Source organism: Hypomesus nipponensis, chromosome 14, assembly GCF_054491055.1.
Source record: "Hypomesus nipponensis isolate SF chromosome 14, ASM5449105v1, whole genome shotgun sequence".
NCBI classification, from domain to species: Eukaryota; Metazoa; Chordata; class Actinopteri; order Osmeriformes; family Osmeridae; genus Hypomesus; species Hypomesus nipponensis.
In genome coordinates, this window is record NC_140374.1 from 18,107,316 (window position 1) to 18,250,864 (window position 143,549).

General features: G+C 46.4%; 5 protein-coding genes across 7 annotated transcripts in view; 4 read left to right on the forward strand and 1 right to left on the reverse strand.

Annotated features, from left to right (window-relative positions):
* The first annotated feature begins 10,382 nt into the window (after positions 1-10,382).
* On the forward strand, positions 10,383-81,389 carry tmtc2b (transmembrane O-mannosyltransferase targeting cadherins 2b). Its single transcript, XM_084673033.1, has 12 exons — positions 10,383-10,742; positions 41,801-42,410; positions 57,800-58,637; positions 59,526-59,640; positions 60,080-60,165; positions 61,460-61,644; positions 61,775-61,853; positions 64,650-64,771; positions 69,010-69,091; positions 70,218-70,332; positions 74,118-74,181; positions 78,538-81,389. Exons 1-12 carry the CDS (start codon positions 10,660-10,662, stop codon positions 78,715-78,717), a joined length of 2,559 nt encoding a protein of 852 aa, XP_084529159.1. The 5' UTR covers positions 10,383-10,659; the 3' UTR covers positions 78,718-81,389.
* Positions 81,390-112,122: 30,733 nt separating this feature from the next.
* Positions 112,123-115,800, forward strand: LOC146258939 (protein tyrosine phosphatase domain-containing protein 1). The gene is made up of 12 exons (XM_084672875.1): positions 112,123-112,301; positions 112,511-112,591; positions 112,676-112,794; positions 113,006-113,143; positions 113,274-113,545; positions 113,664-113,972; positions 114,116-114,376; positions 114,491-114,607; positions 114,733-114,834; positions 114,996-115,073; positions 115,210-115,320; positions 115,486-115,800. Exons 1-12 carry the CDS (start codon positions 112,123-112,125, stop codon positions 115,609-115,611), a joined length of 1,893 nt encoding a protein of 630 aa, XP_084529001.1. The 3' UTR covers positions 115,612-115,800.
* Positions 115,801-116,315: 515 nt separating this feature from the next.
* Positions 116,316-118,954, forward strand: cimap1b (ciliary microtubule associated protein 1B). 3 transcript variants are annotated; one of them, XM_084672373.1, is made up of 7 exons: positions 116,316-116,464; positions 117,189-117,307; positions 117,415-117,618; positions 117,715-117,816; positions 117,941-118,062; positions 118,160-118,300; positions 118,380-118,952. In XM_084672373.1, the coding sequence occupies exons 2-7, from the start codon at positions 117,196-117,198 to the stop codon at positions 118,470-118,472; spliced, it is 774 nt and encodes a 257-aa protein (XP_084528499.1). In that variant the 5' UTR covers positions 116,316-116,464; positions 117,189-117,195; the 3' UTR covers positions 118,473-118,952. The 3 variants fall into 3 exon arrangements, with proteins under 3 accessions (XP_084528499.1, XP_084528498.1, XP_084528500.1); XM_084672372.1 differs by having other exon boundaries at positions 116,339-116,491; positions 118,380-118,954; XM_084672374.1 differs by lacking the exon at positions 116,316-116,464 and adding an exon at positions 117,034-117,054 and having other exon boundaries at positions 118,380-118,954.
* Positions 118,955-119,081: 127 nt separating this feature from the next.
* rabl2 (RAB, member of RAS oncogene family-like 2) lies at positions 119,082-122,641 on the forward strand. The gene is made up of 9 exons (XM_084672307.1): positions 119,082-119,288; positions 119,403-119,552; positions 119,767-119,796; positions 120,065-120,144; positions 120,364-120,443; positions 120,532-120,643; positions 120,798-120,895; positions 120,993-121,076; positions 121,420-122,641. Exons 2-9 carry the CDS (start codon positions 119,446-119,448, stop codon positions 121,501-121,503), a joined length of 675 nt encoding a protein of 224 aa, XP_084528433.1. The 5' UTR covers positions 119,082-119,288; positions 119,403-119,445; the 3' UTR covers positions 121,504-122,641.
* Positions 122,642-123,382: 741 nt separating this feature from the next.
* The window catches only part of shank3a (SH3 and multiple ankyrin repeat domains 3a), a 130,914-nt gene continuing 110,747 nt past the window's right edge, over positions 123,383-143,549 (reverse strand). Inside the window, exons 17-26 of the mRNA XM_084671743.1 lie at positions 143,447-143,529; positions 141,726-141,850; positions 141,453-141,588; positions 138,501-138,581; positions 138,234-138,257; positions 137,479-137,606; positions 136,984-137,089; positions 136,163-136,701; positions 133,768-135,935; positions 123,383-128,171 (exon numbers count right to left, since the gene is read on the reverse strand). Coding sequence (XP_084527869.1) covers positions 127,607-128,171; positions 133,768-135,935; positions 136,163-136,701; positions 136,984-137,089; positions 137,479-137,606; positions 138,234-138,257; positions 138,501-138,581; positions 141,453-141,588; positions 141,726-141,850; positions 143,447-143,529 — 3,955 coding nt within the window. The 3' untranslated portion in view covers positions 123,383-127,606. The remainder of the gene's footprint in view (positions 128,172-133,767; positions 135,936-136,162; positions 136,702-136,983; positions 137,090-137,478; positions 137,607-138,233; positions 138,258-138,500; positions 138,582-141,452; positions 141,589-141,725; positions 141,851-143,446; positions 143,530-143,549) is intronic.

Below are 143,549 nucleotides of genomic sequence, written 5' to 3' on the forward strand. Positions count from 1 at the left end.
GATCCCCCCTCACCGAGACAGACATGCTCTTTCGTCTGTATTATAATTAGATATCATTAAAGATCCCATTGTAATTGCTTAATTACACACCGTTCCTCCATCCGAGAGACAGGGGAGACATTTGCTGCCTTTAGTTAAAATGTCATCAGGATGTAGTATCTGTGAGACCAGGGCTTTTACCTTGGTTGATGTTAATGGAAAATCACCAGGACTCCAGGTCGGCTCTCATGTGCAAAATGAATTCTAATGTCCATATAATTAGACACAAGATGGATGACCTGGAGACAAGACAATAACCATGAGAGCTCATCATCATCATGTCCTATTTATCTCTAATGAGCCTTACTTGATGTGCTGAACCAGTACTATCTGTAATACTGGCACACACATATCATTGAAACAGGATTTTGGTGCAGGCTAGCTATCTGTTAAATAATTAAATCAATGCATTTTACTCATAAGAAACTTGCATTTGAAAAGGCAAGGTAAAAGAAAGACAAGTGAACTAATGAAAACAAATACAGATTGAAGATTGTGTATGTGACACATAAATGGGCTAATTAGTTCAGAGAGTACGGCAGCCAACACACATCAGGGTTTCCTCTGGTGGTACCTGTTACACCGTGCACCCTGTCTCAGGGTAGAAGACCCAACACCAAACCATTGAGACTCTTTGGTGGAAATCGGAATGTTCTCAATGCTTCTATGACATTTGGACCAGCACCCCGATCAAAACATTCCAACAAGCTACGGACGTCATCAAAGCCATTTGTCATCGGAGAAGCCTTCATTATGTCTGTTGGCACACACACACACACACACACACACAAGGACAGGTGTGAGGTGAAGAAGCCTACTGTAGATCTCACCGGCCGTAACCTGAAAAACCCCAACATGTGGTTTATCCTGGTCAGGGGCCAGAATCTGCACCTGTTTGCCTCATTGAAGCAATGAGGAACTATGTTGTAGTCTTTCAAAATGGAACGTATCTGGAGCTTTAGAAAACCAAAATAAGCACAGTCTGGCCTGGAAACAGACATATATATGAGGTTCTACTTCTTCTGCCAAATGTGAATAAAGTTTACAGTGCATTACCTCCCACATGTGGTTTAAAATAAGTTCTGGGTGGAGATCATTACAATTCTTTTACCTCGTCAAATAGTTATATGTACATTTTTGAAAGAAAACTACAAAAACATTAGTTTGGGAATTTAAGGAACTTGGTGGACACAAACTTGGTGGGTTTGAATTTGACATAAGTGGGGAGAGGACTGGTTAAGATGACAGCAACCATGCAGCTACGTCATCGCAGAAGTAGAGAGATGGAAACAGGGAAAAGAGAAGTCTAGGTGTCAGACAGCGAAGATTTGCTCCAGATGATGTTAGTGGGGATAGTGCAGATATATGGCTGAACAGGGGTTTTGTAATGGTAGTGTGAGGGATGAGAGAACTGGGACCTGAGAGCTTCCACCTAGCCAGACCTCTGGTCTGATCCACTGACTGGACCCAGGTTCATTACCTGTTCCACACAGACAAAGAGAGAGCAGAAGGGACAGAGAGAAACTGCTGGCAACGATTGGAACCTAATAAAAAAGTGTGGTTCCTCTTTTCACGAGCACACGCTGGCTGTAATGTGCAGAGCATCTCCTGCCTGGTCTCTGGATGCTCGTGGCCCAGAGTGTTTATGCGTCAGTGTGGAAAACAGCTCCTTCCTGACACCCACCAACACACATGTTCACACTCAGGACATGCCCGGCTTACATGATCATTCCGGTTAATGACAGTGAGTCAATATGTCCCGTGGGAGGTGTACTTTCACCAGGCAGGAGACCTCAGCACTGGGCAGCCCTGACCGCAGGGTAGTCCACAGGCAGGGTGGGGAGAGTGGGGGCACAGGACTGACTCTCACAGCCCGAGACAGGTAAGGAAGTCGAGGGTACGGTAGGAAGGCACACATGCAAGTAGGGAAATCGGGGTTCAGGCAGGCAGAAAGGCAGCCAGATGGAAAAAAACGTGTCAGCCAGGGAAGATAAGAGGCAAATGGACTGGACTGGTAGGATTCAGGCTGAACTTTGTGTGTGTGGGTAGGGTGGTTGGACTAAGGATCAGTCAGATTTCCACTTCTGAGAAGCTTGCCACATAAATAAAACAGCCTTGATTAGATGAAACGCTTCAAGATGTCCACATGTTGAGGTACAGGCACAGAAGGGCCACTTGGGGCATTTTGTCTTCACATCCTGTAGTTTTGTCCCGGTGTTGGTGTGCTTGCTGCGTGTTTGTGTCCGCAGTGTGTGCAAATGTACATTCTCTGTACATCTCCTCTACACCTACGTACCTGTAGCCTAGAGAACTGTAGCATACCCTTATACTGCCACAGGAATAGAGTGCCACTACACAGAAAACCAACACTGCCACATCCTTATCCTACAGTCAACAGGAAGACCACAGGATGTTGTGAAAGATACCTCAGGAAGTTTGCAAGCCCTCAAACACAGACGTAATGGGAAACAATGCTTTCCCTGACTCCAGCTGCATCTCCTGGCATTGAGCAGCTACTGGAAACCTCACCTTGAACATGCAGGAAGAACATGTCTCTGTTGGCTGCCAGAGTTGTTGAAGGTCTCAGACATGTCTTACCCTCTAAAGTTTTTTTTCCCTCTAAACATTTCTTAACTTCTAAAGTTTCCATGATGGAAGCCAAATTGTCACAGGGATCTGGACTCCATTCTGGTTGCAAAATGTTGAGTTATAGACCAAAACAAATTTGGTTTAAAGAGTTGATTCTATAGTGCACACTCAGCCTGTAGGAAGGCCCTTGAGGCTGGTCCATCTATGCTTCAGTACCACAACTTTCTCATCTGGTCTCTGCTTCCCTCCAAGTATAAATATTGTACGTTCATGTCCATGTATTCCACGAAAAATAGGAAAATGGTATATGTAAAAGAAACTTCTCCAGAATAATTTATTTACTGATACAGGTCATTGCTCCAGATGGGGCTGTTGCACACACACACACACTCACCACAACACACGCACACAGTTGCAAAAACACACCCACATACAAGCATGCACGATTGTCTTGGGAAACAATGTATTCCAGTACATTCCTGGGTATTTGTCAGTGTTTCTCTCAAGGAGATGCTACTGTATGTAACTGTTGGTCATCGCTCTTAGTGGTTACCGTGGTTTATGCACATGTCGGTATGAGTCTCATAGGGAAATAAGCTGTCTGCTCAATAATGATACTTCATAATGATACTTAACTGATGACCTATTGATGAATGTAACTGGGCCCTGGGGTATGTCTCGCCAGTACCTTGTAATTACTCTGTCATGTCTGTCCTACCCTCTGTTAAAGTGCACCTCTCAGGAGAACCGTATATATCAGCGACAGAGAATGGAATCAATTGGCTGCTTGCAGTAGGTGTGCTTGAAGTAAGTGTGTCTAAGAATAACACATTCACACAACATTTTTACCTGAACGAACAGACTGTCTCAGATGAGGTCTATTAGGTTGTGTATTGTCAGTGTTTTGTTTTTGTATTTGTTAAACTTCCTTTGTGTGCTTGTAAATGGCACTAGCTGTTGGTTAACGCTTTTTCGTTTCTTGTGGCTCAATTTTTCCTATATAAATATGTTCTGTGCAAATGTTTGATGTTTATCCTGTTTTGCTGCTGTCTTTGACATGAAATCCCCCAAGGAACAGTACCATAGATCTTATCAAAGGTTCATAACAGTGTAGGGTTTTGGGAGGTCTCAACAATAATCCATCAGTACCTGTCAAGTTAAATCAGCCCTGTCGGATTGGTAAGGCTCTTGTGGTGTACTTGAAACATTAAATTCAGTGTCATAATACGTTATGGAAAGTATTATATGCAGCTTGGTTGTGGTATTGTGGTCTTGTTCGACTCGGGCTTTGTTTAATTCCATTCCTTGTGGCTGGTGAGCTCAACAACACCATTCTCCAGTGGGAGAGATTCTGTCAGCTTGTTCCTGATGCTCTAAATTTACACTTGTCAGAGAAGGTTTGGAATTTGGAACTCTCAAAGGCCAAACAATACTTAACAGTCAAATGTCATGAAATAAGCTGCTATATAAGCCATATAAACTCAAGTAAATGCCATATAAGTTCTGTATATGTCACTACAGAGAAACATTCTCACGACAACTAAATAACAATGACTTTTGAAAGCCTTTGAAAACCCTTCTATGGAGAACGTTTCAATGGTAGCAAAACATGTTACAGACGTGTCCCAGTGTCTTGACATGGGTTGTTTTTGGTCATAGAAACCTTACTAACCAATAAGCCATCATCTAAGGGTTACGGCCAGAAACTGATCTGAGGTTTCACCTCATCCATCACTCCTAGTAAGTCAGACTAATAAACACAGGGGTCACCTTAGGCCCTTTCCAGACCATCAATCCTGACAGTAACTAGACCCCCCTTATACTCCCCACCAAACGTGTCACTTCCTCGACAGACTCTCTCCCGTGCACCAAGCCTTGTTCACAGCACTCTGCGGCAGATTACAGTGCATGTGCTGCTGCCACAGGAGATCCAGGGTGGAGTAAAACGCTGGGAGGTATTACGGGCTCATGAGGCTTATGTCCATGTCAATCCTGTCTTGGATTCATAGCAGCACGGGATGCAGTGCCTCCATCCCTCTCCTTTCCCTACAGCCGGGCAGAGACTGCTGCAGTGAAAGGAGAGGAGAGGAGAGAGAGGAGAGCAGAGAGAGAGGAGAGCAGAGAGAGGAGAGCAGAGAGAGAGGAGAGCAGAGAGAAGAGACCAGAGAGAGAGGAGAGCAGAGAGAGGAGAGGAGAGGAGAGGAGAGGAGAGGAGAGGAGAGGAGAGAGGAGAGCAGAGAGAGAGGAGAGCAGAGAGAGGAGAGCAGAGAGAGGAGAGCAGAGAGAGAGGAGAGCAGAGAGAGGAGAGGAGAGGAGAGGAGAGGAGAGGAGAGGAGAGGAGAGGAGAGGAGAGGAGAGGAGAGGAGAGGAGAGGAGAGGAGAGGAGAGGAGAGGAGAGGAGAGGAGAGGAGAGGAGAGGAGAGCAGAGAGAGGAGAGGAGAGAGAGGAGAGCAGAGAGAGGAGAGGAGAGAGAGAGGAGAGCAGAGAGAGAGGAGAGCAGAGAGAGGAGAGGAGAGAGCAGAGAGAGAGGAGAGCAGAGAGAGAGGAGAGCAGAGAGAGGAGAGCAGAGAGAGGAGAGCAGAGAGAGGAGAGCAGAGAGAGGAGAGCAGAGAGAGGAGAGCAGAGAGAGGAGAGGAGAGAGAGGAGAGCAGAGAGAGGAGAGGAGAGGAGAGGAGAGGAGAGGAGAGGAGAGGAGAGGAGAGGAGAGGAGAGGAGAGGAGAGGAGAGGAGAGGAGAGGAGAGGAGAGGAGAGAGAGGAGAGGAGAGAGGAGAGCAGAGAGAGGAGAGAGCAGAGAGAGGAGAGGAAAGGAAAGGAGAGGAGAGGAGAGGAGAGGAGAGGAGAGGAGAGGAGAGGAGAGGAGAGGAGAGGAGAGGAGAGAGAGGAGAGGAGAGAGGAGAGCAGAGAGAGGAGAGCAGAGAGAGGAGAGGAGAGGAGAGGAGAGGAGAGGAGAGGAGAGGAGAGGAGAGGAGAGGAGAGGAGAGGAGAGGAGAGGAGAGGAGAGGAGAGGAGAGGAGAGGAGAGAGAGGAGAGGAGAGAGAGGAGAGGAGAGGAGAGGAGAGGAGAGGAGAGGAGAGGAGAGGAGAGGAGAGGAGAGGAGAGAGAGGAGAGCGGAGAGAGGAGAGCAGAGAGAGGAGAGCGGAGAGAGGAGAGCAGAGAGAGGAGAGCGGAGAGAGGGGGCAGAAAGGAAGGGAACGGGAGCCTGCAGGAGTTTAGATATTTATTTATGTTTTATCTTGACTGCACCTTGACTACCACCCCTACTACCATTCCATCCCACAGTCCCACCCCCCACCCAATACAGGATTAAAATGATCGAGAGCTTGGGTACAGTCGTGCAATTTTCCTTGCTCACTGCATGTGTGTGTGTGTGTTTGTTAACCTATGCAACAGTGTGTGTCTTTGTCATTCGTGCAAGAGAAAAAAGAAGCCAACTTGGGAATCATTTGTATGCAAGGGCTCGCTCCAGTGTATTAACATTCAGTAGCTACAGTGCCTCTCCACTGTTCCCATTCCGCGATAAATCTATTAGCATGTTTTCAGCAGCGGGTCAATCCCTCTGGGGAGTCATCAATGCTTCACACAACGGCAAAAACCTGCAAAACCACGTGTGCCATCAATTTGAACATCCGTCGGACATTCAAAGTGACCTGTTTTAAAGAGAGCAGTGCTTCATACGTGATGATGGCAGACTCGAAGGATTTTACATTTCAACTGTAACAGTCACCCAAAAATATTTCCCTGTCCCATGATTTCATCCGATATCAGGAAGAGTGAGAGGAGATGAGGATGCACGGTTAGAGGCAGGGGGAGATGTGAGAGAAGTTTAAAGCATGACTCTCCTTTGAAATCCTTGAAGTCACATCAGCCAGAATCCTCATCAACTATGTTCAGCCTTATTACCCATCCCTAGCCCACATCATTCCCCAGACTGGCACACAGCTTGCTTTAATCACTGGGGTGGAGCTGAGAAGTTGGCATCTGCGACATTATGTGTGGGAACAAACGTACTTTGATTTAAGTTTTACTGTTATTTCATCCGCTTCATTTGTGCTATTTCTTTCAAATGATTTGTATTTACAATCTATCACTGTCTCTCATAACCAATTCCTCTCAAATATTCATAATTCTCTTCTGTTCTACTGTAAGAGATATAAGCCATCACGTCAAGCCTGTCCGGCAGCCTGCTTTAAAACGAACCACAACACTCTCGGCCAATCACAGGAGCTCATTGACCAAAGTAAACAAAGTGGAGAGAGGCTGAGATAGTGACCTAAGATGAACCAACACATCTTTTCCTCTTACATGACTCTGGTGACGCAAACAACCCTATTATCTTCACAGAAAACAACGTGGGATAACTGACAAGATATTTAACCTTAAGGGTAAAACTAGAAACATCTTCTCACAACACCTGAGAAGAGCCAAGTTGTGTGAAATGGTGTGATGCCCTCAGATAAAGTTTTAAATGATTACAGCAGAAGCTTTCCAGAGATTGTGTTTATTGTGGGATTGGACGTCGGCCTCCAGTGTGGGATGTGGAGACAGACGTTAGCAATGACAAAGGTTGACCCTGATTGTCTTGAACAGGGAGGTTGATTCAACCATGGAGAAACTCTACAGTGGTGTAATTTGATGACGTACACCAGTAAGAGCTGAGCTCTCCTAGTTGTGAAAATGTTTGTGGAGGAATAGACTGTTGGAGACGAACAGGCCATTGTGACTGTACGGGGGGCGGGGCTGTGTGATTATTGCTGGGGAAACAGGGACTGTGTGACTGTGTGGTTGTGCTGGAGGTAGACAGGGCTGTTTGGAGCGACAGGGTGGTGTGGTTGTGTGGGGGGTGAGGGCGGGGCGACATAGTGATGTGGCTGGCCTATAGGAGCACAAGGAGCAAGGCCAGGTTATCCAGACATTTGCGGAAAGTGTGCCTCCACTCTAACCCCCAGACAACTTGTTGTTATCCCCTTTCCTCGGCCTGGTTGAGAGGGAAAATTGCATTTTGAGCAAGCCACAGCATTCCTCTGGGCATGCCTATGTCTACATAGCATAAACAGATGGGAGGTCTTGGCTGGGCTGGAGAAGAGACTAATGCTACCCTTGGTTCAGTAGCTCTAAACTGCTGTTGAGTTATGTGAACTGTGAGAGATTGTACATTTCCTCACCAATTCAAAGTGATACTTTGCAGACTCATTCATTTCAAGGCATCCTGCATGTTAGTGGCAAACCTGGGGAAGAGGGTCCCTTATCCTCTGAATCAGACCCGTTTTGTTGATGTCTGTACAGTGCGACGTGGAAAACGATCTCCTGTTTATCAGGTGTATGTGTGCATGGCTCAGCTCTCCTTGTGCTTCACCTCGTCCCTGTCTCCTCTCTCCACCTCCTCTCTGTCCCCCGCGTCTCTCGGTGCTGTGGATAATCGGGGTGCTTCATCTTGTCTGCCTGCAACCTTGACCTTTCCCGACGTGTTGCAAATGTGTGCAGGTGCAGGTTTACTGAAGCAAAAAAGATTCTCCGAGCTGTGTGAACCTGAAAACCAGTGGCCCAGCCTGCAGGATGGAGGCTGACTGCAGTGGATATGGACCAAACAGACCCCCCCTCCCACACACACACACACACACTGTACACTATAAGTGCACATACTTTAATGGTCAGGAGGCTGTCAGTTCTGTGAAGATATGACAGTCAGTGCTGCATGCGTGGGTCCGGGAGAGGAAATATTAAAGTTATTTAACCGTGACTCATACAATCCAGCTTCCTCTGATTCTACCCAGGGAATAAAAGCAGAATTCATCCCAGAACTGCTCATAAAACAGAAGCCACCGCTCGCCCAGTCAGAGATCAAGACAGACCTATTCCCTGCAGAGCTGTGAAAAAACAACAGTGTACCTAGACCCCTGGAGGCCTTCACAGTTCACAAGCCCACTGCAAACGTAAGAAACAGAGATGTCTATCTCCATTGGACTGATACAACCATCTTGGAATGACTCGCGGTCATCGGAAGAGTATGAAGTTAATTAATTTCCCTTATCAACCCTGACGAGAGAGCTGCCATCTGAAGACAGGGATGTCTATTAGAAGCCCTTATCAGGACTGATGCTCGTTCAACTGAGGACAACTGACAGTTCAGTCATTAAGCTTTTGAAATGGGATTGTCTTTCTCTATGCATCGTCACACACTGGTGTGAGAGAGATGGGGTGTGTGTGCTTCTACTGTACGTGTGCACAGTCAATTTAGTATTAACCAATGAAGACGTATCTAAAACCAACTGCTGTTAATGGCAGCATTCCTGCTTGCAGCTTCAAATTAGAGCACATCATTGTGCTCTCAATCTATTGGTCCATCTATCCATCACCTGCTCGACCCCCCGCGTCACACCAGCAGCCTTGATTCAGAGCCTTGTATAGTCAGAGCCTGATTCACTGCCACCTACTCACTGCTGAGCCAGCCACTATGTCTGAGGGGAAAGCTGTGAGCAGTGGCTATAGCTAATGATCTGATGTTGTGCCTTATGGCTGCCCAATATGGGGCTCGGAATCTGGAGCAGGCGTGTTTGGAGCACAGCTTGCTGAGCATCCGGGGACGTCTGATAGACACTGGGGAAGAAGAACACGATGCATACAACCCGGGCCGTAATCATAATATATATTGGGGGGGACACATCCCCCACCAATATTCAAATCTGGTCAAAATGTTCCCCCTAATATATTGATATAAAAACATAAATATAAATGTGATACGCTACGACAGGCAACCACGCACGCTGAAACTCCAAACTCCGTGGTTACGGCCTTGCATACAACATTGAATGAAAAGCCTAATCATATCAACAAGAAGCAACACTTTTTGGGGCCCAGGAGTTTTTTTCCGGAATTTGACCCCCTGTAAAATCTCTCTTCTCACATAAAGGTTAAGGATAGACAACATGTGGTGAAAAAGGTCTATCGAGATCAAACCTTGACAACCTAAATATAGTGTTTGCTGAGGGAAATTGATTTTCCTTCTAAGCCCCATTCAATGGTGTTTCAATACTTTTAAGCCTGAGATTGGAATATAGAGATATGGAGTAAGAGAGAGAGAAATAGCGAGAGAGAGAGAGAGAGAGACAGAGAGAGAGAGAGAGAGAGAGAGAGAGAGAGAGAGAGAGAGAGAGAGAGAGAGAGAGAGAGAGAGAGAAAGAAAGGAATGAGTGGGAGTTGTACAAAAAATGTTCCATATGATACTCAAATTCTGTTCAACTATGATTTACTGACATTCCAATTTGTTTGATGCCTCCAACGCAAGGAAGAGCCCTCTACTGGACACATCAACGATCCACTTCAACGGTCTTGTGATAGTTGGTCACACTTCAAACCACCCTCCCCCCAAAAAAATAACTATTTACATTTCTGTGTTAAACCTACACTTCATAGCCTGTATAGCCTAAATCTGAATACTCTGCAAGTGTCAAACTTAGGACAATGTATACAAGGCAAAGTATACAAATGTCTCAGTATCTCAGTTCAGTCAGGAGCATTTAAATGGCTTTGACAGAACTGCTCATTTTTATACGCTCTGATAGACTCGTGTCCGTGTAGCTTAGCCAGCCCCCCATCTCTTGAACGAAAGGTGTGCATTGAGCGCGCTGAGTTTAGCATCCTTCATTGTGCGGTTCACAAGGAGGAGGGGCACTGCGCCTGCGCATAGGGTCCCTTACCACACGCGGCTCAATCTCTACGTTTATCCAGCGACCGCTGCTATGCATCAGACGAACAGTTCCGCTAGAAAGGCGTGCGAATGCAGTCATAGATGGTGGCGTTTTTGCTACTATTCATGTTGCATCAAAACGGTCTCCCTCTAGCTCAAAATGGGTTAGGAGGACGGTGTCTGGACTAGGCAATACACTTTCAACACTTCGAGGATGGGGAACTGGAATTTCTGTTTTCGCAAAAAACGTACCGACAAAGACGGAGATAGAGAATAGAGATCGAGTTTGATTTTCTCTACTGTCCTTTCTTAGAGTTTTTATTTCCTTGCTTTCTGTTTTTGAGAAATGATTGCAGAATTGGTTTGCAGCGCCGTGGCTTTGGTCCTCTACATCAACACCTTGGGTGCCGATTTCTGCTACGATGACAGGTAGGCTAGATCTAATGAATGAAACACGCACTCCGACATCACAGACACCGCGTCAGCCATGTCTGACCTGGTCACACTGTCAATACAGTCATATGGAATCCTCGTCGTCATGTCTGGTCTGATCCAGAGAGTATTTCTATAATCATGTCCGGTGTGGAACGGCGTGCTCACAAATCTGTTGGCAACGAGAATGTGATGCTACGGCTCTCGTGCTTAGAGATCGCAATGCCGAGGCACAGTCCGTAAACAACATCATGCATGAAGTTTAAATCCTGAGTGCGGTGCAACAGTCCCGCACTGTTGATTAGGCTTCAAAGGAACGAGGTCTGCTCACTACAGCTAACTAATAACAGAATGAAACAGCAGTCTTGTTTATAAATTAATTTACTGTGTCCACAACGCCAACACATTGTGTTGTGTAAACACTGAATACATAGTGCCCACCTTAAAAATGTAAGTTCAAAGTTGTTTCAAGTAAGTTTATTTGGCTTCTCCAAATTTATTTTAACCTTGCTTTGAAACACAAAATATAACCTTTGTTTTTTTCTTCACTTCTAATAACTGTACAACTATGTCACCCCAGAATAATAGACAAAAAATGTAGCAGAAGCCTACGGGTCTACATTTGTTGTATGCCTATCAGCAATCAATACGGGAAACTATTAAGCTGCAAAGACCAATGCTCTTGTGTCCTATACTCTAAAGAAGTAGCCTAGACTGAGTAGTGTATATATCAATCTACATTAGTTGTCTTATCTAAGGTGGGCTGTGGATAAATAATTAAATCTGAGAATTATTAACATAACTTTCAATGTTTTGTAATCATGTCTATTGTCTAATATCACCTTAGAATTTTAATATATTGGTGATTGGTATTTTGGTAGGTCAATGGTATAGCACTATAGTTTACTTTCTACTACAGTACTGTATTACTTGCTGTTAACCTTCAGATTTAGGACGGTTAAGTGGCTGTTGTATCCAAATGCATCCTGGTTCCAGCTCACTCATATCAAGTTATTTAAAGAGAACCAACATGACTTCTGTCAAATATTTAAAGAGAAATACATTTCCTCCCCAGACACAAATGAAGTCACGCTGTTCTTAGTTCTGTCGCGACCATAAAAGCCTTGCCTAGGGGATGTTGTTTAGCCTGTGTATGTTAAACAACATCAGCAAAAGGGTTGTGGAATCCTACTTTTCACTCAGTCGACCATACGTATGTCACCATACGTTAACAGAGAACATTGTCCTGTCTCGTTGCTCTACTTCCCTGTGGCAGGGTGGATGCCTCGGACTGTGCTCAGGTCTGATCATCCCTCATGTTTACGGAGGTGTTGAGACTCCATAAAGCTGTCAGGGAGTGGCCGCAGTGTGAAGAGGATAGAGAGAAGTGCTGACTGGTTGGATGGGTGGTTGGATGGCTGACAGGCTGGATGGCTGACAGGCTGGCTGACTTAGCCAGGGGTTATGCTGCAGACTGGGTGGCTGCTGCTGACTGTGATGTGGCAGGGGACAGACGAGCCTCAAAGCCTTCCGTCCTCTCTCGTGTTCTCTCTGTCTAGATTTTACATGCCTTTATTTTTGTCTTTATTTCTGTCTCTCTCGCCTTCTTTGTCTCGCTGTTTTCTCACTCTCTCAACACAGCCATTTTATTTAACTAGAGAATATTCCAACTAAGCGAAAAAAAGATCTTACCAGGCAACTTGTGTAGTGGCTGACTTTGACATTAGCGTGATAAAAACATCTTCATCTTACGCTATCGTACAGTTTTATCCGTTTTAGTATTGTTTATTTTAGACCTGCAGTTAGCAGACGTCAGCACTTTCCCTTTGGATTTTCCACTATTCAGCGTGTGTGTGTATGTATGTTTGTGTATGTCTGGCATGAGAATAGTCTTGGTTAGATGCATCGTTCAGCTCGTACAGTTGTCAGCCCTCTGGAGGGTCCAGGTCAGTAGTCACTGTTTGGCTTTTCAGTTAGACCCTATAGTTTAAACGTAGTGGAATAAACATTGATGACATAATTTCAGATTTGTAGCTTGTGGTGTTTATACTTGAAATGCTTTCTAAAATACACGATTAAGAACATATTTTATTTTTTCCATTACAATACCTCCCCCCCCCCCCAAAAAAAAAAAAAAAAAAACAGGCTGTTCCCAAAATAGTTTTTCAGTTGTGGGGTCCCTGTCAGAGGAGATGTGCCCCTGGCTGGAGTGGAGTCCATCTGGGACTGCTCCTCATGATCAGACACAGCTTGACACCCACACGGCAGAATGACTGTAGTACGTCACAAAGGTCATTTGTGTCTGGTTAACAACCTTCGGAACTGCGGAGGCGTAGGAGAGAGAGCTGGATCTGGGAGGAGGGAGAACAGATAAATGTCAAAGCAGAATTATCACCCAATCTTTGGGACTCTATAAACATGCCCAGACTCTAATTTAGAGTCTGCTGTGATGACCTGGCTAATTCTTTGGTTGTATGGTGACTTTGGTCAGGTTAGAGCCACCTGTATTGTATAGTCAGCATAGTTGGTTTTGTAAGGATGTTTGTTGCCTAAAGTTATAACAAACCTGTTAAAATGATCACTTATATTAGGCAGACAAGGAGGGACATTCTATGGATGATTAACTTGTGAGGATACTTGTAGGGTATTAATCTGTCATCACATTGTTTTGCTCATTATTCTTTGTAGAGTTGATGGTCTGGAAGGATTGGGAAAAAATTTAGAGTAAAAGGTTGATATTTTCTTGTGGAAGTTCTGACGATTGGTCAAAATGGATTATTTGTCCTCAGGAGTGACCAGACGTATCAAACTATAATTAATCTCAATGTTTGATGACACAATTTTCTAAGTAGCTTTAACTAGCGTTAACACCCTTAGCCTCTTAACATGTCTGTGTGTGCGCGTCTGCGAATTCGCCTGCAGCGAATGCATGTAATGGCAATCAATGTAATTATAGTGTCCAGATTTGTAGAATTTGTAATGGTTCTGGTCAGACAGACCATCAAAATAACTTAAGCTGGCTGGACCTTCTGTTCAGTGGCGATTCCTCTCCTGTTGTGCTCTAAGCTAGGCTAGCGTTGTGGTGATGTCAAGAGTCTAGAGCCCTAGGGCGTCACCCCAGTAGTCTGAGCATCTCCCCCATCTCTCCCTGTAATTACCACCCTTCAGTTGGACTCACTGCGTGGCTGAGCCCCCCCACTCTCTCTCTCGCTCTCTCGCTATTTGGTCTCACTCTCTGTGTCCCTCTGTCTCCGTCTTTTTCCAGATGCTATTTGTGGGGCTCCTAGGGTTTTCTGGCCTGAGTAGTGTTAGGTTTTGAGGTGGGCTCTCGTGGGGAGTGTTGTGTTATGTTGAGTGGAGCCAGGACATAGATGGAGACGTCAGGGTTCCAGATGACATGACACTGAAGTTAGGAAGCGATCTCAGAGAGAGATGAGAGAGAGAGAGATGGAAGACTGTATCCATATATTGCACTGTATGATAGAAAACAATATATATATATATATATATATATATATATATATATATATATATATATATATATATATATATATATATACACACAATTTTTAAAACCTTTTATAACTTCATGATTCCCAACACAGTCATCTCAGAATGCCATTGAATATATTTATCAATGCTGTCTGATGATGATATCCTATATTATTTCCTGTTCATATACAAGGATACCGTTTGACAAGGGAACTGGTCTTATATTGTATCTAGATCCAGGCCAGATCTATCTATAGTTTAGAGAGTTCAGATCCAAGATCCAGCCGCAGATACTTGCCTTTACTTCTCTACATAATTCTCTTTCCCAGAAGATATGGAAGTAGTTTAAATTGTATGTTATTTTCACCCTCACCACAAAGGCAAGATAACGGAGGTTCTCTGAGGCTTATTTGTTTCTAAAAATACTATTAATGAGAGGTTGCGCAATGCTTTCCCTCCCTGAAAACCCTCCCAAATTACTCAAAGCATTTTAGGGGAGAATCAGTTCAGATTTAGGGCATGAGAAATGCTTGACGAGATGTGAATATCCTTTTTCTCACTGTCAACAACCCCTAAAATTGAATTCAAGTAGAATTTTCTCTCCCTTTGGTGATTGATTTTAGGTATGAAGAAACAATTGATTTCTTCCATATCTTTATTTCCTCTGCTTAGGGAAGGAAGATGACCTCAGATAAGTGCACACTTAAAATTAAGTGTATCAATTTGGAACATGAGGCTGTGTTGTGTTGGTGCTCTGTTACAACACAGTATAGTCACTCTGGCTTGTGAGTGATGGTCCAGGGAGAGGGTTCACAATGTCTAGCACCTAGCTGTCTAACCAGCCTCTGGAGAGAGCTCTTCTCCTGCCCTTCTGCTCTGGGTCACTGGGTTTCACTTTGACTTTCAACACTTTAGAATTAGCTCCCCAGGGAGTGAGAGTGTGTGTGTGTGTGTGTGTGAACAGTGAGCTACTGTACAACTGTTTGTTCTGCGTGACAGGCAGCTGTGACCCTGTTGAGGTGAGCCTCTACCTTCTTCCTCCCTCTCTACCTGCCCTCCCTCCCTCCCTCCCTCCCTCCCTCCCTCCCTCCCTCCCTCCCTCCCTCCCTCCCTCCCTCCCTCCCTCCCTCCCTCCCTCCCTCCCTCCCTCCCTCCCTCCCTCCCTCCCTCCCTCCCTCCCTCCCTCCCTCCCTCCCTCCCTCCCTCCCTCCCTCCCTCCCTCCCTCCCTCCCTCCCTCCCTCCCTCCCTCCCTCCCTCCCTCCCTCCCTCCCTCCCTCCCTCCCTCCCTCCCTCCCTGCCCTCCCTCCCTGCCCTCCCTCCCTCCCTCCCTCCCTCCCTGCCCTCCCTCCCTCCCTCCCTCCCTCCCTCCCTCCCTCCCTCCCTCCCTCCCTCCCTCCCTCCCTCCCTCCCTCCCTCCCTCCCTCCCTCCCTCCCTCCCTCCCTCCCTCCCTCCCTCCCTCCCTCCCATCCAGCCATCTGAGATGGCCTTGTCCCTATCACTCAGGGGCTGTGCAGAAGCTAAAGGTAAATCTCCTACAGACTCTGATTGCTGAAGCTGACTAAAATGAGCCATTAAAGAAATTGGATAGTGCAGACAGGTTGATGACCTGCTGTATGTGACTGGATGATTGCCATGTGAGTTTGTGGGGTTGTGTGGGACAGACAGAGACAGACAGACAGGCAGGCAGGCAGTCAGGCATACAGATGCAGGCCGGCAGGGAGGCCAATCACCAGCCTTCTTTGCAACGAGAGGAGTGTGTGGTCATATGTAGTTGGAGGGTTTACTGCTCTGGGCCTGTGGCGGGCAGCTCGCGGTACAGATTAACTCAAGCACGCAGCTCCACAGTTTAATCTGCACCCAGTTTGCCATTTTACAATCTCCTTGCTGCCTATGTAATTAAAGTCTAACAGATTATCTCACAGAATGTATCATGTGCTCTGACACACACACACACACACACACACACACACCCACACACACACCCACACACACAGTTAATCACCTTAGACACTAATAATTGAAGATTGAATCATCAGGCCCTTGGAAATCCTGCGCATGGCCAGTATTGCGTGGCAAAACCCCTCAACACCACAACACAGTAATGTGGCATAAGCAGTTAAGCTGACTTGAAGACTAGAGAGGCTGGTCTGGGTTTTAAACAAAAGATGATAGGTAATTAAGCTACTTGTATAGGAACGCAAGGGTCCTTTTGGCACAATTAATGCCAATGTCTGTGATAATGCATCGCTCCCTGTGGGCTCTGTCTTCACACAGCATGTGGGGTGTCTTCCCATGGCCAGGCGGAGAGTGGAGCGTCCCGCCCGTCATCCACACAGCGCTCGGATGATGTGATTTCATCGGGGCCACTCTGATGGGTCTCCCCGCTCCCTTCATATGAATGGTATTAACAGGACTATGGATGAGACGGGGGCGAGCGCAAGCACAGAAACCAATCCGTTAGAAACAAAAACCCGCTTGTTGCCAATTTCGAACAAGGATGCTTTAGTTTGCCGCTCTTGCCCCCCCCCCCCCCCCCCTACCATTAGTCCTTTCCATCTCGGTGGCCTTGTTCATCCACACACAGCACTGGCACTGTGACACGGGCCTGACACATCCAGGCCTGGCCACGTCCTTTGTCCATTGTGGAGGGCTGGAGGGCTCAGAGGTCTTGTATTCATCCCGAGCTAATGAAGGGCCTTATTGCCCGGGGGTAGGGCAGGGGCAGTAAGGTGCTCTGAATGTGTTGCTCTGTTGTTTTGGGCCAACAAAGAAATCAAACCTCAGAGTGGTATGTGAGTAAGGATGCGGCCCTTTCGTCGACCAGCTTGTTCAAACCAATTGGGTCAGGGTATTGTTGGCTTCCGCGGGCTGCTCGGCTAATGGGCAGGACTGGATCTAGAGCGGCACGGCCCACAGAAGCTTCTCCATCATGCCAGTTCATCAGCGGGTGGCATGGGTGAAGGGTTGGAGGAACAGAGGGGTGCAGAAAGAGTTTGGAAACACAAACTTGGAAAAAAAAAAAGCTTAGCTTGAAATACAAGATGTTTATCCAAAGCCCTATACCGTGCTCATGAGTTCTTGTTTGCAGAAGACTTAAAACGTCTTTTCCCAAGCCAGTGAAAATCACGGTTGGGACCAGCAAGAACAATGCCAGTTTGTTTGCTTTCGCTGTTTCTGTTTTTATTGTGGTGGAGGTGATTGACCGTAATGTCTCCAGTATTTAGTTTCTCCTGACTGTGGTAAGCCACATGTAGCACGTGGGCCCTTTCTCCTGTCCTACCTCTTTTCCTACATCGTGTCCTACATGGCACTCTTCACTAGGCCTCCATTCTGTCCTACTTCTTTACTTGACTTCCTGTCCAACTGCACTCTCTATTTGCTCCTTTGTCCTTGCTGTAGTCTATATTTATATGCCATGTTTGGTCAGAAGAGAAAGCAGGAAACGCATCACCTCGACTGAATAGAGACTTCCTGATCCCAGAACGGGCTGACTGGCATTTTGTCCTTCAAAGACCCCAGGAACCCCACTTTGTGACAAGCTGTCTCTGATTGCAACTGTTACATTTAGTAAATTCCCCCCGAGGCAAGTAGGGTGAAGTGCCTTGCCCAAGGACTCAACATCATTTTGCACGGCGGGGAATCGTTCCGGCAACCTTCTGATTACTAGCCCGACTCCCTCGCCGCTCAGCCATCTGACACCCCTGATCAACTGTTGACTTGAGTCCATTGGTCCCTGCTCTGTGATTTACCTGCAGTCAGTGCTTGATTCCCCTTTTGGGAGACCAGGGCTTGTTTACACCCACTCAGACAGTACTGTCATGGGGCTGAGAATAGAGAGACCCCTCTGACTGAAAGTGTGATTGCCGTCTATCATCACATGGAGGGCAAGAGTTGACTCCTCCGCAGTAAGCCCAGTCCTCTGGGGCCTTTCATCAAGCGCTTGTGTGTGTTCTGAGAGGATGAAACCTGAGATGGTTGGACATTGAGTCATTTCTAAAGCCAGCATCGTCTCAGAGTCCCCTGACCCACTAGCAGCTGGTGGTTCCTTGAATGTTTTCTGGACCTTTTTGAGCTTTTTTGTGTACTTCACTGTACAACAATGTGAATCTAATTTGGTGTAAATTGAATTGTTTCTCATCCAGTTTTTCCTGCCTTTGAGCTACAGACGAGTCTGACATTTCTCCAGATGGAGAATGGCTTATGTTGTAGAATATTACATTTCATCCCCTGCTCTCTCTTTCTATTCTTCCCGTTTTGCTTGCTCTCTCCAACAACTAAATTCACTTCTTCTTTCCTTTCTTTCTCTCTTTCTCTGTCACTCTCTTATCTTCTCTCATACCATGAATGAAGACTGATAAGCGTTAGTCCTGGTTAGTGTTTTTGAATGTGAACACAAGTTAATTTTAACTTTGCACTGATCCGTGAGATCTGGAACCATGCTTTTTTGGTTCACCTTTGACCTTTGCCCGGGACTTCCCCCTCCACGGTCCATCTAGACCCGTGAGGTCTTTCTCCCAGGCATGGGGAGGACACCGGGCCGCGTTTATTTTTGGAGTGTGACTGTGTGAGGAGTAGTGTGTATGAGAGAGTACGTGCCGTTTTTTTTCTTTTCTTCCCTCTCAGCCCCCGAGATTGAGAGGGTGAAGTGGAGGGCTGTCAGCTAGTCTGACACACTAATGAGACTTCCTAAATATGCTCTCAAGTAAAATAAATAGGCATCCGATCTGGTGAGAGCGTCCGAGATAGAGAGGGGAGTACGGCGAGAGAGAGAGAGGGAGAAGGAGAGAGGGAGATGGCTTACTGAGTTGGTCGTTGCTGTGCTGTGCACAGGCCCTGTTCTGATGCCTTTAGTTGTGGATTTTACTGATCTGTCTGCATAGGGTGGGCATGCTCACGTCGCACCACATACCTATTGGCTACTGTTCATGAGTTTTGGAAGAACATCTGCGCTCTGATTGGTGTTTTATGCGTCTGTATGCGCTCAAATGTTTGGACTTTTGTCTTTTGAGTCCCCCAGTAAGGACAGAAATAGTAGTTAACATCCTGGGCCATTTAAGCACACCTGTACACAGGAATTGCATTGAAAGTCAGTAAAATATACAATATTTAGCTTGATGTGGTCACCACCTAATGATCTAACTGCCCCTCACATGACCTGAAATTTCCTTGGCCTCTAGGCTTTAGACTACCTCCATTCCCCATACATCTACCACCTTCACCATGCCATGGTTGTGGGCCCACCTCATGACCACATGGTAGAACCATTAGCCAGTGTGATTGACTGGTTTAAGAAGAGAGGCCAGAGTCCACCTAAATCAGCAGAGGACGCTTCAGTCTAAGCACTGTGTTTCTCTTTCTCTCTCCCTACCTCACCATGGTGTCACTCCCAAATACATCCCCGGTGCTCTAATGTGGAGTACCTGTCACTCTGCTTGACTGCTGGGTCGGCAGCTGGACCGAGCTGTCGTAAACATCGGTGTGTATGGCGGCCTCGGTGTGTATGGCGGCCTCGGTGTGTATGGCGGCCTCGGTGTGTATGGCGGCCTCGGTGTGGTTGTCCAGCTCCAGCTCGGAGGCCTGTACGGCGGCGTCTCTCGCACCCTTGTTATGTTTGTTGAGACTCAGGTGGCTGAGCGGTTAGGGAGTCGGGCTAGTAATCTGAAGGTTGCCAGTTCGATTCCCGGCCGTGTCAAAATGACGATGTGTCCTTGGGCAAGGCACTTCACCCTACTTGCCTCGGGGGGAATGTCCCTGTACTTACTGTGAGTTACTCTGGATAAGAGCGTCTGCTAAATGGCTAAATGTAATGTAAAAGTAAATGTTTGGACGGACCAGATCGACAGCTATGACGCCAGGCTCCTGGGAACGCCGGCATCTCCTCTCACGTTTCATGACTGCAGTCTTTGATTACCGCTGATTCTGTGTGTTTCCCAGTGAAGCCTAGATGGCTTGGCCTCACAGAGATAAAGTACTGCATCTCAGTTTAACCCTGGCCCATTGCTGTCACGAAGCCCAGTCTGCTAGTAAGCCAATCCATAATGGAATATAGAGGGTTGTCCCTCGACTACAATGCCTCTATAATGCATTATAAAGGCTCTCCAGGGCTGGAGAAGGTCCCTAAAAGATGTGTGCTCTCATTTATTGATGGTTTGAGCACAGGTAGGCTAAATATTTGACTAGCATGAAGCAGTGAAAGTGCACTACCGTAACCCCTCAACTCCAGCCCCCTCCCCACCATATCACGTGTGACCCAAAGCATGTGTTCTCAGACATGCAAAGACCAGAGAGGTGTGTGTGTGTGTGTGTGTGTGGGGGGGTTGTGGCTTGTCTTCCCCTCCACAGGCCCAATGGGGAGAGACGGGGAAGGGGAGTGATTAATACGCTGTGTCGCGAGGAGCAGATGAGTTGGCTGGGGCCTACACTGTTTGTCCGCACAATGGGATTTTAAGTGTTTCTAATTTTCTTAACATTGATGGTGGAGTGGGAGAGGGGGCTGGTGATTAGAGGAAAACATGCTACCAGATTCAGCTCCACGTTCTGCCAGGTTCTGTTGCTGTTCTCCTGGGGTTCTGTTCTGATACGGGGGCTGCTGGGCCAGACATATATGAGGGGTTATGGTGTTGAAAGGACTTGAGGAGGGACTTTTGAGGAGGGTTTTTATGACGGACGGCTTTAAAAAGACATCTGCCGTGAGCCCACTCAGAGCCCTTGTGTTGAAATGTGTTTGTTTAGGTCTCAGCAGTGTGCTTCTATTTTCCCGCCTTCCCAAGTTCAACATAACTGTGCTGTCCAATTGACTGAATCTTGTCTCAAAAGTGCCACATTGCACAAGCAACACGCAACACAATATGCCAGAAACCTCGATTTTGGTGCAAACATTTGCAGTGTGTTGAAATCCTTCATTCTCTATCCAGACTCCTGTGGTCAACCAGGAAGTGTCCCTAGAGGAACAATAGGACTGGATGAGGAATGACCTTAGTTAGTAGCCAACAGCTGTTTGATTAAACATCTTGGAAATATCTGTTTGACATTCAAGCATTAGTCATTGAAATAACCCCCTTCTTTCTTCTTGGCTTGTTATCAATGTTGCAGGGAATTCTTGAGCAGTTGGCAGTTGCTTTCATGAAATGTTTATGTAGTACAGTTTTTGGTCTTGGCTATCAACCACCCAGAACCATGACAACCTCTGAGTTACTTCAGTATTTAGCTAGTCACAGTCTCTATGAGACTGGTTAGCTCCAGTTCTTCTAGAATGCTAGCTGCTGTAGTTTATATGATCTAGTGGTTGCAGTGTGGACAATCTTACAAACATGGAGGGGGTGGTTTCACTGTTGTTTGTGTGACAGATTCTCCTCAGCTCTGCCAAGATCAAGATACAGGATGTCACGTCAGTGGATAGGGCTTCTGTCTCTCCTCAGAACACAAACTATAAACTACCGTTACTCCCTCTCGCCCCTTCATCTGAGCCTGATTTATAAGCAGAGGCCTGTCAGAAGGAACGTGTCCTCCCGGAACATAGGTCTTCAGAAGTCATCTGAGATCAAAGGTTTTCACAGTATTACATTTCTTCTCTTGTGGGATGCTTGCCATTGTTTAGTGGTTCCGCCCCATTAAAGTCCCTTTAATCATCGCCTAGGGCCAGATGATCCAGGGAGGGGGCTAGCAGGGGTGGACTGGGCTACGCCATGCAGTCGCTAACCTGATCAGGTTTGGAGAGGAGAATGAGGTCTGCTCGATGCACCCACCCTAGTTAGGTGCTGGTGTCCTCTGCTTGGGACAGAGAATAGAGAACTGGAATCTTAGTGAAGCTTTAATTCTGGGCAGACTCCTCTGCCTTTGGAGAGATGGTGGGTGACAGCTGCTGCAGAAGGACCAGGGCCCAGCTAAACCCGATTAGAGGTTTAAACCCCCCAAGAGACCCAGGTCTTGATCCCGGTTTTAACCCTCTCTTGTGGTAAAAACTATATTACTCTAAGACCCAAAGGGCTTGAAGGAGGCAGAATTCTCGTGTTTTTGTTTGGGGGGGGGGGGGGGGGGGTTTAGGATCCGAGTCTCTGGAGAAACGTGTCCTCATGGCCCGCGCTGTAGTATAATCTCACATTGTGACTTTAGTGCTTTAAAGCAGGAATGGATACGGATCTTAATGATCATACTCTACTGGATTTATGGCTTGTATTCTACACGTCTGCAGAAACATGCCCAGATATGACAGAAGCCATATTTGTTTTTGTTGGGGCTTCCAGACCAAAGACTCAATCTCGGGGGGTTGGGGGGGTGGGGGGAATCTTTAACGATGACAAGATGTTAAAACTGTGTAACCAGGGATACGTCGTGGCCTACCTCGGGGTACAGGTCTTTCCTCCTTTCAAATGCTGGATATCTGGGAAACTGCATGCAACTGTGTTGTTGGAAAACAAATAAGATAATGTCTCTATTTGATCAGAGATAGCGTCACTTGCCAAGTCAAACTGTTTTACCAACATGTTAGTGAGTTTGACAGTCTGGGCTTGCTTTGCATTAGACTGACCACCTGCTCCAGCAGCCACCGTCATATAAAGGGAGTACTCCTGGCTGTGAAGAAATGACGTTGTGTCCTTGGGCAAGGCACTTCACCCTACTTGCCTCGGGGGGGAATGTCCCTGTACTTAATGTAAGTCGCTCTGGATAAGAGCGTCTGCTAAATGAGTAAAACGTCGAATGTAATAAAGACCCGTGCTGGATGAGTGCTAGATCAGTCCTGCCGTTGCTGTGGCAGCTTGTCAGATCCGGGCCCCGAGCGCCAGTCAGTGGTGCTGCTGCAGTAGCGGCTCCAGGCTGATAGCGGCATGGATCAGATGGGAGGCAGGCCAACTCTGGGGCTCGCTGTCAGAACCCAGGCCTCAGCTCTGCTGTTTGCACATATTTACATGTGCCATGTCTGGAAACAGCTCGCCCCCCAGGCTTGCCCTGGCCTCAGGACTCACTCTAGGAGTCTGTACCACACACTGCAGCGCAAGGGCCAGCAGGTAAAGTGGGAATCCGTAGCATTCAGACGCAGTGTTCATAGTCTGCATGACCGGCCTGTGCTGTGCTTGAGTCTGTCAGCAGGAAAGAGACGCTGGGAAGACCTTAGCACCAAATATTGGGACTAAAGCCCGAGTCATGCACGGGGAGACTTGGCCACAGGCCACTATCCCACAGTCTGGAAGATGTTTAAAACCAATGGCCCAGAACGCCACAGAACAAGCATGACAACGCAACACAGTTACATCAGTGGAACAGCGCAGCATCCTCAGAGATCCTGATTATTCATTTAACATTTACATTTAGTCATTTTAGCAGACGCTCTTATCCAGAGCGACGTACAGTAAGTACAGGGACATTCCCCCCCGAAGCAAGTAGGGTGAAGTGCCTTGCCCAAGGACACAACGTCATTGGCATGGCCAGTAATCGAACCGGCAACCTTCTGATTAATAGCCCGATTCCCTAACCACTCAGCCATGACCGCTCAGCCTACATCATGCTGTAACACTACCCTCGAGCGGAGAGGGCTTGCTTAATGATGTGTGCACTCCTGCTGAAACACAACCGTATGGTTTGGGTGTCGTGACTGATCGCAAACTCATCAAATAAATGAATTTAGTCCCTTCTCTTTTTTTTGTCTTTCCTCTCGTCCATGGTCTCCCTCTTCTCCCTGCTTGGCTGCCCATCAAAGGTCAGTGATGTTGATATTGACATGTTGATGTATGCGTTGCATGCTGGATGTTGGGCTCTGGAGTCAACAAAAGCACGGCTATCTTTCGAGTGTAAACTCCTCTGTTCCACCAGAGCTCTCCCTCCAGTGTACTCCAAACAAAGCATTCAGCTATTTTATTTTGAAACAGAACAGGCATGCCTCTGTCGCTGAGTGATTGTGTGTGTGTGTGTGTGTGCGTGTGTGTAAGCTGTGGATTCAGCTCCATCAAGGTCCTTTTTTTCAAGCAGAAAATGATCTTACCTTCCCACATGAAAGCAGGGCAGAGCAGGTCAGGGAAGCTTCACAGCACAGGGCTGGTAATTGAGTTGAGCTCAAGTGCAGACTAAGGGGGTGGCCTGGGACTGCAGATCAATTAAGTGGATGTACTGTGGAACAAACCATTTTGTATTTGTCTCTCAAATTGCTTTGGCGTTGTAACATGCAGGCTTTCGCTCCCGTTGTGATATTATAACAGACAGACCATATTCTTGCACAGCCCATTGACTTTTACAGACATGACCATGTGGTTTTCTGTACCACAGGCCAGAAATAATTGTTTTTACCTCCCGTCATTTTAAGAGATATCAAGTTAATAAAACACAATACGAATCTTGAACAGAATGGCATGAGTTCAGCACGGAGGAATGACCTGTTAGTAACTTCTCATGTTAGCAGTCTTTGGAAGATTCCCTCCCTCCTTCCACCACAAATCCTGGAGTCTGGTCTGAGCCTGGACGAGCTCAGAGCTCAGGAGAATGTCTAACTGTTTGGTGTGTTAACCTAGTTTGGGTGACTTGAATTTTTAATATCTGCTAAGCTCCAGGAATGCTCTCAGTAGCAGTGAAATGGCTGAATGGGGAACTCTCTTTCCCCAAGCGACTCAATTATTCTGCAACAGTTCATCCTCATCACCCTCCAGTGGTGAGCAAAGCTGACAAATCAGTGAGACAGGACCATCCAGACAGTGTTGAGTGCCTCAAATTCATGAGCTAACCCCCCCCCCCCTCTTCCCCTGTGTCCGATGTCACAGCAGCATTACTCTGACCCCACCCCTGTCTGGAGGAGGCAGTGTTGGAGTGACTGTAAAGTCCAGATCATGACGGAATGTGTTTGTCCTGCCCTTTATGTGATTCATCTGTAGTATGTATCATTGCTTTCAGGCGGATCCGTTTCTTCCAGAGAGCTCATCCTTGGCAGTTTCGGTTCTGACTAAGTTCAAATGGACTGGGATATCTGCATCAGTACGGAAGCCCTGCAAAGGTTTATGTGTGGGATGACCGCACTCTGTGATTTAGGTTTAGGAAGGTGTCATTAAGGAATCTGAATCAGGGAATAAAGACCCAGATAAAGAGCTGTGTAGTTTGCGAGCGATGACCTCGGCTGAACTTTGCCATCAGAGATCCTAGTGGTTGCCTGGGTTGAATTGTTAATCATATGGTACGTTTTTTCCCTCTTTGTACACAAATACCTACTTTACTTGTTCTAATTTGGGAATCTCTCTCTACTGTCATTTTTGACTCTCCTTTCTTTTCGGTTAAAGAGTTTGTACTCTGTAATAGGTGTTGCTCATTCCCAAATGAGATCAAGACTACAGGGTATAAACAGCTTGGGCCTTGTGCCCGCTCAATCTGGCCAAAACAGAGCTCAACCCATGTTCTATCCCGGCTAAATTACAGGAATCGTGGGTCATTAAGGGAAACGGGGGGATTGGATCAGTGAGGCGCTCTAAGGACTCCTCGCGATCAACAATGGCCCCAGTAATCAGACGCTGTTGGGGATGGGTGATGCGGAGAGTCTAGTCTGGTGGAGATCCTCTCTGTTTCTGGATCGGCATATTCTTACACGAGAAGGGCTTCTCGACTGCACAGCTGGATGACTCTCTCTGCTGAGGATTGGCTCAGGGATAGTTGACCAGACTGGTTCTGCGGTGTGATGGGGCCAGTAATCCTTTCACCCAGTATGAGCCAGTCATTCCCAACACTTAAACCCAATTGGCCCAGTGGACTAGTGCTGGAGATGGTGTGTTCTCGAGAAGGTCGTTTATGCTCAGCTTAACCACGCAGCCTGTGGTTTATGAGCTCGTATCTGTGAGATCCCAGAGAGAGAGTTTTATTGCAGGATTCCTCAGGGATGAGTGAGGCTGTTTCATATGCCTGCTCTAAGACACACAGACCTCCCAGTCACCAGTAATGAGGGCTATGAACAGGTGGTCCCTGTGGTGTGGAACGGCAAGTATGGGATGTTAGCATTAGCATTGTTTATTAGCTTGTTAGCTTCTTGTCAAACAAAAGCCTCACTGTCTGTCTCTTAACTCTGTCAGATGTGGATAGGACCATTTTAATCGTTTGTATCCTACTGTTATATCCCACCCCGTCCAAATTCTCTTTTGAGGAACCTCAAGATAAAAGAGAGTGATATGTAACCATAAGACAGGAATCTGTGTGTGTGTGTGTGTGTGTGTCTATCCGTGGCTCTATTTCCTCGAGAAGCGGGCACTGCATGAAGGTAATCCAGCAGACTTGCTCAGGACCCAAGCATGTGCAGTATCGAGTGTGAACTTCCTTGGATGAGCTGTTCGCAAGAAATAAACCTGTTTGCCAGCATGTTGAGTTGCCCTAGGCGATGAAGCCATGGATCAGTCCAATGTGGTATCCTTCCCCACAGCAGGATAACCTCCCCCTTTCCCAGATCATAAAAATATTGCATTCAAACGGTCACCGCACTAGTTGTCATAACTGACATAACTAATATGAGATATTTGGCATTTTCTTCTCATCTAGCATTCCAGTGAGCTGTTTGCAATTCTCCAACAAAAGAGGATCCAAGTTACAACACAGCTGGAAGGAACACATAAAAGAGCTATTAATTGTTTCCAGTAGTTGCATATCCAATTCTCAGGCTAGTACACATCGTGTATTCATTAGATCCTTTCTCAAAACATATCTGTAGTATACTGTCAAGACCCTGAGCCAGACACTCTTGCGTTGCCAATGTTGCTAGAAGTTTGCTTCTGTACCGTTTCATTTTTGTAAACCCAACATAAATATAGCGCGTATTACAGACCATTTTCACTGTCCATTATTGGCTGGTTGGGTGTGCCACCATCCAATAAATTGTTACCTTAAGTTGCACATTTTGCACGTTATTTTAGAAATGTTTTACGTTTCGATGTAATCATGTGTGGAGCTCAGTTAACACAGTCTTTGTTTTGATGAAAAACCAAGTGAAATGGGGCATGGAATGTAAAAACATTCTAGTTGGGTCCGGTGTCTGATGTACCTCGGACTTGGCATTTTCTGTTGCTCGTCAGATGAGGAGGAGACTGTTACCATGGCGATGCCAGTTGATGTGAAATATAAGCCTTCTCTCTGCTCTCACCGCTTGCAGTCCTGCGCGACTTGTCACTGACTTAGACTGTGTCACGCCCAGCCACACCAAAAGAAGGCCCTGATGTTTTTCTCACTCCCCGCCTTGGACGATGCAGGAACGAGTTCTACCGAAAACACCTTTGAGTCGACGCCCCCTCAAGCCCCATCATCTCCGGGTTACTTTGAAGAGATTCAGTCCTCACATGAAATCAAAACAAACTCATCCCATTGCACCATTATATGCGGGTGTGTGATTTCAGTACAACTAACATGAAATGGCATTACTTTGTGAGTTTTGGATCCGATGGAATGGATGGTACTGTACTGTGAAGGTCTTTCCTTAGCTGAAAAGCACCGTGGTTTTCTAGGCCCGGAGTGTCCTTGGGTGGACCGTCTAGCAGCTGGCTTTATACACTCACACCAAGTGATTCCACGAGTAAAAGTACTTCTTCCTGACAGGATACTAAAGGAACAGTGGAAATGGAGCTGTCGTGGACACACTTCACACAAGAAACTCATGATGAATTACATCAGGCTGTGTTTCTTTGTCTTTTCTCCTGGCGGGCTCCATACTGTTCCAGTTTTCCATGCCTGCTCTCACAGCCCTGGCCAGCCCTGGCCGGCTGTGTGTTGGGACCAGGCATGCATGTCTATCAGCCCTGGCACTATGGCACTGAGGGAACTCATTAAACGATGATGGGCATGGGGAGACACTCTGCACGACTCTACCTTTCCAGACACGGACCCATCCCTGCTGCTGACTTTATTAGAAACCCACTGTGTGTGTGTGTGTGTGTGTGTGTGTGTGTGTGTATTGGCGGGTGTTTCCCAGGGGGGTGTGGTTAGTAGGTCACTGTGCCAGGGTCGGCTCCTGGTGTGTCTGAGGGGCGGGGTGGGGGAGGGGCCGGCAGGGGGAAGACCACATGGATGTCTTGTTTGCTTGTCTGCCTGGAGTGCTGCAGCCCTGCTCGCACAACACTCTAGGTGGAGGAAAACCCCACCCCCCACCCCAGTTTGACCTAGAATGTAACAAAGGGATTAAAACCCACATCTAATCTACATCCATGCATGGAGTTGTCAAGACCATTTTGACATAAACGCTGACTTATTCCTAATGTACCAGTGCAGCGTTTTTCACTATGAATGGCAGCCTTCAGTAGAAAAAATTAAAAACTCTATTGTTTAGATAAATAAAAAAATCTTTGTTTTAGGAGATAATTGAATGAACGAGGGGGTTGAATTGGGCCACCTGCGATAACAAATGACTCTGTAAGAAGAGGATTCCAGCAGGAATGCCGTCTGCGTTTCCTCAAGCACGGTTATTATTATTATTGTATGTAGGTTGCACATGATATATTACTGTAGGTGCTGTGTGCTGAAAGTGCACCGTGTGTTTACGAGTTGGTCTCGCTGCCAGTTTACTCAGATATGTCACTTCATTACTCAGACCAGCGCCTGGAGAAAGTAGGAGTTCACCTCCCTGCGGTATCTGAATCCCAACGCTTTATATGTGCTGTGCTTACATTCGCGTGTCATTTCCTTATCTGTGAACAGAGGTGGTTCAGGGACATACGAGCTTGAGGATGTGGGGAGAGGTTTATACGTCTGGCCCATCCAGAGAAACTCTGGTTCTGGTTCTCCTGTGTGGATGAGTAGTGTGAGAAGGAAGTTCTTCAGGAACAAGCAAGGAGGGGTATTAAACACAGGAAACCAGAACACAGACTGATAACTTCTCCACAGTGATCTCTACTCCTCTCGACGTGTTACATAACGTAAGGCAGGATTGCCACCCACTAAACAGAAACATGGCTGAACAATGCAGTCATAGGCGAATGTAGCATTGCTTGTGTTTGATGGTTCACCGTGATGGAGTAGGCGTCGGCGAGTCCCAATTCCATGTGCACCTGGGTGGCCAGCCATCTTCCTGCTCTCTCTGTCGTTAACTTTCTTTGCCATTTTCCTCTTTACGGGCGAGTACACAGTAAAACTGTTTAGCTACAAGCTTTTTACGACCATATACAGATAGCATACACACATGTACGCACACAGACGAGCTGAAAGCATAGTTTATAGTCATAACTAGGGTGAAATAGGCTGTGTGTGAGGCAGATATTTCCAGATGTTGCAGTGTTCAGAATCACCACCTCTATTTTTAGACTTGTTGATTTGACTTCTTTTCAAAGCCGCAGGGAGACATCAGTGAGTCACATCATGCAACCTTATTGGCAGCACTGAGATGACTTGAGGGAGATGTCCGGCTTTTCTGCCAGAGGGTTGGCGCTTACCCTATATGAGGTGCTTATTTGCCTTCACCCGACCCCGTACTCTAAGGTCTGCATCCTGTAGGCGAATTTCCCATTCTCCTTCTAAACGAGCGCCTCACCGAAACGGCATTAGTGGCTGTAACAGTATGGTGTGACTGTGTGTGTACGTGCATGCTGGCGAGAGCGTGCATGCTTAGCTCGCAGGGTGCCGGCCTCGGTGGACGAGAGAGCAGAGCGAGCCTGGCCCAGATCCGGACTGAGCTCCTCCCCTGACCCCCATCATCCTCTCTAAGCAGCTCCTAACACCACAGGAAGCCTGTTGTGTAAGCGGCGGCCTACAAGGCCAGCCAGGGGAGGGTGACGGGAGTGACGTCGGCTGTCCTTCTGCTCTTCCAGTCTCCCCCCTTCAGGCTGGGGTAAGCAGGGCCGCTGACCTTAATTCTTTAAGGGAAGGTTTCCTGAGCGAGGCAGCGTTCCCTGTCTCGGCGACTGACCTGGAAACGGTGAGGAGCGGGATGACGCAGATAGGGGCCGGGGCGCGCGTGTGTGTGTGGGATCTGATGAAGGACAGTGCTCCCCCATCTGTTTCCTTGTGCGTCTGTGTGAAAGCGTCGGCTGTCTCATGAGGAAGGGGCGCTGCATGGATTCTTACAGGAGTGGAAACGTAGGCGTCTTTCTGGCATACAGTATATGGTTTGACTATATGCTTATGTGAAGCACTGCAGCTCATTGAAGGTTGACATTTAAAATGTTCTGGCATATATACACTCATTTCATTTATATTTCATAATGAATAACCATTGTGTGCGTTCATGAGCTTGTGATGACTCGTATGGGATCACGGTGTGCGTTTAACAGAGCCAACGGGTTCACTTTGAAACGAAAGACGCCATTCCTGCGGTGCACTCGTCGGAAAGACGCTCGCTCCGTAGGAGGACCTCTGTGTCCTCAGCACACCAGCCACCTCCACCCTCCGACCCTTTCCCCTGTCCTCTCGCCTCCATCTGACCCCTTTGTCTCCCCGCCACCTCTCTACCTCCTACTCCCTTTCTCTGTTGTACCCCTGTCCTCCCTCTGTCCTCTTCTGTCACCTGTCACCATCATTGTTGCTCCCTGAAGAAGCGGAAGTCCACAAGGTCGCCCCCCCCTAAGATCTCTCTCCTACACGGTGGCTCTCCTTCCCTCGCTCCTCTTCAATGGTCCTCTCTCTTTCTCTGAGGGTCTTTGTCTTTTTCCCCTTTTCTTACCGGCCAGGAAGGGCAGCAAGGGGGCATCAGTCTCTCCATGGAGAGGGGGGGCGGGGATGGCGTGCCTGCGGGGTGTGATAATGGACCACACATGGTCCCGCCTCGGTGGTTCTGTAAGGGCGAGCTTGCCTGCGTGGGCGCGGGACCAGCCCTATCCCTGCCCCTCCCTCCCTCCCCAGGCCTGGCCCTCCCTCCCTCCCTCCCTCCCTCCCTCCCTCCCTCCCTCCCTCCCTCCCTCCCTCCCTCCCTCCCTCCCTCCCTCCCTCCCTCCCTCCCTCCCTCCCTCCCTCCCTCCCTCCCTCCCTCCCTCCCTCCCTCCCCAGGCCTGGCCCTCCCTCCCCCTGTCTCCCACCTCCCTCCCTCCCCAGTCCAAGCCCCGTGTGTCCCTCCTCATCTTAGGCCCAGACACAGCGCTCTCTCCCTCCCGTCTCTCGGGCCTTTGTCCGGGCCATTCACACAGCCAGCCTACGAACACAGCAGCTCTGCTTGTTCTTTTGTCCACTTGGCTGAGAGGCTGGTTCCTCGGCATCCCCCTCCCTCCCCCTCTGTTCACTCCACCTACTATATGCCCTCGCATAAACACACAACTATTTCAGAAATGCCATGAATGCCGTTCTTTCTACTTTTGTGAATGTGCTTGAATAGAGCAATGGAAAAGGAGGTATTTCATTTTCTTGTAGCTTATGGTCTTTTAGTTATGTGCTGACGATTAAGGCTGTGTATTGAATTGGGTTGACCATGTTGATAAATTACTTGAGATTTTAAAGATTTTTGTCATTCTTTGTACAGGTAACAGTGGTGGAATACTAATGACTTTGAGCGTGAAGGCTTCATGTTTTTAGGGGCTTGAATTGAATGCGTCTTAAGGTGTACTGTACCTTTACCACTGACTGCGGAAAGAAACACCATACCGCTGTAGTGTAGGTAATGACAGGCTCCTCCATAACACCCCAGCATGAACCTGGCTGGATCCCCACATCCCCGACCACAAGCAGCCAAGCACATGGACCCAAACTGGGAATTAAGGTTTTTGTGATCTGGAGACTCATGTCCCTGTTCTCTGTTGAACAAAAGAGCCAAAAATGTCCTCAGAAGTCTGGAAATCATAATAAACACGTCTGCAACATAATATATGCCCCTCCACTGTCTCTCTCTTCTAACATGGCCGACATAGCTCCCATAAATCCCTATACATGTGAAGGGCTTATTATGGGCTTGGCTGTATGGAGGAAGCTGTTTGATGTGTCACCCACATGTTGGGAGACTCCCCCCCCCCCCCCCCTCTTCTTTCATGATGCCGGGGGCCACGCTAATTTCTAAAACTTCTGTTGAGCCCTTGAGGCCTCCAAGGGTGGCCGCCTGCTCTGTTGAAGTCACTCGAGACATGTGCTGTGGACACATGAAGCAGCCTTAATGACATGCCCACGCTTGATATACTACATATCAAAGTAAACACACGGTAAGAGATTGCAAAGAAGGGCCTTTCAAATCCGTCGTCAAAGTTGTAATTCAATAACTTGGGTGCCGACATAGATATTTATCCACCAGTGCCAACGGACTGACAGGAAAGTGTCGGTCTTACTAAAAGGAGGTGGAGGATTGAACTACAATTACCATGATGCACCACAAGTGCCATGGCAGCAGAAGAGGGATGAGCAGAATCAAGTGTTTCCAATTTGGTTGAGGCTTGTTTATGCTAACAGTGTTAGACTGTAAATCACCAGCAATTTAGTCTTAATAATAGCTAGGCCTGTTCATGCTACTGTCTGTAATGTTGAAAGTCTTAGCCTAGGCAGTAGTTTAGCACTGTACATGCCAGCATTATGCCTCAGCCTAACCATATGGGCTCCTGCAGTGCTGGTGCTAATTAGGAAATCGACTTTGTCAAGCACGCTGCTTTGATGTTTACACAATGTGTAAGCGCTACATCCTGAGGCCGCTTAGGCATAGCTCCTTGATAAGAAAATATGTTTGTATTTTACAAGTAGTTCAGGGTGTACTTGCTATGGCAAATATTTTATAACAATCCACCAGACTTCCTGAGAAATCAGTGGGAAGAAAACCTTCTTTGAGTGATAGTCTTTGATGGTTTACCTGACCTGTGTGAAATTGTCAAGTCCAACTTGATTCAGACTCTTAATTTGTATTTTTTGTCATGCAGAATCCAATTTTTCTCATGCTGTAGAACCTTGTAGCATCCTTGATCAAAGGAATACAAATAGGGAACAAGGAAATCAATCCGGCCACTCATATGTATTCATGTGCCTCTGTCATCTCCAACTTCATTGGCTCAGCAGTCCAAGTATAAAAAATCTGGATTCCTCTTAAAACTTAAGTACAAAAATATGATCCTTTGATTCCTGAACTCCGGGACTATCCTGTGCAGTTAACAAATCCCCTAGCAAATCCACAACTGATTGTAGGTAGTCGAGCCAATGAAAGCCGTGAATCTGAATTTGCTGATTCTCAGCTGTGGGAATCCTCTCCATGGTGAGGCCTATCCCTCAGATAAAACACATCGATCTCAGGCTATTGATTTGAGCATAGTATTTTCCAGGCTAGCTCAATGCTAATGATGTCACCCAAACAGTATTTAAGCTTAAGCTCTCTCTGTTCACATTCCATCTAGTCTCTCTGAAACGTAATCTATATTAACATCCTTGCAGAATTTGATCTTTTATGGCCCAACAACCATAAAGAGGCTATTGCACATAATCATTTCCTATAAGGCAGAAACGGCTTATTTAACAGGATTATGCTTGCTGTTGCAGTACATCATGGCTTGTGAATCGATTGAGCCAAGAAAAATGAACTGGGTAGAATTGCCCAAAATTGACTATTGACATAAAATGGTTTACAAAGTGAAAATCCAACCCTACAGTATCCTTGTAAGGTCATTTAGGCACAGGGAAGAGAGCAAGTTTGAGTCAATATATGTCCTTTGAATGGGCCCTCAAGCTGCTCTGCAGCCATAACCTTTTCTGTTTGTTTGATTGATAAACATGTTTTAATCTGTCTGGTTGAGGGTCAACTTGCCACGTGTGAGGGATGTTGTTGCTTCAGAAGTTCCACATTCATTTCTTTTAGACTAGAGTTTTGCTGCTCATACTAAAATACGTTCTTAGGTTATGTACTTTAACATAGCCTGTCACTCCATTCATTGTCTGACCCCAGTGTTGTTTATTTGTTGTAATTTCTAGATGGAAGGATTCACTGCTTATAAATGGAAAAGTAAATAGTGAAATCAAACAACAGTTAAACAGGGGAGTGAATGAGGAAGGCCATGCGGTCCGTGTGATTTGGTGGCTATAAAGTCTGAAATGCGTAAATGAGCTCCTTCACAAAAATGCAAATTGACACCATGTGGAAGACAAAGCATTAAAAACACTTAAGTGGCTATTTGGGTTCCTCTTAGACATGTTTATAGGATTACCAAGCTCTGCAGTCTCACGCAACAGCAGCAGCAGCAGCTAAGGCTGGATGGGGTCCTAGGTACATGCTGGAGTAACTGGGGCAACACGGGAGGGATACAGCACTGGAGAGATCCGCCCGCCTGCAACCCAGGCGAGGCGAGGCTAGGCTGACCCAGGCCCTCCTCTGTAGTACGGAGAGCCTTGCCATCCCTCTCATGGCTGTCTGTGGGGGAGATCTCCTTGCACATGTGCCTTCAATTAAGGCCTGCAGCACTAATGGTAGAGGAGCAGAGAGCATGGATGGGTGGGAGGCCTATGAACACAGGCCTGCTGTGATAGAATCTAATGAGATCACAAAGAGTACTTTGGAAATCCCCCTCCCCCCTCCCCCCTCCCACCTTTTCATTTACATAATGAAAGTGTCCACATGCGGGTGCATCCTCCCATATGCCACCACTCAACTCTGTGGTCTCCTTGGGTTACGGGGGAACAAAACATGGCACCGGGACACAGTGCTGTGTTTACGAAAAGGATTCCATGAAAGAAGGCGAATGTTTATCGTGAATAATTACATGCAATGGCGAGAGTGGGTTTTTCTGTAATGGGTTTCAAGATGGTTGAATTTTAAATCCGTTGCGTTCCCCGACAACCGTAACCGAATCATGTTGTGGGTTGCTGGACCCGTTGAGTAATAGGACAGGCCTGTAGGAGAAGGCACTGATTCATGTGTGAGGCGGTTCCTGAGGAGGTCAGAGTGCTAAACCTGTCTTCTCCTCTCTGCTCGGCTGGCGTTCTGTCTCTCTCTCCCTCTATCTCCCTGCACTCACACTCCGGTCATAAAACATCAGTGGGTAGGAGGGTCGCTCGTGGCGTGCCACGGCTGAGCCCAGCCTGGGTATTTGCTGTGGCCCATGAAGCCTCCCTGAGGTCGGGTGGGGCAGGCAGAGGCCAGGCCCCAGCCTGGGCCTGGTAACGTGTGCGCCCGCCTGGTGACACAGGCTGCTGGGGCTGGCCCAGCGTGGCTCTGACCAGGGGTCTAGCCTGTCCAGCTCTCTCCCCGTCTGGTGAAAGAGTGGCCCATCTATCCATCCCGGAGTCATCCTCTGGGTCATCAACCCCTCAGCCCAAGTGATGAAACAGACCTGCGTAAGGGACAGGATGGTGCTTGCACGCAACCAGTGGACACACGGAGAGGAAGAGAGAGGAAGAGAGAGGGAGGGAGAGAGAGGGAGAGAGAGGGAGAGAAAGGGAGAGAGAGGGAGAGAGAGGGAGAGAGAGGGAGAGAGAGGGAGAGAGAGGGAGAGAGAGAGAGGAAGAGAGGGAGAGAGAGAGAGGAAGAGAGAGAGAGCTCATATTAATATTCCTGTCCATGGGAGAGGGAGAGAGAGGAACTTCCTAAACACAAGGGGAACAAAAGTCAAGACAAATTTATTACAGCGCGTCCAGAAAGGTCTCAGCGTGACAAAGCCCCCCCCGTGGAGAGGAGCGCCGCTGCTGGGAGGCCCCCCAGTGAGACCTCTGCTTGTCTGCTGCAGCATTAGGCATGGGTCAACCTGGGGGAGGGAGGGGGGAGAAAGACCTTGAAACACTTGCCAGAGTAAGCCAACATAGTTTAACTGATAAGTAAAGGATAAGAGTTATCTGATAAAGCGTATTTGTCTGAATCTCCCAGTATTAAGAGTCTTAAGTGCTCTGCAGTCGGTAAATTCTGTCACTAAACAGATTGAGTTGAACAATTGGCCTCTTTGTTAAACTAGGTTAAATCGTTTTGTGTATTGGAGTGTTCTTGATCACAATCTAAAAAGCCGGGCCAATGTATCGCCACCAACCTGACCTGGGGGGTATTCCAGAAAGCAGGTTATGTGACATACCCAGGTAAGTTAACTCCCCAGCTGACACCCAGCGTTGTAGCAACATTGCCAGTAGGGTGCTGCAACATTGTGAATAAGCTGGTGGGTTAACTTACCCGGTTATGTTGCATAACCTGCTTTCTGGAATACCCCCATGGTCTCCAGCGTGTGTGTGTGTGTGTGTGTGTGTAGGTGTGTGTAGGTGTGTGTGAGCGCATGTCTATAATATGTGTGCTAATGAGAATACCAGGCAAAGGGCATCCATCTTATATACCCTCAGGGAACGACCTTCCCTCCTGTTCTCCACCTGCCCACAACACTGGTCAGGTCAAGAACTGCTCCGAGAGGGACGATATGGAGCAAGTGATTGAAATGGAAAGGGGGTTCATGGTACCATGTTGTCCCAGTCCAGAGGCAGCAGCCTGGTGCATGCTGACAGATTGACGAGATGTAATAATCAGGCTGTTTATCACCCAGGCTGCTGTACGTCCCTCACTCTGCTCCTGTAAGAGGCCCTCACACCTGGTAAGGGCCTCTGACCTCCACGCAACTTCACATGTTAGCCCTGGAAACTGGCACTGCTGAGAAATGATTGTAGTATAGCTGGACTTGGGACGCAGGAAAGAGGTCCCTCTCTTAAAAGTTAGACCCTTGTTCATTCCAACCGTCATGATGACATCAAATCCCTGTCAATACAAAACAATACTAATTCTCTGGGCATTAAATGTTGGTTGAAAAACTGGTTTGAGAGCTGTTTACCTGATTATGGTTTCTTGGGAGTCCTGAGTCTATGAATTGGACATTAGAATGTGATTTATTCTTTGTTCCTTTGTACCTATTTCTTCTACCACTTTTTGTATTAGAAAATGTTCTCTGTGATTTGTCGCTGGGTGACTGACTGACTGACTGACTGACCATTTAATTCATTGAATTGACTAGAAATCTACTCTCTCCTTCACACAACTTAAATCAAACATCGATGTAAGTTATAGAACAAGTAGAAAAGCTTGTTGATGAACGTGTCGAGTACCTCTGGGGAATAGATTTAGTTAAATGTTGGCCTGACTTGCTCATAAGAACACAATTAGTTTGTTTTGGAAAGGAAGGTTGTGTTCTTTCCTGATTTTGTTGGAATGAGATATAATTCTGTTATTTCATGATTTGGCCGATTCACCCACAACCCATTTATATTGGATCTCTAATGGAATAATTAAACACTGTCTCTAGGATGACATTTCCCCTTCTCAAGGCATACTATGCAGGCCAGTTTGAGTAACTTCTAAATATTCTCCTGGTATTTAAAATTGGCTAAACGGGCAAAAAATAATAATTCATTTCATTTTTTCATTGTGTCTTAATGATGTGGGCGAGCCATTTCCTATTGGCACATTGATGTCCACCATAGAGATACGCAAAGGAATTCAAAACGAGGGAAGGTCCAGTAAATTTCCATTGTATCTCTGCCATGAAAGTTCTCAGGATTTTTCCCCAATTACAAAAGTACATCATGTATTTTTCCCCCAAAAGCCCTCCTCCCCGCATTTGCAACCCTGGGCATGGGGTTATTGATCTGCTAGAATGCCCATGGGAAGAAACCCCAGACAATGGAGCTAGTGGTACTGCTGGGTGCAAGGCCCAGAGGACTCTGTGGGCATTCTGGGAATATGGCTGCTCTTTCAGATACTGAAACAGCGTGATGACACATACTTGGCACTGTCCAGATTACTCTTCTCTTATGCCAACGTTGTTCCTTTTCCCTCTGTTCACATGCTGGAATAAATAGGCAACTATTGTAGATTGTTTTGTGGAAGACCACATTGCCTGTATAGTCTTTCTTTCTGTGCAAAAGGCTTTTTTATGCTTGTGAAATACATTTTTGAATTAAAATTAAATATAATGTTCTGGATGATATGAAGGCAATACATACGCTTTTTCCCTCTTTCTCCCTTTTTCACTTACAAGAGGGATTCTTTCAAAATGTCTTTCAGATCCATCCCCTCATTTTAAATGCATAGCTGCATGAATCCAGCTCTTTCCAATCTGATATCTCCACTGCTGTCCGTGGCCTCTGACTGTCTGCTGACCTCTCCCATTTTCACAGACGCGATGGAAAAGCCAATCAATCTTCCATCTGAGATGATCTTTTAACGTGGCATCCCACAGTCAGAGGGATTATGTTCTTCACCAAACCCTGCTCATGTATTCATCACACCAGCTCCCCCGGGAGCAGTGGTAGCACACCGCTACCGCTAGCAAGATCAGAACTGTTTACAAGAAAACCTTTCTACATCAATCCCATTTCTATTAGGACAACACTAGACAATATTATAAAAAATACTAGACAATATTAGAAAAAATTACCTTTCCTCTTGAAACAATGCAAAAACACAGATTTGTACTGTCAAAGTGGATGACTTTGTTATAGCTCCTTATTGTTAAGATAGTGAGAGTTTGGTTTGATATATCTCCAATAGCTACAGGCTGTACAGTATATTGCAGTCCCTTGGTTGACTAGTTGTATGGAAACTGAACCTCTTTGAAAAGACGTGGAATCGGTGAGTATGGTTAGTCATGCTATGATATGAACACCAGACACACATTACAAGGTTTGTTTTTCTGGATGGTGGGGTCACACATCTTTGTTTGGATGAAGTCATGCAGCACTTGTCTAAAAACATTGAGGTTTACAGACTGCTTTTAACTCCATAGTGATCTAGTTTCTGCATCTCCCACAGCAATGTGTAGGTTTATCTATTGTAAGCACTGAATTACACACCGCTTTGTCAGCTGTCTGGCATCTGTAAGATCTACAGTTTCTTTCCAAATTCTTCACTAATCTTTTACATTAGCCTAACAACCCACATTTTAGTTTTGATACAATATAATCCAGGCATTAGAACAACAAGAGACACATTTGCAAATAACCTTCCAAGGTAAGAGAAGGCTAGTGACTTGAAGAATGAAAACCTTTCCAGGGCTTGGCTGGGTGAAGGGAAGGAGGTTGGCTGGAGAAGAGGATACTGATTGCCATTTTGTGGAGGGTCAAAGGACAGTTTGGGGGGGGGGGGATACAATGACAAGTGGGGGGGTTTGAGATTAGGGGGGAGGGGCATGGGAAAGGAGGTTGGGTTGGATATGATCTGGTGGAGGATGGTGGTAGAGAATTGATTGTACGAGGGAATAGGGATTCTGGGAGTGATCACATGACCCAGGCGATCCTCTGGGACTCGACAGGCAGGCGTGCGGTTGGAGCAGGAATGTGCTCCCGGCTGGAAAAGGTTTGCAGTGCGCTGAGAGGTCCTGCCTGTCTTGGCTGCCGCCTGCTTCCTAGCCACAGGGAGAAACCCAATCTTCCTGTTCACTCCAGCAGGCTTCTCAGCACGGCTGAACCTGCCTGGAATGATGTCCATCCTCCATCATAAGACTTAAGAAGGACCATCCCGCATGAATGACCATACCCTGGAATGAATGACCATGCCCTGGGATGAATGACCATCCACTGGAAGCCTAACTGTCAGGAAAAAGACACGCTATGCTATAATCAATGTGTTAGCTTGACTTCAAAATTCCAGTTCATGGACTCAGTTGCAGCTGTGGCAATGTGGGTTTAGGATTTCTTCCTCCATCCCTGCTCTCTACATCCCTCCCTCTTCTCTCCAGTGACTGACTGGTAACCACCGATCTCGGAGTGTTGCCTTCCTGTCGTGAGATGACTATCTGAGAGGTGAGCCTTCTGCTGCGAGACTCGGGAAGCCGCGGTGCTTGTAGTGGTTTGACGGGCTGGCTTGGGTCTCCACCTCTGTCTCTGCTCCAGAGTCGCCGTGGTTGAGATGCAATACACACTGTATCTGTCCTCTTTGGCCCCACCGCAATGGGACACGAAAAAAAAAAAAAAACACACACTTGTCTCCAAAATGGTTCAAAGATGTAATTGAACCCTAATGCTTCTTATGTGAGCGTCTTGCGGTAGAGAGAAGATTTTACTTGACAAATGGGCCAGAGAAAATAAACTGGCATATCTGAGTCACCCAACCCAGCAGTAGGCCTGCAGCCCTGGGCCCTAAAGACCGCTGGCATACTGCAGCCCAGCACCGCCCTGCTGGCTGAGAACTCAGAGAAACCAGAGCTGCTTCTCCATGACATCTAGCCACGTCCAACAGGACTGCATGCCCTTCGCAAATCTATCTCTGCCTTCCCATATGCTACATGTACCAAGGACAAAGTTGCATTTATTCGTGCCTCTCAGACAGAGAATAAGCCAGCCCATAATTGTTCTTCAACGAGACCAATAGGCTTGCTGCTAGTGGCCCAGGATCAGATGTTTGTGATGCATTGGTGACTGTAGTGTATGTAGAAACATATTCGATGAAATTGCCTAAAATAGAATATTATAGATTGCTCCTTTACACTTTTCTCTCTATTTCTCTCTCTTTCTATTGCTCTCTATTTCTCTCTCTTTATTTATCTTCCCATCGAGAGCTTTCTTTGTCTGCCTTTTGTTATTGTGTTTGTACGGTTGTCTGTTTGCTTCTCCCCTCCCCCCTCTCCTCCCTCTCTGTGTCTAATTGCGTGTGCTAATGTGGCCACCATGGGGGCTGATTACATCCCGGTGTGTTATCACACGTGTCCTGTGTCCCATCCATCAGCCATGGTTAATTACACGCCCGTACTCGAGCTCACACGTTGCTCTCCAAGGAGACGCGTCACCTCCATGGCTGTCTCCTCCATGGCTGTCTCCTCCATGGCTGTCTCCTCCATGGCTGTCTCCTCCATGGCTGTCTCCTCCATGGCTGTCTCCTCCATGGCTGTCATCTCCGCTCTCCAGACAAATGGAGTCGAGGTCTGTTTTTGTACCGGGCCAGACGAGCACTGAGGAACTCCTGGACGACCTGCCCCTGTTGGGACGAATAGGAGCAGGTCTTTCCCCAGACGCTGGTCCCTGTTCCGGTGGTCCTCCTCTCCCCGCTGAAGGCTGGCGTAGAGCTCCGGGGACGGGGCAAGGGGGCCCCCTCGGATCCTCAGCCTGGTCCTTAGAGAGGTCCCCGTCACATCTGATCAACACTGCCTATTCTGTGTGTGGACCCTGCTGCTCTTAAATCCCCCAAATGCAAACATGTTAATCACCCTCCATCCTCCTCTTGCTTCCCCCATACCTCGCGCTGCTTCTTTCTCAACCCATTGTGGTGTGTCTGCTTTCGAGATAACCCGCTCCCAGCTACAGACAAACGCGTGATTGACAGGTCTGGTCCCTCAGTCCCCATGCAGCTTATATGGCAACCCCCTCCCTCTCTCTCTCTCTGTGTGACTATTTGTGTTGGGGCAAGGGTGTGGCGTGTCCACAGCCGTCAGTGTGAAATAACCATGGCTGTGTTCATTTCCCCCGGCTCTGAGTCTCAGGCTTCACTGCCGTCAGTGTTTATGCCCACTCTCTCGGGATGGGACGGAGGTCCCTATTAAAGCTGCATCATACTTCATATAAAAAATAAACAAAAAAAACTCCATTACGCTCCAACGGTGCGTAATGTATGCTCTTGAACATCTCGTTCATCGCCTCAAAATTTCGTGTCCCTCCCCTCTAATAAGGAGAACCAGGAGTTTTGTTAGAGACATGACAGAATGAAAAAAAGGTTGGATAAACAAATGACAGATCCCCCTAACCTCCCCCCCTCCCCCTCTCCCTCCTGTTCTCTCCGTCTCCCCGCAGCCGCGCAATCAAAACCAACCAGGACCTTCTCCCAGACACCCCGTGGATCAACATATTCTACGACGACTTCTGGGGCACCCTGCTCACCCACAGCGGCAGCCACAAGTCCTACCGCCCGCTCTGCACCCTCTCCTTCCGCCTCAACCATGCCCTCGGGGGGCTGGAGCCCTGGGGATACCACCTGGTCAACGTGGGTCTGCACGGGGCCGTGACGGCGCTCTTCACCCGGCTGGCCTGCCTGCTCCTGGGGGAGGGTCCGTGGAGCTTGCTGGCCGGCCTCCTGTTCGCCTCCCACCCCATCCACACAGAGGCCGTGGCCGGGGTCGTGGGCCGGGCAGACATTGGAGCCGCCCTCTTCTTCCTGCTGTCCCTGCTGTGCTACGTGCGTCACTGCCGCTGGCGCAGCGGGAGCCCCGTTGGGAGTAGCGCGGAGGGGCTGTCCTCGGGCAGACCGGGGGGGGTCTGGCTCCTGGGCTGCCTGGGCTGCGCTGCCTGCAGCATGCTGTGGAAGGAGCAGGGGGTGACGGTGCTGGCGGTGGCCGCCCTCTACGACGTCTGCGTTTTCCACAGGCTCAAGCTGCGCCAGGTCGTCGCGCTCCTCCACTACAAGGTAAACAGTTGGTTCAGGCCGCGGTCGAAATGCATGGATCCCATTTCCTGTTTCCCCCTACCCCGGCTGCCCTCAGTGGTAGGGCCCAAACATAAAGGGGATATTCACATTGTGTGTTTGCCTTTCGTTAGGATGTGATTCGGAAAACATTTTTCCAATGTATGTACAGCTGTGTGATTCGGATTGAGCCGTTGTTTTCCCCCCGCTATGCTGGTTAAATATACAAGCTGGGAAAAGAAAGAGAACGCACGTCTCCTGTTTGTTTATTTGAGTCAACAGGCCCTTGCTCTTGTCTACACAACGCACACACTTAGCCATAGGCAGTGTGAAGCTATGGTCCTCTTCTGCTCCTGGTTTGGCTGTGCATTTAACATGAGTGGAGGGTGACAAGGAGCCATGTTAGTGGAGTGAGACTTCCGGTGGTCCTATCTGACTGTCATCTTGAATGTGTGAGTGTTTCATCTTGCGTTCACAGTGTCTTTAAGCCCAATTAAGAAACACTTAACTAATAAGCCAGTAATTACATCCAGGCTAGTCTGATAATGATTCGCTAATGACATGTCTTTCCACAATGGTAAAGTGAATGTTATCGAGACGAATGATGCTACGATGAAAGCAAACGTTCAAGGAGTTTTGTGTTTACATGCAAAACATTAGCCTTGGAATTTATCAGCATCTTAAGTGTGTGCGCTTGTGTGTTAAATGAAACTGAAAAGCAAGATCTCTCACAAAGGGTCCCCTGGTTCTGGTTTTCTGTTGAAGCACACCAGCCATCAAGAATTTGATTTTTTCTCAACTGCGCCCTGTCAGAAGTGCTTAGCGTCTGTTCTCTGGTCATGTGACCGCCCCTGCTCTGTGCCCGTCAGGCCAGATCGAAGCAGACATGTGCACAAATGTAGCGGGAGGGAGTCCAGAGGGGCCGATGGCACTGGAACAGCCTGACATACACAGGCTGAGGACACAACGTGTCTTCTAGAAAGACCGGGGTGTGGAGGAGTGCTGCGGAGACAGAGAGAGAGACAGAGAGACAGAGAGAGAGACAGAGAGACAGAGAGAGAGACAGAGAGACAGAGAGAGAGACAGAGAGAGAGACAGAGAGAGAGACAGAGAGAGAGACAGAGAGAGAGACAGAGAGAGACTGAGAGAGACAGTGAGAGACAGTGAGAGACAGAGAGAGACAGAGAGAGACAGAGAGAGACAGAGAGAGACAGTGAGAGACAGTGAGAGACAGTGAGAGACAGTGAGAGACAGTGAGAGACAGTGAGAGACAGAGAGAGACAGTGAGAGACAGAGAGAGAGGGGGAGGGGGGCATGTGGAGAGAGGGTGATGAGGGGAGATGGGTAAGATTACTCAAGGAGAGGATAGCCTATAGCTGACTGACTGTGTGTTTGCTAGTAATGGGCCACAGTAATAGGTCCACTCTGCCAGCAGAGGCCCTCCCTGGGGATGGAGAGAGGCAGCTTGCACAAGGCTGGCATGGACATGGACCTGGGCCGGGGCTCATCTCATGCCCTGGCACATTATGTGTGCACCAGATTCACGACACGTCACCAGTTTCCATTTAGATGTGATAGATTTGGAGTCCAGCTGAGGCATGATTTGTCAGTGGCATGCTTTAGGAGCTGGCTGCACCACCCGAGTTAGCATTAGTCTGGTATGCGTAAACCACTCGTCACGACCGATAACGATCAATAGGAGGTTTTCCTCAGGGCGAAATGGGGAGTGAGGCTGGGTAAGCGCAAGCCTGTACACTAGAGAATGGATTTTAGGTCAGCGTTTAGTATATTTTAGAATGTCAGTTTGGTATATATCGACACAGCAGAAAACAACTGTGTTTTCTCCAGGCCAGGGGTGATGAACTGAGGCCTTCAGAACCAGTGATGCCACTCATCCTTTTTGGTGTAGTGATGGACTTTTTCTGCCTGCTGTCTCTGATGAGTGAGCACTCTCGCATTTCACAGCACACTGTCATTTCACACGCTCACTAGGATGGATTTCGGTTTAGGTATGCTAAGCGAGTGGTGCATATTAGAAACGTCATTCATTCTAATCGAAGACACACCAAGAAAGCATTTTAAATCTGCTGAAGTATCAGTTTGGGTCGAGAGCAGGTGACAAATGCACATGCTCACCACTATAACATTGTGGAGTGTTGTTAAAATGACGCCTCTGTTTCTTTGCCGTGGAATCCGCCGACGTTGAGCATTCGGCGTTTTGTTTTAGTTGGGCAGAAAACGAAGAGAAGAGAGACACACAAGCGCTGTGGGGAGAGAGAAAGATGGAGTGAGAGAGAGATAACCGTGGAGGGGAAGAGGGAAGGGAGACGGACGGAGTGTTCTGTACAGTAAGCGAAGGAGCACATGTAGGTTTGCAGCTCCTGGCAGCCTCAGGTCCCAGAGCTCAGGGGAAGTTTTATTGAGAGACCTGAGAGAACTCTTGGAGGGCTTCCTCCTGCCGCTCACCGCCCCTCTGGAAGGAAAAAAAAAACCCACCCTGCGTCTCCTACAGCCAATGAAAGTCAGCCATCTCGCCGTCACGGAAACCTTTAAGAGCTGCCTTTGGTTGACGTTCTGCAACCATGCATGGTTTCTGTCTGTCTAATCAGCTGATTGGGGGGGGGGTGGGGTGGGTTGATGGCTAACAACCTGATATCCTGCCACAAACATTTGCACAGGCTTATTTTTTCATTTCACACTCCATTGAGGTGTCTGTATGGATGGGAACGTGTCCATAGTTTACACAGGGGGAATCCAACAGCTTTATGGAGTTATGTAGCTACTCTGAAGGTACGAAGCTACAAGACTAGCTACAATGAGGACTCCTGTGAAATGATGCAGCTAAGACTTGTACTGTAGGCTACTAAAAACTCTGTCCGCTGTCAGATTTGTTTGTTCAAGCTCCTCTTTTACAACAGTGTATGGCCTTTGAATATAATTGTTGTGTTTTATAAAAGCATGCTAGCTCCTACCAAATACTTTACTAGTATCCCAGTATAAGACATGTTGGCAGCAGCTAAATGTGTCGTGTAACTGAGCTATCTTTATGTGGAAAAAAATGCTCTTTATGAGCTAATTTTCTGTGTGGAACTGGTTAACAGGCTCATTTTCAATAACAGATACTGAAGCTAGATACGATTAGTACACCTAGTTTGGCATTTGAGTTGTGCTATTCAATATGATCTCACAATGTTGATTCATTAATGTGGTGCAGTAAAACTTCTCCTCAGGACTTGGCATCTGGGCTGTTTTTCCACAACACATTTCTTTGTTGGTTAGCTATTAAAGTAAATGTTTCGACAACTGTGTGACATAGTTCTGTAATTCGAATGAGTTGGTAAGACAAAAAAAAAACAGACAAAATATTGTTTACCCCATGATTTTTGTGTAAACATACTTTGGGTAAACATTTTATGTGACACTGAAATTGGAATTGTTTCCTTTTGATGAATGGTCCTGATTTAGTTTAAAAGGTTTTTTTTCTTTCTGTACTTTCAACTTCCGAAAATTGCTACCACATAATGTAACTTTCCCAGTTGAACCATCTAAAACGGACAAATCGAGCAGTTTCTTTGTAATAGCCTGAATAAGGGACGTCAGTCATGTTCTTCACAGCCTTGTGTGATCTACTGCTCCTGGGTGAGCCGTGTCTTGAAGAGAAAGACTCAAGACAAGACAATACCCACTCAGAAACATGGTGCTCTCCATTTTTGGCTGTGCAAGAAAGGGCTTAGTCTGTGGTGATGGTATTCCCCCTCCCCTGTCACAGGAAACAGAAATGTCCTGTTATGCCACAAGGACACACGGCCTCCTGCCTGAGAGATGGCTGGCTAGATCGTCACTGTGTGGCACCAAGATCTGTCACAGTAACATCATCTTCATTCCTCACACAGCGCTCTCCATTAAAGGTCAGGAGCAGTCTGGGAGCTGTCTGTTAGAGCTCATTCATCCACGTTGAACTTTCCCAACCCCGACCAACACCACTCCCGAGTATGACACCAGAATATCTGTCGTGTTTTTTTTTTTTTTTTTGGGTGTTGTCATAAACACATCATTTCACACCCGTCACATGTGGTGTTCCGCCTCTGCTGTTACCCTGCAAGGACGCGCTGTCTGTGCTCCTCGTGGGGGGGGAGGGGGGGAGGGGGTGGAGCGTGACCAGCCCAGCCAGGCGCTCAGGTGTGCCTGGGGCTGGGAAGGCCACGGGGATCCATCAGACAAGGAGGCAGAGCACAGGTGGGAGCGTGTCGTACGCCCAGGGATGGAGGCCTAACACATGCCGTGTGTGTGTGTGTGTGTGTGTGTGTGTGTGTGTGCACTGCAAAAGATGCATGCCCTTGCAGTGTGATATGTCGTAGTGGAACAGAGCCTTCCCCAGTTTAGCCGGAGCCTCACAGATGGCTCCTCCATGCTCGAATGGCCGTTGTCACTGTCAGCATGTGATGGAGTGGGCCTGGTGGACGCAGCCCGTCTTCCTCCACCCACACTATCCTCCCACCTGACCCCCCCGTCCCCCTCCCCAGCCTACCCCCACTCACCTACCCTGAGACACCTGCCGGTCGCCCTCGCATCACCCGTTTGGATGTGGAGGAGTGCCATCGAGCGCCGTGCCAAACAATGTTGAGGTCAGTGCGAGTTCCCAGGATGCCTCGTGTTCTGCCCTGCCCTGCCTGGCTACAGGATGCGTGGCGAGGCTCGGAGACCCCCCTGAGCATGATGGGAAGCGACTGCGCTTTGGCAGCTCTTGGCCAGCTTACACTCATCAGAGATAAGACGACCTGACACACATGGTGTCCGTGACAACCAAACACTCCTGACCCCGACCCTCCCTGTGGCGGAGGGAGAGACACAGAGAGGGAGAGAGAGAGAGACACAGACACACAGACAGACAGACAGACAGACAGACAGACAGACAGACAGACAGACAGACAGACAGACAGACAGACAGACAGACAGACAGAGAGAGAGAGAGAGAGAGAGAGAGAGAGAGAGAGAGAGAGAGAGAGAGAGAGAGAGAGAGAGAGAGAGAGAGAGAGAGAGAGAGAGAGAGAGAGAGAGAGAGAGAGAGAGAGAGAGAGAGAGAGAGAGAGAGAGAGAGCGAGAGCGAGAGCGAGAGCGAGAGCGAGAGCGAGAGCGAGAGCGAGAGCGAGAGCGAGAGCGAGAGCGAGAGCGAGAGCGAGAGCGAGAGCGGGGACATAAAGGGACACATCTGTCTAAACTGAATACAGACCTGCTGTTTCCCAATGACTGGGATCTTAGCAGACTGTGTGCGTATTCAGGCTGTGTGAAGGCCAGTTCCTTGTGTATTTTGATGGTTACAAAATAACATGTCAATATGTCGTCTTTCAAAGGATAGAAAATGCCCTTAGGTTAATGGTTTTTTTGGCGGAACGGCTTGTGTTATAGAAAATCACTGTTTGGAACTGAAAGCAATTAATCTTTCTATTCATTATGAAATGCGAATTCCGTCTTGATTCAATTACTTCATCACAATCTCCGTTGTTTAGGGTTCCCTTTGTCCTTTTTCACATCTGAGTGTAAAATGAACCAGCCAAGACGAGCTCCTTTGTGAGCTACTAGGATGGATGCACTTAATGTGAGGTCTCTCTCTCTGTCTCTCTGTATCAGTTTGTGTGTGTGTGTGTATTTGTGAGTGAGAGAGAGGGAAAGAGAGAGAGGGAAAGAGAGAGAGGGAGAGAGGGAGGGAGAGAGAAGCCAGAAGGAGAGCAAGATATTTAACTTGACATCCCAGGGTCAGAAGCAGTGTTTTTTTATCAGTGAACCATAAAGCAGTTGGTCTATTTTAGGATACTGCATGTCCACACAGTACAGCACCTCTCTCTCTCTCTCTCTCTGTCTCTGTCTCTGTCTCTGTCTCTGTCTCTGTCTCTGTCTCTGTCTCTGTCTCTCTCTCTCTCTCTCTCTCTCTCTCTCTCTCTCTCTATCAATTATGTACAGTACATCGTTATTTACAGCTGAACTTCCATTGGCATCTAAAATACTTCTCGGAATTACTTATCCTATGGAGTGGGTGACACTTCAATCAGATGTGAAGGCATGACGTAAAAAAATCAATACTCTGTGATTCCTGTGAGGATTTCCGACGTCTATGGGGGCCCATGCCATGTAAGGCCTTGTGGGTTTCCAGTCTGTGATCCCAGCCTTTACTCACCAAACCCAGCCTCCGTCCCACTCCATAGCCCTTCACCAGCCCCAGCTTCAACCTCATCATATCTATCAGTGTCACAGTGCTCATGCTTAGTGTCCCTCCCAGACGACATGCCACGTCATAGCAGGCTGACTGGCCTATAAGCACAAGAATGAATAACTGGGATCTTGGTCTGGTTGACAGCTATGGAATACTCAAACTCTGTCATTAGGCGTGTAGAGTTGAGCTCCATACAGACGTGAAAGATGGAGTGATCTTCCACATCTGTGCTCCATCTGTCTGTCTCCCTCTCTCTACCTCTCCTTCTGTTTCTCTCTCTCTCTCTCCCCCTTTCTCACTCTCACTCCTTCTCTCTCTCTCCCCTTCTCACTCACTCTCACTCGCTCACTCTCTTTCTCTCTCTCTCTGTCCTTTTCTCTCACTCTGTTCTTTTCACACAGACGCTCATTTTGTTTGTTGCTGAGTTGCAGTTCTTGTCCCCAAACATTCAGCTGGCAATTTGGGATAAATCGTCTTTGGCCCAGACTCATTTATCATATTCTCCATAGTGACACACTGGAATGATTATCACAGCGGTGTAGCCAAGCCACAGTGGACAGTCTGCTTGTAAACACTAATACAAATTGTGGAAAATCTTCCCCCAGTAACAAAGACAGCATCCCACCTCTTCAGCAGAATTAGGAACATCTTTGATTCAAATGCTTCTCTCTCAGGCTGATCAAAGGTTTGCTTTATAAGCAACACAATGTTTACCGCTCACACAATTACCCTTCATGACACAGGGCGGGTATGATCTCTTATCATTGATACAGTAAACACAGGACCTTGCCCAGCTTATTTCTTTGGATTGAAGAGTGGGCTCTCAATATTATTCTTCGTCGGTTAATCTACCGTATTAAGCAGCCCTTTACTCTTCACTCTTTTCCCTCATCTTTTCTCTCCCTCAATTTGTACATTTAGTCATGAAGCACATGCTCTTATCCAGAGCGACTTACAGTAAGTACAGTAGGGACATTCCCCCCCAAGGCAAGTAGGGTGAATTGCCTTGCCCAAGGACACAACGTCAACGTTGGCACGGCCGAGAATCAAACTGGCAACCTTCAGATTGCCAACCCAATTCCCTAACCACTCAGCCATCTGACTCCCTATTGTTTATCCCTTTGCCATCGTGGAAGCTCTAACCATATTTGTCCTTCTGCATGGTGCTTCAGTCTGTCTTCAAGACCACAATTCTAGTCTGCCACGGAAAGCCTTCATCTATTCCGGATGCCTGACCTCCCGTTGTACTGAGGGAGTCTCCATGCAGAGGTTTGACTCTGCTCAAGACCATGCAGGTCTTTGTCATTTCATATTCCTTACTCCGAATCTGGTTGAGTTATCATCAGACACCGAGCCATTCTCTGTCTCCACATCCCCTGTGACCCCAGCCTTCTGGAATACTGCAGGGCTGCCCAGAGTACATAAACACAGGGAAGGAAAGACTAAGATTCGGGGGCTGTCAGTTTATATTCAGGATCCCTTATTGTGGTTTCACTCAATAAATGTTTCTGGTGACTTGTTTGAAGGCTGGTTTTCTCTATCCTCTCACTGTTCTCATTAGTTTGAAGGCTGGTTTTCTCTATCCTCTCACTGTTCTCATTAGTTTGAAGGCTGGTTTTCTCTATCCTCTCACTGTTCTCATGTGTTTGAAGGCTGGTTTTCTCTATCCTCTCACTGTTCTCATTAGTTTGAAGGCTGGTTTTCTCTATCCTCTCACTGTTCTCATTTGTTTGAAGGCTGGTTTTCTCTATCATCTCACTGTTCTCATTTGTTTGAAGGTTGGTTTTCTCTATCCTCTCACTGTTCTCATTTGTTTTCTCGGACCCTTTCCCCTCTTCTCTAAAGGGCCGTGGCAAATATCTGCTACTGATAAAGATATGCAAAGCTGTCTCAGTTGACCTTGTTTTAAGGGACTTTGATGAATTGCGATTGACGTGATCTTGAATTTGCTGCTGATAGATTCTGACCATGCAGTTTGAACATTAGTCAGCGATTCTTCAAGCCAAAATAATGTCAGTACTTGACCTCCTAGATTGTTCCAGTCAATTGTTGTATTAACGTATCATTTATATCCAGCAATATTGATGTTATTACCTTGGAATAAAGTGCTTTATAGCTCTTATAATCTCAAGTTACAGTCTCCCTCAAACTAACCAATGGAATATATTTTCATTGATTGGCTGTTCATATTCCCAAGACCTGTGCTGGATGTCATTTTCTCCCTCCCTTAACTTCCCTCCCTCAATCCCTCCTTCTTTACTGGCCTTTAACACAGCTCCAACACAGACCAAGACTTTCCAGAGCCAATCCCAGAGCTAGTCCTGTTCCCTGAGGGGGCTTATAGTGTCCCACTTGCCCTAACTCTAACCCAGAGAGGGTCTTCAGATTGCTGCGGCTGATTGCGGCTGATTGCTGAGGTCTCTAATGTGCTCTGATTACAGGAGGTCAAAAGGGAGAGAGAACCCACTGACCGTCCAACCTGGCTCATCTGTCTTTGGCAAGAAAATGATCAATTTCCACAAATTGTGTGTGTGTGTGTGTGTTGCGTGTGCATGTGTGAAATATGTGAACTGGATGATTAGAGGGAACATCGAATGGGACCGTGTGAAATCGGCTCTGTCTGTGCGTGTGACAAGGGGAGTATGTAGTTGGGGCTAGGAAGAGACAGAGAAAGTTAGAGGTTAGTGCTGGAATCCTATTGGTCCATGTACAAGGTTTGCTAAGGTGATAGCCTAATGAAGGGAGACTGGCGTTTTGTGGAATGGAAGGGAGAAAACAGGACAGAGTAACACGGATATCGCTCTAATTTTAAGGAGGCAGGCGTGTGTTGCTTGGGCGGCCGCCTTAACTGTAAAGCACTGCGGGAAACTTTGACCTGAACATCTGAACATCTGCTGGGGTCCATTCAGGGTATCCAATATGGAATCTCCTCCAGGATTGGTTCTCTGCCGACCTGAGGTTCGACCTGCTTGCAGACTATCACACAGAGCCTAATCACAGCCAGAAGCAAACTTCAAAATTCAGCTTTGCTGTTGAACTTGTCGTGGCTTATCATCTAGATACCATTCATTTTGTCAGGTGGATGCCGAGTTGCTTGAAGACCTGCCTTCTTTTTCCTAGTCCCTCCATCAAAGCTCTTCTCTTCTCCTGGAAATCTGTGTTTTTATCCCTCTCATCTTTAATGTTTCACAGTCAATAAATGTCAGGTTTTATCTGTAGCAGATTCCTGCTCCCAGACTCTATCTGGTTCCATAACTGACTCCTCCCCCTCCCAGGTGATTGGCGGATTATGGGTTCCAGAGTCAGCTGACTGTGTTCGCTGTGAGATGAGGTCATTCAGGTTAAACGCTTTGAACAAGAGCACTGCTGAGCAGGGTCCTGCTGAGGAGGTTGACGGTTTAAACCCTGAGAACATGTGGTCCTTGACCCCGACAAACATGGTCCACGTGAGGTCAGGTCACGCTTGGCCACGTGTAGAGGGTGATCACTTTCAAGGTTCTGACATCATCCATGTGTCAATTTTACAACTCAGTGTGAAAACCAATCGTCAGTTTTTAAATCCTCACAACCTACTTTGATTTCCACCTAATTCCTGGAACAGACACTTGTGTGTCTGTTATTCTGCAAAGTAACATGCCCTGTCTTTCTCTCTAATCATGGGAACACGATCATTAAATGCAGAACAATCCTCAAGCTCTGCTCCAATTTCCATAACAAGCCATAAAAGTTGGTGACTTAATTGGAGCATTTCAAGTCTCTTCATTATGTAGTTATATAGTTCCAAGTAGTCAAAGTGGAACAATTGGAGTTATCTTGGATGCTCTGTGCGAAAGCTGTTCCTAATTCTCAACACATTAAGGAAGCAATATAGCCACAGTTCTTATCATGTTCTGTCATGTGTTTTACACTATGAGTTGCTGTCCTTGCTGACAGAACCCTTTCAACATGGCTGATAAGGGTTGGGGTTAGTGAGGGAGTGAGGGGGTGAGGGGGGGGGGTGCACTGGTTGTGGTTGACCTTCATGCCATGCAGACATCCACATCGTTATCATGTAACCCGTTGCAGCTGTGAACGTGTCATTTTTTATCGAGTGTGGGGGCAGTGTCACTTCCTTCAAACCCTCTGCTGTTGACGCTGTGATCTTTGGGCGAGGATCTTGCCGATTGTGTTAAGACGCAGCCTGGGAGAGTTCTCCTTCAGATGCCGCGTGTGTCGACACGAAGAGGGGTTAGATGGCTGCCTCTGCTTTCCATGATGTGTGATGATGGACATGAGCTCCTTGTCAGTCCTGGAGTACTTGGATCTGCATTTCTATTTGAACGTATTCTTTTATTCACAGAACACCTTGTACATGTCTAGTAGGTTTGTTTTATCCAATCAAACCAAGGCTACATCCTTCCTAGTCCTTCTGAGAGGGATTATCTCTGTTGATACTGGGTTTGGGTGAGGGATGGAACGGTCAGTCCAGGGTACAGTATCTAATCTGATTCACCCCTGCTTCCTATCCCAGTATCTGCTTGGTAGGTGGGCAATCCAAGGTGACACAAAGGACCTTTGCCTCAACTAGTCCGGATTGGTGCTGGGCAAATTAGCATGGGGCCATGCGTCAGTGAGTGAGGGAGATGTGTGTGCATGTGTAAGAAAAAAAAAACTTGAATTGCCACAAATGATTTATTTTTCTTTGAGAGCCCATTCCAGACCCAGGGTCTAATCAATGGCACAGCACGTCTCCCTCACCACTCACCAGTCGCTCTTGAAAACCTTTCTGATTGAAATTTCTTCCCGCTCGTTTCCACCCCAAGTGTTTGGAAGAAAAGCATGCAAAGAGAATAAACGGAGTTTCTGTAATTAGTCTATTTTGCACTTCATCTCCAAGGATATTTTCTTCACATGCCTGCCTCATAAAAGAGTCAATTGTTTCAGTTCCGAACTGATTGAGCCTGAAATAAAAGAGGAAAATAAAAGAGTGACACAAAGGCTTCCTGCCTCCTACCAGGCTGGGCTAAACCACTTATTTCAAGCTAAACTGGATTATGGACAAAGGGGACAAAGCTGGAATTTCTGGGCCCTCAGCAGAATGGGGCCAGGGCCCTGAGACCTCATGCTGGCCTCCGTAATTGAACTTATGCTTTTGAAAGGCAGACATTTTTTAATGGGAGGCATATTAGGGAGATGATTGTGTTTGTTTGCTTAAAGAGATCATGGTGACAGCTCACAGGTCTGCAACATGCTGACGGTACCCCAGCCCACCAGTCTGAATCTACCCTTCACTGTCAGTCTGACTGCTCAGCCTGAAACGGCTCCGGTTTGTTGAGAAGATAATGGCAAGGGCCAAGGGCCACACATGTTTTCCATGGAAATGTTAATAAAGGTCTGTTCCATGTTGTTGAAACTGCCTCAAGGCTTAGCCTGCATTTAGCAGAGACTGTCTGCCAAACATACTGTATGCAAATACGAAGCAAGCAGTGTGGTTGTGGTTCGCAGGCATGGTGATGTGTGTCTAGTGTACCACAGCAGGGCCAGAGAGGAGTCTGGATGACATCGTCATTTGTCACAGGGCCAGGTAGCGTATAAGGCTCGTTCAGAGCCATCAATTGCTCACAGCCAGCTGAGCCTCACCACTGTGCACCCCGCCAGAACAGACCCGCTCCCTGGCTCTCCAGGTGGGCGAGGTTTGGTTCATCCGTGCAGCTTAGGGTGGGTTGGAGTCAGCTCAATGGGACTCGACCCTAGTACCATGTCCCATCTCACGGAGACCCTCTCTATCCCCTCCAACTGCACCTCCACACTGGGGCTGGAGGACAGGGCGTCTTAAGCCCCTAGTTAGGGAGAGCCCTGTTGTGGAGCCCCTGGTATGCCAGTCTGGATCTCCAGTGGTGGTGATGGTATTAACACCATGATTCTGACCTTGCTGCTTGACAGCCTTTTTCTCAAGTAGGTCCCCCTGAGGTCTTTCTATTACGAGGCCACAAAGCGACATTCCGCTAGTAATTGTTCGGAGAGATGAATGTGTGCGAGTTTGAGAGAGGATGTCCAACAGGTTCATGGGAAGTTCAGACAAAAGATGTTAGACAGGCAATCTGTATGTGATGGTGGTAGAGGGAAGAATCTTCTGGCATTACCGTTCCTGTTGATTTATATCTGTATTCAAGCGTAACTGTCCTGTTCCTGTGATCCACTTTATACCTGTAATGTTTCAGTTCAGAGCTAGAATTTGTCTGTGCTACATCAACCGTAGCTCCACAGCAACATCGTTTTCGCTTGGTTTACACTCCCCTCAGAACTCATAACCCTAATAAAATAGCTAGACCTTGTTTTGAACATCTCTCTGTAGGACTAAGTTCCTTCTGTTCTGATAGTCCTCATCTCATAAGATAAACAGGCCTACTGCCATACAGCACAGACACAACACGATGAGGGCCACCCTTAAAGGGGCAAGCTGCAGAGTGCCTGTGTCCCAGTGACAGAGAATGGGTGAGAGGGCAATGACCTTGACCATAATGCTATGTTGTCTGTTTATCCCTGTTATGGCATGGGCGAATCCCTTAGCGGTCAGCTCAAATATTCCTGGTGCATTCCTTCCTGTCTCCATCCCAGGAGACTGTCATCCACAGCTGTGGCATTAACCTCAGGACCAGAGGTAGTCTACCTGCCCTCCAAACATCCATCTAGTGATGTTGACCTACTTTCTCTGTTGAAAACAGTGTATCTATTTATTGCAGAATCCTGTATAACGCAACTGACTTGTTGATTGTAATGGCTCTGCCCTCACCCTAGTCCTTAGAGTTCCCTATGAGGTCCAGAGGCAGACTACACACTATAGTATAGAGTGATACACGTTGTCGTGTTGCCTGTCCGGACAGTAATGAATTCTCTGCATAGGACAAGTGGATTGTGTTTCCACAGACGACGGTAGAGGATTTGACTGAAGGGAAGGTCTTTCCAAAGGGGGGTAAGGCTGAGCGGTAGCCTACCGGGCTCTGCAAAGTGATCATCTCTGTTGTAGAGATGCTCTGTGGCTTCCTGTCACCTCCCGATCCCCTGCACTTCACCCCGGAGCTGACCTCCCGCTCCCGACAGCAGTGCTCGAGTCAGCCAGGGATTGGGCCATGGATTGAACCGCGCCGACCTCTCCGTTGCCAGGCAACAGAGGGAGCTCTGGAATAGCGAGCGGTTTGTCAGGCTCCTCCCTGTGCACCTCTGACAGGGCTGACCTTACCCAGGGGTTTAATGGGGAGCCTCTCTACACAACACAGGACATCAGTGGCAGATGATCCTACCCAGCAGGGGTGGATTGAGTTAGCATCGGTCTATTTATAGGTACAAGGAATATGAAGTAGCACAATAATACATGAAATCATTAAACAGTTATTTTTCTGGGGGCACTATTAATGACTGGTCACTGTTAACGATAGGGCTTCCTCTCCTCTGATCTGCTCCTCTCCTCTGATCTGCTCCTCTCCTCTCTGCTCCTTTCCTCTCTGCTCCTCTCTGCTCCTCTCTGCTCCTCTCCTCTCTGCTCCTCTCCTCTGATCTGCTCCTCTCCTCTCTGCTCCTCTCTGCTCCTCTCCTCTCTGCTCCTCTCTGCTCCTCTCCTCTCTGCTCCTCTCTGCTCCTCTCCTCTGATCTGCTCCTCTCCTCTCTGCTCCTCTCCTCTCTGCTCCTCTCCTCTGATCTGCTCCTCTCCTCTCTGCTCCTCTCCTCTGATCTGCTCCTCTCCTCTCTGCTCCTCTCCTTGTCAGATCTAGTCATTAGTGTGATGAGAGGAAGCGTTGCCCCCTGGTCAGGTTCCCCCTGAGCATACATGCTTCTGCTCTCTGAATCAATCAGTCAGAACAAAAGACGGGACAGGAATCGATAGGCCAGTCCCAGCGCACAATCATAGACGTGTCATGTCGTTCCCCTAGGCCACCAGAGATAAAGCACACACGATAATAGACTGATGTCATTTTGTGTCCTTGTTGTTTAGAATTGACGGGACTTTCCATGGTGCGTAGGGATACGTGTACAGATCTTAGCAGGAAATTAGTGCCGGATTGGACATGTATACAGTATGTGTGAGTTTCTTATCGTGAGATCTCTGGGGAGTGATGGGGGATTATCGGAGACGTTCTAGCGCTCCAGGCTCTGGCCATGAGAGGCTGCTTGACCCTTTTTATTGACACTGTCTTGAGAGTTGGTCTATAGTGTGTGTGTGTGTGTGTGTGTGTGTGTGTATGTGTGTTAATGCGTATTGTGTGACTTCAGTTCCAGTGTAAGTGTGCAGCAATGAGGGATGTTGACCTGCGTGTTCGAGCTAGCGTTATTGTTAAAAGGAAGCTATAAAGATTTTTAGCAGGAGAGACCTTTCCAAAATAAACACCGTAGGAAAGGCTAGTTGATCTTAATGGTGGAACAGTCCTATTGGGAGCTGTATAGTCCAAACTCACCATCTCCCCCAGCAAAGTGTAAAAGATTCAAACACTCCATAAATACTTCATGATCATTTCCATGGGGGAATTCATAAAGTGTTTAATATCTTGCCTGTAATGTAGGTGGAGTCGTCTGCAGGGTCGTATTTTACTGTTCATTTTGACGTATCCATGCGTGCCAGGTGTGCTGCGTGAAAAGATAACAGAGATTAATTGAAAAGTATTAAATAACCTGAGGTCCATTTGTTCACATTCAATTGTAACAGTCAGTTAATTCAACCGTGGTCGTTTTGGCTGCAACAGTCACAATTTCCCTTAACAATGAAATTGACTGTTAACTGACATCTTCCTGTACAGAGGTATTTAAAACCAGTTTGAACACCCAGAAATGAAACGGTTACAGCAAAAGCATTGTATTTCTTGTTTCTGGAAACATGCTCTAAAGCTGCTTAAAACTCTTGGCTGGCCAAATGGTGCATGAACAACAGCTTTAGTTCCAGATTGCATTACACAACCGTCCACTGTTTCAGGCTTTAAGTAACTGTAAAATGTTCTGTTGTTTTTGCAGTTGACGTGAGGTCAGAAATCAACATCATACTCAGTCTTACACTCAATTTACAATTTGGCGCGAAATCTAACTCAGACAGTCCGAAAAATCACAAACCAACCAGAAAACGACTTTGGCGGTCCGCTCTCCAAACAGTTTAGCTCCTGTTGCCAGTGTTGCCTGGCCGCCGTGTTTCAGCTGCGTGCTTGTGTTTTGTGTCTTCCAGAGGAGAAACGTCCACCTGCTGCTGAGCGTGTTGCTGTTGGCCGTCTGCGGGGCCGTCCTGCTGGCCTGCAGGCTGTACTGGATGGGCAACAAACCCCCCAACTTCTCCAACTCGGACAACCCCGCGGCCGACTCCCCCTCCCTGCTCACGCGGACCCTCACCTTCCTCTATCTGCCCGCAGTCAATCTCTGGCTCCTCCTCTGCCCCGACACCCTGAGCTTCGATTGGTCCATGGACGCCGTGCCTCTGATCAGGGGCTTTGGCGACTGGAGGAACCTTCACAGTGTGGCCTTCTATGTGTGCCTCGTCCTCTTGGCGTGGATGGGTCTGCGTACTCGCCAGGCCAAGAGCAAGGAGGCCAACGGCAAAGCTCACTGCGTGACGAACGGCAAGTCCGCCACCAACGGACACGGCTACCACCCCCCTGAGCAGGAACACACAAACTCTCACGCGGAACCTCACGCCTGCACGCAGAACGGTACCAAAAAGCACCAGGCGCCGCCCCGGACGCCCCTCCCCACCACGGAGAACGTGGTGGTGTTCTCCTTGGGCCTCCTGGCCATCCCCTTCCTCCCGGCCACCAACCTGTTCTTCTACGTGGGCTTCGTGGTGGCAGAGAGGGTGCTGTACATCCCCAGCATGGGCTTCTGCCTGCTGGTGTCGGTGGGGCTGCGGGCCCTGTGTGTGCGCGCCAGGAGGAGGTCGGCGAGGACTCTGCTGCTCTGCTGCAGCGCCGCTCTGGTGCTGCTGCTGGGCCTCAAGACCGTCCTGAGGAACCGGGACTGGCAGGACGAGGAGATGCTGTACAAGTCAGGGATTTACGTGAACCCGGCCAAAGGTAAAACACACGCATGCTGGACTCACACACACACTGGAGTCTCACACACACGCACGCACACACACTGGACTCTCACACACACACACACACACACACTGGACTCTCACACACACACACACACATGCACACACACTGGACTCACACACACACACACTTTTAAATGCATGCATGTTCACTGACAGACGCGCGCTTATTTATAGATGCGTAGGCTGCATAAGCATCCACACACACATTCACACACCCTCAGATACAGACAAATGAGCACACCACCTCTTAGCGATGTTACATTATGGAGGGCACAGCGTAGGGATGGGGCTTTTAAGCATGTGGCACAACGTGTTGCCGTGTCGCTCTCATACAGACTGTCGCCACATCAACACTGAATAATGTAACACGCTGCTGCTTCAGAAATATCTCACGCCTGCAGCCCCCTCCACCTCCCGGTGTAAACATGTTGACCTTGTTAGCCCTGCGGTGGGACACATTCAAATGTGCCTTCTTCGAAAGGAGGACGGTCGTAGTAAACTTACCACAGTTCAGAGTTTTGAGGATAGATTTTTTACTACTATGAATCTCATATTTATTTGCACTGGTTAGTAAACCATAATATATATATTTGTTATAACTTATCCTGTATTCTAACATTGAAATGCAGTATCACAGATGCTATTTCTTGTGTTCCTCATGCTGGCCTGGGGCCGCGAAGGGACAGAGTTGAGAGGCCGCAGCTGCGTCTGCTACTGGAGCTCATTTTCCTCTCCGATTCTGGGGCAGCGCTGAGACGCGACAGCTGCTTGTCCGGGGGTGAAGAGAGGAAAGCAGGGTGGTGTTCACAGTGAGGCAGGGTGGCAGCAGCGTTTGTGACTGACCTTCTCCCTCCTCCGTCAGCATGGGGTAACCTTGGAAATGTCCTGAAGAACCAGGGCAAGATGGAGGAGGCCGAGCAGGCCTACAGGAGCGCCCTGTACTACCGCAGGAACATGGCCGACATGCTGTACAACCTGTGAGTGTGTTCATGTCTACCGCTTTGTGTCCGCTCTGTCCTCGAAACGTCCCGTGCATGTGCTTCCACGCGTGTCGCTGTGTCACTTGATCCCAGCTCCTCCGACAGAGGCAGGGCACTGCTGCACTCCCCTGGGTGTGCTCCATGTGACAATGCTGTGATGAATCATTGTGGGTTGTGGGTTTTTGTTTGGGGGGGGGGACAGACCAGACTCCCAGACGGGAGGTGTTTTAAAGTGCATCCTTTGATTCACCAATGTACACTGTCCTTTTTTTTTTGTTGTTGCCCAAGTTCACCTTTTCTGAGAAGTTGGACTATAAACTTGTACTCTGGTCGAGTCTACCGTGAAGGGCAGACAGTCACCGACTTTTGCTGCATTTCCACACGTCTCTGTAGTCTTTGTCTTTCAGGTTCAAGGTTTTTTTTCTTTCTGTTTCAGCGGTTTGCTGCTTCAAGAGAACAACAAGTTCTCTGAGGCGCTGCACTACTATAAGCTGGCCATTGGAAGCCGTCCAACTCTGGCTTGTAAGTACAGCTTCTTTCTTTATGGTCAATCTCAAGCTTTTGAGGTTGTTGCCGTTTCCAGGCAACAGGAAATGGGGTTGAGGGTGAGAGAGGGTGGAAGGGGGTGAGTGTGAGAGAGAGGGTAAGCCAAGGTGAAGAAAGAGCGGGGAGGTGGAAAACACAGGCAGCTACATTACTGTATTCATGATTCAGCAGGCTGCAGAATGTCTTTCGATGGCACCTCGTGTCACTGATTAAACTGTGGCAGAATTCCATTACTTATGAATTCAGGTCAGGGCCCCCTTTCACCATTCATCTCTTTCTCTCTCCCCCCGTCTTTGCCTCTCCCCCTCTCCTCTCCTCTATTTTAGTGTTTATTTTTTTCCGGCATCTCCTCCCTCTCTCTTATTGAAATAGCACTGTTCGTGCAGCTGTTAACAAACGACGGCAAATCATTTTTTCAGCTCCGTAGTTATCAGAAGTCATGTATTCATATTCAGATTAATCACTCTTCCGATGTTCTGGTCATGTCATCAGCAATGTCCTATTGTTTGTGGTACAGTAACAACCCAAGTCAGATAATCAGACAGCCCTTCCGTAGTTCTCTCTTCCTTGTCATGCAGAGAGTAATTACGATCTCAATCAAGATAATGATTAAACTGTAATTTTCACTCAACACTCAATTATCTTTTACTGGTGATAACGTTAATTCATTAACTAAAGTGGTGGAGATGGAAGGAGAGTGAAAGGAAGTGAGGATGAGAGAGAACAGTACAACAAGTTGTATTGTAATGGCTGATTGACAACTGGAACAGAGTTGGTTTTACAGTGTAAGGTATTCAAAGCTTCCGCAGGAGGAAAGAATGTCCATGTGTGGCTTTCTGCTCTTCTATTAGGTTGTTGGTTCAACCAAAAGCGTGATCACTGGCAACAGCCTTTTGAGTCATCTGATCAGCTTTGTTCAGACGCTATTATGGACATGAGAGTGTATGAAGCTTCTCTGAGCATGTCACTGGACCTTTAAGACGGATGAATCCGAGGTGCAGTAGAGGAGAAAGCCTTAACAGAACTCGTACTGTACATCTTACCATGGCACCCGCTCAGAGACTCTGACAGAGCCTATTCCACTCTCCACTCAAGCACATCCAGTCTGGTCCCCTTGAGTCTGGGATATATATTAGCATATGGTGGATGTTCTGGGCAAAAGTTACTCATGCACCTATTTCTCTCTGCCTAGCTTTCTTTCTCTTTCTAACCCTCCATCTCTCTGTCGGTCTTGCTCCCTCCCTCTCCCTCCCTCTCTCCCTCTCCATAGCGGCCTACCTAAACACAGGCATCATCCAGATGAACCAGGGCCGTCTAGACGAGGCGAGGAAAACCTTCCTGACCTGCGCCGACATCCCCGATGAGAACCTGAAGGACCCCCACGCCCACAAGAGCTCCGTCACCAGCTGCCTGTACAACCTGGGCAAGCTGCTGCACGAGCAGGGCCACCAGGAGGTAGGGCCGGAGGAACCACCGGGGACCCTGTGCTGCTGTAGCAAGAGGGAATGTGCCGGAGAGATGTGACAAGTGATTCCAAACTGGTCTGCTTGTCTCCAACCAGAGGTTTCTCTTGTGTCGTTCACAGGAAGCCCTTTCGGTGTATAAAGAAGCAATACAGAAAATGCCAAGACAGTTTGCGCCTCAAAGCCTCTACAACATGATGGGTAAGTCCAGTTTTTGTACATTGAGCCATGTAAGCTGCTAACACGATAACGAAGGGATTGAAGGGATGGAGGTTTCACTGGATACTGGGGTCATTTGTAACGGTTAAATCTGCTGTTGGCTGTGTATAGTTTCTTTCTGGCAGGGTCAGTGGACCCACACTCCATCTAAAGTTTGCAGTATTTAGCAGCACTGATTGCGCCAGGTCTTAGCCTCTCGGTTTTCTGAAGCATGAGCTCTCTCCTGAGGTGGACTGTGGCTTTGAAAGGAGACTGTGGATTTCTGATAGTAGACTGTTGGTATATCAGGTAGACTGCGGTTTCGAAGACTGTAGATTTTTTAAGGTACTGTACCTTTAGGCTGTTAGTTTTGAGGGTGCTCTATTTTCGGAAGGTCTTTTAAATTGAGCACCGGGATTAGACATTCTCAGAAATACAAGGGAAGCAGCTTCAAAGTCTGACTATGTAGTGGCAGCTCAACGCTCCCATTGAGCCCCTGATGTTGGGGTTTCTAAAGTGCATTAACACTGATAATTCACTTCCCGCTGCAATAATAACCTTGGCACTCGAGTTACAGTCATCTGAAAACAGCTGTAGACTAAGTTGTGACTTTTGATTTGGAAAAAAACAATAATATTCTATTTCAGGTGACCTCTGCTTCCACTCACATTCTTGTCAGTCAAAAGCCATTCTGAGCTTTTTCAAAGTCTCTCTCTTCCTCTCCCCCTCTCTCTCTCCCACTCTCTCTCTCTCTCTCTCTCTCTCTCTCTCTCTCTCTCTCTCTTTCTATCTCTCTCTCTCTCACTCTCTCTCTCTCTCTCTCTCTCTCTCTCTCTCTCTCTCTCTGTCTCTCTCTCTTCCTCTCCCCCTCTCTCTCCCACTCTCTCTCTCTCTCTCCCCCCTCTCTCTCTCTCTCTCTCTCTCTCTCTCTCTATCTATCTATCTATCTCTGTCTCTCTCTCTTCCTCTCCCCCTCTCTCTCCCACTCTCTCTCTCTCCCCCCCCCTCTCTCTCTCTCTCTCTCTCTCTCTCTCTCTCTCTCTCTCTCTCTCTCCCCCTTTCTCTCTCTGTCTCTCTCTCTCTCTCTCTCTCTCTCTCTCTCTCTGTCTCTCTCTCTCACCCTCGCTTACTCACTCACACACGCACCCTCTCACTCTCTCGTTGGAGAAGTGTAATTCCACCCAACAGTGGGCTCACCAGTGGAGCCAAATGCATCTTGACAGAGGTGCTGAGATGTGTCACAATGTTGACTAAAAAAGCCCTCACAGTTTCAAAGCTGCCCTGGCTGTGGGAGGCCATCATAGCAAGGAGCTGTGTGGCTCTATTTAGCTCCTTGGATTAAGCTCCTTGAGGAGACTTATGAATACCTGTCATCCATCCCTATCTTTTTACTAGCCTAATCAATCTGACGAGGGAGACAGCAAGAGGGAGGGAAAGGCGAGTTAACAAAGTTTGATTCACGTCAAAACTTGGCAGTCAACCGCTCTTCGCTGGTCTCCCAGTCTCTTGTGTGCCATGGAATGTTCCGCCCGAAGATGGTGGTTTCCAATTCCGTAGAATTGTCACTTTTGATTCTGCATCAACTATGTGGGCATGCCCCATGTGAAGCTTCATGTTGGAGTGATTTGGAGTCGCAAGACAAATGCATGTCCTTTGTTCCCTTATTCTGCTGTTGTATATTTCAAATGTTACTGATATTAATGATTATGATCTTATTGTAATCCCGTTAGTGTTATTCAATTTGGGTAACATCAGGTATTAATGTATGTTCTCTAGCTCTACCCCCTTGACTTGATCATACACATTTGTGCTAATGGATAACAGCTTAAAAAATCATTCACTTGAGATACATACTCGCTTGCATCTGTTGAAAGAATCTCTATTCCAGTGATTATAATCATTTTTTACGTAGCCTTTATTGATGCATATTAGGTCACACTAGTCCCTGAAAGACAGTGGGGTCAGATAACATCAGAGGGCAAAAGTTCATCAGTAATCACCGGCCACCTGCTGCTAATCTCAGTCTATCATCAGAGAACTGATTAGACTCAATCCTCCACTCCTCTGAATGACATGTCTTCTAATTGGCCGTGGGTGTGGAATCGAAAGGACAAGTGTGTTTCTGTGTTTGTATAGAAATCCTAGCAGCTGCTATATCCTCTGGCTCCTCTGGTTTTTACTAAGTCATTACACTTCCAACATTGTTTTGGCTTGTTGTCCCCCTATTACCGGTGTCCTCCCAAAATGACGGCGGGAGGGTGGGAGGAAAGGAGAGGGCCATGTTATGTCAGGTGGACGGAGGGATCGAGTGCTGTGTCATGTCATCAGCCCCTTATCTCTACCATCACCACGGTGAAGTCAGGCAGCGCTCCTCTCATCGCTGTCCAACGCTGAGCCAGAGCATCACAACCATGGCAGATATTTATTTTTACGTGACCCTCACTGATTCGGCATGAATGGTTTATTATTGTCTTGGGACTTTACGTAATTAAAGCAACTAATGGGGATTTGCTCGAAGATGATCTTATTGAGTTGATATTCATCACAGACACTGCAATTAAATCGTTATCTTAGCTAAGCTCAGGCCTGACCTCAGCAAAGCTTCTTTTTTTTTTCATCAAATGAAATGGCAGGCTTGGGTTCATCGGGTTTCCGACAAGACTGAAGTGACGGCGTGTCTTCTCCCCGCTCGGTCGCCTCCCTTCATGTTGTTTTCCGTCTCAACAATAAGAATTTGGGGTGGTTCCTCGACCTCTTGACCCCTGACCTCCTGACCTCCGCATTTCCTTCTCGCTACAGGAGAGGCCTACATGAGGCTGAACAAGTTGTCTGAAGCAGAGCACTGGTACAGGGAGTCTCTGAGATCCAAACCAGACCACATTCCAGCTCACCTCACCTACGGCAAGCTACTAGCCGTCACGGTAAGCATCTTCTTCTCATCTTCCTCCTCTCCTTTCCCTGTTTTGTTTGGCCTGCTCTGCTCCCGCTGTTTCCTCGTCACCGGCAGTCTCTCCTACTTTGGGAGCATGTAGCCTGGAGAGGGAAAACCAGCCCGTCTCCACACTTCATCAGTGGCTCGTGTGTGTGTGTGTGTGCGTGCCTGTGTTTGTGTGTGCATGTACACGCGTGTGTGTGTGTGTGAATCATATTGGGTTTCTGAAAGTGCTCCATCCTCCTGAGGGGATAGGTGTCTGATTGAGAGCCAATGTCACAACGAGCCTTTTGTGTTCTGTTACCACATCCCTGGCCTAATGCTCAACAACTCCTTTAACGGGCCCTGTGTATTGACATGCAGTCAGTGTCTGACACAAAGGTTGCAGATTGCTGTGGACATACAGCCCTGGAGCAAATAACTCTCCCCCTTCCTCCTCCTCTCTCCTCCTCTCCTGCCTCCTCCTCCCCGTCCTTTCCTTTCATTGCCCTCCCACTTTGTCTACTCGTCCACCTCCTTGCCTTGGGCCAGGTTTCTCTGACTCCTGATCCTTCAGGGTATACGGAGGACTTGGAGTTGGAGTAGAAAGGGCTGTTTGTGTGCTGGACTGGGACAAAGGGGACTGAGGAATGGGAGGTGGGAGGAGGAGGGGGAGGAGGAGTGCGGCATGAAGTGTGTGAGCTCCCAGTGACAGATCCGATCGGTCCCGGAGAGAGTAAGCCCGGGGCGGACGGGGTGGGGTGTGAGAGGAGAGGAGCGATGGCAGAGTGTCGGATGGGGACCAACAGGATGGACGTGTCGCCTCTCTGCCCAGGTTGACGCCGCTCCCGGCCAGAGTATGGCCTCTGATGGTAGGATACACACGTGGTCGGAGGCCCTCGGAGCTAGGATGGGCTCTGGAGCACCGCCGACTGACTGGGCCCTGCCAACACGTGTATCGTTTCATTTCCAGCCTTGAATCTGAGCTCGACTTAAGTCCCCTTCTGTTGAGGGGTTAGAGGGATCAGGCTCAGTCAGTAAAATGATATCCTTCCTAGCTCCCTATTTGGGGCATGCTGCAAGTAAATGCAGCAATACCAGTAAATATATCCTGATTTATTAGAGATGATTGGGCAGTGTGTTTATTACATACAACTTTGCATTATCAAACCGTAATGTTCTACATTTACTTCAGAATAAATTAAACTTCAATCTACTGTATACGCTAGTACAGTAGTACACTTAGTACAAAAATATTGATATATAATGACGTTTTTCACTTTCAGTTGTGTAGAGAAAGACAAATATATCAAAGGTGCATTTCTCATTCAAATTATATTTAAGTACTGATTAATCTTTTTCCTCCGAGGAAGTGAGTCAGAAAGAAAGAAAAAACACTGTAAATGCACAGTATACGTTAAGTACTAAGCATACCAGACACACACATATGGCTCCTTACTGCACCATGACACATTACACTCCTTCCCTCTCACATCTCCTTTCCACACAAAAGATCATCTTCATCAGTCTCTATGATTTCCCTCACAAGGATATGATGGTTACAGATGGATGGTGGATTGTCCTTATTGCTTTGGGATCTTCTCTGTCTCAAAAGAACAAGCAGTCAGTTTAAAGAATGTCTTTGGGTGGTGGCGATGAAAGATGCTTGGTAAGCTGACGTGAATTGGATTCTAACGAAAGCCCCTGGACATATATTTGAGATGTATTTAAACTGACCTTTGTCCGTGCAGAACTCTGGGGAAGCGACACAATTCAATATATAGAAAAGTGCGATGCTCTTGAGTTGATTCACTTTTTGACTGAAGAGAAACAGAACTCACTGAGGCGTGATGGAGTTTGGCCTCAGCAAGAGCTATTGATTCTTAGAAGCAGGCAGGTGAAAACTGAGATGCACATTCTCCTTTCTCCTCCTCTCCTCTCCCCTCCTCCGAGACTAACAAAAAAACGAAGGTGTCTCTGCCTTATGAGGGAGGAACGAGTCTTTCTGACAGGTTTACAGTCCTGTTAGCCTTTATCCAGACAGGAGTTGAGCAGAGAGTGTTTTGAGATCCAGAGTGAAGATAGAAATCCTGAGCTCAAGCTCGGAGGTAGAATGATGGACACAAACTATGAGTGTTTTAAAAGCCACACAACTGTCGACACGCATCAGCCTCCGATTATGCTCTCCTGTCCAACTTATATTTTTTCCCTATATTGTAAAAACTTCACCTCACTATTTTACCTTGGGATACATGGGAGTTCCGGAATGTCCTGATGAGCTCGACATCAGTCTCACTGTTCCTTAGAGCCATCCTGCTGGCACCCTTGTGTGCTCTCCGACAACCGTGTTTAGTCTTGATCAAACCCAACACAGGCTGAGTGAACCTCCCCCCCCCCCCCTTCCCTGCTGTGAGTGATGGGAAGCCTCCATCCTGTCGGGGGCCGTGGGTTCAGATCGTGGCAGGGCAGCGCCCAGGATCTGAGTCGGGGGGCCGGGGCCGGGGCACGGGGAGGTTAGGGAAAGGGCAGGGGGGCACGGATTTGTGCCGGGGTGAGTCAGCGGGGGATTGAAGGGGGTTCTGAGGGGAGATCAGATGCTGGGGTGGGGTGGTGGGAGTAGAGGAGGAAGGGGGCGGGGGAGCATGAGCGTATCAGAGGCAGGGGGGAGGCAGTAACAAGCTGGGGATATTGATGTCATCCCCCCGCTGTGCAGACCCTGCTGCACCTCTGGACACCCTGGCGGTGGTGGGGGTGTGGCCAGGTTTGTGATGAGTGACTCCCTGCTGATGTCGGCCGTATTGGACCCGAGTCATTTCCTGGTCTAATCAGAAGCAGGATTCATTTCGTCGAGCCCACAGGAAGAGCCTGAGACGCTCCTGATAGAGGGAGCGTCGACCGCATCTGCTCTGCGGCTGAGGGCACCCGCAGATTAGAGGGTCAGCACCAACAGCTCTCCCCGTATGTGAAAACAGGATGAAAGAGCCACACAGCGAGCTCAGGTTAGGCGAGGAAGGGAGGGGATAAAGTTATTGGGAGGTTGACATTTACCTATTGACCTTTCGGAGAGCTTGCTGTATTTCAGAGATTTCCAGTACGTTGTCCATCTCACCAAATACCCTCAGAGAGAACAGATTTCAGACAGACAGCACATCCAACAGCATTTGTGTCAGAGGTATGTACTTGGTTCCTTTCCAGGCCAGAGCCAGAACCTGCATACCAACCAATAACAAGTAAACCGAGGCTGGGTTTGACAGGCAGAACGATTCGATAGGTAGACATGAAAGGAAAGGGGCTCGGAATGATTAATCTTCCAACCAGGCAGCAGAAGATTCAGAAGACTCAGCAAACGCCTAAGTAAGAAACGAAGCGAAGAAAAATTTAAAGACGACGAGGACAACATAAACAATGAATGTAAAAAAAAAAATCTGTCCTTTTAATTCACGTCAGACGGTGTTGCGTTCTAGTTTGATCGTTTTCCTCACAAAAGGACATAAATGTTTGCACCAGTGGAGTCTGTGTGATGATAACAATTTTTTTGCATGCAGCGTTCATAATAACTGCTATTAGCTTAGTGAGGCAAACATGCGCTGTTGATGGTTAATTGTTGATGTGAGTGCAGCTGACGTCCAGCTGAGTCCAGAGTTCTGTGAGAGCAGCTGTCCGAGCTCCTGTCCTCTACTCCATCAGGACCGGCTGCCTCTCTCACGTGGGCCTCTTTCATAACCGATGAAGGCTTTAGTAGAAAGGTTTCGTTTTTTCTTTCTCTTCTTCAGTGTAAATATAGAAATGTATTTGGTTTCCATGGGTCAATAATACATGTTGTTTTTTAAATAACCTGTAACCAAAAGGTTAACTAAAAAAGAACACGCTGAAAGTCATACATTCATGTTGGCGTCCTGTTCTGTGTATCTCTCTCTCTCTCTTCCCTGGCCGATGGCGCGGGGGCCACACACAGTTTCTCTGTGGTCAAGCGAGTGTTATTTGAACAGATATAATTGTGTAATGAATGAGTGCACTACGTCCACTGTGTAGTCGACTGTGCCAAGCGGGACATTGTGTACTCTTGACTGTAAATCTTTCTCAGGAGGACACGCACGTGTTGAAAGAATAACACCAGTACATGTGTCTTACGTCCGCTTATTAAGATGAAATGTCACAGTATGTTTGTGGCCGGGAAAGTTTCTCATTGAAATGAATATGGCAGAACTTGAAACAAATAATGACAGCGTGTTTAACTGCACCTCTCAGGGCCAGAAGACTGAAGCAGAGAGGTACTTTCTGAAGGCAATCCAACTGGACCCAATGAAAGGCAATTGCTACATGCATTATGGTGAGTGCCTGTAACTGTTGTATTACATGTCTTCACCGTTAAGGTAAACCAACTGCCTATACTGCGTTCACACACACACACACACACACACACACACACATGTTCTCTTGCGAGCAGATATGGGATGAAGAAAGCGTCACCCTAGACATGATACTGTGCTCCATGGAAGTATTTGCAGACGGTGCCCACACTATTATGTAAGAAGTGTGTACGTGTGTGTTTGTGTGTGTGCATGTGTGTATCTGTGCGTGTGTGGGCCTTCCCAAACAATTGGACCAGCAGCTTTACAGACAGCGTATCAAACACACCCCATTTGATGCCCCCTCTCCGGTCACACACATCCTTCTCATTTGAGAGTGACTGCCCGGTGAAATCCCGCTCTTTTCCTGGATGTTTCACGGCTGTTGCTGTCAAATGTTCCTAACCGCTCCAATAACGCATCGCTGATTCGAAGAAATCCCTCCGCTTCCCTGGCGGCTGCGCTGGCCGTGCCCTGTGGGCCTGTGAAGCTCCGGCAGGGCGGCGGAGGGCTCCCGCACCTCAGGCCTGCAGCGCAGGGTTCAGTTTCCTCCACAGCTATTTCGGAAAGTATGCTTGGTTTCGCCCAGTGGTCTGTGTCTACTGGCTGGCTCCAATGGAGAAGCTCACCAAGATCAACATGGTATTATGCCTGTCTGAACTTGACCCTCTCTGGGAGTCCACCTTTGGTTCATGCCCCCATCCAGGGTCTAATATCCAGCCTCCTGAGAGGGCTCTAGACCCTGGCTATGTCCAATCAGCTGTACCTTATATGCGTAGACATGGCCTGGTTGCCAGAACAGCTACAGGGAGACTAACTATGGCTTCAAACAGTCTTGCTGATTGCTAGGTCTCTGTTAGAGATCAGACCTATCTACGTCTGCACAAATCTACACCACGCCAAATGAGCCTGAGTGAAGGCCAAGCAAAGATGGGACAACGTGCTGGTATCTCGTGTTTCAGCCAGTCATTAGGAGGAAGGACACGGCTACCTACCTCCCCAGGCCAAAGGCAATAATTCCAGGCCGAGGCCTTAGCCTTCCCTCTGATGGACTCCCATTGTATTATGATACCGTTTTCTCTCCCTCTCTCTCCTCCCCTCCACCAGGTCAGTTTTTACTGGAAGAGTCTCGGCTGCTGGAAGCGGCGGAGATGGCGGAGAAGGCAGCACGCCTGGATAGCGGGGAGTTTGACGTTGTGTTCAGCGCAGCGCACATGCTGAGGTGAGGGGTTTTTAAAGGAAGGGTTTCTAGTCACAACCGAAATGTCCTGAAAGGACACTTTGAAATCAAGTCGACGTGGAGGCGCGGTGGTGACGGCGCCGCCACCTGTTCTGTGCAGTTGGCAGAGCAAGGATTTGCTGGTGGGTTTACTGTAAGCACTACCAGGGCCACCCAAACTGGTTGTCGTTTGTCATCCTCCACCACTCAGTCCAGTAGTCACACTCAGACCAGGGAGGATAGGTTGTTGATGGAGGGGGAGTGTATGGAGGTTTGAGAGTGTGCAGTTGATCCCCCAGGATTACACCCCTCTGAGGCCAGAGTGGTTTATTTGACATTTGTTGAGATCCCCCTTCTCAACCACTGCACCAGCCAGGGAGCTGCTCCTCTGAACGCACATCGCACAGCTACATGTCTTTTCCCCTCTCCCCCCCCCTTCACTCTCTTTCTCTGTCCCTTCCTTCTTCTATTTCTCTCACTCCGTCTCTCTCTCCCAAACACTTTCTCCTCCCGCTGCCTCCCTGTCTGTCCCTCTCCCCGCCCGTCCGTCTCTCTCCCTCTGTATTCCTGGCTCATTCATGAAAAGCAGCCTCCAAACCAGAGCAAGGTTCATCTCGTGAGTCTGAGTCAGAGTGCTCCTGGAGGCCGCAAGCTGTTGGTGTGTTCCAACTCAAGCCGCGAGTGGAAACGTGTAAATAGAGCCGTGTGCCAAGGTACAGTGTGCCACACAGACTGAGGGCGCTTGACGCCAACAATATTATATTTCCTAGTTTGGAGATTGACTTGCTTGAGTGTATCCAGGGAGAATTACAAGGGAAGTTATTACTGTGAAAGCAGTCAGTACAAGTCTACATGTCTAGAATCGCTCCAGTCCTGTAGAGAGGGACATTGAGAACTTCACTCTATTTGACGAAATCCATTTGAGAAAAAAAACGTCGTCATTCAGCCGTTTGCAGCTTCCGTCTGCACTCATCTGGTGCCCCGCTCCCACACACTAGCTCTGATTCAGGGTTATGTGCTCCTCTGCGGCCTCTCTCTCCGCGGAGAGCCCCTTCCGGGATCCAGACCCCTGGCAGCCGAAGAGAACCAGGGGCTGGGCTCACGCTCCCCACCGCCCTACTGGCATGGGGTCTGGCTCTTCTGGAGCTCATGTTCTTTATGTGTTTGTTTTGGACCCCGACATGGAAGACCCACAGTCGGTGGGGATGTGTACGGGGGGAGGAGTGGAGGGGGAGAAAGGACGGAGTAAAGGGTTAGCGGAGGGAAGGCCCCCCTAGATGTGCTAGCGTCTCTCATTGCTCTCCGGGGGCCTCTGCAGCCTCTGACAAGTTTGCTTCCTCTCTCCGCTTCCCCCAGCCTTCTTTAAACAATCAGCACGTTATTCCAAACGGCCCCTCAGAGTGGAAGCCTGTGGAGGAAGCAGAGGCCGGTGTGGGGAGGGAGGGAGGGCCGCTCCAGTGCTCAGGCCCTGGGGAATGTGCTAATGCTGGCCTTTCATGGCCCACGGCCCTCTGGGAGCCAGACTGTTGACTGTGGGATGCCGCAACGCAGGGGGGTCAGATGGCTGAGCGGCCATGACCGGTCATGACAAATGATGTTGTGTCCTTGGGCAAGGCACTTCACCCTACTTGCCTCGGGGAGAATGTCCCTGTACTTGCTGTAAGTCGCTCTGGATAAGAGCGTCTGCTAAATGACCAAATGTAAATGTAATGTAATTGTAACGCTGCTTGCCAAGTCCAGAACATCCAGACAGAATACATGGTCATTAGTTTGAGCAGTTGTGCAACGACGTCTCGTTGTTGTAGACAGAGACGTCAGCTATAGTTAGATCTATACTCAGATAGCTGTCTGGTGCTGAAAGGGAATGTTTTTCAGACTGACCTTAGTTGTAAGGGACGCAGTCAGATTAATGATTGGTGTGTCATTGTGTCTGCAGTGAGACTAATAAAGGGTGTGTTTTTTTCCCCCCCAAGGGTTAGGTCTGGTCTCGAATGGGGGTTAGTGCTGGTGTAGATGAAGTGTAAGGTTTGGGTCTAGAATGAGGGTCAGTGCTGGTTTAACTGGTTGTTAGCTCTTGTCGTCCTTTGCTCTGGTTAAACACAATCCCACTAAAATTGGGAGGACCAATCACTATGGTGACCACAGAGTGGCCACCTTCCATCAAACATCCAAGAGTGTGTTTAGAAATGTGATAATGATATTATAGACTTGGATTACTGTAATTCTCAAGATATTCTTTCTTAAATACTATTATTTAAATGTTATTCTGGCACATAAACACACAATCGTGGTTTGGAGACAAAGACTGCAGAAATGTACGTTTAGCCCAAAAAATAAATACTGTATTTGTCACATTGACTCACATCAGAGAGCGTGGTTCGGAGAGAAGCATATACTTTGAATAGACATATAATGTCTACCTGCAGTTGTGACAGTCTGTATCCAAATGTTCTTCGTAACGGTTCACCCCAGAGCACCTCTACAGCGCAGTTCGCCACACACCAGTCTGACTTACCTCATGTGGAAAGCATCCAAATACACGCCTGCTGTCCAGCCACTACTGAACTACTGCTGTGACTTAACTGCAACGGTCCCATGTGGAGCTCCAAGGTTTGGATGCTTTGAACGACCGACAAGAGTATCAAGTGTCGTCTTTTTTTCCCGGGCCTCATTTGTTTTTCGTGCATGTATATTTCGATCCGTCCCTCTCAACCTTCGCCTGTCAAAGATGACGATGAACCATGATTTTACCCAGGTAAGGATGTATCCATGGTGCATTCTTGGTTGTCCAATGTTACGGTTCCCCTTCTCCCTGCAGCCCTACGGAGGACAGTCTTTTAATGGGGCCAGACTTCCTAAGCCCAGTTCAGACGGTCTGGTCTCCCTTTTATCATTACGACTCAGGGATCTGGAGCCAGCTCGTGTTGGGCCTGTCCTTGACTCTGTCAAAGTTAAACTGTTTGCAATGAGACAATTGCTACCATCAGTGAAACGCAGCTGTGAGCTGTAAAATTATTTTTGATTTATAGGGGCATTGATAAACGGAAAAGCTTTTTGGCTGAAGGGAAGGGGGAGTCATGCAGCCAGGTAAAAAGGGTATAGAAGCGGTTGGGTATGGAGATGTGGAAGACATTCCTGCTTGGACGAAGGGTTTTATAGAAGCAACTACAGACACTAAATTCCTCGGGTCCTCTGGGATGAAGTGAGAACTCATCTGTCCTGAGGTCTACCTGTAGTCACTGCCAGTTCTATTATTGGACTTGAGGAAGACCTTCTCCCTCATTCTGTGAAGCAAGAACTTTGCTCCCTGATTCTGATCTAGACTGTTTACATGTTGTCAAAAGTACCACCATCCAAGCATCCTTTCCCCACACTTCTTTCTCATGAATCTTTCATCCATATTGCTAATCATGAAATATTGATCCAACATCTTCCCACCAACCACGATCACTGATACACCACGAACCACAAGGGGCCATAATAGTCTTTGAAGTTGTTTGTGATGAATAAACCCGCGATGGATGAGAAAGATCATTCTCTTTGTACAAACTTGACCGGTCAAACCTTGTGACCTGGTAATGAAGCGAACATCATCAGACTGTTAACAACACAGAGCCTTCCGACAGAGCTGGGTTTGTTGTCAGCCTGTGGGACTGGCTCCAAGTGTCCCAGCTCTGCCCTGTCCCTGGCCCACGGTGACCAGTGAACACACAGGGGTCAAGGTCTACCCTCTGAAGTCCCAGCAATAAAGATGACTGATGGTTGCTTCCCGTGTTTTTGCTCCGCAGACAGGCCAGTCTGAACGAGGCAGCTGAGAAGTATTACGGACGAGCGGCAAGCCTGAGACCCAACGTGAGTACCGTCCTAATGACCCCCTTATTACTCACCATGATGGACGCTCAGCTGCAATCACAGGCTGGGTGGCTCTCGCAGCAATCAACAGCCCTCGGCTGCCCCGACGGTTCTCTTACAATGGCCCCCATTGTGAAGGATCAGATCAGAAAGACTCTTGCTCGGTTCGTACCCAGCTTAAAGGTTTGTTAGTGCAACATCAATCAGAGCACTTCAAAGAACAGGCGGGGGTAATTTGATGGTGGGAAGAATAATGATAATAACACTTAGTCGTGGGGCTTTGGTGACTTGAAAACAAGTAGACTCAGGGGTATGTTGAGATCGTTTGACAGCGAATGTATAACTTGTTTGTCTTCCAGTGATTCATGGGCATATAGTTTTGTGGCATTTCTGCTATATTCCTGATTAGAAGAAATGACTTCTTGAGTAGCAAAGGGTATCTGGACAGTGTCGGACTACTAGACATTGTACTGAGCCAGTTAAAAATGTCAATACATTTAGTACCAAATACACAGTTTACACATTGTGTTAACCAAGTGGCTCTCTCATCAATCCTATTCATTTGATAGTGCTGTTTAGAAGGTTCGGTGATAAACATGTACATTATCCAGAGTTCGAGCTCCGGTGCGAGCCAACCTTGTAGTTAGAATTCCTAATCAAGTACCACTCCCCAACTCTCTTAGCAGTGGCACAGACCTCATTATTGTCTGGGTTGAAAGGAATACATTACCAGAGGCTTGAGCCACCAGAGAGTCAAAGGTGAAACAGAGAGCTCATATCCATAAGTCAGCAACATTAATATGATTAACCCTGATCCCCCTGCTGTGGAGAAGGGGCTTTTACTGTCATTGTGCTGCAGACCGTCTTCAGTTGCTCTGCCTTGTAGTGTAGGCCATGTTGATGCAGGATTTAGAGAGGTTATTTGTCTTTGACTCAGAGGGATGGAAGTGCCTTGTTTTTAACGACCTGTTTATGAGTTGGTATATCTTAATCACAGACTTTATTTAGACTTGCCAAATGTCAACGATGACTGAAAGTGAGCAGGGCATCATAGCAGCTAGATTATATTTTGTCTTCCCAGTATTCATGTTTATTTCTGGAAGATCATCATCCTTTGAGCTTTGTATTTGAGCTTTTTTGGCATCCGCAAATCTGAACACTTTTGTCCAAGCTCAAAAACAGAGTCAATTTAAGCCAAATGTCATCACTTTTTTGGAAGGTAATGTTCCATTAGGGTCGTTTATAAGGTAGGCCATATTATGATTGAGTGCAATCTTTCATCTTCCGTACAGTTATCTTTTGTTCTATTAGATAGGACTTGACTTAAACCATGTTTCTTGTCAATCATTATTTGTTATTTAACACTATAGTTCAGTATGCTGTTGGCTGACTGTTCATGCTTCCTTAGGACTGGCATTTATTAACGACACTTCAATTCCATTTGAGTGTTCTTTAACTGAAATGCTGTGTAGCTCCATCCCATCAGTGGTTTCCACCAAAGTTACTGGAGCCTGACAGAGGTACTCTCCCAGCAGTGGTCCCCCTAAAGCAGCAGCATCTGTGGGATTCATGTCTACTAGGCCCTCCCCCCCTTAGATATGCCCCACCTGGTATACTCTGAGGATTAAGTAGGTTTGTTACTGGTCTACCCCCTCCCTCCTTAACTGTACTTCCATGGTTTAAAGCAGCTGTTTTCCCCGATGCCCAACTGATATACTCCACATCTGTCCTATAACTGCATGCCTGAGGAAATGGAATGGTGGAGATGCTGGAGGGTGGAGGGTTTCGGGGGAGGCAGGGTCCAGTAGGGGTCAAGGGGTTAGGAGGGAGAGAGGCTGGGGAGGAGGGGTCTGGTGGGGGTTCAAGGTCAGGGAGAGAGGCTGGGGGCTGGCGTGTGGGATCCGACGCTTGAACCGAGTTGTACTGAAGAAGAAAGCAGGAGAGTCAGCGTTCGCACAATGTTGCTCATTCATCTATGGAAGTGTGTAGTGTGGACCTAACCCCAAATTGTAGCATGCTCTATGAAGCTATTTATAATATACAGTATAAACATATCGAATGTTTATACCGATGAATCGTTTCAGGATCCATTCAAACACAAACACAGGAGTGGACCAGGGAACCTATATGGAATGGTGTTTTTGTTCCTCTTTGCGGCTTGTGGTTTGCTACCTCTGAATGTCGGTGTGTGGAAACCAGAGCCACCACCCAGGGTTCAGATCTTCTGTGGTCTGGGTGACTCCTGCACCCCTGAAGGGTTCAGCCCCAGCCACACAGGACATCTCTGTTGGTGTTCCATGGGGGCTTTGACCTCAAAAACAGTAGGAAGCCCTTCTGCTCCACACAGGAACAATAACACACGTGGAGCCCATATATCATCCTATGGGCTGGGGCTTGCATGGATGTTTGGCCCTTTCAAATCATATTTGCATATCTTAAAATGGCTCTCGAGCACAAATTACATTTTACAAATTGGTCCGCGTAACTTGATCTTCTTTTTACGGGGTTAAATAACGGCTAGTCTATCCGGGTCCGAGTTCAAAGTGGCCTTCCAGCTCAAATCTGGTTGCCTGGGGAGACAGATTGCTATAGCTTGGGGAGCATTTCTATAATTGTGTAGTTCTATAATGTACCCGGGCCAAGGTGACGTTACAAAAGCAGGATTCACTCAGAAATAGTGTACATGTCTATCTGACAATGAAAGGCTCAAACACATTTGAGTCAGCATTAGTGGGAATTTAGGCCATGCCAGCCTTTACTTTGGCTCGGAAGTCTGAAGCAAATGTGTTATTTTATGTCCGTCACGGGGTGAGAGGGGCCGCCTATGGGACGACGGGATCATTCCAGAGGCTGTTTGATTTATTAATCAATTTAATTTCCCCTATGAGAGGAGAAGCACTATTGGACATATTGTTCCCATTGAAATTCTCATGCATGGCACATCACTCATCTAACCATGACACTGGGAAAACAGAGATGATGAGTGTCGTAGAGCAGGCTAGGCTAGAGCTGATCTCCTACACAGCACAGTGTGGATCAGCCAAGGCAAATGCTCGGGAAAATGGAGGGCTGTGTGTGTTTGACTGTCCAAGCCCTCAGGATTACAATGATGGCTAAACCATCACCAGGTCAATATAAATCTCACTCTAACAACGGTATGACAGGTATGTTAGGTTAAATGGTTATCTACACAGCTCTTCTTCCTCACAGCTTGACAGTTGGCTTCAATAATGTTGGCAACCCATGGCATGCACGCACTTATGACATAAACACCCGACTTTTCATGAGACCTTGTGAGAAGTCAGAAAAACACCAGGATTTCATAACATGTTCTCAAATTGTATTAATAGGGATAACAAAATTATAAAATAAAACCAAAAACTCAAATTTTATACTGCTAACTAACATCCTGCTATAGTATGTAGCTGTGGACCAGTACAGTAGCGATAAGTGCAGAGGGGAATATATTTTCCAATGTCAGGGTTGAAATAGAGATCGATCAGATGTCTAGACACTCTTTGGGTCACTGGTGACTGTGGGCTTGTTTGGATCATACAGTGAACACTTTACATTTACATTTAGTCATTTAGCAGACACTCTTATCCAGAGCGACTTACAGTAAGTACAGGGACATTCTCCCCGAGGCAAGTAGGGTGAAATGCCTTGTCCAAGGACACAACGTCATGTGCACCGAGAATCGAACTGTTAACCTTCAGATTACTAGCCCGATGCTCTACCCGCTCAGCCACCTGACTCCCACTTTAGTGCTCTAGTCCTGGTGACTCACGCTTTGACTGGCACGGTGTCTCAATGCTTGGAGCAAGACAACACAGTCATGTTTTGGTCTCACACAGGGCGGTCTTGAGGCTAGGCCTGTCAAATGTCATGCCAAAACTGTGGAACTTCATAGATGAAAGGATGTCCTGTCAAAGTGGCGACAGCATCATCTAAATTACGGAATACTTTTTACTAATGGCTGACACCTGTCTCTTTGTTTGAACTTCAATCACGGCTTGATCAACATTTACAGTGTTTGATCATGGCAGACTGTTATGCAATCTCCTTACAGAAGTACCCCCTGTTCAATTATGCATAGCCTAAAAGTGTAGATGGATTCAAACAGAAAGTAGATATGACACTTATTTGCATTATTTATCTCCAAACATTCACCCATCTCTTTCAGCCTCGTGACTTTCTAAGGCCTGAATGTTCCATGCAATGAAAGTATCTGTCTACACACTGAGCACATGATTGCCAACCTAGTAAAGTGTTTATGGCAACAGCTGAACCAGGATATCTCACAGTGTTGTACTGTAAAAGACAATCAACTCAGTCACTTCCTTGTTTTTACTTCAGTATCCTGCAGCCTTGATGAACCTGGGAGCAATCCTCCACCTCAACGGTAAACTGCAGGAGGCAGAGGCCAACTACCTCCGGGCCCTGCAGCTGAAGCCGGACGACACCATCACCCAGTCCAACCTGCGCAAGTTATGGAACATCATGGAGAAACAGGGCTTGAGGACGATGGGCCCATGAGGCGGCTGTGAACTCAGCAGCCAGCCCACCATCTGTGCACCAACCCTGGGGAAGGACACAGCCCCATCCCCCTGCTCATCACTGAGGAGAGATGGAGGGAGGAAATAAAGAGAGAGGGGGACAGCATAGGCTATGACTGGCATACTCACACGCCCCAGCTCTCCCCAGGCCAGAAGGGACTCTCTGAGGGGCTGGTCCTTGTGAAGAACACTTGGATGCCTTTCTAGAAACCCCCTTCACAGGACCTGTGATTCTTTATTGGAACACTTAACTTGAAGAGGGCCATAGATACATACTTGAAATCTAGTTATTTTATAATTTTTCGTCCTTTTGATGAATAAATAGGTCCTTTAGGGCCAAATCTGTCCAGGGGCAGTGCAAGTTTCAAAGCTGAAGAAACAATGAAAGCCCAGAACGTTCAGAATCTGAAGGAAGAGCAGTACATTAGATATTATTCCACTTCTACTACCACTTCATGAAGTATTGGTCAAAACTTCTGTGCACATAAGTGGAAGTTAAGGCAAATAATGGGAAGTTACAGGTTTAGTAGCCATATTTTGTTTTGACCATGAACTCAAAATTTGATTTCAAGGCAATATTTCTGGAAACTGAATTTAATCCGGTGATATTGCCAAAGGGAAATTGTTTCATAAACTTTCTATGTGAAACAAATCCCCTAACTTCCATATATGTAAGTTTAATAGCAGATTAGGTAGCATGTTGTTGAAAAGTGATTACAAATAAAAGGGAAAAATACTTTGAATACCTTTTTTAACAAATAATAATAATCCCAGTCATTTGATTTATAAATTCCTACAAAACAAACTAATTTGAAGGAAAGTTAAAAAAAGAAATCCATTAATGTACATGTGGTGTTTATTTAAGTAAACAGTTTTAAGTTTCAGTTATTCTCTGTTATGCCTTACTCTTCGAAGGTGCACAACTAAACAACATTAAACGTCTAAATGTAGCAGAGATATGAGATCATACTTTACCATGACTCAATTGAGCTTTGAAACAGACTGGTACAGTATGATAACTTGCTCCTTTGTGTGCAACTAGTGTGTCCTTGGGTACTAAATCCGCTCTTAGAGGCTTGGTACAGAAAGACGTTATGAACTAGGTACCTGTATTAACCTACTTCAGCTGAACTGCTTTGAAAAGGTTCAGACAGTCTAGGACCAGAGAGAATGGCCTGTTCTTTTCCAGATACAGACTCATGTGCTGATGTCTTAAACATTACAAGAAAAAGACTCGAGCCATCTCTTGAGTTCTTATAACCAAATAGCAATCTAACCCAAGCACTCCTTTTTATAACAATGCACAGCCATAGTATGTCTGAGGGAATCTTTAACTGTAATACTTTTTTGAAATGTTAATTTTCATGTATTTGTTTGTATAAATTAATCTTAATATATGATTCAAGAAGCGACAGTTACCGGTGTGCAGTTACTGGTGTGACAGATCTGCAGTCAGACTTGGGAAGGAGGCTGAGGACTCTGCAAGTCTGACTTAGGTCAAGTTCGAAAGTAATTGGAAGTATTTTACCCTGATCCCTCCCTCTTCCTAAACTAACATTTCAGTTTTATACATTCTTTCTATTATGTCGTCAGCATATCAAAACACAGCTTATTAATAGATTATTTTATGTACATTGGACTATCAGAAGTCCTTTTACGGCATTGTGTGGTAGGGATGTCCATCGGTCCTCAGCTGTATGCCTACCTTGTCTGTATTTGACTGCATATTAGTTATTTATTTGTGATATAAACCAGCTGGAACTGTGTTTCAAATCTGTAATTAAGGAAGATGTTTGGTAAGAGTCCATCACAGACAATATGGTGCAACTACAATTTAATGAAACATCGCACAGTATTCTGAAGTGTAATCTGAACCACAACGTTTGACTTTTTGGCCAATACCTAAATATGCATTTACGATTTGTTTCAATTTTTTTTCTTAAAGGAACATTTGAATATGATTATTTTTATAATAATTTTGAATGGGATTAAGTAAAGGATGGGATCTTCCTCTGTCTGTACACTTTGTAAGTGGTCAAGTACAGTGCTTTGTAGATGGGATAGTTGTCATGGAAGTCACCTTCTTTCTACACTAATATTACAAGTCCTCCACCTGGTGTGTTTCTGTCTCTCTGTCGGTAGGAATACACTACTAATCTGGTATTTCACATGGTTTGATAGCAGTTTCAGTACAGTTGGCTGTGAGTGTAGCAATTGTGGTGGTTGTGACTGTTAACACTGTGATGTATTTGGCTAAGATCACCCCTTTGGATGTGTCAGTAAAAGTTTGAGTCTGATAATCACAACTCCTTTACACAAACACACACACACGGATACACACAAATCTCCCATCACGTTTCTAATTTCTCTTGTATGTAAACTGTTCATGAACAAATTAGTGTGACTGAAATAGGAAGTGTTTCATTCTGTGTCTCTGCTCAGGGATTTCAAAGCAGTGGGTTATTGCAGAATATGGCTCACAGAGCACTCAGAGAGTTTACTAAATTAAAGTTTTATTTTTGGAAAGTTGTTGTATTTGTATAAATGATCACAATTTGTAGCCTTTCCTTTTTGTAATATAAAAAAATAAACCATGTGCCAGAATAGACTTTCCCAATGTTGCTTTTTCACAATAAAATGGTGTTCTGCTTTTATCAGACTCCTAGCGTTCTTTGTCTCCAGAACGCATGCGTGTCAGTTCTACACAGTAATCCATACAGTCCATACTCTTATCCGCCTCTTATGACTAGTGGATCCCAGACTTAATAGGGTGGCCTAGCATGCTGTGGAACAGGTTTTACACAGCATTTAAAGTTCTCCTGCAAATTTGCTAAAATGTGTCATAAACCCAGCTCAAATGGATCTCGTTGACTTTCATCTTTTGTTCAACACCGAGAGGGATGTAAATATTCCCACATGGTAGAGTAGCGCAGTCTCTACATCTGGTTGGTGTGTCTCATTCTTCCTCACCGCTGAAACCCTGCTGACAAGCAGAAGGCCCTAGCCTGAGAATGAAGGAGTTAGCCTTGTGATGGTTCTCACATGTGCAAGAGGAGGCCCAGGGTTACTTATTGATTTGGAATGTGCCAAGGCTGTGGACGGTCCATTCCATTTTGAATTTCCTTCCCAGAACACAGGTGTGCCTCTCTTATCTTGAATAGAGATCAAACTTGCTAGATAGGAAGGCTATGAAAGCATGCACCAAAATCAATCTGCCTCTTTCTCAGCCTTCACTTTTAACAGGCACCACTGTTCCTTTCCCTTACAATTCCCAAACATATCAAGTATATCTACTGCCTTACATGTCAAATATATCTACTGTACTCAGATTTCCGGGACCTTGGCACTGTACCTCATTGTTTGCCTTTACATTGTATCTCTCAACATTACAAATTGTATTGTAGCACTTTAATCCTGGAAGACATTCTTAGCATACATTGAACAAATGAGGAGCGATGAGATCAAAAAACGATGTCTACACAGCCTGTTTGATGCATTACCATGTACAGTTAATTGTAGGTTGATCAGTATCAGGTGATTCATGTTCATGATTATTATCACATTGGTACACTTCTCAAGCCAAAGCAGTGGGATAGAAATACAAACAAACAGTCATCTCCTTTGAACAATTCACCATTACAACACAAATTCCCCAACTTTTACAAATTACCAATAGATATATTTGTTCATTCAGAGACCCTAAATTCCAATGCGATTACAGTTACAGGGACTTTGCAAAACCATACTAAAATGTAATCAATTCACTGAAAGACTCCAAGATTTCTTTGTAGTCTAGGATAAATTATCTGATTAGTTTCTCCAAATACAATATTTCAGCATGCATACCTCCACAACAGAGACTCGTGCACTGAACCAAAGCTGGATGACCATCACAAAACTTTACATGTTCTAATCAAAAACCTCTGAACTTACCAAAATATTTTCCATCACATTGAGATGCACATCTCATGCAATCTGATTTCCTGCTTCTCTATCAATAAATGCACATTTTTATCAGCGCATTAAGCATTAAGTCATGGATTCCCTGTGTCCAGCACCCAAGGAAATAAATAACATCTGTCTTGCATTTTCATGACCCACTTCATCATGTTACAATATTGCCTTTCGCATCCAGAAGCGCCCACTCTGGAGAAGTGAGGGCTTACGATTTCCTTATGAGGGTATTTTTCCTATTATGTTGTTATATGGCAAATCTGCCAGCTGTTATCAAGCAAATATTCTGTGGAATGTGCCATAGACCTATCGCAGCTTTGATCTGAGCGGCGTGGGCCAGGCGCTCGGAGCAAACATGCAGAGTCTTTGCAGCAGATCGCTGTGCGTGACGCAGCAAAGTCCTCCCCTCTGGACCTGAGAGCCGTTGTTATTGCTTGATAGAAGAAGCATTAAGATGAGGATCATGCACGAGATGCCTGACTCAACAATAGGGCATCTCCCTCTCCAATACACTGTTTCATATTATTGAAAAGGGCTTTTTTTTGTCTCTGGGAAGGAAATTGCCTTTCCTTCTTTTGTAGTTCCTTCCAGTGTGCTATAATGCGCTTCAGGTATGTGTACTGTAACCAGGCTGCTGCTGTAGACTAATTAAAGAAACTGAAGGTCCTTGGTATTAATAGCACTGTAGGTCATAAGGAAAGATGCCCCTCTCTTACAGTACACTTTACATTTGATCAAAACTCGTCTGTCATGAGAGGTTTGTGGAAACCAAACATATATGTTTAAAAACGTAAACAAACTGTATGAACACATTTTTAAATGCTAGTGAATCAAGTATTACCTGTCCTAGGATGCTTTGTTGAAAAAGACAGCGTACCGTACTGATGCTGTACATACCTTTCAAATACCATACTGTAGGCCCCCATCTGTTAAATAATTTAATGCCACTACTTCCGTACATAAATCATTATATTTGAGAGCAGAGCTGTCTTAACTTGAAAAGACTTGCATCATTATCCATGACCAGAAACAGGCACATGTTCTGCTCATTCCAATGTAACAGAGGGAGTTCAAACTAAACTCTTGTGATAAGACAACCATGTCAATTGATGCCCTTTGACGACATTGCTGGACAAATAGTAGACATTCAGCAGGCTAGTGGTATAGATTCATTTTTGCATCTATGCATAGTTTTTTCCCGGAAATGTTATTAACAAGACTTGCACTCTCTCTTTGTTTTTTTTTGCACACTCAAACACTTTCCTCTTTCTTCCTTTTTTTCCCTCTCAGCCCCACACACGCACACACACGCACACACACACACACACACACACACACACACACACACACACACACACACACACACACACACACACACACACACACAGCACGAAATCATGCGTGCTTCCCTATGTGAGAGTGAGTGACACTGAATCAAACAGAATAATTGCTTTCCTGCTGATATTGTGACCTGCTGAGATGCATAAACAGGCACTGCGGTACGGACCAACTTCATGAATGCGAAACCGTAGTTGATTAACTCATCATTTATTCCAGGTGAGTCCCACTTTGAGATCATTAATTATGAACGTTTTTAGATTGTATTTGACACATAGGACAGTACATGTAAAGAAATCTGTTTTATAACGATTAAACAATTTTGTTTAAAGTCAAATATGTGGATTTTCATCCAGTTAAATTGACCTGGTTGATGCCCGGTCAGTCTAACCTGCAGGCAGTCCTCAGCTCACCTATAAGACCCTCATCTCTTCATGGCTTACCAAGACTCTGGAGGCTGCAGCCACACTCTGGCTGTACATCACGAGGAGCTTGGGACACAACACAGATCTCCCGTCTCCTCAATATGTCCGCCTGGTACTGAGGATCCGCAGAGGCCAGATGCAGCCTCAGCATACCCAGGGGCCTCATAAACACTGGGTCAACTAGCAACGTCTGAGACCTTCACACAGGATATCACACCCCTCACTGCCTGGCACGGCGAGACACAATTGTGTCTTTGCTGCAGTGGCGGTATGACGTTTCCTCCGCTCGGCAGCCCCTGTACATGACTGAGATAATGTCTGTTATAAGAAGCAGCAGGTGCGGCCGGAGAGGAGTATAAAGTGGGCGTCAGGATTGATTAGTTCCAGCCAGGGAGACGGATGTGTGGATCCTGCAGAGACTGTCAAAACAAGAGGCGCTCCTCCAGACTCCCAGACAGCTGGCCTTTCATTTGTGGGGGAAGACGGAGAGCCTTGTGGAAGGGGAGGGGCTCCAGGGAACAGTGCCTGTTATGGTCCAACAGGAGACCCGACATAACGAGTGCATCTGGGCTGCATCTGTCCTGCAGGTGTCCCACCTGTGCTGTGGTCAGCGGGTCCTACAAGTCTGTTCCTTCCGAAGAAGACAGTAGAGAACATGTCTCCCCAACCCTGATGCTCTCCTTAACTTTGCCTGGACCATGTTGGAACATGCTGGAAAAGAATATAGAAAACATACACTCCAGAGTTGTCTTGTGTACCTGGATAACTCAATAATAATGTGTGTTATTAGTTTCATTGATAATATTTAAGTGTAATTTGTGTAAGTTAAATCATCACACTTTCATAAACGTATCTCGAAGAAAATATTGCCTCCAGAGTCTGACATTTTCTGTTGCTGTCTTCAAGATCTGTAAACCGTTTTACAGAAAGAAATATCTTCTTTTTTTATCACAAGATTGTATATACATTTCAAAATAACGATTAAGTGTGTAAACAAGTGTGTTAAGTAGATTTTTTATCAAACGGCCTTGTCAGTGTTTAGCACCTCGTGTTTCAAACGAGCCAGTGACATTCTCAAGCCGTCTCGCTGCCTATAGTGTTAAACTAACTGTCTGGGTCGTGGGTGTGTGGTTTGAACAGGAGCCAGCACACCTTACGCTGCCCTTCATCATACATTTCGTTGCCTTGTGAATACACACAAATTTGACGGAGAGGCCACAATGTGGGGGAAATGTGGAAGGTATTTTAAGAGTGTACGTCTCCAGTTCTTTGCCTTCACTCCCCATTACGCTCGTTAACGTGCTGAAAGGGGACCTGCTATTTTTGTGAGGGTGCCGCCGGTCCCTCTTGGACCCCCAGAGTGGAACCCTACAGCTCGTTATTTATCCAGAGAGCGGTAGGATGGCTGATTGGACTCCTCAGAGACCCATTAGAGCAGACAGCCTGTCCTAGCCCAACACTGCCGCCATCCATCATGCAAATGTGGAACACGGACACTTCGAGCAAGTCTACTCCAGCCTGTCACGTAAGCTCTGGGTGTCAGAGCTCAGGCAAAAAACTGCTAATAACTCTGGACACCACAATGCAAAAAAAACAAAAAAACATCGAAATAGAACACCGGTTGAAGTGTGAAGGTGTAACAGGCCTCATATCAGAGAGAGCTCTGCTAGCCAGCTGCTGCTCATGTTTGAGACCCTTGATAAGCTTTGGGGTTGCCGTTTTCTTGAGATTGGAGCAAATGTAAACTATCTGGCATTCAAAACATGAGCTGTGTTGAGGAAGTGCAGAGCTGCTATGTGTTCCCTGTATGACAGTGATGTAGCCTGTATTTGGATGGCACGGCCTCTAATCTGTCCAAACTATATCGGTTTCATTTTCTTGCCAAGATGTGCCATGTTTTTGATTATACAGGAAACATCTACAGTTGAAACATTAACATGACTGCGAAACACATGTGGAGAAGTCAGGCAAAGTGTCCACATATCATTTCTATTTCAAACATTGCTGATAGTTTCCACACTTGCCTGATTGTAATCAGTGCCTTTCAGTCATGTTGTTTGTATCACTCTTTGATATCTCCATCTCTGCAGCGAGGAGCTAAAGAGCTTCCACATAGTGGTGGAGAGAGAGCACCAAACACAGGCCTACACCCAGCACGCCAAGCTACTGCTGGTCTACATCAGGAGACAAGGGAGGCATTTCAATAAGTCTCCATTGACACTAAGTGTGACAGTTCTCATAGTTGTGCAACAGTTGTGGGCCAGTTTCAAAATGATTCATTATTTTGTTAAGGAAGGAAAGAGTTGAGAGCAATAAACACGATTCCTTCATTTTCCTTTGTTAAAAAAAAAAATAGCACACCCACAATGATATTTGTTTTCATTTCTGTTTGGTTAAAAGATATTAGTGTATGCATTTTTTGAATATGAATCTTGGCATTGCATAAACATAATTAAGCTGAATGGCTGTCACAGTTTTGTTTATGTGGGAAATGTTGGAGTTTTGTTCTTAAGTCTTGTTCTTACTGTACTGTACAGTAAGTGTCATCAAGTCAGTCATTTTTCAGTTAACTTGTGAACTGTCAAGATTGGTATCTTACCAATGTATTGGGAGGGAGAGCAACCAAGATCTTAGAGCAATAATTACTTACGTGTATATTTGCTCCAAAAATATGAATGTTAAGTTCTGAATTAAACTGGGCTGTGGAACTGAATGTGACTGGTGGTTAACTCTCAACTACACCAGCCATAAATATGTCAGTGTAAAACCAGCTATATTTCTTCTTTAGATTGGAAAATCCAGAGTGCTGCACTGGGATTGTAAGAAACTTAGGTCTTATAATTACGTATGGCGGTTCTCTCTACACCATCAACCTCTCTTACGGAACATTCAATGAGTTTCTTGAAAACAGATCAAGTTTGGCCTTTAGGGTTCTTACAAAAAAGTTTAAGGTGAGAGATAGCTGTTGTTTGTAGTTAAAAAAAACGTTTCAGGTTAAAATGTGGAGGAAATCCGAGTTGTCTGTCCTCACTTTTGTCTTCCTCACAGGACCCTCCGAACCCTAACCATAATTTTAAGAAGATCCATTCAAACTGCAAGTTATTCATTTATGATCTTGTCTGTATCGCCTTGTGACTTAATGCACAGTAGTATGAAAAAGTGTGTTTTGTGTATTTGTGGGTTTTATACATTAAGGAATGGTGCCCATAGTGTTAAATCTCCCCTTGGGACAGGAACACCAATCATTTGTGCTTAAATGCATAGAGCAGGATTTCCTGTAGATATGGAAAATAAACAGAGCTTATTTTATAGTTTTCTTCAACAAGGCCACAGAACAGACCAGACACATCTTAACAGCAAGTCTGGGGATGCAGAACGACAAATGACATTGCAGACCAACATGTTAAATGTATGCTCATAGAAGCTCATAGAAGTCCTTTTAAAAGGCCCACTGCTGTAGATGTTCTGAATGTGGTTCCAAACGTGGTTCGTTTTACAAACTGAGCAAACTACCTCATGTGATACAGTCATCATAAGGAGTTGCATGGGTTCTAAGTTTCAATACCTGTACAAAGGTTATCTTGAAGGTTCTTTTAAAATGATGCAGGATTATCTTCACGCTGTGGCCTTTAACAGTCCGGGCAGCTGCTCCAGTCCACGCTGTTGAATGTTTGATAAGTGCATATGTATGTGTTCTTTTCAGATATAAATGTAATCAGAGCAAACATAAATCCATATCTAACCAATGCACTCTGTTGGTGAGAAACATAACTCTTGTTTTGCCATCTCAGTGGGATCTATTCTACTTGCACACTTCAATGGCCAGACATCAGAAAGGACACACAATGTTTCAATAATGGGTCTTTGTTCCCGAGCTGGATCTTTTTAAAGCTATCTGTCAACATGCACTCTTGCATAATATAGTACACTACAGAATGTCTGACATTCAGAACTGGACAATGCATAGTAAGTGTACTCACTTATACCAGAGTGACATCACTTTTTTACTGACTTTGGTTAGGTTTGACCATGGCTTATTGTATACTGTCAAAGATAATGACATTTCTATTGATGTGATGTGAGGAGCATTTACTTGCCATCAAATTGAACTTTTGTGAAGTCTTGGCGTGTGTTCACAAACAATACTATTGTATCCACACCTGCAGGAAACTCTTACAGGTGCAAACACAAGCTTTCTTCTATCTCTGCACACTCACACACACACACACACACATTCATGGCCAATTACTGAGGTTCAGCAATGCACTGAGCATTGTTTATTAGTATTCACAGTTGCGCCTTCATTGAAGCTGGGTTCTTTACTTACTTTTACTTTGTATTTCTGCCACTAATAACCAAAGTCAAATGATGCTCACACTGTTGGACATTGTTAATACATCCAGGGAGCTGTAAATGGGAACTCCAGCAGAGGTTCAGTAATGCATCTAGATTTAAGTGACCTACCAGTTGTTGAACCCCATGACCTAAAATACATTGTCTAGAATTTTATCAGCGAAGCAAATGCCAAAAATGCTCTTCGCAATTAAACACGGCCCACTACTTCCTGGACGTCGCAGAGATCATAAATTACAGTTGTTTCAGTTAGCGAAAACACTTGAGTTAATACAAGATCAACAGCAAATGACCCTTCAAATGAACATCTGTGTACCATATACACAATGCTTTCCTAGGGTCGTATACAGCATGGAGGCCACATGTGGAAGGTACCTCTAATGATTCATGACTAGAAAGAGGCCTTATGAATACCAGATATATAAGCAAATTGAGGGCTAGGGTGGTTCAGATAAGTATGCATGTGTGTACAGTATGTGTATGCGCTGTATTTGTTTGATACTACATGTTTGTTTGACATTTTCATTCAGTGTTTTGGATGCAAAACATTCTTACAGATGGTGACTGTTCATTTGACCTTGACAGGTCACTGGAACATGGGGCCAGCCTTGTTGCCGGACCAAAACGTCTTTACACATTTATTCCTTACCTACTTCATATTCTTGACACGATCCTCAAACATTTTCTGAATAAATCATCATGTTTAATTACGACAAAAACAAATCTACAAGGAGAGGAGAGAATGATATCCATCTGTCCCAGTCATTACAGGCCTTCCCCTCTCTTATTCCTAACCACATGCTTGAGGTTTGGACCAAAAATAAACCAATCACAATGAGATTATCTAACAAGTGAACACTTTGGAAACATTCTGGTACATCTAAGGGCTTAGACTTGGATGGCTGATCCAGCAAGGGGTTTGTTTCATATCTTCTTTAAACCCAGTAAGAAGTTGGTGTGCACACCAATGATTATAGATTTTTGCAGTGTAATGATTGCATCAAATCACAAACACTTTTCCACTGTCTAAATCATATCTCTATTATGTGGATGCTTTTGTCATGAGTTGATTGTTTGTGTGTCAAGAACATGAGCTCAGGTTTGTTTACAGGTTGCAGAAGAGCTTTAAATATTTACATCTTCAAGTAGATGCACTGGAGCTCAGTATGGCCTGCTCGGCTTGGAGACTGGTCCCTTATTTGACCAGGACTGAGTACACAGAACTGGAATTATATATTATCCCAGCATGTCGCATGGTGGTGGGGGTGGGTAGGAGCAGGAGCAGGAGTGTTCTGTTCTTTAGAGGGAAATCTAGTCTTCATTTTTGACTAAGAATACTGGTGTTTTGTATTACAGAAGTTTCAGGGATCTTGGAGATGAGTTGGGGAAAATTCAGACAAATACTGTAGTTGTCAGATGAGTCACGCACTTGGGTTCCCTGTTCCCCCAATAGACCCATGATCTGAGCACGATTTCAACCCTTATCCACATCTCCATCCATAGCACACAACAATAATGTAATGTGTACAGTAGGTAATGTCCGATAAGGCCGATTTCAACCCTTATCCACATCTCCATCCATAGCACACAACAATAATGTAATGTGTACAGTAGGTAATGTCCGATAAGGCGTCTTTGTGACATTATTGCTTCTCAGACACTGGCCGCTAACATGAACTTGATAACGTTTTTTATTTCATGGCTTCAGTCTCGGCAAGATTGGGAGCTGTATGTGGACGCCACAAGAAAGAGATCACTGGAAGCAATGTTTTAACGATGTGTCCAAAACAGCAAACTGTGACTCTAGGACTCTCATTCCAATAATCTCACACCAAGACCACACCAGCACCCGCATGGCTGGATTTCAGGCCTTGTGTCATTGAATACACTGCGCTCAGCGAGACTCTTCAAGCACACCATTTTTTAGGTGAACAAGTGTTTGTTGTTAGGACAAGGTGATGATTGCCGATCTTGTACTCAGGTAACGCTACTTTGACAGGGTCTGCATCTTGCAGACTATCTGACCATGATTCACTTGTTCATTAAAATACTCTGACTGTAATATTGAGCCTTTGTGGATTCGGAATTGGATCAGAGCACAATATCTTGGCAATATTTGAAACTAAATAAAAGTTTATGGATGTGGCTTTTGGCCTTCCTGTGTACGTTTGCTGTGGTGAAGTAATTGATGCAGCATATAGTAAGGTTTCCCTAGTGGTCCTCATCTATCATCACTTTCCTTATTGGAAAATAGGACTTGGCAGATATAATAGCAAAACAACAAACCACTCTGTCACAACGTCCCAAAATCATTCAGCGATAACAAGCCGAAACGAGAAGCATCCAACTATAACAATGTAACTACCATGTTAGGAGGCTTGGCGTTGTGCGTAACAGTGAGGCCCTCGTACTTGCTTACGAAATCAAAAGCAAAGACAATGAATAATTGATTGAGAATAACTTTAACGTTTCACATTTGATCATTCAAAGACAGTCATAAAATTCTGCACCTGGGTGGGTGCATTCCAGACAAAATCATAATTCACTTGTCATTCATCACGGACTCTGCAGTCCAACATAAGCAGCACCCAGACCTTTTAGTGTGTTTGGTTTTCCACAACTTCGAGACGAACATTCCCAAGCGCCTTCCTTCATCATGAACAGTGTTTTGCCATTGCACTTAGACTTTGGGTCCTCCTGCATGATCCTAAGCAGAGGTTCTCTTTATTGCAAAGTCAGGGTGAAAAGAAAACATTTTAAGTCACTGTGATTCTGAGGGTGATCTCTGAGGGGCTATTTCGCACACTTCTGTAGAACTTCTGATTGGTAATTGTAGGACAGAAGTCAGTGCAGCAGAGAGATTGCTGTGGTTCACTTAAATGTGCTAAAACAATGGAGGAACAAAAACAACTGTTCTTTCTCATCAAACAAGACATTTGGAAGACAGGTAGATAAACACACAGATAAACCTCAGTGAATTTCCGGGTTGAATTCCAACTCCTATCATTGTAGCATGGTGAGAATGTGCTCCATCATAATTGTTGTCAACTTTTTACGGAGATTGCTGTGTGGTCCCATTGTGAGTGAATCTTTTAGATACTGTGTCTTTTTAGGATATTGTCTATGCTGCTGACCGAGCCAATTATAATTCAAACACTCTGAATAGGTTTCACTGTCCCTAAACCAAAGCCCCGGAGACAGCTTGAGTTTGCTCATTCAGAACCAGTCCCGCACTCCTCATTACATCCTTATTCACCCTCTTCACAAACTCCCTGCCATTTATTCCAGAACACTGGTAAGTACCGAGAAAGAATTTAGAACATGAAAAGATTCCACCCCTTAACAATCTCTTGAGTACTTTTGGTTCTTGCCTCACAGAGACCTGCACAACGGAACTACGAGTGTTCCTGTGGGCTAAAACTCTGTCCCAGAACTATGCAGCTCAGAGTGTGGGAAGATAAGTGTAATAACTTTCACCTGAATGCCCCCTTCACTGGTAAACATCCAGCTCGTCATTCAGAAGCATCAGCCAGCCATCCCCTCATTGAGAGAAGCAGGCCTGCAGGAGTCTCCTAATGAGGCAGCCTGTGTGTCTCCAGCTAGCCTGCCGATGCTAACTGCTGTGTGTGGACCCCATTCTCAGGACTGGAGGCCACAGCCTATACCAGCTGCTATTATTCAAAGTGAAAGGAAGCCACAATTAATGACGCAATTATGCTAATCTTATTGCCGAACAGCTTGCCCGCATCCACTCCTCCAAAGTGTCAGTCCTGTTGAAGAATGTGTTGGAGTGAAAGGAAGGCCCCCTCAGAATCAAACTATTCATCCTCCATACTTGAAGGCGTATGCACTTTCTGATTGGTTAACAAGAAAGCCAGGACAAGCAGAAGATCCAGATATATTAAATATCATGCACAAACCTGATGGAAAAAGAGAATGCCATACTATAACAAACCACATACTTCTGTGTCTGTCCTTTCACATAATGCCATGGTGTTCCATTGAGGATGGAGGCAGCCAATTTCGCTTCAAGAGGCGAAACAGCAGACAGAGAGAGTAGGTCCATTATCTTGTCAGTCAGTGGTGTCAGTGAAGACTGGTTCGTGTATTCATCCAATACCAGCATCCACTGAGCAGGAAACCCTCAGGATGGATACAGTGCAGTCTTGAAAAGGGCATATGGTACACATCATTTCCCTCCATGGTGACAAATGGCTATTTAATGGAAGGGAGGGCCTAATTTTGTCCACAGTTGCCACAACAGTGGCCATACTGTAATACCAAGGAAGAAGGGTGTGTTTTTACTGGCTTTGCTACTATCTTGGAATGGACGACTATTTTCTTTCGCACAATACATGGTTTCCATTGAGCTCGGTGCCATGTAGACCTTGTATTTCTTCATCTAGTTGGTGAAACAATGACATCAGCGCACCACAAGCCTAAACTAGCTCATTTACATTGTTACACCTTTGCAATCATATTATTTCCCATGTGGAAATCCGTTTTCCCTTCCTCTCATCTTTTACAGGGGACCTAGAGACTCATGTATGGTCTACAAGGTGTATGGAAACCATTTACAATCTGATGCTTAAATTATGTTTGTTTCATGATGTTTGTGAGTGGAACACAGCCAAGGCAGAACCACTTCACTAACAATCACTGTCACTGAGACACGCATATGAAGGCCTGTAGGAACTACCCTGAAGAAGTCCAACAATAGCTACCCAGAGCCCGACAGTCTGCCGACAGAAGAAATGAATACTAACTACAGCCAGACAATTCAGCCTGTCTGTGCGAGGCTGGTCACTGTGGGGAAACTCAGCTGACGACTTTAGGGTGATCTATCTCCCCAGACAATGCCAGGGTTGGCTAAATGTCTGCTCTTGTCATTCACCTGCCAGAGTATGACAAGAAAAAAAAAGAGAGTGAGAGAAGAGAGAACTTCCAAATGACTGGGTTCCATTCTCTCATGGAGACGTTGATGCAAGTTAGTGCTGCTCAGGGACAACACTGGAATTACAAATGGGGTAGTGTGGTGTTTGTATAGTGACACAAAGTCTTAGCATATTTACATACTCTTTGCCTAAGATAGAGGAACATTTACATATGTAAATATGATGCTGATTATACGGCACTGCTCCTTAGCTTTAAAAATCAATGTCCATTGTCCACAAATTCACAAAATGCTTTGAAAGTGTTCCATCTCTTAAAAGTTTTTTTTAAATAGAATTAAATGACTTTGCCTGATGCATTTAGGCATAGTCAGGCATTTATAGTCTGATAAATTACAATATATTGCTGAAATATTGGATTTTGTCTCTGCTTAGCGTCCATATTAATTCAAGAATCCCTCCAAGATCAACATATTGCATTTATGTGATTTATTGGTGTGGAAAGTGTAATCCACCACATGCACAGACTATTAATTCTGTCAGAGATTATGTAAAATATGATTTGTTAAAATCAGCATCCACACATGGAATAGTTTTAGAGGAATACAAGCTTGATTTACGGCACCCACACATGGCTCATTATTTTTCAATTAATTTATCTGGCACAGTTAAACTTTACACTGATTCCTACCATGTTAGTGTAAATACCCTGATACTACTACTGTAGGATCCCAGATCTCCACACGCACATGTCCACATGCATCTCCAGCTGCATCCTGCAGCAAACCAGATATATCCGAAAGCTCGGAAAATAAAACAATGAATCCTAGATTGAACAGATTACCGTTCGTAGTCTCAAACACTACTCACATTGAATTGAGTATATCCAGGAGGTATGATTTGGCAGTGGTATTTTTCCTTGCACAAATACAAATGAGATGTATCTGAATTGCTCTATGTGGTCAAAATAAGTACAACTTTAATGTTTAATCTGGTGTAAAGAGTCCCAGATGTTGTCACATTGTTCATCGGTGTATGTTTCCTCCCTCTCTTGTCCACACCGGGAATCAAACTCGGAATTCTCCTCTCCTGAATCACGCACGCAACAACCACCTCTCGTAAACACCGATCTAGCCAGATCTGACACGCCTGGGTGGGTGGTATCTTTTGTTGAGGAGCGAGTTTAACAAATTTAACTCGGTTACATGAGGACCAGCTTGTACATTCATTAGAGGTGGAAAACATGACCTGGACATACACTAACACAAGCTCACATCCTCTCCCAGCATGCCTCAGTGCCACCTCCTCCTCACTCAGTCAAAGCTATGGTTCACAAAAAACCCAACCAAATGATTTTTGTTTTCACGGCACATCAACTGAACGCTACATTCATCACTATATACTCGGAAGAAGGAAATCCAAGCCTAATTAAATGTAACTATTTGTACCTGGTGTACATGTGTTGATTCTTAACTCCAGCCAAGGGTGAGGAGTCTTACAGTTTTCATTTTTATTTTTAGTACTTTTGTTTATTTTCATAAACAACATCACTGAAATGTAACACACTGCATAACCTACAGGAATTTATACTTTCTGCGCATTCTATTCATCACCCACCAGATTAGTCAGATGTTTCATTGTCCAGCTGAGCTAGAATCATCACTATTTCTCTGATACCGAAACTCTCTTTACTCTGGTAAAACGACATCTTTCATTTGTTGTTACTACTTTCTAGATTGCACAACTGATCACTAGGATATTCAGCCAGCCCTGCAACGCTCAATGACGAGACCACAGTATTTATAATTGGCACTCCAATTGAATGTTTCTTCAAGATCAGAACCCTGTTAGAAGAATATTGTCATTCCACCCTGGACGTTTATTCCTATAGTGATTTTCATGATAGACAGATTAAACAGTGGACAATGCCAATGCCAATTCCTTCTCCACTCTATTGAAGGAAAATGTGGGGGTTTGGGTGATTGTTTTGTTGAGTGAGCTTCTTGTCTTCAGGTCTGTTGTGGCTTTACATTGAACCACTATTAGCCACCAGACTGAGAATAATGACTGTAGGGCAAACTGTGATGAGGTTTCACCCACACACAGTCCTTGTGAGGGCAGAGCTGTCAGCCATCCTGTCAACAGAGATCGAAAACCACCAGAGATCTCCTAGACTAAAGGGGAAAAATCTATACAGCCATCCAAGTTAGGTCTGCACATATTCTATTGTAATATTAGTCCACAAGTTGGAGAAGTTTTACCAGATCATGAATAAGGGGTCTATCTTCAGAATGTCCCCTGCTGTGGCTTGTTTTGAGTTCCTCCTTTCCCCTGGAAACTGGCAGTCTGTTTTCTCATAAATGATAACCATGACATTTCAGCTACGTCCACCACAACTAATGTCAACCTGGGGTGTCTTATTGTATCATGGACCATTAATCTCTTTAATTGAATAAAGATGGCGGAACTGCCAGTTTGAGAAAGGACATGTGCGTGTGTGTGTATGTGTGTCAGGGTTGTGATTTAATGGCCGGTGTGATTTGTGGGGGGGATAACACCCTGCTTAAGACTGGGTGGGTGGTGTGTCAGAAGACAGTTTGCAAAGATGCCCTTTTCCCTACCCCAGAAGCATGGGGGGGCAAACACCATCCCATCGTGCAGTTGTAAATCACCAAGCAACCAAAAGAAGGCAGGCCAAGTGTGTAAGGCAGAAAGTTTGCCTTTTTTTTTAGGAACACTTGAATAGCCCTAGCAGAGAATGACGTGTAGCAGACTTCCTGCTCTGGCACAAAAGAGCCTCAGTTGCCCAGGCCAGCGGTGAGAGGTGGAGAAGTGTGTGTGTGTGCGTTTGTCAGAGGGGAAGGCTAAGCAGTGTCCATGCGGGTCCTGCTGAATGCAGCATTTATTTGACTAGTTAAAGGCAAAGCGTTGTGGAATGTGGGTCTGAAACTCTTTCAAGATCCATTAGTGCAAAAACAGCCATACTGTTGCTATACAGCCGCTGTAAGTTATAGTTTTGAATGAAGACTTCAGTGCTCGGAGCTCTCACAAAGAAAAACACTTTTGTTAGCTCACTGGACTGTATCCATGAAGAAGAGGAAGATTACTTTTTTTTCCCGTTTTCTTTGGCCATTAATATATTTGAATACATTTTACACTTCAAAAAGACATGTGCGTAGCAGTCATGTAGAAATGAGGACGCCCCCATACACACCTGTGCTGTGAGGCTACCCCGACCATGTTACGTCCTGATTGAAGATTTCCCCCGGGGCCATTAATAGATTTTGCAGACTCTCGTGGATAGTGTACCACCATGGTGAGGACAATGTCATACCTCCAACCTGAAAGGAAAATCTATTATCCAGCAGGGGCTGCCCTGACACAGATGTTAGCAAAAGCCCCAGCATCTGTTTCACCACGGGCAATGCCAGACTATCTCACGCTGCTTCGACCCACGCCTGGCACAGTCACACTCTGCCAACAGCTGTCAAACAGTCCCGCTGAGAGGGTTCAACCTGAGCCCATTCATACTGAGCGACACATACAACCTTCCTCAGAGCACTGATGTATTACAGTTACTGTCTATGTGTATATTTACCTGTCAGCTACTGTACATCGTGTAGGGGGAGGGGCTCCTATGTCCCTCCCTGTCACTTGTGGGATATTGTCACAGCACGCTCCATCAGTACTACACTCGATGACTGCAGTTGGGTGATTGATGAGCATTTCAACACCTTCGACCTCCCCAAACTCCCTTTCACAGCTTGCTCTGCCTGGGGGAACTTTAGAGTTTCAAATCAAGCCTCGGCATTTCGCAGGACTATTTTTATATAAGCCCCTGGCTGTGTGGGCATGTTTAAATATCTGTAAATGTGTCTTTAATTCATTTATGGCTCCCTCTCTTCCTTCCTCGGCTGAGCCAGCCTGAACCAGGGAGTCGCATTAAAAATGTTATTACGAAAGAAAACTTGTCCTCTTTCCTTCACTCCATCTACCTTCTCAGTCTCAACCGTAGGTGGATGTCTCCAGTTCCATGACAAGAGCGGGCCAAGAGCGACTCGGATCCAACTGCCAGGATACCATGAGGTTTGTGTGTTGCTAGGCTGGACTGGGCAGGCAGACTTTGGCCTGAGGAAACCAGTAGCAGCTGTGACAATAACTAAAGTGGAGGGGGCATTCCTGCATGCCTGGCACTAAACGCCTGGTCAGCTCTGAGAAGGATGTGGCTGGGGTGGCAGAGATGGTTTGGAACCACTCTCTCATGTTGAGAAGTCCCTGCCTGGGAGACTCAAACTAACGTCCTCACGGGCGACTCGTGGACGCTTTGACTTGGAGAGCAGGAGAAGAGGCCATGTTGGTAATCCTGCAGGCTGTGAATGGAGAGAGCACAGCAGGGATGAAGTGAATGGAGGGAAACCATGACGGCTGGATGGAGGTAGATGAGGCAAGCCACCCATGTTGTCATGTTTGCCACATCAGTCACTCTGAGGCCTCTCTTTTCTCTGGTCCATTTCTTTTTTCGGGGGAGAGCCAACTTTGACCATTTCCGGACCATGAGCTCCAATTTATTCTCCATATACCCTTTTCTGGGAAATAGAAAAAGACCAGGACATGGGAAGCAGGAGGAAGAACATAGCAGTCCTCAGACCAACATCACATGAATCTTCACTTCCTTAATCTTTTAATGGACCCTTTTGATGTCTGGGCTAGAGATCTTCCTCTCTACAGCTGTTGGGCCGCTATGCATACTCAGCATGATTGTAGACCCCTCACGGACCAGGATGAAACAGGTCCAATCTAAAGGGCAACATGGACCCCACATAGCCACAGCTGGACTAACCTTGCTGGGTAAAGAAAGTTGGCAACATTTGACATGAATAGTACATGAACTCCCATGAAACAACATAGCAATACCTATAATACAAAGTCCATGTCAGAAAGATCTGAGTTTAATGTTTTTTGTGAATATAAATGGAGTGAAATGGAGGTAACGGAGAGAAGCACAGTCTGGGCTATAGCTTCAGAACACCACGTACCCAGCCTTATGCATTAGAAATGATCATGAACTGTGTTTGGTGGTGAGCTTTTCTTTCATGTTAGTATGGAGGCAAACTGTAAGAGGGAGCAGTCTGTCTTTCTCATGACTGATTTAAACCAGCTGTCTTAATTAAAAAAACGAAAGGACCACAGGAAGTTGTCCGCTACATTTACGGTCTCAGTCCAACCCCAGAACATGCCCTCTGCTTCTCCATTGATCTCATCTGGTCACACTGATCATAAAGCTGGACCCTCCAGACTCCATCAAGTCACTGCCATTTACTCCTGACATTACACATGGCACATCTAACACACACAAGTAAACCTTTCTTTTGCGTCTTTAATTGCATTTCTTAACCATTAACATTAGTTTCAAACAAATCTGGACTTTTTTTCATGACAATATCCCACAACTGACTTTCTTTAGTCAACAATCTATCAGAACTAGTTGACCAGCAGTGATGACCTTTTGACCCTTTGTGGTTTTACTGACAAAACCTTAGTTGTGTACGACTTAAGCTACTTCAGATGTAGGTACAGGCCAGAGGCCTGCTTCCTCTGGTGCATGTACAATCAGGAGACATCCATACTGAATCTGATGACTGGTGAACTGCTAGTATGAATAGCACATATACTGTACAAACACATAAACACAAGTACACACAAAGACACACACACACACACACACACAAAGCACAATATCTGAATATATTTCTACCAGGGGACCTCCTCATGACTTGTATGTGTGGTTATATCTAAACCATGGATAAAAAGAGAATATAGAGAATATTAAACCCAGTCTTCTCAAGGACAATTATATGCACGATGCATTTATTTTATATTCCTCATCAAATCGTAATTTTCTATTGGCCTGCTGGATATTAAATGCCTGGAGTGGAGTCAAAGCTTCAGTTTAAGAGGTGGACTTTATAAAAGTTCAGAGACCTGCTCATTCCGAGGCCCTGTATTCATTTAGTTGACTACATACATTGAGGTGTCCAATACATAATACAGTACAGACATGTGGTAGGGCAGCCAATGGGGACAACTCAGAAACCAGTTATGCAATTCGATCCATTCTATAATAAATAACCTGGGAAAGCACTAAGACACACACACACACACACACCACACATCCTGAAGTCACTTCGGTCACAACATTCCCTCTTTCATGACTTGGCCCGGCCCACATTTTAGTGCATAATTATACATTTTAGCCCACTTTCATGTTACTGAATGATTTTGGACGAATAACTTAAGTCTTTATAGCCCTATAAAAGTGAAATGAAAGAAGAAGAAGAAGAAGAAGAAGAAGAAGAAGAAGAAGAAGAAGAAGAAGAAGAAGAAGAAGAAGAAGAAGAAGAAGAAGAAAAGAAAAAATGATTACCTATTTTATCCTGGAGGTTAGTTCGCGATAACGGTAGCCCTCTCTTTTATTTCTCCTCTCTAAAACAAGGGTCTTACTCCCTATGAGAGGCCTGCCTGTGTATTTATGTGCAAGGGAGGCCAGTGGCTGTAAAGCAGACATAGAAAACATGCTGCATTGGGAACCAATACTGAGAGGACATGTGGAACCTACCGGAGCCCTGCTGTTTATTTCAAACTGAAACCCTGCAGGTATATTTTTTATTTCGGATCAAGTGAACAGCACACAAGCCTTACTAGTGGAGAGAATGGAACACCAGCAAGATTTTTGGGATAGAATGTTTTACCAGAACATAAAAGCGCTATCAGTTCAGTTTAAAAACTGCAGTTCACTCTTTTGAAACCTTGAATGATTTATGTATAAGTCAAAAAATGTGATTCCCCCTAGCACTTGATTCCCTTTCATGATTTTAATTCTGTTTCAAGAGTAACTGGAAACTGTCAGTCGCCTCACAGGCCAGGCTGCTTTAGCTCTAACATTGCTTCAGACCTGGCACAACCACACTTTCCACAGTTTAGATCAATTGAATTGTTATGTGTATGCTGTAGCCATACCCTAATCAAATTATCCTTTGGGGCTGGATACTTGTGAAATATTTGAAATATTTCAATCTTGGCATTGCCCTCAATGTGAGTAACCCAGTCATGCAGACAATACATCTTAAATGCTACTGATGAAGTAACCCAACAGGTCTTTATTGTGAAGATTGGTATCCTTCAGCATAGTGCTTCTTCCTCTCCATCTACGCCCTACAGGAAGTAGGGCCCTCTGACTTCATGGAAGTCATATAACTCGCACAGTGCACCAAGCGGTACACCCACCAGTGACTGCAGCACCGGGAGAAGGTCTGGCGCTCATGTAGCGGGGGGGTCAGATTGCTGAGCGGTAAGGGAATCGGGCTATTAATCAGAAGGTTGCAGGTTCGATTCCTGACCATGCCAAATGACATTGTGTCCTTGGGCAAGGCACTTCACCCTACTTGCCTCGGGGGAATGCCCCTGTACTTCCTGTGAGTCGCTCTGGAAAAAAGCGTCTGCTAAATGACTATGTAGGTACTGGTTCCCATATTGGGCACCACTGGGTTGTACATCAGATCTGTATCCTGGTGATCTGTGGAACACTGGAAGAGGATGTTTTTTTATTCATTAAAGGCATCATGAAATACATGTTTGTCCTCCTTCCCCTCCTCTGTGCACTGCTGATTGTATCTGCCTGTGTTGTCATCACACACAATGTGTGAACACAATTTCATCCTGTTAGCTGATAAAAAAAAAAAAAGATGCTGGATAGATGAAGACAAATTCCTTTCATATCTCTTTCATAACACATCGTCAGAAACACCTCTTTTTTTCTGGTCTCATCTCTCAGAAGTATTGGCCAGTCATGTAGGATTATCTTTGTGTGGCTGACAAGGGCCCTCTGGGACGGAACACTCAGCAGCAATGATCTCTCCAAGAACATTAAAAACATTTGTCACTGGAAATAAAACAAGCCAGGTCCAAAGTGGACATATCTACCAGAGGTGAAAGGTAGCTCATGGCTTATTTGCTCTGGCATATGTATGGTCACACTCCCGTTTAATACGATGATTGTAGAGAGAAAGGACCGCTGCTCTGATTGGTTGTATATATCTAATTCTATATGATTGCATTCAGAGGCTTTTTGATCTGCGGCCATTGATAGTACCTCTTGAATACTGAAAATTAACGGAGAAGTTTCAGACCACGCATTTGCGCTTTTCTCAAATTTAAATTTATTTTATGATGTTAGCTTATTGGACCCTTACTGTAAAAAAACAACAAACGTATGGTTACTTCTCCACCAACGTCAGTTCTGTTAGAGCATCATATAAAGTAATAACTCAAACCAAAAGATGTTTTTTTAGAAAACCCTTGAACCAATAGGGATTCTGCAGAACTTTAAGAACAATTTCTCATCATCTAACAAATGTTTAAAACATGCAGATTTGTATGACATTCCAATCTGTCCAAAGGAGCTCCCAGGGTGAAAATAGAAGATGCTAAATCTTATTTCTGGATGGTAATTCAGTTTTGCAAAAGGCAAAATGGGAGAGACAAAACTCTTAGGCCCTGTCTTAGCCACAAGAACGCAAGTGAAATGTGTGTTTCCAATTATATAAAACTAGCTCAGTCATAGAGCCCTTCATTTAGCTGCCTTTTGTGGAGTCTACAGGACACTTATTCTCTACAAATCACTGAGCTGTCACTGTAATGCCCACACAATGTCCAAAGATTCAGTATAGTATATAAAACGTGACAAATCCTGAACCCTCGAACAAAACCCCAAATCAGAAAGGAAAATTGCGATTGAATAATTATCGGATTAAACCAGAATCCTGGATTACCATAACATAAAAATATAATAAAAATAGCTAACTAATATGGGTTCGATGAGGAAAGAGTGGAACACTAACAGATTTTAGGAAACCAAGAGTTTGGTAATTACAGAGTAAGATTGTAAAGGGGTTATCTCCTATTGGGTAAGCTATTTTCACATGAATGGCAAATAACTACATGAAATTATGCAGAAATCAGGAAATGTTGGGGGATACAAGTAAGCTTTAGCCTTTTGTCATTTGAGGCTGTCTGTTTACCAAAACATGTTTATATGAGAAAGTGTCTGTACTTTAGAATGCCTTAGCAATCGACGTGTGAGAAAAGCAAAACATGTTTTTCTGTTGCCTGTGAGTTTCTAAAATGACATGAATATATTGCTGTTCTACAAAACGACAACAAAATGCGTGTCATTTAGAGGATGACATGGTTTGCCTCTGTTTAAGGACAAAACAATGGATTTGTGAAGCTTTCTGAATTATGGTATACCACTCAAAGGACAGGCCCCTCTTGTTGAAATCTTTCCCAGACTGACAGAGAAAGCATTTCTTAATTGTTTTACATTATTACTATCTCACATGTGAAAGGCAGAACATTGTGTTTTCACGCCTCTCAGGCCTTGTGATGGGGCTTTCCATCTTCATCCAGCCTCAGGGTGGCCCCAGGGTCCTCGGGGCCCTTCATGTCCCCCGGCTGTCAGTCTGGGAGAGCAGCCTCCTCTCCGGGGTGGACAAAGACTATCAGTACCCACTTGCTTGGTGCAGACATGCTTCCGGCTCGCTCTCCAACTTCCTTCTCTCTGCTGGATTGCCCAGCTTTGGTGTTGTGGGACTGGACGAGGAGGGGCGGGGGGTAGAGAAGAGAAGGAAGGGGTATTTGAAGGGATATTTCCTTTCACGACTTCCTCTCCTCTCATTTTCTCTTCATTATCGTGATGTGTGGTGCCCCAGTCCACAGCTTGTCTTCTCCAGTAAGACCCTTAGATGAGATACAAAAGAGAGAGGGACTCCTGAAGGGGACTGAACTGGACTCACACAGCAGCCAAGTAAAATAAAATAAAGTTTCTGCTTGTAAATGTTGACCAAAATCCACTTTTGAAAATTGTTTTTCAAGTACAAACAACAAATACATTCCTACTTTCTTTCCTTTCCCTGGGCACTAGCAGCATGTTGTCCACATCTCAACAGCAGTGGCTCACTGCTCTTCACATCTCAGCGTGTGTCTCCATACCCTTTGGATCTTCCCTGACAGAGACAACGTGAGGCCTTTCCTCTCCCCTTCCTCATCTCTCCCACATTCTCCACACGCAAGAAGAAGCTCTCCATCTCAAATCTACAAGTGCTCTCCGCAGACGTCCAGCCCAAACATCAGGCTAGCTGTCGCGGCCTGGAACAAACCTGGAGTTATACTGCCAGCGAATTGCAAGCAGGCTGGGTCCAGTACTATTATATACTGCCAATAAAAACTCTATCAGAGTCTCCATACCAGAGAGCTACAACACGCTGGAAAACCTCCCGGTAAAAAAGTCCTTTCTACCACAGAGACGCTCGGCACAGTTGAGACAGAGTGGGCTATAAGTCACCAGGCCTATCCAGAGCTGTGCTCTTTAACGCAGAGTTCAAGTAAACAACATGATCTGAGGTCCCTTCCCTTGTAGCTTCCACCCGCAGTCTGTAGATGCATAATGATTTTGCCCCTTCTGGGTTCACTGACCTTGTTTTGTGATTTTTTTTATACTGACCTTGTAAAAATAAATACTGCTATTTCAATACCCTAGCGGATACCCTAGATAAAACCTGGTGGTCCTCCCTAGAAATAATTAAGATCTATCAGTTAGTAAATCTAAGGAGACTCCCAGGAAAACAATATAGAAAACTTGCAGACAGCTAATGTATACAACAGTCAAGGCTCAAATGGCTTTCCTCCATTAGGGTTCACAGCATTGCTCTGTCTGGTCTGTTGGTCCGTTCACTCAGGATGACTAATGAGCTGAACTAGTTTGTTATCCAGAACTGCTGTGGTCACACATAAAGCTGCACTGGATCTCGTTCTTTCTCAAAGTAAAAAATGATCATTAAAATCTTATGGGACACATGGTGGATTCACTCAAGCAACCATGGTGCTGCCCCTTCAACCACAAGATAACACACAGGCTCTAACAGGAGTTATTGTGGAGAGTTGAACGCATTGCTATTCAGGAGGAAGGCTGCTAAACTTTGGATCCTAATCAGTTCTGTGAGTGTGTGTGTGTGTGTGTCACCATCAGAGAGAGAGTGTTACAGCATCTGACTGCAAGCCCCTCTGCACCTTGACAAAGACTGTAAAGATTAGACCAAGGTCATATTGACTTACAGTAAGAGGACTGAGTTTAGTAAGTCCATTCTTCAGTGCTGTCCATTAGAGGTGCAGTAGCTGGGCAGCGGTTGAGAGGAATTCTAGAACACACAGTCATTATGCAGACTTGACACTAAAGGTCACAGGCAGGAAGGAACCTAAAGGCAGTGCCAGGATCAAAGCCAGCCATCTTCCTCTATCTAATAACAAGCAGTAAAAAGCACTGCTTGTTTAACAGTAGGAAAACCAGAAGTGCCTACTCACGATTACATCCGATTAAATCAAACATTGAAAATCATCACTGACAGTTTGGCCGTTTATAAAAAACGGTTATGCTTTTCAACGACAAAGAAACCTTTTTGATGATCAGAAATAGGATGAGCACTGTTAGGTGTTGAGTTATAGGATACGGAAGCTTCACTTGCAGTGTTCTGCTGCACTCTCCATTTGGTGGGTTATGTCCAGAGGGTGTGTGTATTCTTAGCCTCATTTCTGAGTGCTGGTTAATGTTTTGTAGGAAGCAGTAAACTGGAAAACACAAAGGAACCCTATGGTAGAGTAGCCATAATTGCCGTAATCATGCAGCCATGTTACCACGGAAAGCACAATGATTCCACTTAAATATCTTTGCTGCTGGGCACTTTAGAAATGTCATCCATCCCCTGCTGCTGAAACTTCCAAATAAAACAGTGTGTGTAGAATGGTAAAGCAAACTTTTACACCATCACTACATACGTAATAGTGGTTGTAAACACGTGCGGCCGGGCAAATCTGATGATCCTTTTCCCTATCAATAAAATTGAGAGAGTAAGTTGGATGTCATGGGAGGCCTTCAACCCAGAGAGGCCATGTACTCACAGATGATGTCACTCGGTTACTGATTCAAACAATGCTGTCACGTTTAAAATAGCTGCTCATTCGCCTTGAGAATTTAGAGAAGTTTGACTAATGTGTATGAAAGAAAATAAATTACAATTATGACAAATTGGAAATCTGAATCATTTTACCACATATTGTAATATACAGTGGTTACTATTTGACTATTCTTTTTAAATGGTTGTTTTTGTGATCATATCAATGTCAAGGCAACCATGATTCTCTAACCCTCCATATTTTTAGAATCCTACTGTAATAAGAAAGTAAGATTTGACTACAACCACTATTATCTTTGCTTAGATCTTCAAATTCCCTCATGTTGGAAAGGTAAAAAAAAGTGCAATATTGTTATTAAACATGTGGGACCAGTTATGAAGAAAAGAACACTATGAAGGTTTGCAATTGCAATGGATTTGCAGAACATCACATGATCTACGTTCAGCTGCCTATGCAGCCAACACAAACCAGAATCAAATAGTTTAAAATGTTATTTTCATCTTGTGGGTACAAGAGGTTGTTTAAAAAAATAAAAATTCCAGTAATGTTATTTGCATGAAACAGAAATCTGGAAAAACAAACACATGCCTTGTGTTTTAATGTATTTTGTTGAAATCAGTTCAGTCAAGATCCTCACATATTGCTATTTATTGCCATGGAAATAGACTTGACTTTGGCAGAAAGGTTCTATCTAATGAGAAGAAAAAGAGAAGAAATGTAATGTAATGTCCAGTAAAACAGTAGAGCGTGAGTATAGGTGTGGTTTAGTTGAGATGTCTTCACAGGATTTTCCAATGTACCAAGAAGACAGATTTAACTGAGGTATCTGTACTGTGATGGTAGTTGTTCTGGCCAAGCATTGTCTCGGACGTGGGGTTTGTGTACGCTTTGAGTGTCTGTCCAAATCTGATCATGAATCGCTGGATTCATATTTTAGAATAGTCATATATTTGTTTGTTTGATCACTCCTGGCTCATATGATAGGGTTTTTTCGTGTTTTATTTTTATTTTTACAAAAAATCTGGTAAATAGGTCAGCCTGAATTCGTCATACAGAATAACTAACACTTCCCTAATAGTCAATACACATACACACACAAATACACACACACACACACACACACATCCTTTTGTGACTAATTAAGGTTTTCATTGTTTGCTTTGGCTGGCTCAGTCTTCCTTGTTAATCAAGCTCAGAGAAAGTATCCCTTGGGTATTGAAACGCTTGCATCAAAAGATCAAGACAGTCTGTGAAGAAATGAAAACAGGTTTTGACAATGATGAGTTGGAACTGAACCACCACGGAGTGACAGATGTTGCATTATTTCAGTCACAGAGTTTTATTAGAGCTGATTGGCCAAGAGTGTTGGCTGTAATACCTAGCCACACTCCTTAGAAGAAGCAGGGAGAGAAGCAGGCTTCAGTGAGACTTGCCCGAAAGAGGCGGGCCCAAGATAAGCTTATGATGTATTGATGTAAGGGTTACTTACAACTGTAATTCACTGGACAGTTGGCAAAGCAACAGCAACATCTCATGGTTCAATGGTTAAAGAGAAGGTCACTGAACAAGTATTTAAGACTGTGGAGGGTGCAGAGTAGGGCATGGACCACCCAAAGGTTTGTGCTACCTACCACATTTATTAGATCTGAGACTTATAAAATGTCAATAAGCGTAAAAAAAAATCTTACTTCGCATAAATAAGCTTAGTCTTAGCTGGGTTTGACTAATGGGCATATACTGCAGTGGTGAATGTTTTCTCTGAGTCAGCAGTTTAAGAATATACAGTGACTCATCTCAGTAACCCAGAGACAGCAATGAACCTTAGCTGGGAAATAAGGCCAGTCAGGCGGCCTGTTCTGGACCAGGCTGGTACTCATTTCCTTGTTGTTTCCCTTAACCAGTCAGGATCTCAAGCTGACCACAGTCTCAGTTATTTAAAAACTTTCACCATTCACACATGCATGCGTTCCGATTTTGTTGTAGTCTGCGATACATGAACTACTCTTACGATCAAATTTCCAACTGTGTGTGTGATCCAATCCAAAGCCAAGAGTTAATCTGGAGCTTTGGGTTTACAGTAAACTGTGCTTGCGTGTGACTGTAGAATTCGCCTGGATATGACACAAAAGTCTTTCCTGAAAACGTTCTTTGATGAAAGTTTGCCATTGCCAGTCAGGAGTTAGTCATTTTCTACTGGCACATCCAACTGTTGCCTGGTCAATAAAACACTAACTCGTGCTTTAATAAAAGAAATTCATGAACTCAATCAGCCAAACGTTTGCTTGTTTGTTCTGTTCAATGTTTGTATTCAAAATGTAAATGTGTTGACAATGCACAGTTTACTGAGAGTTTATGAACCAGAGTCAGGTCATGGTGGGACTGTCTGAGTGTGAAAGTAAAAATAATTGTATCCGAGCAACTCCCTGAACAACATGGGGCAGAGCAACAGTGTTTATGTGACTGCCCACCCCAGAGAGCACAACACAAGTACCATTACACTGAAACCTATTAGCATTCCTCATTATCATCAGTACAGTAACTCACCGTAGGTGTAATGAGGCCGTGGAACGACGATCCTTCTGGGCTCCACACAGGAAACTCCTCATGGGGAAATTAGAGCAAGTACCAGAGGTAACCTTGTTATATAAACGGCATCAAAGCTGCGAGAAGGGAGGATGTATGAGGGGGAAAGAGAGGGAGGGGATTTAGGATCAGTGTTTAGCGCTGAACTATGATTTCATTACAGATGCTTTATTCAATACAAACAACTCAGAGGAGGACAGACCAGCGAGTTGATGACAGAACAGAAAGCAATCCCATCAATCAGCTCCAAAACTCTGGTCTCATCTGCTCCCATGTTATTTCTGCACACACACACACGCAGACACGCACACACGCAGACACACAGGCACACGCACACTCCACCTTCTCAATAGGACACTCCTGAAGTCTACTCCCCTCTTGAACTGCTTCTTTCCTGACACATACCGCTGACTCCAGTCTAAGGCATTGGCGCCAAGTACACAGCTGTGAAAACAATCATTTCATGTGTATTTCCCCAATTTGTGGGCTTAAAGTCATTTCATATTTAGTGTCCGTGTCCGTGCTGGTGTAGAGACTGAACGGAGGATCAGACGGACATAACGAGCATCCCCCAGAGCGGACCAGAGGCCAGAGCACACCTGTCATGCACACATTGGGGATAGGAGCACTGAGGAGGAGGACCCGAGGAGGGGAAGAGGACAGGGAGAGGAGGAGGAAAACAGGGTAGGGGGAAGAGGGTTGAAGTCAAGGTTGGAGGACGGACAGGAGGAAAAATCATGTGGAGAGGAGATAAGTGAGATCCACGATCCATGCCGTGTTATGAAGTGGATTATAAAAAGTCAATGGCTCTAAAAGGAATTTCATTGTCAATCTAGTTTATTACATTATTGATCTCTAAGGACTCCCAATTAATGTATAAGACTGTCAATCCAGCCTCCTGCACTGTTTGTCTTTGCTTGGATATTTCATGAAGTTAGTTCCACTTGAAGTGCATGTTTGCATATGGGCTGTGTTTGACTGTGTGAAGGCTGCATGAGGTTTTCAGAGTCTGATTTGAGTGTGTATGTGTACAGTATGAATATGGATGTGGTGTACTCTTGCATGGTTGTGTGTAAAGTTGTGTGTTTGGCTGTTTCATCCCAGGTTTTAATGTGATAATGCTCTGTATGGCCATTGACCGAGGGATTTCCTTTTTGGCCGGTGCAGTGTGGTGGAACACAGGCCCAGACCCCAGTTCCCTGCATTAGAGAACATCATAACCCTTCTAATGGCCTTGGACTGAAGCTTCACAGCTTGTTATAGAGCCTCAAGGCCGCTTGCACTAAGGCCAGAGCTGTTAATACTCTCTAACTATGAAGAGGAGGAAACCTTTCACTAGTTTAAGTGGTGGATCTGAACAGGTTGTAACTTGAAGCATGTTCTGGAAGGTCCAAAATCAAGAGAAATAAAGTAGGCGAGTTTTAAAAGATTTCCTTTTAATAAAAAAAGATGTTATGTAAGCGAATGTTTGTGCTGAGTGGTCAAGGGGAGACGGTAAAAGCACAGATGCACCAAGACAAGCAGAGGAGGAGCCTGGAAGAAGAGGAGGGGGACAGGGAAGACCTGAAGTTTATGACTGGAGGTGTGGCTGAGGGAGGCGTCTGAGGCCTGCTGAGCTGAGCAGGATGTGGGGGTCAGGAGGTCAGAGACGTCTGGAACGCCACACCTCGGGGAGGGGAGTTCTGGGGCAATTAATCCAGGATGTGCAACAGACTTTTTTAGACTATGTCCCGCTAGGTGTTTAGGATAGACAATATTTTGGATCATGACATGGTGCAATGCAGACACTGTATACAACCACTCTTCTGAAGCATCTTGTCTGCTAGAGTCAGTGAATATAGTCAATAAGAATTCTAATCCACAAGACAATTGTTGTCAAATCCAAATATGGATGTACACAGTTTATTTATTTTAAGGTTCAAACATGCTTCTATATGTCTAACTACAATGATCTTTACCGGTTGAAATGTCCAAGATTGGCTAATGAGAAGGAGAGAAGGTTGGAATAACTGCATCTTCCATGTATGTCACGGAGCTGTGCACATGTATCACCAGAATCCTCATGGTATGCTGTTATTGTTTTGAATTCAGGATGGGGTTTCATTTGTAACAAGTTAAACCATCAGTGGAAACAACTGTTCATTTGTCAAAGTAATCCAGTCCACACAAATGCTATTTTCAGTGTTATTTGATGGTCTGTTTTAGAGAGTAACGTTTCCACTGTAGTCCATGGGGCTTGCTTGTCGCTTTATGTGACTAATTGCAGAGATGATTTGTCTGTCTATGAGGAACATATGGATTTTGGTTTTGATGGTCATGCTCAATGATGTGTGATTACATGTGGAGAAAAAATGGTCTGAGTGTCCTAAATGCAGGGATGGGAGATGGGAGGATTTAGAAACAGGATGTTGGAAGGTTCCTATTGAATTTGGCCGGAGGACAGGACATTGGAGTAGTGACAGATGGCCTATGAAGACAGAATCTCTGCAAAGCCAGAAAGTGCTGCAGTGTAGTATGTGCAGAAACTGCCGATATTTACTTTTTTATATCAATAGCCCCACACAATATGGATCATCCCTCAATCAATATTATTATATGTAGGGGGGTTTAATGCATATTTATGTGTTCTGTATGTTTTGCTCATTGTACTATGTTTTTTCTGGATCACTGTTGCTGTCCTTGTATTTGCTTCTACCTGGTGGATATTAAATGTCATTGCAGGAACCCATCCCAGAAGTCCTCTGACTTTCTTTCTGCTTCTGTGTTGGATATTGAGTGACTGGAGTGAGTGGCTGGTTAACCATTAGCATTCCTGTTAAAGTGATTGTTTCCATACATTCCCCAGTAACTATCGGTAAAATGGCTAGACGTGGACAATAGAAGGTCCTGCTGTTAAAATAGGTAGGTTTCGCAACACACAAATCTCCATTGGCAAATATTGTTTGTGACAAGACATTTAAAACATGGTAAAAGTATGTATCACTGCAGGTTCCAGATGGTGTTTAGGGACCCTATAGGACTGGCATGGCCAAATGTATAGGTGTTATGTAAAACAGCTTACTATCGTTTATGAATGTCTCTTCTAATGTAATTATGACAGCTAATAAGGCTTAGAGAAGCTGGGTCAGCACACAGGGGTGTGTATATGTGTATGTGTGTGTGTGTGTGTGTGTGGCTTGCTAGGTAAGCACATAGAAGTGTCTCCCTCGGCTCTGTAGACATGTTTTCCTCTCTGTATGGATATTGTCTGCCATGGATCAACTCTCTCTCTCCAAGATATTGCCTGAAAGGTGAGCCACAAGAGATGAGGTTTACAGATGTATTTGTTCATCCATGGTACCTTCAAATAACATCAACGTTCATCTTAAATGTGCACAGTTGGAAGTGGTAGTAGACTGGGTTGACAAATGCTAAGCTACAAATGCTAAATGTATTTTTTGCATACACTGAATTGATCCTTTCTTGAGTTGGAAGTGTCCATTCTCAGAGTAATTAACGTTACAGTTGTCTCTTTAACTTGACACTATCCACATGTATCTGAGAATCCTTTGCACCTTTCCGTACTGCAATGATGCACAATTTTGTATTTTTTTTTCCAGCTATTCAACCTCAAGAGTCTTCTCCGACAAACAGACTTGATGTGTAAAAGAGGGTTGTGTGAGACTGCCACGAGGCCTCGCAGGATTAAAATCCAACAGCAGATTATTCAGACTCCTGTCGGCTGTTCCACTCCACTTCACCGCTGCAGTACACGACACACATAAAGCCAACAGGGCTGTCAGACAGAGCACGCTTTTAGGAACCACAACTCCCAGAATGACCCTGCCTGTGCCAATTCCACAGCCCTCATATTCCCAGGCCAGGGAGAACCTGGTGAAGGCTATCCCACACAAGATCATCTGTATGCTGGCCTGTGGAGGGCGGGACTGCCGCTATGAAGGACCAGCATGCTGGAGGCCCAGTCAGCAGGTCATCCAGGGCCTTTTCTCCTCCTGGTGAGAGAGAACAAGGGAGAGAGAGAGAGAGAGAGAGAGAGAGAGAGAGAGAGAGAGAGAGAGACAGACAGAGAGAGAGAGAGAGAGAGAGAGAGAGGGAGAGGGTGGCGGGGAGAAGAGAAAAAGAGTCAGAGAGACCGAGAAAGAGCTCTGTGTTATTGCAGTAAATAAGACCTCCAACTATTGACAATATTTTGTTCTGCTCTCAGGGTAACTGATGACATTGTAGCCATGGCACGCCCTTCCACTTACCTTATCGACAAATACAACATCATAGAACAGTTCAAAGGGTAAGCCCATACTTGCTTCAAAGCTGTGTTTGTGTATGCTGGTATCTCTCTGTGAATCTGTCCAAAGTGACCCTGATCTTCCAGGTTAAACATCAAGTCCATCATCAACATGCAGCTTCCAGGGGAGCATGCTTTCTGCGGCCCTCCCCTGGATCCTGAAAGTGGCTTCACCTACTCTCCACAGACCTTCATGGAGAATGACAGTAAGAACCTGTATACCGCACACAACTGTACATCCCCAGTTTACACTACAATCACGTTCTAAGCTTGTGTATTATGTTGGATGTGTGAAACCAGATTTCTAATTTCAGTCTTGTTATTTTGAATCATTGCATTACGTGCTGGATGCCAACACATGCGTACTAACTGTCTGTGCATGTGTGTGTGTGTGTGTGTGTGTCTGTCTGTCTTAAGTTTTCTTTTTTAACTTTGGCATGCCAGACTTCAGTGTGTCATCTCTGGTTGGTATGATGGATGGAGTGAAGGTGCTGGCGTTTGCTGTGAAGGAGGGAAAAGTAGCTGTTCACTGCCATGCAGGCTTGGGAAGGACAGGTAGATATGTAGACATGTGTGTGGGCTTGTGTGTAGATGTGCACGTGGAGTTGTGTCTGTTTCAAATGATTGAAGTGGAGCGAATGTGTGAATCCAGTTGAGTTGCTAAGACGTACCCTGTGATTGACAGGAGTTCTGATAGCCTGTTACCTGGTCTACACCCTGCGCATTAGCCCCAGCGAAGCCGTCCAGTATGTCCGGATCAAACGGCCTCGCTCCATCCAAACCCGTGCCCAGATCAGCCTGGTGTTTGAATTTGCCCGCCTGCTGGGCACCCAGCTGGCCCAGTACCCGGACCTCAGCCTGCGCCACGGGGCCCACTTCACCCTGCAGCTCCACCTGCACCGTCAGGCCCTCCTGCTGCATGGCCAGGAGGCCCGCACCCTCAGACACATACCCAAGGTCATGGCTTCAGCTGCACGCTTGGTGCAAATACTGTCTATCTTCCAACACAAACAATCGAGCAACCCGTTTTCAACTGATACGTCCTTCCATATCTCCTGCTGACTTCTGCATACAGGTGGTGTACCTGCTGTGCCTGCGGCTGTCCTGCCTGGCCCTTGGCTTCCCTGCCCAAGCTGAGGTGCACGCCGAGCTGGACAGGAAGGCCACAGTGCGGGCCCTGGGCTGGGCTGTGAGGGAGACCCTGGTGGCCAAGCAGTATCTGCCCCTGCTGAGGGAGGTCCAGCGGGCCTCTTGGCTGGGCTCTCACCTCACCTCCGTGTCCTCCTGGGACGAGCCCCAGGGCTTCCTGGAGAGGAAGAGAGAGGTGCTGCTGAACAAGCGCAGCTACAGCGACTCTGACCTCAGCAAGATCACCGTCAGACAGGTGAGACTGGATTTAGGACGCTTGTACGTCACACTATAACCCTGGGATGCTGGCAAGGCTTGGGCCCAATGGTGAGGTTGACGGTGCTCATGAAGAGTGGTTGCTCTGGGATTCTATCCTCACTGTGGTTGTATTTTCATTAGGATCTGGAGCTGGGCTCTTACTATGAACCCCTGTCAGGGACTGGGAGAGTTTGGTATGGACTCGATCAGATCAAACCAGATCTGAAGCCTGTCAGCCCTGACCCAGCCACACCATCTGTTGGTCACTGTGACAACACAGAGCACGCACAAAAACTTCATCCCACTGCCGGTAGTCGGGCAAACAACAATGACCATGCCAAGAAGTCTAAGTGTGCCGCCAAGAAGACAACGGCTCTTCCTAAATTCAGCTCCAACATTGAGGTAAACTTGCAACAATGTCAAAGACAAATCATGCACATGCGTCCTGTGTAAACAGTGTTGACTGATAAGTGTTTGTGTGTACATGGTCCTAGCTGACGCTTGTGTCCCACCCAGTTACGCAGGACTCAACGCAAGTCAGGACAGGCTTCAGTGGCTCGTGCTGTTGCCAACGCAATGGCGGAACAGAACACTCCAGGGGAGATGGTGTTACAGAGGGCAGCTCTGATACAGGTGGTTGCCCATAGAAACACACCAAGAAGTAGAACCCCAGTGTACTTCAATAACACATTCAAGACACACGTTTCGATCCACAACCATCTCCAGAGAACCTTGACATATTTAACCACTGTCAATAGGAGGAGCTGAACAGCAGTGAGTGTGGATGGGCCCTACTGGTGACAGAGTCGGATCCCCATGTCCTTAGCTGTCTACTGTGGGCCTGGCTGGAGAAACTCAAGGTCAGTGGGCTCTGAACACGATCCCAAGGTCAGGACTCAAATCTGAGTCATACTCCTCAACAGTGGATGAGATTGAGGCTGTGGTCTACACGGCAACCAAGTGTTCCTCCTCTCGATCTCTCACAATCTGTCCATCTGTCCTCGGGTCTGTTCTCCGCTAGGATCCTGTTCTGAGTGCAGAGGACATTGGTTTGTTGTCATCGGGAGTCCAATGTACCAACCTTCATGTGCTGCTCAAGGTAACTAGCTAGCCACATTCGTCTTGGACATGTACTCAAATGTACTGGAACTCCATCGGCTCCAGTTGTAGCCCAAGGATTGACTCTGTGTTGTTTCTCTTTTTCTCATACGATCGGTGTGTTTATTTTTCGCCAGCCCCAACAGCACACCATCTCCTGTCTGTTGGGGTGCGTGGGTCAGGTGACCAGTCTGTGTCCACATAGAGAGGATGCTGTGCTGCGACGCCTGATGCGGGCACTTATCAGGGTTAGTGCTCAGCATGTGTGTGTTGATGACTTGTACGCTGTGAGACTGTCATTGTCCCTTAACCTGACTGGTTCATTTATTCTCATAAAGACACGTGTGTGTGAGGTTGGATGCATGTTGCGGGCTGCCGGGCCCTAATGTGAAGAATTTTTCTTGGTCCAACAGCGCCCTCAAGAGGAGTTAGAGAGCCACACAGCCCTGATGAAAATCTTCAAGTGTAATATCAGAGAAACGCTGCACAGCAACAACTCTCTGACACAAGCTTGCAACAACCATCATCAAGCACAGTGAAGAAATAATTGTCAACACCTGCATCAGGCATGGTTAATGCTTAATTTGACTGGCCTGCTTTCAGTGTGCATCGCAATTTAATTTGGAAAACATGACAAGAGACTAGGCATGGCTTAGAAATTACAATAAGGATATGCTTAGAATTCATAATAAGGACACGCATAATAGATGCACAAGCACTATTTATAAATAGGCAGAAGTGTGTTCATTCGTATTTTCTATGATAACTGAAGTCATTTTTTTTCTTTGTAGCCTACCTCATATGTCCTGATGTTGAATGATTCCAAAATCTTTGTATTAAATACATTTTTACCTTTAACACGGTTCATGGAGGTTTTTGTTTCATTCATAGGGGGAAATCCCGGGGGGGGGGGCATATGGAAAAATATGATTTGTCCCCCCCAATAAATCACTGTAAACAAAAGTACATTTCAATAATAGTATTTACATATTACAAACATATTAGAATGTGTTACAGCAGTAATTTCGGTGTCCCCCACAGGGATTGCTCTTGAGAAAATGTAACATAGCCTAACTGTCCCCCCCAAAAATTGACAGCAGATTTTCGCCACTGGTTTCATTATGACTCCCTGGGCTTTCATATCCCAGTATAATACAAATGTGTGGCAAGCATACAAACAGGTTTTTCCCATCGTGTTAATAGTCAACTACTATTCTATCTTTTAAATGCTTTTGCATGCCTACCAAAGTGTCATCTCTATGGAAACGTCGTCATAGTGAGCAAGAGCACAACCAAGTTTTAAACAGTCTTGTGTTTGGTCTCTGTGCACGTGTGGTGTTCCGGGGAGCGGCTTTTTCTACTGAAGGGTGAAGACTACTTCAAATCACTTAGGTATGGATTTTAGATGGCGGTAATGGGGTAGGTGCCGTATATGGAATTGCAGACTGTATTTTTTATTGGGTTGGTAGTAATATTCAAGTCTCAGCTCTAGATTGGCTAGGCCTATGTAGCAAAAAGTAGGCTAATGCGTTAAACTTCAGACATCAATACGGACTCTGATTTGTTACTTATTTATAGAATCGATTGATCTCATTTGGGGCTAAATAAATCAATGCTTACTACATTGATTTGATTACAAAACAGACAGTTTAAAAAACGCTGTTGGAACGATTTCAAGTGTGATTCTATAAATGTGTGATACGCTGGATTGCTGCGTTATTGTTTTAGTAGGCTAATATTGATTTTAATGTTCAGCAATAGGTACCAAACTGGTCTAGTTTGAGGTATTGGTGGATATTTTCCACACAAGCTCATTTACCAGCCTGCCTGCTGTTGCTAAAGACTTTGGCGCAACTTAAGTTCAGCTGTAGATTGTGACTTGACGCTCGACGTCATAATTGCGCTAAATGTTGCGCTAAATGTTGCTAAAAGACATTCATAGAATCAAAGACATTTGACTGACTGTTCAACTCGGAAGAAGGGTCTGTCTATACATACTTGGTTCTGTTTTATTCTGAGCTTATATGTCATTTTGTATAACTACAAGTTGACTGCTACTTTATTGCTAATAAATGAGTTCATTTAGGAAATTATCTTTTATTGTGCTTTCCTTTAGACTAATCATGACAGGTAGGGATGTTTGGGTTGGGTCCTGGAGACCGCACAAGCCGCGAGGCCCCATAGCTGCTTTTTACAGCAGCCCTGGACCCAAATATGCTCTTCCAGGGGCCACAGGTACAATTTATCCAACCCTTTTATCAGCCTTGTCTTCTGAGAAAAGCAACATCTATTCGCTATTCTCGAACTCATCATATGACTCTCCTCTCTATATGTGCTGACAGGTATGAACTTTCATGACCCCAGGAAGCTGAAAGGGGCTGCATTTAGCTTTGGGACGCGCCACCGCCAGTTCTCTTCGGACTGCTCCCCTGGCCCAGGATATCTGGTCCCTTCCAATATCACCAGGGTGGGTCGAGATGGGACTCCCGCTTACTCCCTCTACAGCCGGCCCAAGGACATCATGCTATTCCAGACCCCTGGGCCAGGTCAATAACACAGCGATGCACACGTCCAACTCCACACACACACATACACACACCACACACAGCACACACACACTCTTTTCCTGTTCTATGTTTTAGGGCGTTACTCCCCAGAGAGGGCAGGAAAGTCAGCCTACTACTCTGCTCCTGCCTTCTCCCTTTCTGCCAGGAGCAAAGGATTCCTTAATGACCAGACACCAGGTAACTTCCTGCCCCCCTATCACTGTTCCAATTCGAGGTTATATTTTGGACAGGATGCTACTGTAATAATTGGCCATTCAATATAAACGTATGAAGTGTGAAGAACAGTCTTCTCTTCTCTCAGGACCTGCTGCCTACATGCTGCCCTCTGTGCTCGGGCCAAATACTGTGAACAAAACCTCAGCTCCAAACTTCTCCCTCCGCGGACGCAGCAAGATTGGCAGCTTCCATGAGGACCTGCAGAAGGTTAGTTTGATCCATCCCAAAAAAACGAAGCTATAGCCTCCTGGGCGGTTGTTTACTGACCGGAACTGATGTCAAATTGATGTTGTGTGTCTTGTAGACTCCTGGCCCAGGGACTTATAGAGTGGTGGACCCCTGCACCTACAAGCACAAGCCTGCCCATTACAGCATGACGGGCCGTAACAGCATGCCTGGAGATACCACCAGGAAACCAGGCCCTGGGGCCCACCATCCTGAGCAGGCAAGTTACCGCCTAACCAGATTTCTAACTAACTTCCCTGTGAACTTCTGGGTACTAGCTGTCTATTTTCCATTTGCAGGTGACCTTCACAAGGGTCAAGCCTCCAAGCTTCTCTTTTGGAATCCGCCACTCTGAGTTTATTGCACCACTTATTGTGGATGTTGCTGAATAAGTATCTCTTCATATCCCTTTGCCATGTTCCCTACACCTATGCCATGTTCCTTTTACCTATAAATAAACACTGCAGGACTAACAATCCTCGGCACTGAAAAATGTAGATTTATTCTGATAATCCAGCTATCATATACAAATGTCTATATTAAGAGTGAAAAATTGTAGTGTTGAAGAGTTGTGTGCCAAGTACTCATGATTTTATGTCAATGCTACTTTTGATTTTATGATTGAAAATCTGTGGACCTTGTCTATTGATATTAATTATTAGATTGTGGTTAATTATCTGTTATGCAAAAAAAGAACCAACACAAATAATGATTCGTTGTTAGCTACAGCAACGTTGCCACTGACAGTATTAAAACCATGGTGACTTCACAATACCAAATACGTGGGTAAATCGCTGATCCCTGGTGTCTTTCGCACAAGAAAATTATGACCAATGTTCACTAAGTTGTAACATTGTAAGCAATAAATAAAGTAGTTTTCTAATGGCGAATCATCTTTCTGTCTGTTGTAGGTTTAAAGTATTAAAAGTAGAAAAATGCATTTCAACAGGCAATTTAAAAGACAGACTTGCGAATAGGGGGCCTTTAAAGCGTCTATTCGTTGCGTAGGAACTAGGCAGCTGCTGTTCACAAAACATGTTGCTATCGCAAGTCCAACGACGTCCAGCAAATGTTAATATATTCCACACGTAGTAATCTAGGCATCGTTGACATTTCCTAAATTTAGTGTTTGTACATGTCGTAGTTACTTCGGTATATTGTCAAATTAGGTGCCCTAAAGCTTGCTAGTTTGCGAGCTAATCTCTCAAGTGAGTAGCTAGTTAACGTTAGCTAGCAATCGTACATAGCTGTCTAACTAGCTATTTTCTATTCTAGCAAGTTAGTTAGCTATCTTGACTAACCACTGGTTTAAACGAACCAAGGGAAGATAAAGGACGGCTACGGACAGAACATCTGCTTGAAAGAATGGCGGGAGACGCCACTGGCATCTCTGAATTGGATCAAGAGAAGTACGATGCGGACGAACAACTCAAGATCATCTGCCTTGGAGACAGTGCAGTTGGTAAATCCAAGTAAGTCACGGTGCACAATCGCAGTACACAGGAGTGAGTTTAGCAGCCAACACAGCACACTGGCCATTAACCGTAAGAGAACATAATTTGAATCAACAGTGTATTAACAGATGATTGCACAGTGCCGTGTAGTGGCCGAAATAACGTGTAGTTAAGCCTACTTTGTTCTAAAATTATTACATTTTAATCAGATTTTGTCGGTCTTGTCTTGTAGGTTGATGGAGAGATTTCTCATGGATGGATAGTATCCTTTTCATGTTGGTGCTGATACAGTGTACGCGATAAAACTTGCCTGTCTACATGGGGTAGCTGGGAAACGGCAACGTCTGTGTCTCAGATCAAATGTGATGGCGTTTATTAAGGTGCATATAACCTTGTTAATTTAATCAATATAGCATACAATTTAGTTTATTCCTGTGCTCCCATCTTTGAAGGGTTGCCATTTGACTCGTTTTTAAACTACTAAATTAAAACCTGGGGTGTATTATTGTATTCCCTAACACATTTTCCAGTCGTCCACACCAGCTGTCAACCTATGCCCTAACTCTGTACAAGTACACCACCACTATTGATGGGAAAACTATATTAGTGGGTAAGTATTATGATTTGACATTTCCTTTCGCAGTGTCTAACTGTCTACACTGTCATAAAAGGTGTCTGTGTATGTTCAACAACTCATAAACAACTACTGTGGTAACTGGTAAACTGTTACTGTAATCCAGAGAGTTGTTCTCCTTGGTAACCGCATGCAGGATGACACATTGAGGTGTCGGGCGTGTGTTCATGCTCTCGTGTGTGTGTGTGTGTCCAGATTTCTGGGACACTGCAGGTCAGGAGAGGTTCCAGAGCATGCACCCGTCCTACTATCATAAAGCACACGCATGCATCATGGTAAGTGTGTTTTCATATCAAAACTGCCCACCTGAAGTCCTCAGGTACCACGTTGACCGGCTGATGACTGTTGGGTGGTGTGTCCCAGGTGTTCGACGTCCAGAGAAAAATCACGTATAAGAATCTGAGTACTTGGTACAAAGAACTGAGAGAGTACAGACCAGAGATCCCCTGTGTGGTGGTAGCCAACAAAATAGATGGTGAGTCATTAGGTCATAACCTCTAAAGAAGGACCCCTCCCCCCCCCTCCCCCCCGTTTCATTGTGTACAGAGTGCACTGGACGCAAGATTAACTGGTGAGCCATCGGCGCACCACGAATCGACATGCATTTGCAGTGTCTCTTTTTGTTGCAGCCGATGTGAAGGTGACCCAAAGGAGCTTTAACTTTGCCAAGAAGCAGGGACTTTCTCACTACTTTGTGTCTGCTGCTGATGGGACTAATGTAGTGAAGGTGAGGGTGACGATACACCCCGAATGCACACTCGGCGCCTACCTCACATAAAATCACACATAGGTCAGGTGACTAACAACTGTGATTTGTTTCTCAGATGTTCCGAGAAACCATCAAGATGGCACTGCAGTACAAGCAGAACTCTCGAGACTTCATGGATGAAGTTATGAGGGAACTAGAGGTACAGTGTCCTTCTTTCTAAGTATTTACAAGGTCATTTGATTTCCTACACAGCAAGGGTTCTGTTTCCAAGCAAAAATCCCAAGGGTATTAGTGCAAGCACACAAAAAAAGTGTATTTACTGAATGACCTCTGAAAAGTTCTGACCCCTCCTTGTCTTTTATAGTAGTAGCAGAGGTTTAGACAAGTGTTATATACATTTGTACCACATGCTGTCAAATGTATACACTATTCTACTATTGTGAATGCTGTGCATCCTTTGCCATTCAGCAGTCAAAGTACAGCAGAAGGTTTTAAAAGGCCAACGTGTGAATCCAATCTTCTTCATATTTCCCAACTTGCAGAACTTTGAGCTCGAGCCGAAGAAGGAGAAGACTTCCGAGGCCGCGGAAGAAGGCCTGAACACAGAGAGCCCCGAGTCTGTGTGACACCAAGTCCCACCGTTTCAAAGCAACAGATCTTCACCTTAAAGACACATCCTTCCCATGTCTCACTGGGGCTGGTACTGTGGGTACCAGCCCCAGTGAGCCGTCGTCAAGCTGAGGCTGTGGACATTTTGTTCCAGTGGTGCAGCCTGTGGAGCCCCATGCCCTGGTTCTCTGGGACACTATGAACCAAACGTTCTGAAGTCATTCCTAAATTATGAACTTATCTTTTATTTTTTATGTTGTCAACACCTTATTCTTCGCATATGTCCTTTTTGACTTAATGGTGGTGGGTCCAACCTGTCACTCACAGTGAGCAGGGTTTAGTACAGGCTGTTTAAACACGCACTGAGCTGCCTGTCTAATAATAGTCTTGTGCTGATGTAATCCAGGGCCTGCCTCACCCTGGGCTGCATTCAGCTTCCCTGCAGCATAGTCCTCCCTCCCCACTGACCTGGCCCCATTACCATCTTCTCTCCTTCCACCCCATCCACCCAGGAGGGCTGGTGTGAGGGAGACGAGTCCATGGTGTGGGTTCAGGCCTCGATGTTCCGTATAAACACTTGACTGTTTTCTTCCGCGTGTGAACTAGGTACTTTATTTAAGAGGACATTAGAATGATTCTGTTTTTATTGTAAAGCGTAATGCCCACACACTCATAAGGCGTGTGCCTGAGAGCAAAGTGAACCTGTGAATGTGAACTGTCTCTTTGCTCCTCCTTTGGATCTCATCGGCTTTTTGCACTGTGGGTTGTCCTCTGTGTGCAGTGACAGTTAGGGAACATGTACTGGCTGCTATGGTTGCTCTACGCCCTGCACTGTAAACCCAGAGCTTTGTCGTGTAGTGTATTTTAATTAAACAGTAAAGGTACCATGTAACCATGTGATTGTCTTAGAGGTTGTGTCAGTATATTTTGAGTGTGTCTGACTGTGGTAACTTCGTAAAGCTAGCTTGGTGAAAAAAATCCAGAAGACTTTCATGAGAGAGAGAGTCAGAAAAAGAGAGAAAATGGGAGAGAGAGAGCGAGCGAGCACGCGGGATCCGTCTATTGGCGCTGCTCATTACCCTCTGCTGCTTGGTTGGATATAAGGAAGTTTGACTTTTCATGTTCATTAAAGTTCTGTCTGAAGTTATCTGGCAATACTGGCAGCTCCAGCATGTGTTGTTTACACATTTTATTCTTTTAATGAACTGCCTACACACGTCAAACAAAGTCACCCATCAAAATGATGATCTCATAAAGACAGTTACACTGTATATGTGTATCATGTTTTACTGTGTACAAAAATTCAAATAATAAATAACATATACCTATATTACTTAACTGATATCAGTTAAATGAATTACCAAGTGGTTTGAGCAAGATTTGAAACAGGGGTACTGTGTTTTACAGTAGATACAATAATACACGCTTACCCACTGAGCCACAGAAGGTTCCTTCAGAATTACTTTCTACAAGACGGAGTAATTCTCCTTATGATACTACCATCTGCCAAAGGACAACCTTTGTTTTGTTTCTGCTACTGATTTTTTATCAAATTGTGATACAAAATATCCTTACATAAAAATAAATTGTCAATCGATGTGAATTGCTAGAAGACTGAATCGCGATTCATATGTGAATCTATTTTTCCCCCACCCTTAGTACTTCAATGACTGAATTCATTGAAATAAAATGTTTTTTGATTTGAATCTTGTTTTGGTAATGCGTTGTGTAGGTCTTAAATTTCTATCTTTATGGTCTTAAAATGTCTTAAAAAGGTCTTAAATTTGACTTACTGAAACCTGCAGGAACCCTGTTAACTGCATGATTGTGTGGTTGAACTACTGTTTAGTGTAAGACACCTCAGTGATCAGACCAATGACTGACTGACACATGATGTCATGTTTTTAATTATAAATTTATTACATAAGATAACAAACATAGATCTCTGTGGTGGAGCTATCACAATGACACCTGTGGCCTCGCCGTATCCCTCCTTCCCTCCCCCTTTCTGTCTTCGAATGGACACAACCAGTGGGCTGAAAGGAAATAGGCCGACACTTTATGGCAGGGGCCTTTAAAACACGGTAGCATAATCCCCAATGTTAATTCGTTTTTCAAACCCTGTTGTTTTATTTCTTGTCCAGTGCTGTCCACTGATCTTTTCTGATCCCAACCCTCCCCTTTGCATTTAACACTGGCCTCTCAATGTAGGATTAGGGTTAGTGATAGCATGTGCGTGGAGGTTCACACAAACATGTCAATCTTTAACTATTGCCGTTGTTTCGGCCCACCAGAGCTAGTGGCTGAGGAGGGAAAGAGGACTCCTGCAGGACTAGGATTTGCCATCACAGTGATAGACCCACCATATTAAACTTCACAGTGCAAACAAGGAGAAAATTGACATTGAAAGTAAAACCCCCTTCAACATGATACGATCACTAGATCCAGAGGGTCACCAGATCCCAGTGGATCAAAACCAAAAACAAAGGATACACCACACCCTCTCACCATCTAGATTGTGCTTTGTTGATTAGAAAAGAAGATTAGGTTCACCCTACAGCAAAACTCAACGATGTGATTGATGTTTCTTGTTTCACTTCTCCGTTCTACAGTGTTGTTTGCATATGAAACTGTGGCAAACTCACAAAAGGGATTCAACTGGATATCTATTTGAGTGTGTGTGTGTCTCTCTGTGTGTGTGTGTGTGTGTGTGTGTGTGTGTGTGTGTGTGTGTGTGTGTGTCTGTATGTGTGTGTTTGTGTGTGTATTTCCGAATCAACATCTTTCGGGAGCAATTAGTCAAGCTTCATAACAACCTTCAACACAGTGAAACCAAGCAAATACCTTGTTTATAAATAGAAATGTTAATGCAAAGCTCTTAAAATCAGGATTTATCTGGTTATATCTATCTATATATATATATATTTATTATTCCTTTACAAAACATAAAAATGACTGTATTCCCACCTCAAAAAGGTGCTGTACATACAGTGGAGGATCTAAACGAATGTCTGTAGTTCTCAAGATTTCCAGGAGATGGCACCATATTATTGAGTAACAGCTCAAGAACATTGTAACTAAGGTAGTCCTAAAGCAAAGATAAATAAAATATACAGTTAAAAGTTCTTATTTTTTGGCACGTTTTTTTCCTTAGTTTTTCTTCCTCTTTAAATCACCTCACAGAGCATATCTAAAACTCAGAAATTGAAAGTCTGAAAAAGGAAAAAGGAGTACAGCCAGATAGCATGAGGAGGGGAGCGCATCGCTGCATCAGGTGATGGGGCGTGTCTGGAGGTCACGCAAGCCCACCACTTAAGTCCAGCCAGAAACAACGCCGGCAACCAAGCAGGGGCAAAATGTGAAATAATAACACATTCAATTCATTCACCTGTCACCAAATCATTCTCTTCTCCTCTGTTTTAATAAAACACACACTCGCAAACGCACTCGCAAACACACACTTTCCTAATTCCTGTATATGACAAAACTCCTAAGACAATATAGGGTAGTACATTGTGAGAGCTGGGGCATGTTTGTGTCTATGAGCGCCTGTGTGAGTGTGTTAGATTTAGTAAATGCGGTTGGCTATGATAGACAAACCATACCAGGTATTTCTGATGGTATTACGGTAAGGCTACAGCTGACTAGCTCCTCAAATCCATACCTTTATGAACACTCCTTCAGATATAAACACACAACACACAAATGTTATCACAAGTCAGCACACACACATACACACTCATACACACAAATGTTTACATGCACACATACATGTATGGTGGAGAGGGATGATTTGATGGTTAGAGTTATGTCCAGATGTGCTAGGACAATGGGTGGCTTTAATGCTAGCACCTTGTTTTGTGCAAATCTTCCCCTAGTTCATAGTTCAGAGTTCAAAAGTTCAAGAGTTCATAGAAAGAATAAAATCTTCCCACCTTTCTCACAGGTGGTTAACTATGCATATATGCCAAACATTCATATATAGATCTATATATTTTTTGTTTTTCAAAAATTTATATGAAATCTATCATATATACATTGCTTGTGATTAATATAAAAAGCTAATATTTGTAGTTTGTTCATATTTACAAGTGTAAGTACTTTTTAGCAGATTGAATATCTGTGTTTTTTTCTCTTAACTTTCACTCCAAACATCACGTGAGTGAAAAGAAATTTGATACATATTATGTTCCACAAGCTACAAAATCTACCCACGGTGTAGAAGAGGAACACATCAACAAACGTCCAAACAAAAACAAGAATAAAACAAACCAAAGCCCAAATGAGCCCTGGGGCAGAACACTGGAGCAAGGTCAGGTGGTCACAGTGAGCCAATGAGGGCTATTCTTTCTGCCTCCACACCAGAATCAACCCTCCACCACTACTACCAAGACAGTCCAATACAGAACTGGGGCAGATGCCTGGCTCCTAGCCATAAGTGACTGACCTGGTGAGAAGGTGCTGCTCTCTGGTTGAGGGATCAACTGGTGTTCTCTCAGAGAAAGGCCAAAAGACCTGTAGGTGAGTATTGGCCTAAAGGTGCATGAACAACCCCCACTGTCTCAGACTGTCACCAAGGGCAGCCAATGGGAATACAATTGTAGATCATATGGTTGAGACCTCTCAGATGACATCCCATCTCCTGAGCCAGGTGGACAACAGAGAGCCAGTGTTTGTTAAAAGGACTCTAGCTATGCTGGGAGTGAGAGAACTGGTTATCCAGTGGGTCATTTTGTTGGGGGAGGGGGGAGATTTAGGTTGTGAAATTCACTAATTTCAGTCTGTGACTGGCTCTGAAACAGGACAGGTGAACACAATATGGTGGAGGTCCAGCAGTTGGGGCAATTAGAGAGACAATGATCTGTAGCCAAGGCTACAGGGATGGGAGTCAAATTAGGTCACGTGCTCACATTATGGGATGCCCTTGCAAGTGACGGAAGACCGTAAGAAAACTAATTCCAAAACAAACTATCTTTCCAAAACATGATGCAAACTCTCATGCTACTGTTCGGGAAAGGGTGACCATATAAGGAAGGTTCAACACTGGATTTTATATATAATACCATCAATAGTGTTTTAGTAAAGTTGTATACTTATGACAAAATGTCATTTTCATATATATATATATACCTTTTCCTTTCAAATATATATGTATATAACTGGTAGAAATGACTTAATTCTTGTCGGAATAAATTGAAAGTGTTTTCTCTGTCTTCATCTTTAAGTAGCAGACAGGTACAGTTGCATTTATTACATTTCTTCTTGCAACGTTCAGTCTTTTCTTCTCAAAGCTATGTAAGTACATAATCATTTATATCTATAATATTCCCTTTGGAAACCCAAAGCAAATTGTTTGATTATGAAAAAAGCCACTAGTGTTGGTTAAACATTCTCCAAATATAATGGTTAGCACAGTCAGTCCGTGAGAGGGTCCTGGGGAGGGAAGGGCTTCTCCTATGGGCTCCTTGGCGGAGCTCCACTTCTGGGCTCAAACAGCTGAAAGATAAGAGCAGGCAGAGAGAGGACACGCCTTTTTCAGAGCAGTGTCACTACTGTGTCCATAGTCCTGTGTTCGCCACTGCTGATCTCAGTAGAAATATGTTGAAAGGCAACTGAACTTTCCGTTTGGAACCTTCTGATTTATTCAAACGATGAAAGCCGTTAGAAGCCCCGAGCACAGGAGGGAGAGAGTGGGAGAAACAGAGGTAGAGAGGTAGGTATACAGGCTACCAGGGTCCCAGGGCATCCACTTGACCTTTCACAAATAAATACAAATCAAATTGGTTCCAGTTGGAACTCGTGGAACGACCCAGTAGTCTGTGGTCTGAGGTCTGATCTGACTGAATCTGATTGGCTGCAGGCAATGATGGGGGCAGCAGACAAGTGGGTAACATGTCCAGTAAATGACCATAATTGAGTATTGAGCGCAGGGTATTCTTTTAAAACAATAACTGTATCCAAATACAATCAAATTAATTAAACATGAATTGATAGGACCTACACATATAGCCAGAGTAAACGGGGAGGGCTGTCTCTCTCTTTTCTTATTTCTCCCCAATTCTCTCTGTCCCCTTGATCTCATATCTCCTCTCCCTCTCTTCCTCTGTCTCAAGGCAGGGGTCAGCTCTCCAGCAGCTGTTTGAGCGCTCGTTCGATGTTCATGCGGTGTCCAACACGCGTCACGCCTAGCTCTGCAAAATCATCCTTGGTCAGAGCCGGGAGATGGGAGCCCTCGATCTCGTGTTCCTGGAAGCCTGCTCTGTGCTCCCCCAGGTTAATGCTCTCCAGCCAGTCCCCCACGTCATACTTGTTCCACAGGTGGAGGGGCTTCTGGTGGAAGGGCCTGAGAGCCAGGAGAGGAGAACCCAGCCCGGGGGAGTGAGAGGGGGATGGAGATGGGGAGCGGGAGCGGGCACTGGAGCTCCGCATCACAAAGCGGACCTCCTTAGGCTCATGGGGCAGGCTGAGGCTGGAGGACTTGAGGATGGTGTGGGGAGGCGTGGTGGGGGAAGTGGGAAGGCCGAAGCCAGTGAGTCGCCCGAGCGGGTCCCCTCGGTCCGGGGAGCCTGCGCCCGGGCTTGGTGTGCGTCGTGTTACCGGGTAGCGGCTGCCTGGGCGGATGGTGTATGTGGTGCCGTAGCTTCTCTGGGAAATGTTGTGCAGCTCTCCTAGACTGCTGAAAAGTCTGGAGGAGAGAAAGGGACAGAAAGACAGAGAAACCAGGATATCAAGGGAAGGAGACGTAAGGGAATTTAAAAAAAACATTAGAATAATATGGATTTGTTCTGACACTGAAGGACGATGTTCTTTTGGAACCCCTCACACCAAACAAACCAAGACGTTTAGGCTGGGGTTAGTGACCGTTAGTCAGTGCAGCGTACAGTACATCTCACAGCATCACCAAGAGAAACAGCCTCATTTTGTTTCGAAAGACAATGTTTGAACGGAGTACAGTATTGTTCCCATCTCAAGGGACATTTATAACCCTGGGAATTGTCTCTCTCTGTCTAACTCTCTCACAGCCTCACTTTTAAATCACGTTAGCAGAACCTGATAAAAGTTTTCATCAGTGCATGGCTGACGTTTAGTCTTGGCATGGGTGGTCTGATTTGGGGGATCTCTATCTCTAACCTCTCTGGAGAGTTAGAAACTTGGTCCAGTTCATCAGCAAAGGAGTCCCACTTTCCCAATCTCCACTTTCCCTGTAATACTACCATAAAGTAATGACTCTGACTTCTCAATCAATGTACATTGCATCATGATTCAAGTTGTTTTGGTGGCTCATTCTGGCTCTTTCTTTACCTTACACACACACACACACACACACACACATACACGCACACACACACACACACACACACACACACACACACACTCCCAGTTATTCAACACTGTTTTCTAAGCCAAACAATTGAATTGTGCATGCAAAGAGTAAGGGTGACATCTCTATCATTCTACCAGGGTAATGGAATGGATGGTTACTGAGAAGGAACTAGTGAGGTCAAAGTGAAAACAAACAATGTCTGTTACGACTCTTAAATCAGTCTGAGCACTGCAAAAGGTGAACAGTGTTGTTCCCCTGAAGTGTCCGAAGAGACAACTCCTCTGAGTCTGGCAGCATCGAGTGCCTAGTCACTTAGAGTTTGCACCTGCCTATCACCGCAACAAGAGGACGCCTTGTTTGTTTTTCCTTCTACGTCTGATTGACCGTTAACAGTGACAGGTGCAAACATCTACAGTAGTCCGTTTTGGCCTATGGGCTGTGAGGTGGAGGTCAAATGGAGAAGCAAGTGAGAGGTTGTCGTGGATATAGGCGGAGGGTGTGGGAGGAGGGGGAGGAGGTGGGACAGTAGAACTTTTTTTTTTAGTAGAGCTTAGTAAGTACCAACACACTTTGTGTTAACATGCATGCGTACGTCAAGATAACATATGTGCAGGTTTTATTCAATTGCATCATTTGTATTTGCTGAGTGTGATGGACATGGGTGCTAAGCAGGGTGTACAGACATGACTAAGTCTAGGGAGCGGAGTGAGATGAGATGAGCTCCATGCGCACTTACACAGTCGTCCCGCCCTCCTGGGCGCACAGTCAGTTCTAGACCAATCAGATCAGAGCAGCAGGGCGGAGCATGCAAGGTGAGCAGAGAGAGAGAGAGAGAGAGCAATGGGAGAGAATGTTAGCATCAGTCCATGAGACGTAGCCTGCTAGCCAGAACTAGCTTCTGTTAAACTCAACTCTGTTACTCTTGTCATGCCTGTGTGTGTGTGTGTGTGTGTGAGTCTGTGTGTGAGAGAGATTTATTATGGGTAGCTGTGAGGATTTGCACATGTCTACATTTAAGTGAGTGTCTGTGCATGTTTGGCATGACAACAACAACAGATTGGGTTTTAGCATGACTAAATCTGGCCAGCAGGGTACATGAGAGAGAAATGAGCACACTATTCACATCTCAAACACTGAACAAAATGATAAAGAATACAAAAGACAACCAAATAAAGCAACAAAAGAGCCATGGCAAACGTCTCCTGACTCAACGTGTGACATCATCCTTTTTTTAACCTCAAGAACCAGTTTTGTATAAGTACGTGAGTTTGTGTGAATACAATATGTATATATGTGTATGTATATACTTATATTATTAACATTGTAAAAGTAAATGTTAAATACAAACTGTATTACCACATTAGCATAATAATGTTGTCTTTAAAGAGACACTTGGAAGAAAATATTAGTCAGAGGACCAATGCCATCCTCAACATAATCACTGAGAAAAAAAAGGATATAACTTAAAAGACGAGAAAAGAACCACATTTTTCTGAACCAACAATCTATTACATACACAGCATGTACAAATGGTGGATATGAATGGCACATACAGTATAGAAGCTGGCTGTGAGGGAGTTTGAATGGAAGGCATTGAGTGACACAGTGACATCTCAGTAGGATGACTGACCAGGCTATGCTGGGAATGGTGGATGGTCTAAGCAGGTTTAAGTGACAAGGTTCAAGGGGAAAGAGCGGAAGAGAGAGAAATAAAGGGTATTTTTCGTCTGCATTTCATCAAGATTTATTTATAGATTTATTCTCGGCAGGAGAGAGGAGTGCACCGGAGTGTTAATGGCAGAAGTGAGAGGGATGTACAATTCTGATTGGATAAAGTGGGAAGAGGGCCAATCAGAAAGATTGTCCTCATATGACAAAGTGCTATCCTGTACCATCTCAGAGATCCTGATGATGTCAGAGATAGTGTTATGACCTCTTTTTATTATTGTGATTGCTAAATGTCTTTTGAGTTTGTAATATTGGTCTTCACTTTATGAACATAGGGAAGCTGCATGTTAGCTTATGCATGGGCTAAAGGGCATCAGAGAGCTGAGGTGTGCATGCAGCCGTCTGTTACTGCTGCCAGCCAGGGCCAGAGGGGGGCCAGAGGGGGGCCGGGGCCAGGACCAGGACCAGGGCCAGGGCCAGGGCCAGGGCCAGGGCCAGGGCCAGGGCCAGGGCCAGGGCCAGGGCCAGGGCCAGGGCCAGGGCCAGGGCCAGGGCCAGGGCCAGGGCCAGGGCCAGGGCCAGGGCCAGGGCCAGGGCCAGGGCCAGGGCCAGGGCCAGGGCCAGGGCCAGGGCCAGGGCCAGGGCCAGGGCCAGGGCCAGGGCCAGGGCCAGGGCCAGGGCCAGGGCCAGGGCCAGGGCCAGGGCCAGGGCCAGGGCCAGGGCCAGGGCCAGGGCCAGGGCCAGGGCCAGGGCCAGGGCCAGGGCCAGGGCCAGGGCCAGGGCCAGGGCCAGGGCCAGGGCCAGGGCCAGGGCCAGGGCCAGGGCCAGGGCCAGGGCCAGGGCCAGGGCCAGGGCCAGGGCCAGGGCCAGGGCCAGGGCCAGGGCCAGGGCCAGGGCCAGGGCCAGGGCCAGGGCCAGAGGGGGGCCAGGGCCAGAGGGGGGCCAGGGCCAGGGCCAGGGCCAGAGTCAGCTTGGCCACTGTAGAGGCAGCCATAACTGCTCCTGGTCAGTGGAGAAACAGGCACATGGGTGCAGGGGAAGCATCCCAGTGCTCTTACGTGTCTTCCTCGCCTCAGTTCACCATGTGACAGGACATTATGCTACCTTTGTTGTGTTCTACTGTTGTACGAACAAATACAAGTCATAATATACAAAGTCGATTAGCATAAATGCCAGCAAATGGAGTTGAATGTTACGTAACATAGAGCAAAGTGCGGGTGAATCTGGCTGCCGCTATGAAGCGTGTCTGAAGCTCAAAGCTGTTTGAGCTAAACCCTCGGGGGGGAAGGGAACACGGGGGGGGGAAGGAGGGTAGAGTTCAATGTGTTCAAATACTGTGAGAATACATCCTTGTGAGGAGATCACAGACCAGGCTGAGTGGGTCAGCGTAGTAGAGTAGAGCTACTCTATCTATTACTGTGATCGATGCTGATACCTCCCGAAGATGTGGGAGAAGGATGCATGTCATGGTATTTGAGCAGAGCTTGGTGTCTACAGATAGAGGAAAGGAAGGTTCTGGAGGAGTAAGAAAGGTGGCTTGACTGGTTGAAGCTCCAAACCCCAAAGGAAAGTGTATGAGAGATGAGAAGTAGCTCTTAGGAAGTGCATGCCTCTAGGTCCTGTGTTACCTTGTTTGCACCAACATGTACCCACTAAGCAACCATGGGAACAAACACACACACGCGCACACACGCACATACCCAGCTAATGTTTCACGGACTGATTTGATTCAACAATCATTTAAGGACTAGATAGAAGTCTAAGTGAGCGGCCAATGCCGTAACCGTGGAAACAGAGAGCTGTTTGTACTCCAAGTGGGCCACTAGCATTGTGATCTATTGAGTCATCGACTCTCCTCCTCGATCCTCCTGAGGGCAAGCACTTTATAAAGACAATCCTTTTCCTCTACACGCATGCACCAGCTCTACCTGTGGAGTATTGGAGGTGTGCTCTACTGTAAAACCCTCAGAAAGACAGGAGGGTGTTATTCATTTCAGAGATAAGACGCGATGCAAACAAGGTAACCACTGACGTTGGGATTTTGATGAAACAAAAAAAGACACAATAAGTCAAAAAAAGGGTTATTCCATTTCCATGGGATTAGTTGATAGGCTTGTTAGGAAATAAGAAATGATAAGAAATTAATGTTGGTTTACCCTAGAGGCTAAAAACTTAAGGTTTACTCTCTTCTGGGTCCTTTTCACATCTGTAGGGATACAAAGGACTTTATTGGACTTTCAGAGCAGGAAAAAACACAATGACACTTTGCTGTGTGGGTTGTACACCGCCCAAATCTACTGTACTTCAAATGAGCAAAAAGTCTCCATCCTAGTTCATGTGTCTCCTCACTACCATGGTTACTGTAGGTCAGACAGGGGGAGGTTTACGTTGGGAAGCTCCGGCACTGCAGCCTAGCTTTATGCTAATGCTAGCCCTGCTACATGCTAATGCTAGCCCTGCTACGTGCTAATGCTAGCCCTGCAGAAGATCTGTGGTCTGCTACGGCATCTATGCCTTACTTACCACTGTAGAGGACTGTGATGGGGATAGGCATGGATTATTCCAATACTTTACAATGAGAGAAAGCAGATCATGCATATTCAAAAATTAATATATATTACCTATACGCCAACACTTGTAGTTGGTGGGATAACTACATGTATTTACCAGTGCTTCTACAAAGCAGGACGTTTTGTACAGTAAGAACCAATGTTGTGTATATCAGTGTTGATATTGTAACATTTTAACAGCACTGTGGTAATATAACCACTGCCTGTGGTTCCCAGTATTAGCCAATACTAGTCTAAATGTACATCCATGACTAACGCATGGAGAATACTTTGAGAGGTAAGACACAACATCAGGATTAAATATGCAGTGAAAAGAAATCTGGGGAAAAAAAACTAATTGTGTATGATAACAGCACAGCTACTACAGTGGTTATTCTAGGTAAACGTATGAATATGGAAACTGGGAGTAGGAAGTCTCTGGGCTAGAATGAGATGATACTGGGTTTATCAGTATTGAATTTATTTAGATTTAAATGCATCCAGCTCTATCCACAGGCAATGACATCAATCATCAGTTTTATCTCATTTTTGTTCTATGTTGCAATAAACTTGGGAGAGTATCCAAGGGCAATGTCACCCATTGTATGCTCCATTTTCATTTCAAATTCAGTGTGGAGTTGGACTGCATAGGAAAAACAGCTAAAATCGTGTTTGTAGGTGTACAGATTATTGTAGGATGTTTAGCTCCAGTAGCTCTCCCAGTAAATGTGTCTTCTTACCTGGCACCTGTAACAGGTGACTTCCTCCCAGGGTCCAGAGATGCCCCCAAAGGCTCTTCTCCCAGTGATCTAGTGTCTTTGTTCAGTTGCTGTAGTCTGCTACTCAGCTCCCCCATCACAGATGGTTTCCCTCCTTCCTCACTTCCCAGTCCCAGACCTAACCCCAGCCCCAGTCCTCCCAAGTTCCCCAGACTCCCCACCCCTAACCCCAACCCGGGGCCTCGAGGCTCCACGGGGTCTCCCCACAGCTTGGACCTCCTCTGGAAGAGGTAGCGAGGTCTGCCGGGGGCTAGCCCAGACATGGAGGCCGAGCCCAGGCCCCCAGAGCCCAGCGCAGTGCCCCCAGCCGCGGCTACGGCCAGAGCGGCAGCCTGTTGTTGTGATAGCAGCTCGCTGTCAGAGCTCTGCTTCAGCAGAGGGTCCCTGAAGGTGACAGGGCCTTTACTGCCTCCTATGTGGGACTTGAGTCGGGGCTTCGGAGGCACAGGTGGCTTGTCCAGTACAAAGGTCTGCCCGTCTGCGTAGGAGGTGTGTGTGGTGTGCGTGTCGGCGGGCTCGCCGCTCTCCGAGGACAACGTGGACATGCTGGAGACGGTGGAGACGGTGCTGGTGGTCTCCAGGTGATGGTCTCGCTCCCGCTCACTGGAGCTGCGGGTGTCAGCCTCCTCCACGCCAGAGTCGGCCGCCGAGCCAGACTCCCCCGTGGGCGGAGGCTCCAGAGGATCCGAGGGCTTCCCTGAGACGGCTGCTCCACTGGGGGTAGGCTGAGGGTGGGGAACCTGGACCTGGGTGGGCGTCAGGCTTGGGGTGGGGGCCAAGGGGGTCAAGGGTATATGGGTAGCAGGTGTGGTTGGGGAGCTGGTGGCAGGTTTTGTTGGGGATGTTGGGGTCCCATGTACCTGGGCCTTGGCTTGGGCCTGGGCCTGGGCCTGGGCCTGGGCCATTAATCCATTAGCAAACTCGTTTGGTGGGGGGACCACTCCAATCTTACGCAACTCCTCACGGGTTTCTTCGTCACTGGAGGACAACATAGCGGGGGGCAGTGTCACTGTGTAAGGCTCCACATCCTCCTCTGAGCTGCCCTGGGCCAAAGCCTTATCTTGGCCTGGACTGGCTGCTGTCTGGTCCTGTGGCTGGCCTTGTGGCTGGGCCTGGGGCTGGGGCTGGTCCTGGGCCTGGGCCTGGGTTTGAGAAGGTGTGGGGCTGGGGGAAGCAGCCTGGGGACTGGAGGGCTTGGTGGGATCAGGAGTTGTTGAGGTGGGGGTCTGATCCAGCCCAGCCCCAAGCCCTACCGCCTGGCCATTACTGGTAGCATGGACCATGATGAGGCCTGCAGTCTTCTGCTGAGAAGTATCCATGATACTGATTAACATACTCTTTTTATCCTCTGTCCTCTTCTCCTCCTTCCTCTCCTCTGCTCTTCCCTCCATCTCCTGACGGTGGAGGGCGGGTGAGGACGTTCCCCACTGACCCTTACTGGCTCCAGCCCCCGGAAGGGGTCCCACTCCACCATACCCCACTACCATGGTACTCTGTGGGGGGAAAGAAGGTGACCCTTCCCCCTGCTGAGACTCTTTGGTCTGGGTGTCGCTGAAGAGGCCAGGCCGCTCCTGCTTAGTCCTGGGCTCTGGGCTGCTGGCTGGGGACTGGCTCTGGGACGTCAGCGCCCTCTCCCTTGCGGCCAGCGCAAGAGCCAGGGGTGAGTTGGGGTCCAGGGGCTTGCCCGTCAGCGGGTGGATAAAGGTGGTCCCTCCAAGGGAAGGCCGGAGGGCCAGCGCTGGGGGGGGCAGCTGGCCCAGCTCTCTGGTGAGCATCCGCTCATCAATGGACCGCGACTGAGTGAGGGAGGGGGCCTCGGGGTCGGGTCCAGACCCCCCCTCCATGGTCCCCACGGACAGGAAGACGGTGGATTTCCTTCGCTCCTCCAGGCGCCGCTCGCGGTCCTTCACGGCTCCGGCGATGGCTGCCGCGAAAGGGCCCTTGCCCTGAAGAAGAGCCTCACCCTGGGCCCGTAGGCGCTCGCGCTCCGCCAACAGCTGCTGCTGGTAGTAGTCTGCACGGCTGGTGTGTGTGTGCGCGTGGCCGTGCGTGTGCCGGCCAGAAGGGGAGGGCTCTCGGGAGTGTCCGGCAGCTAAGGCCAGGCTGGCTCTCTCCTGGGCGTCCTCCACCTGAGACACAACACACAGTATTAACCACACCTACAGCTACAGAGGGCTGTAAACACACTGTACAGGCATACAGTAGAAAACACTACACATTGAAGTCATGGAAGCATGCAATACTATCGATATCCTACTTTATGGATTTTAGTTATCCTAATATTATGGATCTATGCACCTTAAAACGGCTAGTTGAGCTGTATTTTACATGAACTTTGTGTACATCTTGGACCCACCTGCAACTGTTTGACAAGTGGACTTTTCTTGCGCTGGGGCTTGGTGGGCGTGTACAGTCCAATGCTAAACTGCCCCACATTGGCATAGGGGTTGTCGATCACCCGCCCTTTCCGTTTGATTCGCTCAGGGGGTGTGCCGGTTGCGGAGGGGCGGGGTATGTCGGTCGGCTCGACAGGGAGATGGGAAGAGTCTTGCAGGATGATCATGGAGCGAGCCTTCTTCTGTCTCTCGGCGTGGCTGAAGCTCTGGCGTGAGCCCGCCTCCGAGGGCAGGTCCAGGGAGGACGGTTTGAAGCTGGAGCGCCCCCCCGGGTCGTGACCCTGACTGTGGAGCCTGGCGGGAGGAGGGGGAGGGCAGAACGCCGGGGGAGGGCCCGTGTCCAGGTAGTAGTGGGAGGGGGGAGGCGGAGGGGCCATCTGCGGGGGAGGCGGGATGGGGTGGGGCTGGGCGTGTTCTCGCAGGCTGTCTGTCATGGAGGAGCTGCGGGGGAAATGGTGCTCAGCGGCCAGGGCAGACAGACGCTCCTCCTCAGATGCACCTGGGAGGGGTGGGAGAGGGATGGGGTGAGAGAGGGGTGGGAGAGGGGTGGGGGAGAGGTGGGAGAGGGGTGGGAGAGGGGTGGGAGAGGAGGGGTGGGGTGGGGGAGAGGAGGGGTGGGTGTGGTGCATACATTACAGCATACAATACATGCAGTATCTCCATAAAATATGAACTGTGCTGCGGTCCTATTCCAGAAAAGCTCAAACTGATGGGTTCGAGTTTCCAGCTCGGCGACCTGGACCGTGCAATAGCTATCCTGAGAGCTGTATCCAGGTCTCACCAAAGGACTTGGTCCTGGACATGCCTCTGGGCAGCTGCATGTGCCCTCTCTCCATCCCTGGGGGCAGGCCTCCATGGAGAGTCATCCCTTGTCTTTCAAACAGCGACTGGAACGACACACAAGGTTCCCTTCTCATTACAGACATCGCAACGCAGGAATATTAACAAGATCAAATAATGATTGCACACTGAAAATGATCAAGTGTGTTACATTTACATTACATTTAGTCATTTAGCAGACGCTCTTATCCAGAGCGACTTACAGTAAGTACAGGGACAATCTCCCCGAAACAAGTAGGGTGAAGTGCCTTGCCCAAGGACATGTCATTTGGCACGGCTGGGAATCGAACCAACAACCTTCTGATTATTAGCCCGACTCCCTAACTGCTCAGCCATCAGACCCCCCCAGGGGGGGGGATGTTGTGTGTGTGTGCGTGTGTGTGTGCTGTGTGTGTGCTGTGTGCGTGCGTGTGTGCGTGTGTGCGTGTGTACCCACACTGATCTCGGCTGGTGTGATCCTCCTGCTGGTGGGCCGCTGTTTGACGGTGGCAGCTCTGTAGTCCACTTCTGAGGGCTGGGCTCTCAGCATGGGCTCCTGGGACGCCAGCATCTCATCCAGCCTCTCTACGGGAGGAGGAGACCCAGTGTAAACACGGCACCGCACCACATTCATCTCCACGCGGCAGGCATGACGTGTGTTTGCGGCCACGCCTCCAGCCAAAATGTCACGGCGGTCCAGACTATCAGCCTCTCGCTAAACAACAAGCAACGGCATTCCGACATCAACCACGTTCATCATCACAACACTGAAGGATTACTGGAGCACTGATGTCATGGTGGCATGGTGAGATACTCTGCTGACCCTTCATGCAGCCCCCAGTCCACACTGACTGACAACATCCAAGTGTAGAGGGGGCAATCAGCTTTGGAAACCGGTAAAGCGGCAAATGAAATGATGAGGAAAGTTCTAGATCACGGAGTTAGAGATGAAAGAGAGCTTGAAACCCTGCAATTACAGGGCGAGGGGACCACAGCCAGTGCCACATCATTCCAGGCCTTTGTGGAGGGGCTGAACTGCCGTGGGATTAGTGACAAGCTTGGTTGCGTGTGCGTGCGTGCGTGCGTGTGCGTAGGTACGCGATTGTGTGTGTCCGGTTGTTCTAATCAACGCTGCTTAAATTGACACGGATGAGGTGAAATCATGTCTTTGACGCTGATGAGCTCGGTGACGGCGTCTCGCCTCAGACTCACCTCCCCTCCTCCTCCGAGCAGAAGCTTGGTGAGAAAGAAAGAGTGTCAACAGAGGGAGAGGAACAACATAATGCTAGTGGAGTGACAGAGATTACAGCAAACAGTCGGTGGAGAGGAAGACGAGCAGAGACGCGACTTGACTAAAGAGACATTCGAAAAAAGAGAGAGGGAGAGAGAGGAAAGGAGAGAGAAGAGGGAGAGACGGAGAAACAGAGTAGTGTGTGTGTGTCTGTGTGTGTGTGTGTGGGGGACAGTTCTTTCACTTACCCAGTTCTTCCAGCTCAGCAGTCATGGACTTGGAGCGTAGGGTCAGGGTGGTGCTGGGGGCCCTCTTGGGTGGCGGGGGGGCTGCGGAGAAAAGACAGGGTGAGGATGATGACGTGGAGGAGGAGGAGGAAGGCCCCCGTGTCCTGCGGCTCAGGGCTCTCCTGGCGCCGCCCAGGCGGAGGCCCCAGCCCGTCTTAACGGCTTTCATCTGGTCGTACTGGGCCGAGCTGGACGCCTCGCACTCGGCGAGAACTTTGTTCAGGTCCCGGCTGGAGGCCAGTTTCTTCATGCTCCTTGCCGTCTGTTGGTCTGACTCTCAGTCTGTCAGTCTGCTGTTGTCTCTTGGAGTCCCGCCGTCTGTCTGTTTGGGTGCCGCCAGGTCCCGTCCCCATTGAGAGTGCACAGGCTGTAGAGAGCTGCTGCAGGCTTATTTGAAGTCGAGCTCGTGCATTCTACCCTCCCATTCTACCCATCTACGCAGGCAATCACACACTGTTCCCCCTTCCGCAGGCTGAAAGGAAAATAAGGGAGAGAAGAGAGGGACTGAGACAGCCATCTCCCTGTCTATCTACTGAGTGTCTGGGATCTGGCAGGGGGTAGACTTGGAGCCACACACACACAGGCCACAAGTTCCACAAGCACAACCGCACACCTGCAAATACACCCCAACACACTCAGAATCCCTCCAGCGAGTGCGTAGTGTCTTTGCCAGTGGAAGACAGCGAGAGAAAAAGACAGTAAAAGAGAGCTAGAGATAGAAAGATAACAGAATACACCAGCTAGTATGCCTCCCTAGGGAACCTTCGGTGCCCTACTATACTTCCAAAGCCCACTATTCTAAAGGCCCGCTTACTTTGACATACTGCCACCACATAACAGCAACACCGAATAACCGACCGACTTAATATGGCGACACTATTCAAATTCAACACTCAGCAGTGTCCTCAACAGGTTCAGAACGCGGCAGACCGCTGAGCAACACCCGCTCCCACGCTGAAAACACACGGTAGCCGTCCACATTCCCACCCGAGCTAACCTGCGTCTACTGTAAATACAGTACTGTACTATACTGTAAATACAGTACTGTACTATACTGTGAATACAGTACCAGCAGCCCGACAGAGTAGCTCCACAAACCTCGCTGTCTTCAAACAAAACCCCACAATACTGTTCCAGCCGGCGGTGTGGCCTATCGACCACGGCTGCTCTGCACGCACCCTTGCAGAGCGATGGATCTGCAAACCCTACAGCGGCCGGTTAACGCCGCTGGGCTTGGCAGCGAGAGGTTTCCTGTACGTGCGCCATCCTGGGCACAGTCCACAGCTCGCAAGCATCTTCGCAGCTTCCACAGGGCCACACAGCTATCTACTGCACAGAGAAGAAGAGTGGGAGAAGAGAAGGAACGGCAAGAGAGAGAGCGCGAGAGAGAGCGAGAGAGAGCGAGAGAGCGAGAGACAAAGACAGTGAGAGAGCAAAAGAGAGGGGGATGCTGTAGCTGTAATGCAATGCCTAATTCAAACTAGCAGCATAGTCACCATGGTAACGGTGGTGGTAGTAAGGCCTAGGTTGGTGCAGAGCCACAATATGCGTGTGTGTGTGTGTGTGTGTGCGTGTGTAAGAGAGAGAGAGAGGAGTGTGTGCGTGTGCCAGGTAAGTTACAAACTGCAGAGAAAATCTGTTTCCGAGGAGCAGTGAAGACAGGGAGTATCTGCCAGCGATGAGGAGGGACGGAACACCTTCAGCAGAGGCAGTGACATCACGGGACAGCACAGGCAGCTGCTTCAACACCCAGGAGGGGACACGTCTTCACTTACATCTAGCCGCTGCCGTCTGACTTGTCCATCAAATGCTACTCTGCACACTGTCTGGAGGACACAAACAGGTTGGCCTTGCTTCAATCCCCCCCCCCCCCCCGTTCACATCTACAGAGACATGCAGTGTCCAGTGCAGCACCTGACTTGCGTACTGTAGCACAGACGGGTCCACTGTTTTTACGTTTAAAATCAGAAATCATACCAGTTTCCTCGTGGTGTCACAGGGGGGTCAATGCCGCAAATACCGCAGGTCCTTTTCTGTTAATTTCCATGCATATCAAGGTCTTTGACTTCCCAAAAGGACATACGGACAGTATCTCATGATCTGATCCTCATGATAAGCATCATTGAGTACCCACTAAACACTGCCGGCATATGATCGCCTTCTCACTCTCTATCCCTGCTACTGACAGATGTCTGCTCTGAATAACAGAGAGAAAAGCAACAGCCAGAGAGATAGAGAAAGAGACAGAGAGAGAGAGACAGAGAGAGAGAGAGAGAGAGAGAGAGAGAGAGAGAGAGAGAGAGAGAGAGAGAGAGAGAGAGAGAGAGGGAGCAGGAAAGCTAGAGAGCAGGAGAGAATTAGCACTATAGCAGATCTGTATCTGTTCGAGATGGAAGTAGGTCAATTATGTCTCTTTCAGACTCCACCTTTCCATCTTATATGGAGGAGTGGTATAATGCTACACACACACACACACACACACACACACAGAATCATACAGGCTCCGAGGTCGAAGTGCCAGGACTGTGTGGGAGCTGAGTAATGATCAGATGTGGTTGACATGGAAACCACATGAATTTACAGAAGAGAAACATGGTGAAATTACCTTGACGACGGAAACACACAGACTCTATAGATAAGGCCGTTATACTCCCGCAACAATCCCCTCAATAGTGAGTCTCTGTTTCGGAGTTTACGCCACACGTTAGTGCACACGGAGACAGCCATTCACACTATGAGAGGCACTCGGAAACAGTCTGCTCGTGTCATGCCATTGCAACTCACAAAGTTACACCGTTACAACCCCCCCTCCTCCCCTGTCTCTCCATCCATCCCTCTTTTGTCTCCATCCTAACTTTCCTCACACACCTGCCCCCCCCCCCCCCCCCCTGACCCAGCCTCTCAGTGGCTCACCTTTCTTGCGGACCACCTCCTCAGACTCAGGTTTGCGCGTGACAGAGACCACCTTCATCAGTAGCGCGTTGCCTCCCTGGCGGATCAGAGACACCACCTGCTTGTGGCCCACCTTCACCACATTCACCCCGTTCACCTGGGAAGGGCGTGCACACACACACACACATGTAGACAGACACGCCACGAAAACAGAAAAAACATCAACATGGTTAGACGTGTCATCGTTTGGGCGGCTGAAGCGGTTTTGGATCAGTTTCGGTTGTCCCTGGTTACCTCGATGAGGAAGTCTCCAGTCCTAAGCCCCGCCCTCCAGGCCACTCCCTCCACGTCCACAGACTCCAGGTACTGCAGCGCAGGGAAGGCTGGGGTGGGCGTAAACTCCTCGATGGGCGTCTCAGCTGGGGAAGGACACACACAAGTACGTGCTGCGTCAGAACCAGCGACGCCGCTCAGAGTGCTCGCCATCAACTGGGGTGGACCATCTTTAGAAGGTCTGTGTAGACAGTCAGTGTATGAGAAGGAGACCTGTTCACTGGTGCACTAAACGCCACGTCGACCCCCACCCCCTCTAACTTCAAATGCTCCGATACAAAAAAAATTTTTTTGTCTTGGAGTCCGGCCAGATCACTAACACAGGGCTTCTCAGAAGAGCTCGGTGTGTGTGAACGTGTGTGTGTGTGTCTCCGTGTCTGCGTGCATGTGTTCGCTTTGTTCGCTGGTTCATTCAGTAAAAAGAAAAACAAGCACAGAGTTAAACCGCCGAGGAGATGTTCGTCGGTGATCGACACAAGGGGGGCGTCTCTTCCGCCTCACTCTACCGTCGCGTAATGGAAACGAGAGGACCGAGGGGGTGAGGTGAGACCCGGAGGGAGAGAGAGAGAGCAACAAGGTCACACTCGTCAGTCCAGGAGTGAACGCTGACTGAAAGAGCTGACTAAAGGCTCTCTATGTACAGCTCTCCCACCTTCTGAGAAGAGAGGGAGGAGAGAGAGAGACCAGGGTGGACTTGCTTCATAACGGAGAGTGGTAAAGAGGTGGAAAGAGTACCAAGACTCCTGACAAGGTGCCTGGGAGGGGGGCTGCTTTTGTCCACTGTCCAAGCACAACGCTGCCACCTGCACTCGTGAGAGAATGTTTGCGTGCGTCTGTTTATGTGTGTGTGTGTGTGTGTGTGTGTGTGTGAGGGGTCGATGGTGAGATGGAGGAAGAGTGTCGTTCTGAAGGATAAGATAACGACTGCGGAACATGAAACGGACATGAGGACAGTTTGAGAAGGGGGAGAGGGAACGGCTGGGGGCGGCGGGGGGGGGGGGGGGTAAAGAAGAAACGACAGATGTAAAGGAGAGAAGTGAGGGAGTGAAAGAAGGAGAGAGTGAGCCTCCCTGAAAGCTGAAGGCCATGTGTGAGGAACAGATGGGACAGCGAGCTGACAGCTCATCCAAGGATGACGCCACCACAGGGGCTAGACACACACACACACACACACACTCACACACACACACACACACACTCACACACACACACACACACACACACACACACACGCAGGCACACAGAGCAAGGGGGGTGTTTACTAAGCCAGTCGTGTTGTTGACTCAGAGACAATAGAGAAAATTAACCGTACAGTGTGACTCAGGAGGACAGGTCTGAAACTCCTCTCACAGGCAGCCGATAACTCTCCTCTCTCTCTCTCTCTCTCTCTCTCTCTCTCTCTCTCTCTCTCTCTCTCTCTCTCTCTCTCTCTCTCTCTCTCTCACTCTCACTCTCACTCTCACTCTCACTCTCACTCTCACTCTCACTCTCTCCTTCTCTCACACACACACACACGGACCAATACCCAAATGCACTTGCACTCACATATGGTACTGTATGTGCCTGTTTGAGAGTATACGAAGATTTGTGTGTGTGTGAGAGAATGAGAGACATGCGAGAGAGAAAGGGGGCGAGAGACAGGGAAAGAGAGAGAGAGCACACAAACTCAAATAATGCGATACCTTTGGCTCCTCGCAGGACAAAGCCAAATCCCTCATTTTCTTTCTTCTGTAGTACGGCGTTCTTCTCCTCTATGATGTAATCACTACAGAGGGGAGAGGAGAG

Excerpts from the sequence above, each read along its gene's own strand:
- LOC146258939 (XM_084672875.1), top strand. The coding sequence starts at position 112,123 with ATGACCCTGCCTGTGCCAATTCCACAGCCCTCATATTCCCAGGCCAGG. Across the intron at positions 113,973-114,115 it reads GCAAGATCACCGTCAGACAG|GATCTGGAGCTGGGCTCTTA; the intron begins GTGAGACTGGAT and ends TATTTTCATTAG. Across the intron at positions 114,835-114,995 it reads CCTGGCTGGAGAAACTCAAG|GATCCTGTTCTGAGTGCAGA; the intron begins GTCAGTGGGCTC and ends GTTCTCCGCTAG.
- cimap1b (XM_084672372.1), top strand. Across the intron at positions 117,817-117,940 it reads CCTTAATGACCAGACACCAG|GACCTGCTGCCTACATGCTG; the intron begins GTAACTTCCTGC and ends CTCTTCTCTCAG. Across the intron at positions 118,301-118,379 it reads GGGCCCACCATCCTGAGCAG|GTGACCTTCACAAGGGTCAA; the intron begins GCAAGTTACCGC and ends TTCCATTTGCAG.
- rabl2 (XM_084672307.1), top strand. The coding sequence starts at position 119,446 with ATGGCGGGAGACGCCACTGGCATCTCTGAATTGGATCAAGAGAAGTAC. Across the intron at positions 120,644-120,797 it reads GGTAGCCAACAAAATAGATG|CCGATGTGAAGGTGACCCAA; the intron begins GTGAGTCATTAG and ends TTTTTGTTGCAG. Across the intron at positions 120,896-120,992 it reads ATGGGACTAATGTAGTGAAG|ATGTTCCGAGAAACCATCAA; the intron begins GTGAGGGTGACG and ends TTTGTTTCTCAG.
- tmtc2b (XM_084673033.1), top strand. The coding sequence starts at position 10,660 with ATGATTGCAGAATTGGTTTGCAGCGCCGTGGCTTTGGTCCTCTACATC. Across the intron at positions 64,772-69,009 it reads GCAAGCTACTAGCCGTCACG|GGCCAGAAGACTGAAGCAGA; the intron begins GTAAGCATCTTC and ends TGCACCTCTCAG. Across the intron at positions 69,092-70,217 it reads CAATTGCTACATGCATTATG|GTCAGTTTTTACTGGAAGAG; the intron begins GTGAGTGCCTGT and ends CCCCTCCACCAG.